We start from the raw sequence: 140,184 nt of genomic DNA, 5'->3' as shown, positions 1-140,184 counted from the left end.
TCCCGTCCCCCTTAAGGCTTCTGGATGGGCGACACATAACCTGTGCAGGTGTAGTTTAAACCACATATTGCCCAGTTAGAGACCTAGGTGGATGGGCAAACGCTCTCCTTTGTATAGAGGATCTGAATTCTCTGGAGATACCCTTCATGCCACTCACATTTCCAATGAAGCTTCCATTGCCTTACTACTGGGCTGTTCTCAATGAGAATTTCTCAATTCGTGTCGAGTAAATTTTCCTTTACTTTATGGCCGGAATCTTAATCAACACTTGAGTTACTTCAGATTTATATATTTCTTGATCTCTCTATTTTATGTGAGTAGTCAAATAAGATTTGAGTCTTTTTTCCTTATGATACAAAGGAGAACTTAAATCTCTCTTTCCGCTGCTCAATAATGGCTAAGGGTATCAGGGATAATTGAAAAGAATGAGACACGAAGAGGTTTATACATTGTCATCAACAACGATGCATGCATCTTATAAATAAAAGCACTATTTCTATGAATTTGCAGTCTGTTTATTCCATTGTCTCCGTGACAGTGCCATAGCTCCATCTCTTACATAACCATGGCAGCTTTCTTGAGTCCGCACGTAATTGCCATCTAGAAAACATTCTTAATTGGTCAAACCATGAGAAGCTTCACAAATTTGATGTTGGCAAGTTATAGAAAGTGGCACGGGCAGTGTAAATCAGCTTCCCAGTTTGCTTATTCTTGAACTCAACAGAGGTTACTATCACGTTTCTTCCATGCCTCACTATGGATCCATCAACTTCCACCACCATCTGTAAATTTAAGACAACCACATTTCATTATATGGTAATGTTGTAGATGTAATGGATCTATTTTAAAACCACATGAAGCCATTAAACAAATGGTAACAGAAGTCACCCAACCAAAAGCTGAAGCCACTATCAACTCCTAAATCAAACCACAAAAAAAAAAAATTCAATTTCTGATCAACAAACTTCTCCTTCACAAGCAAGTCAGCTTGAGAAACAAGCTGACCATGTCACTTATTAAATTCTAGAATGGATTTCTGCAAAGGCCAGCTAAAATAAACTTGCTTGGACTAAAGGTGGCATCATGAACAAAAATTAGTTCACTAGGTCACTCCCTGAACAGAACATGAAATAAAGGGAATGGAAGCAAACTTGGGAAACTCCCCAGTTGCCAATGGCAATGAAAGTCCTAAACTGACTCCACTATTTAAAAATAATTAAGAAAATAGACTGCAAACAGGACGATACTTGTAATATCCCAAGAAGCCTGCAAACAGGACTAATAATATCCTAATCCAGCATAACTCAAAAACCTTAACTATGATTTAAAATAAGAATTTAAACAATAACTCATGATGGACCCATCTTCAGTTTGTACAATAATTAGGTGGCTTTGGAGCTTACCTATTGGTTAGATGATAATCTGAATAGGTGAACAACGCAGATTTAGCACAAGCTTTCAGAGAAGGTATAAACAATGTAGGAAGAGGGTGTCTGAACAAGTGGCATAGAAGAAGGCACCAGGGGGGGGGGGGGGAGAGAGTGTGTATGCATGCTAGCATACCCTCCTGTGGCAGCTTGAGAACAGGTTTTCCATAAATGTAATAGCCATTAGGGGATTCACAATGATTTGAAGAATAATGCTCTTCAATATACATGGATTATAAACCTGTTTTCCTTCTGTATCTATTTTTCTATCTTAATTAATCAAAGGTCAAATCTACTCAAAATTCCTGCCACTGTGTTGTTCCCCCTCCAAACTTCTACATTCTCGTATTATCTTTAAGAACTATTTGTGAACACTTGTCTGCATCAGCTTGCGAATAATTCCTCATTTACTTCTCTCAATTTCTGTCTAGAATCTCTAAATATCCTAATGGGAGTTTCAGTCTAGTCGTGCTCTCCTGTTTTCCTAGTGACAGAAGAATTTCAAGATACTCTGCTAGTTTGATGCTGAACTTTGCCTATCTTTCAATCTCTCACAATAGATATCAACCATGCTAATTTGATTTGCTTCAATTACTAGCTTTTCTCTTTCTCTAGTTCTTATTACTATAATTGGAGTCCTGTTTGAGATAAATTCCAATTGGATTTCCCTGGTTAGGGTTGATGAAGACTCCCTCATAGGATCTACATAACCAGCATTCCAATGGTGACGACCCACAAACCGACACAAGATAACCAGCATTCAATGGTGACAACCCACAAACCGACACAAGATCCTCCATCAAGACAGCTGTGAATTTTTTATTGGTCTTCTGCCACTGAAATGAATTTTAGAAAACAATGTAACAAAAGATTTCTCATTAAGACCTTTTGTGTTCTCAAGTTGAATTTAACCTAGTTTTTCTAACCCCTTTGTGCACTTTAATATATCTCCTAAGGAGAGTTAATATGGTAAATTCACTTTCATCCCATTCATCCTCTCACTGTGGACAACCCTGTTCCCAATGACATCCCTATAACTTGATCACTCTCATCTCAACATCTCTTTCATTTCATCACTTGAAAACAACAACTGGATACAACACTGACTACCACAAAGAGCAACCTTTCGAATCATCTCTCTGTGTGAGCATTACCTACGCAACTCCTTTCCTCCACTTTTTCTTCATCTCATCTCCCTTTCGTCCCATCACTAGATGACAATGACAGGAAAATTGAAGACAACTTAGTAAGCAATTAAGCTTCTTTCCATTTCTTTGCTTTTTCCTTCTCTAACATATTCCTACTACTTGAAAGTCAACGCTCGTACACAACCGTGAACACCCCCAGAAACAACAGAACAATTTAGGGAAAGCAAAATAGACAGATAGTTAACAAAATGAAAAGGGGTGACTCACGTCAGGAGTTGCAGCAGAGAGATAAGTCACAGCCAATTCCCCAAGAAACAATTTCTTGTCCACGGCGGCAACAGTTCGAGCACAAGCTGTGCATACCATCTCCGCAATCCCTGTAACAGCCCCTCCGTGCAACGAGCCGTAGAAATTCTGCCACCCGAATCAAATCTTGAATTTGTATACCACAAGATTGATTAAATCATACAAAATAAAGCAGAATCATCATACCAGGACAGGGGGCTTGATGGAGAGAAGGCAAGTGACGCGGCCGCGTTCAATTTTCTCGACCTTGAGAAGGTCACGAATCAGATTGTCGTAATTAATCTCGCTCCTGGCAGCTATTGGAACCTTTGAAAAATCTCCCAGATGTTGCAAGAAATCTTGGGTTAAGGAAACCCAAGAATCAGGCATGGCAGGAGAGATCGTTGGAGCATGGAAAGTTGCTGTTGGTTTTGACATGATCGGTTTTCTAGCACTTCGCTCGAATTTGTTGCTTTCCAATTCCTTCACGCTTGAAAAAACACATCAATCGATCACTATGTGGTACAGAATCCGCAGCTGATCTCAGTCAAATTGTACCAGCAACAGTTCCCCACCACGGCATCGCCGAAGGAAGCTTTTTCAAATCGGAGTGTCGATTTCTTCATAAATCATAACCAGTACCCCCTCTCTGAATTCACACATGAAGTACTATTGGGATCGTGTGCACGTGAAGGTAAATAATTCCTTGAGAAAGCTTTTCATCCGTCAAATTAGAATCTTTTATCTACCAGGCCGTGATCAGGCGGCCTCAAAATCACTATTGATTTAGTAATTGGCCATGTGTAGCCAGTCAATGCGTATGGTTGGTTAATTGAGCAGTTAAAAGCCCCAAACTTGGATAGAAGGTCTCGAATCCGGATCATCTCCCCGTCGGTGCTCCCCCACGCCTTCCTGACCACAAAAACCAGTAGGGCCCACTGGTGAAAAAAAAGTATTTTCATCGTGGGCCCCACTGATTCCTGATCACAGCCTAGCATTACCAAACCACCTGTCATTACTTTTTGGCCACTACGTGTAATTACTAATTTAATGCAGATAGCAAACATAACACAAACTATTAGGTTGGATGCATTTTCATCCCGGATGCTCCATCAGTGGATCAGTAACATAGCTCAGTGTAGTTTTTTTTAAGGGATAGAAGTTAGATGGCTTGCAAAGTAATATTTGTAAGTATTTTTAAGTAATATAGCTTTCTTTATCTTAATAAAAAATTTAAAAAAATACCGTGAAGTTTCGGTGTCTCCGTTCTTGCCGCTCAAATTTCCTGTGGAGCTTCTAGTGCCTTACAATTGGGCTTGTTCTCTTCTTTTATTTTATTTTCTGGGTAGATGGTTAATACTTAATCAACACTAGAGGTAAGGGTGTCAATACGGTACCGAAACCATTTAACCATACGGTACTGTACCGTTTAAAATCGCACCGATTCAAATTCTGTACGATATGTACCAAAACCGTTTTCTGGAATTTGGTACGGTACGGTTTCGTTTCAGACGGTACACCGTCGGTACATACCGTACCGAATACCATTTTTCATACCGTTTTAAGGTTATTTTTGTAATTTTAGTTTAACCTTTAAACCCTAATAAGTGAATAACCAAGTTACCAAGGTGCTAAAGGACTATAGTTGTACTATATGGAGAGAGAGGTAGAGAGTTCTCGCCAGTCGCCTCTCGTTCTTCGTTCTTCTGTCTGGGTAAGGAGTAAGGATAAGCACATCGCCTCTCTTTTTAGTTGTCGTTATCAAGTGTTTTTCAATTCGGTTGCCAGTGAGGGGTGAGTGAGGTTCTTCAAGCTCAAGAACCAGGCGATTGCAACAGTGGCAGGGTCAACATATGCATACGGCCGGTGAGAAGGTAACTATTCTATTTGTGTTTCAATCCTGAGTATGTATCTGAACTCATCTGATGGAGATGTCCAAAAATGGAGCATTTTACTTGAAATGCTACATTCTAGATGTTCGATAAATGGTTGCTTAGAAGTTAGAAAATGTAAACTTGAAACCCATCCTACCATAGGTTGCTTAATATCATCAAAACATGAGCAGACCGTATCTATTGAGCCCCAGGCACCAGCTTCTTTAGTGGGCCGCCGAGTCCCGTGGCTGCAATCAGTTGATTGGCTTACCAAATTGCAGTTTAGACTGGCTTTGCAATTGGTACATATGATTACTATACAAAAAAAAACTTACAAAACCAATCCTCTCCCTATAAACCAAATTCTCCTTTTATTAATTATTAAAAACTAACCATAAAAAAATTAATAAAAAAAAAAAACAATTATAGATGGCCCCAAAAGAAAAAAAGTAACAAATTATATATAGATCCCATGTTTTTACAATCAATTATATTTACTATACTTTAAAAAAAAAAAAAAATAAGAGGGGGGGGGCGGGGGTCGAACTATCCATTTAAAACACGAGATCTATATATAATTTGTATTTTTAAATATAAGTTGATTTTCCATGGATTTCACCCAACGTATAACTTAGACCTCCTAACAAGTATCTCTTTGAATAAAGGGTGATTAAAGAACTCAAAGATTAAGCCATGCAAGGATGCATATAACTAGTCTAATTAATTGGGAAAAGGGAATCTTATGCTTTCTTCAACTGCTCCTGCTTTCAAAAAAATTTCTGTAACTTACATCTCTCAGATGCTAACCACATCTAGTGGTTCTTGATCAGTGGTCAATATAATCGATCATCTAGTTTAATCTTCTTTCGACGTAACGAGTAAACTCAAATGGTAGAACTCTCGTGGCGAGATCACTAGGTGACGTCACCATGAAACCAAGTGCAAAGGAAAACTTTGCGAGCTCAGGGTTCATCCATAATAGCAGAAACTAACGTTCTCTTATCTCATGACTCATGTCTACGACTCATCAGCAGGCCATTTACCAGGGGGCATAAGATTAAGGTGATAGATTTTTCTAAAAATATATTTTATTATTTTTATTTGTAAGCCCCACATAATTTGAGGTTGTAAAGCCGTCACCTTCTAACCCCTCCTTCTAACCCCTTCGACTGCACATTTAGATAAAGAATCCTTGTTTCATTTAAAGATTTAACCTCTAAGGACTGACAACATGAACTGAAAATAAACCTCCATCTAAGGATGTAAGGTGTAGTGATCGTGTATGAGAAAAACACAGTCCTCTAATCAATCCCAAACTGACTACATATACCTCTTGATTGCAAATTTGGTGACCTACGGCTTGAGGTTCCTATCAGTGGAATATTATCAACAAATTTTATCTTTTTTTGTGATTTCCCTTTCATAAGAAAATACCCAGATGCAAGCATGCACAAAAGAAACCTAAAAACACGAGCATGGAGCCAGAGGGACATGATACAACACCATGTTAGAATCACAGAAGAACTCGGCAACTTCTTAAATTACCAAAACTAATTCTGAGTATTGTTTCCAAAATTATTTTCCAAATCAGAATTCGCCTAATATGGCTACTTCTTTGAAAATACAACTCAGAACACAACTTGTAGTGAAAGAGATAACATTCAAGGGCATCACAAAAAGATCTTTCATGAATTACTACTTCTTTACAGTGACTGTTTCCTTTCAACTATCAAAATATAATGGCCCTTCTAACAAACAAAACCTGGTGAAGATTGATTAGAATCTTATGGCATTTTCTTATTTACATGTACTAATAATTTTATGGCACAAAAAGGAATTGAAAAATTGCCCGAGTTAGCAACTCCAAATCACCTATAGACATTGAAAAAGAACCATTAAAACACTAGCAGTAAAGAATGAGAGTTTTCTCACAATCCCCCATACAAGGCAATTTCTCTGAGCATCCAGCACCACTTGTTGAACAGACTAATGTTCTTTCATGACAGCTTCATACGGATAGCTTCAATTGTACAACCATCCTCCTACATTCAAAATTTGCAAAGGATAAAATAAAGAAAACTACTGCACAGAATTGCAAGAAAAACAATAGCAGGCAACTTGGAAACTGCAACTACATGACAGATTCTGTCTGCTAGGGATCTGAATTTAATTGTGTTTCCCATTTTGACAATCATGTAACTAAAGCAGGACACATAAGGGGGTGAAACAGTGGGACAAATTCCAGGTTTATGGGAGTCCGTTGACCAGAAAATTCACTAGGAGGGTGATGTTGCCCCCCAGTTACAGAGCACTGTTCTCAGGAATGAGGAAGGAGCTCACGAACAAATAAAACCACAACCTGTTCAGAATGCTCGGATAGATAACTTGTAGGCCTTCAAAAGAAGGGTTACGTCGTCCAAGGAAACCTTCACCCACACTTGGGTCTAGTTATAAGAATGCCAAAGAAGAAGCTCAATCAGAGGACATTCAGGAGATGGTGAAATGTTAGATGGTTCATGTCATAGCAGTTTGATTCAGCCTGAACTATCATGTAGCACTTCATTAGGTTTTTCTCAGAAGTTGCATAAAAGGAGATCTGCACATGAGCGAAGTGATTCTACCAATCTTATCTTCAGCTCCCACGACATGCTACTGTTTCAATTTCTTCTTCAAATGTTAGCTTCTTTTTTTCGGTCAAACTTCAAATTCTAACTTGGATGATACTGAAGATAGTGGAAGAAATACTTCCCATTTATATGACTAATCATTTCTCATTAAACTTCAAAAAAAACCAGTATTTCTATAATAAGCACCAAACTTCATGGACAATTATTTGTCAATAGTGGGCAGTGATGATGTATAAAGATTGTTTAAACATTATCTTGACTACATCTTTCAATAGTCAAGGTTAAAATACAAACCAGCAAGTTGGAAAATCACAATCAAATGCATGCAAAGCACCTTCATCAAACACGGTTTCAGCTAAACATTAGAAGACCTGCAACTCTACAGAGCATGATCATTATTAAACTGTGCACCCTTTAAAAAGAAGAAGAAGAAGAAGAAAAAAAAAACAATATCTCAACTCTGTGTCAGACTGTCAGTCAGCAAGTGTCTTAGTGAATTGATCTTCCATCCCACAAGGGCAAATTAGAGAATAAATTCAAGAGATGATGACAAAGGAACAAATGAAAATCAAACTTGGGCCAAAAGCATAGGCATATATGAACATGCAATGCTCATCCCATTGCAGGTGAGATCAGAAGATTGGTCCTATTTTGATATCTTTTGTTCGTTGGTTGTAGTTCTTTCAGTCTTAATCATAAAGCCCAAAACTTGGGGCCTAAAGGGATGCAGTGGGAAGTACATATTTAATTAGTACATGGATCCACTGGGTAGCGGTTGGCTTTAATTTAGTCACTAAAGAGTCCTATTTTGGTTAGTTGTGTGGGCCAAAGTTATCTACAGGATTTAGGCTTCATTAATAGTATTTGAAATTAGCCTACTTACCTAAAAATGTAAGAATTATTTGAGTTTTGACTTTTGAAATATATCTTTTTAACCTTACACACCACCCTGCTCCTCCCCCAATAAAAGAGATGGAACAGAATGGATTCAATTTGTTTGATTGGATAATTTCCCAAACGAACATTACTCTTTCTATCTCTATTCTTCTCCACCTTAAAGATTGCTTCTCCCCTTCCATCAACTGGTTCTTCCTCTTATCTCTTCACCCTTTTCTCTCCAGCACTACCTTTCTTCTTTCTCAAAAAAGGATCCTTTCCCCTCTTTTTTTCCCCATTGCACACTACCAGAGAATGAGAACCAAGAAGCTCTCTATCCCATGATTTTCAGGAGAATATTCTAAATTTAGAAGACTGGAGCAGCTGATCTAATCTCTAATTCCAAATCTAGAATATAACTTGGCTGGCTGCATAATGTCTATAACAGACCTGATTTGCCATGGCATAACATAAATGGCACATGGCTCTACTATTGGCATGAGAGATTCCTATGATGCTGACTTTCAGAGGGCTAAATAATAGTAGAAAATAGACTTACAGAAACAAAATAAAAAATTGACAAACAATTCATATGGACTCGAGGGAATTGGAAAAGTTACAATTTGCTTGTCTATGTAAGGACACTCAGTCGCATCAGACACCATATCAGGTTTACCATTTACCTGTCCATGTGATAAGGACACTTCGGGAAAAATAAACACTAAGACAAAAGGACTGGAAAGGGCCAACTCCAAAGCTCAATCCCCTAGACATGAAATGTTGAGAAAACAATCAGCATACCAGAACTAGACTGCTGTGTTTTATGGTTCATCAACCCTTACTTTCATTGTGAAACAGTTGCACTACCTTGGACTGATCCAAACCCAATTTGATATCCAAAAATACATAAGATGAAACTTCCTCTCAGAGAACTTTCCTCTGGCTAGTCGGCCCTCCATCAAGTTATACGACACCAATTTTACTGCTGCCTTCTAGTCTTTTGACCCTCTCTATGGTTGTAAGTGATAAATTTCGTAATTGTGTCAATTCGTGCTTTTTCCCCTTTCTTCCCAAATTTCATTCATATAAGCAGACAAAGTATGTAGAAAATCATACTAAGTAGAAATTAAACTTACAAAAAAACAAAAAAAGAAGCAAATTATAAGTTTAACAAGTAAAAGCAGATTCATCCAGAAAAAGTTTAATTCACTGGGGAAAGAAAAGTAGTAAAAGCAGCAGATCCACTATACAAAAGTGTACATTGTCACAAAATGTCTTAACGATGCTTAAACCCATCTGCAATAGGCATATGTGTTAATCGCATCAAGCATCAGAGTCTAAAAATAAATCCGGACTTCTCAAGGTGTTGTTTAGGTGACACCTCGGCAACCAAGTGCCTTCCTTGCCTAGGAATGCACTATGGTTGCCTTGAGTCCAGGGACCCTCCAACACCTTCGGAGGCCCTGAGGCTTCGACAACTAGGTAAAAACCACTAGCTAATAGAATATGAATAAAGAATACACCAGGAAGAAACAGACCTACCTCTTAATGTATCCCAACAAAAAAAATCCTCATCTCTGTTGTTTACAAATGCATAATTACATCCTGCTATCAGAAATCGAAATCATGCTCTCCAGTCCAGTCTCTTAGGCAACACAATAACATCCTGCAATGACCAAACACTTAAGTCAGTTGCAGGGGAAGCTGAACTAGTTGATGAATTATGTACTATTAAAATGTCTGCAAAGAAGCATCCAAAAATCCAGGAATTTTTCTGGATGAATAAAGAAATATCTTACAAACAACAGTGCCAAAAATACAAAGGGAGAAAAAAGGGGGAGGATGACAATGGACTTGATAGTATAGTACTTAATACATGGCCTAGGTGACTTTGCCTGAGACCAACACTAACGTGGAGGTGCTTATAATCCCATGTAGACATGATTAGATGCACAACCGAAGATATAATATTATCTCTAATTTGAACACACGCTCAACAAGTTTCAACCTTATACAAGTCATTGCAACTTTTAGAAAGAAATAAACTTCAGACTAGCATACTTGAGGATGATTTCCACGTAAATCAAAATAAAAAAGAAAAATGACCAAGCTTAATTGTCTCACCATGCAGAGGCATGATGTTTCATGTAAGACTTGGCACCACTTGCCTCAGTTCCAAATTCCAATCAGCTGTCTGGACAAATAGACATTGTATTAGAGTTGCAGTTAGCATCACAATGCCCACTTGTAGAGGCTGAGTTGTCACATTTAGCTTTGGCATCATCCCATTCCATATCAAATGCATCTTCTAGGCGTTTTTCAACAGATTTCAAAGAAAGAGATGCATCAGATTTTAGAGGGTGTGGGTGAGATGGGAAAAGCCTCTTTATGTTTTGTAGATCTCCGCTGTCAAGACTGTCTTGACCATCATTTTCATACAAATGTGAATGCTCCGATCCCAGTGTGTCAGTGGAACTGTTGGCCCTTATCTCTGGTGTACATAACCCATCATAACCATTTGCATTGTGACCATTGCCTTCTCGTTTGAAAATCTGACGCCCTCGCTTTCTCATAATAGATGGAGTACTCCTAAAATTCTTCGCAGCATTCCTTAACAAAGACTCTGGGCTGCTACAGTTCAGAGGGTTACCTTGTCTGTGGTTAAGCGGAGTAGAACAGCAAACTGGACTGTTTGCCATTCTGACAAAATCATCCATACCTGAAACCCTACCATTTTCAAAGGCAATAGACAAATCCTTCAGAATGGGAGGCTCATAACACAAACGGCCAAAATCTACACCCTCCATTTGTAGAGGTTTGCTGGAGGCAATGTTTTGTTTACCACATTCAGCATTGTAGCCACTTAATTCATATACTGGCAAACTAGGGAACTTATTGCTAGCTTCACCATTTAACGCTGAAGCTGCAGAAATCAATTCACTCGAGCTAACTAAATGGCGCTGTGGCCATCTAGGAGATTCGACAGATCTTCTAGCGGTAACAGGAAGAGCCATCTCAAGAGAACTAATTCTTCTACTATCTTCAGTATCATCCAAGTTAACATTTGAAGAAGAAACTGAAACAGCAGCATGTCCTGGAAGCTGAAGAGAAAGCTCAAGAGATGTAAGATTGGTAGAATCATTTTGCTCATGTGCAGGTCTTCTTTTATGCAAGTTCTGAAAAAAATCTGATGAAGTGCTACATGATAGTTCAAGCTGAATTGAACTGCTATGACAAGAACCATCTAACATTTCACCATCTCCAGAATGTCCACTTTTAGTAGCATTCTTATAACCAGAGCCAATCAAAGATAAAGGTTTCCTTGGACGACGTAACCCTTCTTTTGAAGATCTACCATTTTCTCTCCGAGCATTCTGAACAGGTTGTGGTTCTGTTTGTCCCTGAGCTCCTTCTGCATTCCCGAGAACAGTGCTCTGTAACTGGGGGGCAACACCACCCTTTGAGTCAATTTTCTGATGAACAGACTCCAATCTACCAGGACTTTGTCCCACTGTTTCAGCCCCTATGTGTCCTGCTTTAGTTACGGAGTTGTCAAAATTGGGAAAGACAGTTAAACTCAGATCCCCAGCAGACTCAGAATCTACATAGCAATCCAACTTCTTCTTCACAGAGCAGTTCCAGTGATTCTTTATTGAGTTGTCCGCCCTATCAATTTGCAAAGGAAACAAAAAACCTAAATTGTTTTATAAATAGGAAAATAAGTGGAATTCATCATCAAACTTGAAAAATAAACTTCCTTGCAGATAAACATGGGTTTGCTATACTATAGAGCATGCGAAATATTTCTAACCAGTCTAAACTCTACTTAAGCATCCATACAACTCAAGCTGTGAGTGGTCAAAGCAATTTTAACATAATGCAGCATTTTAGAAATCAATTTGGTGGCCAGAAGGTCATTACTCATTAGAAATAAAATCCTGTTGATGTAGATCGAAACATTAAGAAGAGGACCCAACTAGAAGCATAGATAATCTAAGCTGGGACCATAACATTGTTAAGAGTAAAACCCCCCCCCCCCAAAGAAGAAAAAAAAACACACAAAATCAACGGCAAATAAGTGACTGATAATGAGCAGGGAATATCTGTCTTTCTGCTAAATGGGAACCTACTGAACTCAAAATTCGCTACACTTTTATGAATGTCAACTTAGTCTCATAAGTATTACGGCTGGAAACACATAATTCAATATACATGATTTTTTTCTCCTAAGTTATATTTAGTCTTTCTCTTCTTCATGCTTCAATCAAAATAACACACAAATAACAAGCCAAAAATTCATTGAACCAGAATGTACAACATATTTGATTGTCCACAGATAATAGTATGACTATTATTAATTAGTTGTACTGTTTAATCTGGCACTTAGATGTAAATTAATAATAATCCAATGATACCTTCCAGGTAGAAACCTTGCTATTTCTGCCCATTTGTTTCCATGCCTTTGGTGGGCACGTATTAGAACCAACTCCTCCTCCTTTGTCCATGCGTCTTTTTTTATATCCGGGTTTAAATGGTTATGCCACCTGAGATATAAAAAATTAGTAATGAAACCTCCAAGAAACATGCCCATCTTAACAATGACAGGCACATCAATGAAAATAGTAAACAGATAAGCAAGCATATGACATTATTGTAGCACTGAAAGTTTGATAGAAAGACTCGTAAATGTATGGGTGCATGGGAACAAAATGTAGAGAGAAGTTTCGCTGAGGCAACATACTCAGATGTTGTGTTGTAATGCAGGAGCATGACCATCACCAGTGAATGTGGTTTGATCTTTTCATTTGGGATTATTTGATAATAGATGACTAAGGAGTATATCATGCATAGTTTACCAGTAATGGGATCAATTTTAGTTCAGGTAGAAAGGAGATACACGGAATTAGCATTTCAATTACAGAGTTGGCATTAATAATGCGGTACTTTACCCCCCCCCCCCCCCAAAAAAAAAAAAAAAAAAGAAGAAGCATTATTAGTAGGGCACATTAACTATTAGTTAGGAAGTTAACTTGGACATAAAGTTTATCCTATTCTTGTGGAACTTAGTGATTTTGTCCTAGATAGATAGGAGATCAACTACAACAAGGATCTTCAATGAACAGGGAATCCACAGTTAGTCAAACTGGGTGTGAAGTGGATTAGGATTAGGTCAAAGTTAAGAGTTTGATGGTAGTATATGACCAATAAGTGATGATGAATCTATCAGTGAAGGTTTTGGGTTTGTAAAAGAGGTTTGACTGCTGAATTTAAAATCCAGCAAGTTAAGTTTTGAGTTTTGGGTTTTAAAGAAGAGTAAATTGAAGGGATCCACAGTTTATACTTTGAGTTAGGCCTTTGAGTTTTAACAGAACTGTCGTCATTAATGGTGAACCAGTAGGGTGGAGGGGAATGCCTGAATAATTAGAGACGCAGGGAGAAGGGAAGAACCATAAAATAAAGGGGAAGGTGAACAAGAGTGTTCACACAGACCCTTCCATGCAATCTCTCAATAACATAAACTCAATTCTTATTTTCAATCTGTGTCTAACAATCGGAAATTAAATCATGTACACAGGAAATTAAGACTTATAAAACAAAACCAACTCTTTAATTAGGACAATAGTTCATAAGTAAAGTATAAAATTAGAAACTAAACAACCTATTAATTTTCTAACTTCTAAAATAAATAGAACAAAATAAGCAAAGCATTATTTTTTATTTTTTATTTTTTTGGTACAAGGGCACTTCTTTTTTGTTTCTTCACTAAGAGGTGTTGGTTTCACCACTAGAATAGCTCTGCATTGGCTAAGCAAAGCATTCTTTACCCAAATAAAGTATATCATAAAATTCTACTAGACCCATGACTCAAAGTGGACCTAGTTCATCTCCATCTGGAAACCCAAACAGGTTTGGGTTGGTCCAAATGCCGTTTATCTGCCTCAACTCTCCTAGTGTTAAGAAAACTTGCCCAAGCATTTTGTAAAATGAGATAATCAGCTCCAAGAGAATAGCATCCACAAATATTGACGCAGGGTGTTGATTCAACATATCTCATGGTCAGCCAACTGACAGCCATTGGTAAAATGACACATCTTCATTGGGAATATGGTCATGCAGTTTCTCAACTGAAAGTGGGCCATCGATCGATCCTTCAATCTCAACTTTGATTGAACCATTCAGATCAATTTAACCGTCACTTTTGATCCCCAGATTTTCTTCCATTTCTGATTTTGCTTCTGATGGCTGTAGCATGCTTGACACCGGATCATACAACCGGTTCTTAGTACTATTGGCCAGTTCTAGTCCTATCGTTGATTTAGAAAGTTTGGATATTCCTTTATGGAATCCACCACTAATTGGAAAGAGTAAATCATGGATTCAAGTATGATAATAATAATAATGGCAGACTTTTAAATGTGTAGGACTCTAAAAGTGGATGGCCAATACTAAATAAAGGAACTCTAATAGGACAGCAGAATTGTAAATAAAAGGATCTTCATAAAAAGAATAGCAGAATTCTAACTATTGGGGTTGAAACAAAAACACAATGAGGGAACCACATATGGGGGGGGGGGAGAATAAACTTGGAATAACAAAGAAAGAAAGGGCAATTTTAAAAATTAGAAAAACAGAAAATAGAAAAGAAAAGAAAAGAAGAAAAAAAAGGATCATATGTTACAAAAGCACATGCAGCAGAAAGAGGGAGGGCAAGAAGAGTGCTCACATGTGCACACACCAGCCACACAGGCCCCACAAACATGAACTCAATCCATATCTTAAATCTCTGTCTAACAATGGACGATTACATCATATCTAGAGAAAATCAAAGGGCAAACCCGTGCCACAGGCTTCTACACAACCATATTCCGGAGGGGCAATTTCCTACATGGCCTTAGCCCAGCAATTTATGCTGAGAGGCTGTTTCGATGCCTTGATTAAGACTCCTAAAATAAGATTAACTCTTTGACTAAAACAGGAAATTAAAGAATTAGAAGCCAAATACCTTACTAATCTAACTTCAAAAATAAACCGAGTAAACTAAGCAAATAGATTATTTTCCACAGTAAAATAAATTCTTTAACCTCTAGTAGACCCATGACTCAAACTGGACCCAGTTCACCTCTCTCTGGAAACCAAATTGGCTTTAGGTTGTCCAAGCAATATACCTACATCATCACCGGGTTTATAATACAGATTAGACCCAAGTATGATGAGGTTTGGATAGTTGGGTTAAAAGTAATTTAGGTTTTATGAAATTTGATGGTGCTGGACAGAATTGGACCAGCCTTGGAGTGAAAGCCAACAAGAAGTGGGGGTTGAGCGATCACAAAATGCAGGGATTTTGATTGCTGGATGCAAAATAATAGCAGTTTTATCGATTTGAAGGGTAGTGATGAAATTGGAAGCTCAGAACTTTTGACGGGCTGGGGAATATTAACCACTCACTGTTATTGCACTCGAACCTTAGCAGCAGCTTGTTGATGAGCAATTTGAAGAGAAAATTCGAACTTCAAATCAAACTAAAATATAAAATTAAACCAACAATAGGAGCAAATTTTGTATATATGTAACTCAACAACCCAAGTTACCCATAGTTTAAGCCCATAAAAGTGGCCCAATACATAGAAAACCCAAGGGATCAGAGCCCCAACATCTATATAACCTCCAACACTATACTTCATTAAATTAAAGTAAGCCTCTTTTGCTGATGTAACTGCATCACTTTGGAAATGTGAAGCTAGTATTAAGTTAGGTAGCTTAGAAGTTTTCTAATGATTTCATGTATGGAAGGCTCTCTTTTAAAGTTGAGATCTATTTTAATATTTGCAATATTGTTTGTGTGACACGTAAGAAGCTAAGGTTTGTTAGATTTTTATCTTATGTCTTTTTATTATAAATACATGTAAGAGGCTAGAGTTCACCCTGAGTTCACCCTCAACTTTGAATTATGGAATAAAGTTCTGTTTTCGAAGAGCAAGCTGCATGCTCACTCTTCTCAATTCTCATTACCCCGATTCTCTTTCTTTCATCATTTTGTTGCTACTGTCAGTGTCTTCCACAACACAATTGCTTGATCCATATGACAAAAAAACTGAAGTCACCACCAAATGAATGACATGGGACTACAAAAATGGAACAATTTATAGGAGCATCCACTTGGATTTAACAGAACAAGAACTGTCATGCTATTATACACCAACAAACATGATTCCCATCAAACCAACACATTTCAAACATGCTTGCCACTTCCTTTTTATGTTTTCATTTGAACCTCGTAAAAGGCAGATCTTTCAAAATCTGTTAAGAGAGGCGCCAGACGAGATCAAGATCCACAGAACTCAGGCAGATTAAGTAGAAGATGTCAAGAATCCTGATCCAAGACTTGCACTTTTTAACAATATTTGATGGGATAAAACCAATCTTAATAGATTTCATTTGTTAAGGGCATGTTTGGTTACATGAATTCGTTGAAATCTCTGAATTCATGAATGCAAGATTTATACCCGTTTGGTTGCAAAAATCCCTAGATTCATGAAATCTAGAGAATCATCTTTTTACACTAAAAACGTGAATATGTAGATTTATGGGTGTGTATTTAGAGATTTCACCCCTACTATAAAAGTGCTAAACATTTGCGCATTCACAAAAATCACGTCGACCAAATAGTTTTTCAGGATGAATTCACGGATTTCATTCCACAGATTCAGGTTAACCAAACGGTTAATTTTATGAATTATGACTCCATAGATTTGAAATCTTTAAATATTTGAAATCTCCAGACTCATGTAACCAAACAAGCCCTAAGGTCATCAATTTGACTACCATGATAGACATGGATAGACTATGGGAAGTTACATTTGGACCGGGTTCCTCTGTTCTGTATTACTGTAATTTCTGATAGTGCCTTTCCTACTCTTTGCGCCAGAAAATGACAGATCCAGACTAGAATTATATTGGCACGGCACTTTTATCCATTTAACCTCAACAGTAATGTTCATATACATGTCCAAGGTTTTGGGAAGTGGAGAAGTTGCCCTAGTCTCATAACGTCGTTCTTATGCAATACAAAGTACTGTTGAGAAATAATCAGATCACATATTGGACAGAAGGCCATAGGACTGGTTGAAAGTGTGGGTTGCCAGCAAGTCTCCTATCAACAATTAATGCCTCCATTCTAGCAATATATTAGACTGAAAGCTATTATTTGTTGGTTCAAAATCCAATGAAAAGTCGCATCATGCTTTCCAAGGAAATCTAGAGGCCTTGAAGCCCCAAACCAAAGACACAACCAAAGTAACTAGGGAGGTACATCATAAAGTATAATGTGCAGAAAATTTTCCAACCAACCTTTCTCGACATTGCTTCCCTATGCGACCTGGTAAGGACTTTGCAATAACAGACCACTTCTTAGAGCCATATTTTCCCACTAACTCAATGATACGGTCATCTTCCTGCAAATTATCAAACATAAAAGGGAAGTCATGATCCAGCATTATGAAGATAAAGCACATGAAAGATTTCCTTTTACTCCTTCGTGGAAAGCATTCAAACCTCCTTAGTCCAAGGTCCTTTAACAAGTTCGGGATTAAGAACCTTCTGCCAGCGGTGGAGGCATTGAACGTCTGTTCGACCAGGAAAATATTCAGCTGCAAGGGATTAAAAAGTTCACATAATCAAAATCTGAAGCAAGATGAATAATTTCTGCACAACAGCAGGCACTTTAGATGAAAATAAGTGAGTCATTGGTAGCTAAGGGCATAAATCCACTACCATTATTTTCCCTAGTCTTTAACACCCAACTTCCCCAAAACTGATTACTAGAAACAAAGATGGAATAGGAGGAATATTCGATGTCAAAGAGCATGGAATCCTCTTGTAGTCAAATTTTCTTTTTATTGGTGAATTCTTCTAATCAATGTCTGTTACCTCTGGCACCTAGATTCACACATTAATCTCCAAAGAAAGTAGTCAAATGCTTCTAAACTCCTAACCAACTCAGGCAAAACCTATACACTGAAAAAAGCAAAATGGATATAGAAGCACTCTCACGTATATTAAATGATTAGTCTAATCAAGTATATAGTCAATAAATATGTTGTACTTTTAGAAAGACCACATACCTCAATATTGAGAAACCCATATGCGTTCGTAAAATTATTGAGGCAAATTAATATGGGAATAAATCATGAGCAACAACAAAAAAAAAAGAGCAATGTGGAGTAAATAGATCAATGAATAGCATGCTCACCTATTTTCTTCCAGTTTTTCCCATTATAATACCTCACTGCCTTGGTTAAATTTTCATCCTGTTTCAAATTAACAGAAAATAAAAGTAGTCATTGTTGATTAGAACTCTTTAACAAAAGCAAACACATACGCATGTAAACACTAGAAGGAGGAAGTAGTTCTGTTGCAACAATAAGAAACCATACATTTAACCTTTCAGCTAGCATCCAAAATCTATCTACACAACTAATTTTTAAATAATAAAAGCTAAAAAAGTAGCATGTTGCACACTTAAGTACCTACCTTCGTGAGGTTCAACTATTCATCTAGGTTAAAACGAGAAGCTAAATAAGTTTCAACTGACAATATAGGTATGCAGACAATGTCGTTTCTGAAGGTAATAAAACACAATTCATCATCTTAATTAATCTAATTCCGCTCAAACAATTACAATCAGCTAGTAGATGAGACTATTTTATAAACTAGCAACCAATTCTAGGTGCTCACCTCCTCCTCTGTCCAGCCTCCCTTTGTTGAACGTCTGGTAGGTCCAGTTATCCTCCTAAATATATGTAAGAGATCGTATCACGAAGAATTAATCACATCAAAACATAAAACCATCGCATTACAGCAAATAAAATTTTGAAACAAACGAAATACACTGAGCGAGACAGTCAAGAGAGAGGTAAGCATACCCGTGGACTGAACCTATCTTTGGAAGGGCAGTATCGCCACTACTCTCGGAAACCGAAGAGCTCGACGCAACCGTAACGTCCTTCGCCGAGTCAACATCAACCTCTTCCTTCTTCATATCTTCCATATTGTTGTTGGCAGAAAATTCTGAACAGAATATTTAACCTGAGGCAATCTACGAACAAATAAACGTAAGAAACGAACTGAAGTGGAACAACATAGAAGGTATATCTTCATGAATTAAATCAACAAATCGATTATCGTTTGCGATCTCTGGAACGTCAAGTCCCACTCCTCAGTCCTCCAAAATAAAACACAGTGAATGGCGCCGTTTGGTCTCAAAATTAACAAAAAAACAGAGTAATGCGAGAAAGCCGAGAAGCTTTGAAGAGATTCTAGGGTTTCACGATTCTTTGATCTCACCTTGGATACTGAAGTTCTGTAACCGTCAAAGTGGAAGCTAAGAACTCGAGGTGAACACGGAAGAAAGCAGAAGAAGATGAAAAGTTATCAAGTTTCGCTGAAAAACTAAACTCAAAGTGAGTAAGAAGGATTTTGAAACACCATGGATTAGGATTTACGAAGCTTGAAAAAGAGAGAAGTTACGATCGACACGGAGTCGCGGGAAACTGATGTATTAAAGGAGCAACCCAAACTCTCTAAAACTCTAAACGGCAAAAAAAAAAGAGAGAATACATCTGGTTTAATTTCTTCCCGTTTTATAGTCCGCCAAAGGCTTCCGTTAGAAGAAACCAAAGGCACGCGTTGCTAACGTCAGAATGAGTAACGACGTTTACTACCACGACCCGATAGAAAACCGTCACATTGCGAAATTAAATCCCATAACAAATACACCCTCCAAATTATTCTTATTATTATTCATATCCTTCTCTTTTTTGTTCACAATATCTCTAAATTTGTTATTAAGATTTTTTTTTTTAATAACAAATTGATTGTTATCTAATTTCATGTGCATCTTATATGTGTAGAAATAGAAAGTTCAATTCTATTGATTGTTATTGAAAAGAACATAAATTTTTGATAGGTGGCTTTTATTGTAATTTTAAAATAAATAATTAGGCATGTCAAATTTTCCTTTTTTCATATTTCGGCATATGTTTAAATATACATATACAACAATTTTGGACATAAGTCAATTCATGGTTGATAAAGTGGTAAGATTCATATTTTTCAGTAGAGAGGTCTTGAGTTCAAACTTTGCGGACTATAAAGCTCCCTCGGAGGATAGTAACTTCTTTTGATAGGTAAGAGAATAAAAGCCTACACTGACAATAACAGCTTTGATATGAACTAATTCCATGAGTCAAAATTTGAAATCGCATGACATATCTTGAAGTTAAAAGCCTCTAATTATTGTAGTTCTTGGCACAACACACAACCAATGTGCTCTTTTAACAAGAATGTTGATTTTATTAATGGCCAAAAACCCAGTTCCCTCATATAAAATTGGGGAAAGGGTGTTGTGTATTGAGTAAGTTTTGTAATCCAAGAGTTGCAATGAAAGAACAAAGTAACCATTATTGTGCTTAGGTGAAAAAAAAATGTCCTCTTTACTTTGTTTTATTTATTAACCATGGTTGAATTTACATTAAACAAGTAGATTGTACCTTGCACCAATATTTTAGTCAAAATAAACAACAGCAAGGAACGGATTTTTATTTACATAGAAGGAATTTTGATTTTTAATGTATAGAAAGTTAATTCAGAAAAGCCTACTAGCAATTTGTGTTAATCATGATCATAACATCTGTAACTGATTGAAGTGCAAACTTCTTTGACCACTATTCATGTTTTATGTTGACGCAAAATGCACTGGTACCCCAAAATATAAGCCTTAAAGCATTGACACTCTACCTTATGTTTCATACACTATTTATTATGGGGTTATTTTTTTAAAATAAACAGTGATTAACTGTTTTTAGTAATAAATTTGACAAATATAGCCAATGAAAAACCAATTTTTAGGTCTATGTGTTTTTTAAACATAAAGTGGATTGTCAATGCTTTAAAGTCTCCACTTTGGGGGTGCCAATGCAATTTGCTATTTATATTGATTTGAAATGCATCTCGATATGTAAAATCTGAAATTTATAATATAAGAATTCAAAAAGACGATTGAAAATTAATTTCAAAATTTCCCAAGCAATCAATTTAAATCTAACATTCCAATTTTCAATTGGTGAAATTTGCCGTATTATTCTTCCAGTCGATGAAATTAAATATAAAACATTTGTTTTATGTGCGAAAAGCCCAACACATGCCTCATTTATGTATACGTTCTTTCATATGTTGTATATAGATCAAGATTTTATTGGTCACCAATTTTTTCAGCTAACGGATATGGATGGATGGTATTATAGCTTTACAATGTTATATAATGCACCGTCTGTTTGTTGGATTTAAAGTAAAGTAAGAAAAAATTTAAAGAAATTTTTTTTTCATAAAATCCTAGAGTTTGTTTGATGATGTAATATGCTAATTTTCTCATCCATAAAAAATTTTACGAAAAATAACAAACTAAGGTTCACATTTAAAATTTTTTCAAAAAATTCTTTCATTTATTTTTTTATTTTTTCACCCAATTACATATAAGTCTTAAATATTTTTACTTTGTTCACTTTTTTTTTCCACCCAACGTTTGTAAATAAACGGTGCAGGGATGTGTAAGGATTATATTTGATTTTTTTTTTTTTTGGATGAGGTTCAGAGGGCCACCTTATGCGCACCACGATTACATCCTCAAGGAAGATTTTTTTTTTTTTGAATATTCTTAAACTTATCTACTAGGTAGACTTCGGAGGAGTTCAAAACTTTCTGCGTTACTATCACGCAAGTGTGTAACGAGATTACCTGCACCACGATTACATCCTCTAGGAAAACTTTTTTTTTTTGAATCTTCTTAGACTTATCTACGAGATAGACTTCCGAAGAGTTCAAAACTCTCTGCGTTACTATCACGCATGTGTGTAACGAAGGCCGTTGGATAAAGTATACATTGAAGAATATCGAATATCTGTTTAGTATAGGAGTACTCGTTAACTACTTAACCCTAACTAGTTCCCCTTTCCTCCCCATGGTTGCATGAGGTGTTATCTGTATTCCCTAGGCTTTGCCCTATCATTCAATGAAAATCTTTTCTACCAAAAAAAAAAAAAAAAAAAACTTAACCCTAACTAGTTTTTGTTTGTTTTGGCCAAAAAAAACCCTAACTAGTTCCCTCGGCCTTTACGACTCGTTATACAATCTACGAAATCGGGAGTCACAGAATACTAAACTTGTAAAGGCCCAAACATATTAATATAAAATAACGCGTATATATATTTACCTCCTTGTATAAGATAATTAATTAAGGCTAGATTGCCTTCTTAAAGCCTAAATGCCTCTTCACCACCCAACAGCGTCGTCTGTAGCATTCTTGTGAGCTCTGCCTCTCGTTACCAGGGTAAAAAATAGCTGTTTTTAATTAATATATTTTTTTTTTCAAGTTTTTTATATACCCTGGTTGAAGCTAGTGATTACTCACTATTATGATCTCAACTGTCAAAATTACAAGCTATCCACAGTTAAGATTTTTTATCAAGTAATGGATAAAATGACTAAAGTGCCCTCACATCCATTTAATTCATTGAAATTTTGAAATTCAAATTACCTAAATGTCGATTGACAATAAAATGACATTTTTACCTTCAATTTGACTTATTATATGATTTTATCCCATTTAACTCATTTAGTCCGTTTTTTTATGGTCTGTTTGGTTACATGAGTTTGGAGATTTTAAATATTTAGAAATTTCAAATTTATAAATTTGAAATCTATAGATTCATATTCATTAAAATTAACTGTTTGGTTAATTGAACATGTGGAATGAAATCTATGGATTCATCTATAATTTTTTTAAATATAAAAATATTTAGCGTTTTAATAGTAGAGATGAAATCTCTGGATTTCACCTCATACCCATAAATCTATATATTCACGTTTTTAGTGTAAAAAGATAAATCTCTAAATTTCATTAATCCAAGGATTTTCACAACCAAACGGATATAAATCTCATATTCATAAATCTAGAGATTTCAAATATCTGGATTCATGTAACCAAACATGCCTTACCCTTCTTCTACCTCTCCCTTGCTTGTCCAAAGAAACTTGCCACTGCTAACTCTGTGCCCAAAATAACTGATTCATTGCCAACGTGTCTAGAAGACATAGGGAACTCAGCAAATCTGGAGGAGTCAATCCCTTTCTCTCTGTTCTTCCCAAAACCCACATCTTGTCTTCTCAAAAGCTCGATCAAATCGAGAGCATGGTGATCTCGAGTCCCATCGAATCATGAAAATTAAATTCCCAGATATACCTATTTCTGATAAATTTCTAGAAGTAGTCTCAGATTTACCTATTTTCATTGACTACATCTCGGATCAAACCGTGGCTGTTCTTGAGCTTGTATCCTATTGGGCTTTACATTACAGAAAAAATAAATAAATAAATAAAACTCTGAGCCTTTCAGGATTGAAAACCAATAATGAATGAAATCTGGATTGGTTGAATCTGATTCAGAATTCAGAACAAGGTCTCCGTGGGCGTTTAGGCCTGGACTAATAATTGCTGGGATGGTTGATCAAAAGAAACTGCTCAACAAAAATTATGAAAGTTGAATAAGAAATAATGCATCGATCTTTATTCTCTTTGCACCATAGAAAGAGTAGTGTTTTTTTAATATTTGACTTTGCTTCACCTGATTAGTTGGTGAGGTGAACCTAATTCTCGGGTTCTGAAAAAAACACAGAAAGTGAGAGTTGACCGCCTTTAAACACGGGAAGTTACCTCCAGTAATTAAGTAGTAAATGCTCACAAAAAGAAGTAAATGCTTGCTGAAGACGAAGAGAATGTTCCCTTAAGTTGTTGGTCGAATAATTATGAACCAGAGTTAATGTTCTTGAAGGACTTATTTTTTGTATTGAGTGTTGGTATATTTATTCTCCTCATACATTAGTGGTAGTGAAGGTGCTGCATAACCGTCAAATCCATGGATTCCAAAAGGAGGGTGGCAGTCGTTTGGAAGGCATGGCTTGATCAACAAGCTAAACCTCAGTCTTCCCCCAAAAGCTTTCACATATATACATAATACCACCGAATAAGGAGATCAGGTCACATATGACATTGATGTACTACAAGAACGCCTTTTGGCAAACAAAATAGTAGGATGTGGTACTCGAGTAAGTGGCGGGCGAGTAAAAAAACCTCCTGACTATTAATGTGCATTTAATAGGTCTTAGTGCATTCAATGCTAAATTTAATGCGATGATTGACATTTGAAAGATATGCGCAGAGTTCTCTGACAACGTTATTTTGTTTTGTGAAGTGACTTGTCGGGTAACTGCGGAGATACTTGTGGAGAAGCTTCTCAGGATAGTGGGTTGTCAAAATAAAGCGCCCTTGTCAACAACCTTCTCTGTTGAGAAGTGCCTCACCGAAAAGTGTCTTATGAGGCCAACAAACCAGGGTTTTAATGAACCTAGACCAAACCAAGGCACTAGTTTGGTTGGTTCTCTTGGACCCAGGGGTCTGAGCCAAATATCCATAACAAGTAGCGATTTCTCAATTCTCGTTTATAAGACAAAATTAGATCTCACAGCCCTTTTCATACTTGACGGATCACGATTGGTTTCAATTAATTTAAAGACATGATTGGTAGGTTAATTTTCCTTGATTTATGATTCTGATAAACAAAAAGAAAAAGAGGACGAGGATAAGGATAATATTATAATCAAAATTGAAGAAGAAGACGAAGAGTGACGAGAGGATCGCTGAGAGTGAGAGAAGATTTGCTTTGAACGTAACCATTGGTGATTTCTGGCGAGTAAAGTGTTGGAAGAAGATGGGTGAATCATTGAATACGTTAAATGAAGGTAAAAACATTTAGGTCATTTATTGAGTCAAATTAGGGGCAATCATGTCATTTTATTGCCCAAAAGACATTTGAATAACTTGCATTTTAAATTTTAAATTAATTAAATAAGAGTAAGGACATTTAGGTTATTTTACCCATCACTTAACAAAAAATCTTAAGTGTGGATAACTTGATAACATGTAATTTTGACCGTGGGTACCATGTAATTTAGAGCATAATACTGGGTGGACAATAGTTTCACCCCAATAATAGTGAGTACCATGTAAAAACTCAATTTTTTTTAGGTAAACCCTCTAATATCTTAGTTATCCACTTACCCATAAAGATGTATGTTTAATTACCTGAAGAAGGCCCAGGAAACATCAGAAGGAAAAGGATGTCTGTTGGGCCTTTGGTCCATTTATAAATTGTTACCAAACAAAGAAAGCCCATATAAACTACAATGGGCCACGTCCAACATATCAGGAGATATACTATTTACACAACTACAGCTTCATTTATTTATTTATTTATTTTTGGGTTTGCCAACCCTAATTTTATAAACTGGTGGTTCGACCCGCGTCGCACACCTGGCTGTGGTCGGTGAGTCTTCCAGCGGGGATTTTTTGCATCCACAAGGATTCAATACTGAAACCTTGCTTAAGCGAACCAAGCTGATTATCACTTGGACCAACCCCGTTGATTTCAGCTTCATTTATCTTTAATCTATGTGGTTGTACAAATTCTACTTTATTTTACATTTTTTTTTGGGGGGGGGGGAGGTGAGTTATTAATTTTATCAATTGTACCTGCTATATTGAAAAAATATATCAATAACATCTCCTGTCGATAAAAATCACAATTAAGTGGTAATGCAAGCAAGTTTAATTTTAAAAAACAATAAGAATATACTTGAAGAGAAAACTCTATGCTCTGACTCGTCTTCTTCTTCCCTTACTATCTCCAACCATTCCTCTTCTTCGATTCTTACATCTTCTACAGGATTTTTTCCTCCTTTGAGTATTTTTTTATTTTTCCTTTCTTTCTCTATCTTCTTTCTTGAGGATGCAAAGGTAAATATTTGAAATAAATAATAAAAATTAATTGAAATTAACGATGATAGTAATAGGGGCTTTAAGAGCATTCGTGGAAGATGCTTTTAATAGCATGAGGAGAAGGAATATCCCCCTAAGTAGTACTCATGTAATTAAGATACTATTTATATATTTTTTTTTGTGGAGAAAATGAGACTTTATATTAATAGAAATAAATAGAGTATATACAATAATACAGGATTAGGTTCTAAAGAACCTATGACCCTGCCACTCTTCTACAACACATTGAGTGAGTTGAGCAGGCAAAGAGAGAGGATCCAACAAAATTTTTTGGTCTGTCGTTGCCAATCTAGCTAAATAAATTGTGCACCTATTAGTCTCTCTAACTCCATGCACCAAAGTACACTCTTGAAATAAAGATCTCAAGTGAAGAATATCTTGAATAATGTGTAATATTCCCCAATGTGGGCGGTAAGTACCTAGTAGGGTCCTAATTGCCACTTGGGAGTCTCAATGCACCAAAACCTTATTACAGTAGTATTGTCGAGCAAACGCAAATCACGCCGAATTGCAAGCATCTCAGTATGAAAAACACACATATTAGCATAGCCACTAGCACAAGCAAAAATAACATCACCTCTACAATTCCAACCCATGGCACCATATCCTCCAATATGTCCCCGGAGAGAACTGTCACAGTTGATCAGGATCCAACTCCATGACTATGGTAACCAATAATGAGCAGAACTCTTGGTCTAGGCAAAAGAGACCAAATACCCCAACTAGAGAAGAACTATTGTAGGCTTGGGCAATCCTCCACCACTAGCTTTGCGAACGAAAACCGTAATCGGGTCATCTTAGCCACTAAAGATGCCATTTATATTTCCAATTCTTAACCATATTCCTAAGTCTCACACTATTGATGTAAGAAGCATTCATTTGTCAATACATGATTTTTCAGATTTTCCTCCTTCATGTGGAAAGAAACACAGGATTTCAATGGTCGGTTGCTTTTACAAAGGCATAATGAAGACAACAACAACTCTCCTTGGATTAACAAATAATAATGGGAGAAGCGCCACTCTAAAGAAACCCTAGCGGGCGCCGCCCTGAAGAAATCGAACGTCGTCGTGCTTTGAGGTGGAGAGCCTTTGTCTCTCCACCTCCACCCCTGTTCTGCTCCCTTGCCTCCTCTCTTCCTCTCTCCATCTCTTTGTTCGCTTTCTCCACCTCCAACTCCACCCCTGTTCTGCTCCCTCACCTCCCTCTCTCCCTGTGAAGTTCCGGTTAAAGAAAAAAAATTTCTCTCAGTTTCTCATTCTCTCCATCTCTTTCTTTGTTCTCTCTTTTTCCCCAATCGGTGGAAGGTTCAGGTTATTAGAAAAGAAAAAAAGAAAAAGAAAAAGTCAGATAGATGCGAGATCCAGTAGTTCATTCCGTAAATCTGAAGGTTTTACGTCAAAGCTGGAAGTGTATCCCGTGGATCTGGAAGCTTTGCTGTTGTGAGAGTCATGTTGCTGGTTGCCATTAGTGTGTCTTCGCTGTAGCTGTTGTTTTTGCTCTTATGGCTGTTATTTCTTTCTTTCTTTGATGTGTTTGTATTTTCTTTTAAGTTCATAAATGAAGTTTTTTAATTTTGTAAATAAAAAATAAAATAAAATAAAAATAAAAAAAAGAGAGAAAAAAGTTACAACGTCTATTTCGTCGTACATTTCGGACACAGCTCACCCTTAATATATGATCGGACTCTATAGGATACATACAAAGAAATTAGAGCTGGGTCCCATGACTCTCAACCAATGACTTCTAAACGTACACGCCTTAAATGCATTTTTTTTCTAAGTATGTCGGTAGCGTGCATGACTTCGTGGCCCATTAACTCCTTCAGAGATCAGGGTTGACTCAAAAGTCTACGGTTGACTCAGAAGTATTTATTAATGGGAAAGTAATAAATGATAAACTTTTTTAGTACATACCCTTCCTTTTGAATGCATTGTCTCGAATCTCGACCACCAGTCATGAACATGAACACTCCACAATGGCTCATTGTTTGTAACATGTTATCATCAAGGATTAATGATCTGGTTTGAGTTAGGTTCCTTAACCCGGGTAGAGGACCCACTATTTTGATATTAAATATAATATTTAAATATTTTATTTTATTTATATTTAAAGATGAACCTTCCTTCTAAATGTATTATAGAAAAGATTTCAAAATAAAAATATCATATATACATATTGAAATTTTGAAAGTCACCAAAAATAAAACGTAAACTATCTTTATCTCCGTCTATGTGTTTTCTCCGGCCTGATGTTTTCTTGAAAAATCTTCATTGACTTTTGCGCATGGAGACAACTTTGAGATCAAGACAGTTAATGTGGCTATATAGTTTGGACTGCCGCTTCACCAGGCGGTGGGAAGAAACTCAACAAAGGCGAGGTATGAACCATAAACGTGCTAGCCAGCACCAAAGGTGGGTTTGGTGCCGCGGTAAGCCACCTTAAGTGCCGAACCGGCTGCAGCTTTGATGGGAATGGCGAAGGTCATTTCCAAGCTGGTGACTACAATGGACTTCTACAGTGCTAAGGCAAACGGTTCACCACCCAACACTCCAGCTGAATATGGGCTTAATAGGTACATGAACATGGACTTTTATGATATTTCACTGGTTGGTGGATTTAACATCCCCATGGATTTTAGTCCAACCAATAGTGGATGTCATGATATTAAATGTATGGCTGAAATCAATGGCCAATGTCCCTCCCAATTGTAGACCCAATGTGGTTGTAATGGACCTTTGCTTCAGTCTTGTGCTTTAAATGCTTTAGTCCTGTGCTTTAAAAGCATTTGTAGCTCTTTGAAAAAACTAGAATGACAAGACTCGATATAAACCCGCTATGGTGAATGTACTAACTTGTAGATGTGGCAATCCTACGAGTCTTTTGTTATGTTGAAACCTAAGCCATGTTGCCTTTTCTGACTCTCATATCTCTTGGGTTCGGTAAAAAGAGACTAAAAAGAGACTATGATCTGGTCCAAGATCTGATCTTGCTTGGGTGGTACCTGTGGTGCCCAATGTTGAATTGAATGCACGTTATGTAAATTTTATCAAACTTCGACCACTAATTTAATAAATTAAGTTTTCAAGTAGGCCCATTCCTAAGTTTGCAAAACTCTTAAGCTCGGCTAGGAGAGAAGGAATATTAATTGATGGGAATGATGGACCATGCCAAATTGTTGAACCCATAGTGTGAAGAAAAGAAATTTCTAAGGGACAATTGAAAGGTAGCTGAATTGGTGATAGCAGAGCTTTTTATTGAAGAAGTCAAGGGTCAAGTCTTCTAGTGTTTACATATAATAGTCTCTATCTTCTATTATGAAAAAATTATCAATTCTAAAAATTAACATACTTTAAAATTGTAGCAAAAAACTGGCAAACGTGTCCCTAGATATCTTAGTGGTAGCATTAGTGGAAGTTGCTTTTTCAAGAGCATGAAGAGGATGAATATCCTAACATATGTGGAAGATGCCATGGATATTTCCAATTCCCAGGCCCATTCTAACGTCTCTTAACTTCTACCAACAAATATAGAAATCTCATAACCATCCGAAGAATAGTCTTGATTTTGATATTTCTCAACCATGATTTTTTGGATTTTCCACCTTCACATGAAAAGAGAGAACATTTCCAATTCCCAACCCTATTTTAAAATCCCATAACCATCCGTAGAATTTTCTTGATTTGATTCGTCAACATATCATAATTTTTTAGACTTTACATCTTTGTATAGAAAAAGAAAACACAGGATTTCAATACTAAATTATTTTTTCTTGTTACAAAGGACTAAGAGTTCATAGACCCAAGAGGTAGGTGAGGAGGTATGGAGGACTGAAGTTTGAACCAAAGACTTCTTGAATTTATTGTCTTCACACAAGAGATTATGGCTTGAATCAGGATGTTCACAAATGCACCCGTGGCATGAATCAGGATGTTCTCTTCTTGTTGTTCTTGATATCCTTGTCACCACACATTTAAGATGGAGACCAATATTTGCATGCTATATTTTACCTTCGGTAGTAGAGTAAGAAAACCATATTCTATGTGGTACATACACGACATTCATATATGAGTCACATAGACTCTCAATCCGTGAATTCTAACCATACCTGCCTCATGTGCAGGGCGAAGTAAGAAAAAGCTTCTTTCTCTTTGAGTGTTTTTAGTTTTTGAATTTTTGAATAAGAAACAAATTCATTAAAATAAATAGCCAAATCATATGGGATTATGGTCTAGATTATAATAAACCCACACTATATGGATTGAAAATAGGCTACACAGTCACACGCGGCATGAACAGAACCTCCCAAGCTATAGACCATGGACCAGAAAGACTTTCAGGGTTGACCCATAAATCTTTCTGAAGAGGAGAAGAAACACATATAATTTTTGTAAGCATATGAGTCTTCCTTGTTGAATGTAATCTTTTCTACCAAAAAACAAAAAGCCTTCCTTATTGTGCGGTCCAGTACTGAATGTATTGTCTCGATCCACCACCATTCACGCACAAAGCCGCCTCACTCGTCAATGGTCTTTGAGAGTTTGGGGCATGTTGTACGTCCTCACTCACCAGTTGTTGACGATCTCAACTCACCACTCATTCGTTCCCCAATTCTATAAATTCAACCCAAGTTTAGGCAAAATCAGCAAACCAATACAAGACATTGAGGTTTTGTTTTGTTTTTCCTAATGGCTTTCTCAAAAAATCTTCCTCTCTCCACTGTTTTCACTTCAGTCCTATTCGCTCTTGCGCATGCAGCCAACTTTGAGATCAGAAACAATTGTGGCTACACAGTCTGGGCTGCCGCTTCACCAGGTGGTGGGAAGATGCTCAACCAAGGTGACGTTTGGACCATCAACGTCGCAGCAGGCACCACAGGTGGCCGTGTTTGGGGCCGAACTGGCTGCAGCTTTGATGGAAATGGCAACGGTCATTGCGAAACTGGTGACTGTAATGGACTTCTACAGTGCCAAGGCTACGGTTCAGCACCTAACACCTTAGCTGAATACGGGCTTAATGGGTATAATAACTTGGATTTCTATGACATTTCTCTGGTTGACGGATTTAACATTCCCATGGATTTCAGTCCAACCGACGGTGGATGTCATGACATCAAATGTACGGCTGATATCAACGGTGAGTGTCCCTCTGAATTGAAAACCCAAGGTGGTTGCAACAACCCGTGCACGGTGTACAAGACAGATGAATACTGTTGCAATTCTGGGAACTGTGGTGCTACCACTTACTCCAAATTCTTCAAGGATAGATGCCCAGATGCTTACAGTTACCCCAAAGATGATGCCACAAGCACATTTACTTGTACTGGAAATAGCAATTATAGGGTCGTTTTTTGCCCGTGATGAAGCTTGATCTTTTGAGTTGCAGGTCACGAACACAATATTATCTAAATAAAACTGCAAATGTTACTGTTTAGCTTATTACATGTTTCTAGGTTATTACATGTCTGGTTCGACTTTTTGTTTTATTTTTATCTTAAAAGATATGTGTGTTCTTGATCCCCGACTTTGTACTTTGCTATTGTGCAAATAAATTTTAGAGTTTTTCACATATACATCCTTGAATTTGTCATGGATGACTCCCCTAATCATTAATGTTAATAGCTGAGCAAAATGACAATGACACCCTTAATTAACAAACAAATTAAAAAATATTTAAACGAAATTCTTAATTTATCCTAAACCTTTTTCTTTCATTAAAATCTCACATTTAAGAGATGGGTGAAGAAATACTTATTTGTACCCATCTTCATCTCTACCCTTGCAGTTCTCACCTATCTTCTTCATTGATAAGAAGATTTATTGATTAAAGAAAGAAAAAAGGATTTACGATTAAAATTAGGAAATTTATGCGTAGAGATTTAGGGTTTTTCCACTACAATCACATAAACCGTCAATTTTAAAGGTTATTAATTATTTAAAGCATCAAGTTCACCACAAGGAGTATCACAAATCTCACACCAATCCATCACCGAAGGAGTACTACCACTCTTTTTCTCTATCTTTTTCTAGTACAAACCAATTTATTTAAACGAGCAGATTAAACTCCAGACAACAAAGAAGATTAGATGGAGCCCAAATGGTCCTCCATGCTAAGGACAAAACTCTCTTGAGTCTTGATATGAACAACTACAACATTCATAGCTCTTTGAAGGAACCAAAAAGTCAAGACTCTGAGATAAATCCGCCATGGTGAATGGACTAACTTGTAGAAGTGGCAACCCGAGTCTTTGTTAGGTTGGAACTTGAGCCGCCATGGTACATGGCTTTCTGATTCTCTTAAAAATTTATTATAAATCATTCTTTATTTTTCTTTTAATTTCTTTTCCATGGAATAAGGAATTTTAATCACCCTCAAAATTCTTTTTATTTTTCAAATATTTATTGATATAAAAAAAATCATATTATTAAAAGAAGTTTTAATTTTAAATAAATTCCTTCTTTAAAATAGAGAGAAAATTCTATCAGAATAATGCAAAATCATCTTTAATCAATCCTTATTGGTTAAGAATAATTAAAATGATAAAATCATGATATAAAAATATGCATAGGCATATCCCAAAAAAAAATTAAAAATGAATAGGCATAGGAGTTCATCGGAATTTAAATCATGAAAACATATGCAAAAAATCACGACTTTTTTAGATCAAGGTAGTTGTTAAAAAAAAAACACTAACGCCAAATGTAAGATTTAAGCAAAAATAAGTGTAGAAATTTAAAATTCATGCTATAAAACAAATGCAAAGTGAGGATCTTTTGCATATAACTCTAGCCATTGATCCCCACAAAGATTTTGTAAGATATAATAGAAAAGATGTAAATGATTATTCTGAACCCTAGTAACTCTAAAATGAGATGTTTTTGACTTGATGTGTTTGATAGGTTAGAACCCATTATTTTCTATCTTGGATCCATTATGGACAAAAGGCTTTGTAGGAGAGTTAAGCTCTCAAACCTACGCACGGAGAAGAGAAAAATGACCATGTAACCCCCATGAAAAATGAATAAAAATCTTATCATATTATATGAATATACATGCTCTCATTGGGGTGATGCACATGGCAAAATGCTTTCTATAGTGAAAATTGTTCCTTATATTATTGTATCTATTTTTTTTCCTAGCTTGAAATCAGAATCTGTTTACCATGGATACATGGATCAGCCCTACTAGATTTCTAGTAATTTTGCCGTAACATTTGTTACATGGAAAACCAAAAGAAACTAAACAAAATCTAATTGGATTAAGCTCTTCCATTGGAGATTAAATTTCTCAAGGGCATGTTTGGTTACATGAATCCAGAAATTTAAAATCTTTGAATTCACAAATGGGAGATTTATACCTGTTTGGTTGTGTGAATCTTTGGATTAATGAAAGCTAGAGATTCACTTTTGTACACAAAAAACGAGAATCAATAGATTTATGTGTATGAGGTAAAATTCAGAGATTTCACTCTTACTATAAAAGTGCTAAACATTTTTACCATGACTCCATAGATGTTTTCTTAGGATGAATTTACAGATTTCATTCCAAAGATTTAGGCTATCCAAACAATTAATTTTATGAACTATAACTCCATAAATTTGAAATCTCTAAAATTTTAAAATTTTCAAACTCAAGTAACCAAACAGGTCCTAAAACTTTTCACCATTTTAGATAATTAACTTAAAGAAAGCCAAGTTGAATAATAACAAAAAAACAACCATCCTTGTAGAAAGCTTACCAAATTGAGAGAATAAGCAAATCCCAATCATCCTCCGCTTCATGAATCCCCTATGCAGGGTAACCAACTAACCATGATATCGCCAAAATGATGAACTCATGGTGTGGGGGAAAAAAATTCCAAGCTGCCAAGCATGTCTCTAGATGTCTCTTGGTGGTGGCATTAGTGGAAGATGCTTTCTAAAGACCTGTCTGGTTACATGAATTTGGAGATTTCAAATTTATAGAGTCATAATTCACAAAATTAACTGTTTGATTAACTCAAATTTGTGAAAATTTCATTATGAAAAACTGTTTGGTCGACTTGACTTTGTGAATGCAAAAATGTGTAGTGCTTTTATGGTAGGGATGAAATCTCTAGATTCATGTTTTTAGTGTAAAAATATGAATCTCTAGATTTCATGAATCCAGAGATTTTCACAACCAAATGGGTATAAATTTCGTATTCATGAATCCAGAGATTTGAACTCTCCGAATTCATGTAATCAAACAGGCCCAAAAGCATGAGGAGGACGAGTATCCCCATAGCAACATCTCTGAAGACGCCATGGATATTTGTAATTCCCAACCCTATTATAAAGTCTCATAACCATCCGAAGACTGGGACAATGATCATGATTTGATATCCACTTTTCAACACATGATCTTTTGGATTTTCCACATCCACATGAAAAAGATAACATTTCCACTTCCCAACCTCATTCCAAAAGTCTCATAATCCACCGAAGTTTAGGAGTCCGGATCAGCTCCCCGTCGAGGTAGCATAAAGTGCTCCCCGACGGCTTTACCACCATAAAAACAGGGGGCCCAGGGGTGGGGTGATGGGAGGTTTTTTTTTTTTTTTTTTTTTTAATTTTTTAATTTTTTAATTTTTTACAGGTGGGTCCCACCAAATTTGTGGTGGAAAAGCTGCTGGGGAGCACTTTGTGCTCCTCGTCAAGGGTGATGATCCGAATTCAAAGTATAGTACTTGATTTGATTTGTTAATACAAGTTTTTTTAGATTTTCTACCTTCACATGGAAAAAGGAAATGCCGGATCTTCAATACCATATCTTTTTTTTATTTTTATTTTTACTTTTATTATTATTTCACGAGGACTAGGGGTTCATAGCCGACCCAAGAGATGAAGGAATTTGGGGGAAGGGAGATAGATTTCTTGAACTTACTGCTTCTACATAAGAAACTATCAACATTATATCACAGGCAATTTCACAAGATAAGTCATATTAATGAAGGCATATATGTGGCATGAATTGGGACATTCTGAAATTAAAAGAAAACAACCAAAACACATGGTCTAGGTTATAATAAACCCACACCTCAGAGATCGGAAATTGGCCAAACGGTAAGACACGGCAATGACTGGACTCTCAAGCAAGCCACAAACCATGGATCACATAGACTTTGATTGTTGACTCAATAAGTCTTTCTTAGGACAAGAAGTAGATGACACTTAATTTTCCATAGCATATGAGTCTTCCTCGTTTTGCGCTCGAATGCTGATCGAATACATTATCTCCAGTCACTACCATTGACAATCAATGTCCCACTCTTTGTAACATGTTGTCATCACTCATCAGTTGCTGGCGATCTCAACTCGCCACTCACTCGTTCCCCCATGCCATACAAGTTTATGCAAAAGCTGCAAACCAGTAGAGAACATTGAAAGTTTTTTGGTTTTTTCTAATGGCTTTCTCAAGAAATCTTCGTTTCTCCATTATTTTCATCTTAGTCCTATTCACTCGATCTCGCGCATGCAGCCAACTTTTATGTCAAGAACAATTGTGGCTACACAGTTTGGGCTGCCGCTTCACCTGGTGGTGGAAAGAAGCTCAACAAAGGCGAGGTTTGGACCATCAACGTACCAGCTAGCCGGCACCACAAGTGGCCGCGTTTGGGGCCGAACAAGCTGCAACTTCGCACTACAAGAAAAAGTAGAATTAGTGACGTTTAATTAGTGGCGGTTTATCATAAACCGCCACTAATAATGTTTATCTACTGGTGGTTTTCAATAAACTGCCACTAATTAGGGGAAAAACACGGGCTCCCCTCGGGCGGTAGGGGGTTGAGTGAAAATCTAGGGTTTTGGTGGCGGTTTTAGAAAATCGTCGGTAAGTAATAAAATATTAGTGGCGTTTGTTCTATTAACGCCGCTAAATAGCATATAAGTAGTGGCCTTAGCGACTAAATATTAATATATTTAGCGGCGTTTATATATTATCGCCACTGAAGATAAATATAGCAGCGGTTTTATAGGAACCGCTGCAAAGAACCCTAGATTTTTCCTCTCCCGCCCAATCCCGCGTCAATTTTTGACCATTTTCCGTTCGATTTTCATTTTCAGCTTCTCAACTCAGTTTGTTTTTTGTTTCAGACGAACAACTTCAGAACTCAGAGAGATCGATAGGACTTTCAAGGTGAGAAATCCACTCGAAATTTTGGATCAACTTCGGCACTCGCAAGTTTACGGTGACCATACTTAGGTTCTTCCCTGGACAAACCGGCGAATCGCAAGCTTACGGTGAAACACGGCTTTTCTCTCTTTTCTATGCTCTCTGCGATTTAGGGTAAGTTGGAATCGCTTTCACCACTTGTTTCATCTATTCTCAAGATTTGGATTCCAAGTCCTTAAGCTATTTTCAGTTTCGATTTTACTGATGGCTCCGAAATGTTGTTTTTGGTAGTGTTTTTTTTGCCATCCTTGTTATCGTTTTTGATAGGTAGAAAGTTTCAAGGATGCGATGAGATTAGGTTAAGTCATTAGTTGTCGTCCTTCACCACTGGTTTTACTGGAAATTTATCATGCCATGTCATCCATTCTTCTGGTTCACATCGAGCCTTGTTTCCGTCAACTGATATCTAGCTACTAGTGTTTCGATCTGGTACAGTGGTGGTACCGTTCATACAAGAAGACCATTGTCGTTTTGCTTGTTCTTCCTCTTCTAGTTACATGATAGACCCCTTTTTTCTTTTTTCGATCTGGTACAGTGGTGGAAAGGATTTGTTTATATTTGGTACTTCATGAAGGATTTGTTTATATGGTCTAACTCATAATAATAGGTTTGGGTATTGTCACATCTGTGTTTTTCCCCTGCTGATTTTTCCCCCTTAAATGTTTCTTCCAGTTCTTTGTTTCGTTGTGTAATTATTCTGCCCTGTTGCAGGTATGAGGTCTTGTATTAGTCATACTTGAAGAGGTGGTCTTGTTGATCATGAAGGTTCAGTAAATTAGTCTCTTCTAAAAAGTTACAAAACTCTTGGCATTGGTCTTATGCCTTGATTTAGTTACCTGAAGTAACAACTACTTCATCTAGTGTGTGAGGTTGAAGGCAGGGATCATTCCCGGGTTCTTGCATCGCCAGCCTCTCCCATCATTTCGCTTGCAACGAAGCTCATCCTCAGGTACAGTGCGCAACTTAGCCTCCTCATACCAATTATGTTTCGTTGCCTTCAATATACCAATTCTGTACTTCAATCCTCAGATCACCCACACCCACCATACAGTTAGTTTCTCCCATTCACGTTTCTGTTTTCAGCTATCTGTGTCTACAAAATATTTGGATTCCTAGTTAGTTTACAAGTGACCAAGGATTTTATAATTTTTTTTCCTCTTCCCATTTTTAAAGTGATACCTGGATGAAGATTTGGGTGGTGAAACATTGGTACAGTACAGATGAATGTATCGTCTTCTTTGGCAATAGCAATAGTGTGTGTGCTCTAATTTAGTTTTTGTAAATTGTCTTCAGTTTCTTTCTATTTGTATTCTTTCTATTTAGTTGTCTTTCTATGAAACCATATTATTAAGGGATGCCATCATGTAGATGGAGACTTCATGGTAGATTTCATTTTTCCTATAAATAAAAAGGAAAAGAATGGAGGTTTCTAAAAAGAGATTAACCTTGCTCCTAGCTGTAAGGACTGATGTCATGGTTTGGGTTTTCTTCTTCGATGACCCTTCTACTTCTCTTTATTTTCTTTGGTTCAGAGGCTTCCGCTGTTTGTTTTTCTTTCTAGTACCTGGGATAATCTCTATTACCTTATCAGGAACTGGTTTTGCAATGACTTTTGTGGAGCTGCCTTTGCTGCTCTGGCCTTTTGAGCCCGGGGCTCATCAACAATTTACACCCATCAACAATCCCGCAGCTAGCTTCTGCAAATCAATGAATTAAATTTACGACTATTGACTTGGAAGATTTGTACTCTGATTAACCACTCGAAACATTTAACATTTTCAATTTACTCTAATCAGCCTGCACATTAGGCTGTATATATCAAGGTTGGCATCTGGTTTAATGTTGCCTCCCTTCCTCTTCCTACCAACTCTGCCAACATCTCTGCAGGTTTCAATGTTGAGAATTAGTTGATTAAACTCAGTTTCACTCATTGGTCTAAGCCTCTTCGATTAAAGCTGGTCATCTCAAAGAAGGTAGGTGTTACAACTCCATATTGTGAGCCTACCATTGGCATCTTGCAAAAAAGGCCAATGTTTCTCCCACAGTCATTTATGCTATATGAAGATCTAGTTGATTTAGAGAAGCTGCTGTCCTTTGTAGGACAAATTCAATAAATTGTTCTCACTTGAAATGCAAAAAGGTAAACAAGTGTAACTGCTGATGTCTCAGGTATCAGTTCCAAATTTCGGGGGATTTATTTTATTCTCAGAGGTACTGTGAGCAGAATTACCTTTGGCTATAATTTGATTCTCTTGCTCTTTGTAGTTTCTGTTTGTAGAGTGATGCTTAGTATGAATGGTGTTTGATTTTATTTTTATTTTATCTAACTTTAAGTCTAATATTATTTTAGAAATACCTATTAGAAGTTATTTGTTTCACCACATCACTATTTTTGCCATGATTGCCCCATTTTGTGCATATGCATTTATCTAAAACCATAGAATTGCTTGCAGTGGTAATTTTTGTTGCGTAGCGACAAGATGTCAAATAATTGCCTTTTGACTAAGATATTTTTGATTCATTGAACCTTTCCAATAAATGAATCTTCTCTGAGTATTTTTACAGTGTTGTGAAGGGGTTTTGAATATCAAGTCTAAAACCAAAGGTTGATAGCTTCTTAGCATATTTAAAAATTTCTCTTTACTTACGTATTTGAGCTACATATTGCATGTTGTATTTTTGGGTGGTTCAATTTCTATAATCGTATTCTGATGTGAGATGAGATAAATAAAAACTGATTATTAGATCAACCAAGACTGCTTCCATCCATCCACGACACTAGTCATCTGACATTCTAAAGATATATACAAAGAAAACTGAAATTTGAATTTGTTGTATTTGATCCAAGTCGGATTTTTCTTTGGGTCCTCAACAGTCAACACAGTACTTAGTCCATAAAGCTAAACATGGAATAGAACAAAAACAAAATGAATTGAACAAATTTCGCCAGCTTCATGAAAATTAAGGGTAATGTACAGGTCAGAATTTTTGGTGTTGGCATTGCCACACGCTCTATCTTCCATATTAACAATTATTGGATGAGTTACTTTTCATGTGGTTTTTATTTTTAATGGAATTATTATTTTTGTGGATCTTTTTGGAGATAAAATATTCACGTGAAGAATCTTGCGTTCTTTTCCTTTTGTGTTCTTCTTCTTGTGGGTTTTCCTTATTTGTTTTGATGTTTATGTTAAACAAATCTATCTTCGAGATTCGCTGCTTCTTTTTTCTGCTTTATTATTTATTATTATTATGTCTTTATGTCCATTTTGATCCTCGTGTATAATGGTGTTCCCAAGGATCTGATCACTGTTTGACCACACCCCGTACCTCGTATTTGCTCTTATCTTCGATTTGATTTAGCTTCTTGGTAAGTCTGATCAAGATTTGAAATGGGTTTTGTTATTTTTGTTATTTCATGTATGATTTGTTTTGATCACTTACCCAACTGATTTAGTTTCCTTTGTGTTCCTGTTTCATCTTTAGCTTCCATGAAGAGTTCAGGAATGCAGTGGCCTTTCTCAAACAAGGTATGATATTTGATCGAATGACGAATTCTGCATTTACAATATCTACAGTAGATACTTTTGATGCTAAGCACAAGCCTAATGCTATCATAGTTCAGGTTCGATCTGAAGGTTGCATGAATCATGTCGAAAGATTTATAAAGTTCAGAGCCTCCGTGTAGTTCGAATAGATCTAATATTGCAATTCTCTGTGGTGTGCAGAATAGATGAAATTGGCAGCAGATAGTAGGTGTCGGCATAAGCCGGGTACAGAAGACATTATGTTTAGACATTATGTTGGAGGGCCCCATCCTCATATATCCCATCTCAAGAGACAAGTAAGACCATCTTTCCCTCTCGTCTCTCTCTCTGTCAATTATTTCATGTAACTTCTTTCTGTAATTTAATATGAGCTATTGCTTACTGGGTCATGGAAACTTTGATTACTTTCTAGTTAATTTATTCAGAAGAAAGGGAAGAAAACCTTACACATCATTGTATATTCTTTGTATAGTAAGAAATAATGAATGAATAAATAAATAAATAAATAAATGTACTGTTTTCTCATCTTTCTGTGTCTGCATCTATTTCCAAGATTGTTTAATAAAACCGATGGGTTACCATATGGGGTGCTGATGGATGTGGGTGCACTTAATGGTTGGACGGGTATGATCGGTTTTGGAAACCCAAACCCAAAACCAAACAAAACCATCCAAGGGTTTTTGGTCCAACAAGGACTGGAATTTATTATAAGTTATTTTAAGTTTCTTAATTGTTTGGGTAAATTATGAAGGAATAACTTGGCAGTTTGGCTTTCTTAGCATTAGCTTACTTTGGTGGTTTCCAATTTTAGTTGGTTCCTTATTTTCTTTAGTCTTAGCATTAGCTGTCCTTTTAAATGGGCATCCAGATCCTATGCCCCCAATATTTTCTTTTACTTTCTTATCATTAGCTTACTAGTGCTACTGATTCCATCCATGAAGAACAAAGTGATACACTAGCTAACGCATTAAAAAAAACAGTTTACTTATCAGAATCATGAATAAATTCTATACAACATTACAGTTTATTAGGCTAAGTACGGTTCCACTCCAAATTTGAAAACAATACCCTTTGAAAAATGTGATGCCATTATGTCTTGAGGAAGGCCAAACCTTAAAAATTCAAGATTCCAACCGAAGCCTTAAAAACTAGACTAAACAGTAAAAAACCGACTTAGATAATAAAGCTTCTCACAACTGAAAAAACGAGTCAAAATTCTAGTAAATGAAAATGTACAGATGATTCTTTGATGGAGAACCCCTCACTACGAGTAAGCTTTTGACCACCATTGTATGTGATATGAAGTGGTGTTGGTGGATGAATCTGGGAGAAGCCTCTCTGTTGGTAAAGAAGAAGCTGCCATGGACATGTTTAATATCCTGGACTGGTGTGAAGGATGAGCTAGGAGAAGAATGATGAGGAGCAGCCCAAGAAAGAGCATGAGCAGAGTTTGTGATCTGTGAGAGCTTCCTTCGCTTGATGTTGTAGTTGCTGCCATGCAATCAGGAACACTTAGAAACCCCCCCCCCAAAGAGCCCAGAAGACTTCAATATCCATTAACCAGTTGGAACACCAGGGCTATGAAGGAAAGAAAGAATACTCTCAACCAAAGAGGGAAGTGTGATATATGTTTAGTTAGTATCCTCTCCCAACCTCTGTAATTCTTTTTTTCAATTGTGAAATTTGTTTATATCATATAACTTGACTTTCATGGGAACAAAAAAGGAAGTGTGATATATGTTTAGTTAGTATTCTCTCCCAACCTCTGTAATTCTTTTTTTCAATTGTGAATTTTGTCTATATCATATAACTTGACTTTCATGGGAACAAAAAAGAAATAAAAGGAGCGCTACCTTGAGATTATCTTCTCAATTCTGTGTATATTGCAGGTGAGGTTGTACCTTCTTTAGAATTCCTAATGGCAGTCACTGATGCCCAGAGTCCACTTCGTGGAGTGACAACTTGTGGGTCTCTACTGCAGCAGTTGCAGGCAATCTTCTTAAACTTTTGTACCTTGCAAATTTTCTTTCAACTGGATTCCTTACATTTAGCATCCTGAATTGGTTTTCTTTGGACATGTAGCAATGCGTATGAAACTGAAGAAATCACAAATTGTTATTCTGTTTGCATTGCAACAAATATGGGAAGAGATTGCTGGGAATTTGAAACTCGGTGTGAGGGGGTGGGGCTCCTGCAGTTGATGAAGCTGACCTGTGTCCTTGAAGAAGTTTGATGAATTTAATGCTCAACTCCAAGAACTTCAGAAGTTAAGTTTTGGTACTGAAGAGAAAGAGTGGCTGCTTATCCTTGCAGAGAGAGAGAAGACAAGAGTGGTTGGACAAGAAATGATATAAACAAACTTCCTTTTGAACTTCTGCAAGGCTAAGCAGCCACTCTTTTAATGACGAATTCTGAATTTAATGTGATTGGATTATTCCTTTTTGTGTCATTTTTTTCCTTCTTCTCTTATTGGTGTTTAGATTAACATGTAACATCAAGTATAGTACCACATGTAGCTTTTGTTGACTTGATTAATATGTATTGTATTTATTTTTCTTAATTGTGTTCTTTGAATACTGTTAGCTTTTTTGAATTTTCTTTCTATTCATGTATTTGTACTGTCTTTCAGGAATAAATGTAATATAATAGCAAATATAGGGATTTTTTTTTTAAAAAAAAAATTAACGTAATTGGTGGCGGTAACAAAAAACCGCCACTAATGAGCAATAAATCACAAGGGATTTCATACTGATTGTAAACACAATTAGTGGCGGTTTTTGGAAAACCGCCACTAAATAGGACATAATTCGTGGCAGTATCTAACTTACCGTCACTAAATATGACATAAATGGTGGCTGTTAGAGGAATGACCGTCACTAAATATTGACATTTAGTGGCGGTTTCTTAGCTTACCGTCACTAAATAGTGACTTTTAGTGGCGGTTTTATACATTACCGCCACTAAAGTAAACTTAATTCCTCCCATTCTTATATATTTAGTTAGCGGCGGTAATTACCGCCAGCGTATGCATAATAATAGTGGCGGTTATATAGAAACGCCACTAATTGAAGCTTACACGCGCGGTACCTATTACCGCCGATATTAAATCGCTGCGGTGGTTTCCGCGACGGTTTTGTGGCGGTTTATAAAACCGCCACGAATCAAATGGTGGCGGTTTTTTCCACTTTTAGTGGCGGAAAAAACCGCCACGAAAACCCTTTTTTTTTGTAGTGTCGATGGCAATGGGAAAGGTCATTGCCGAACTGGTGACTGTAATGGACTTCTCCAGTCCAACCAAATACTCCAAATTCTTCAAGGATAGATGCCCAGATGCTTACAGTTACCCAAAAGACGACAACACGAGCTTATTTACTTGTACAGGAAATAGGAATTACAAGATCATATTTTGTCCATGATGAAGCTCTGAAAAGGTCGTTTGGGTTGCGGGTCACAAACAAAATACTCTCTAAATAAAACTGCAAATGTTAGTGTTTAATTTATTACAGGTGTACTTGGTTATTACATGCCTTGTTCGACCGTCGTCGATCGTAATATTTATAAAATGATAAGGATTTTTTTTTTGAAATTTTTTTTTGGTAGAAGTTACGTTTTTTTTGGCTAATCCTGTTTCCATCAAAACCAAAAAAGAGAAAAGTTTTTGCTGTGATCCCCAACTTTGTATTTTGCTATTGTGCAAATAAATTTTATAGTATTGTTTTTTTCATTAACCAAAATTTTTTTTTTATGTGAAAATTTTATTTTATGCTTATTATGGACAATATTACAACAACAATCTCTAAACCGGAATAAATCACTTGATCTAGACCCAAGGCTCAACTTGAACCAAGATGGTTCAGTTGATGCTTCTCAGTCATGGGGCTTCTCAGAGGAGATACTAATAACTGAGTACCTAAGAATCAAACATCGATCATAATGACACAATTGTCACCATGTGGCTTCTCGGTGGAAGCAGCGTTGGCAACAGACTTGCAGTTTCTTTTATCTGGACATCAATCACGACATCTAATTCCGCATTAAATGCGTCAGGAGTCATTAAATGTTCATGGATGATAAATAGATTTCTCTCTCATTCGAAGCTTGCCTTGAGCCTTACACCTGCACCTTTTTGTTCCCCCTACTACGGGCTAGTGTCTTATCAGTATCAATTTGGGGACTGACTACTTGACTCATCAACAAAATTTTCCACCAACATAAAAAGCGCACGGTTTGACTTGTTGACAAGCCTTTCTAAGAAGTCACCTCTATCCTCCATTTCATCAGATAAGCATCTAATAAAAGCTATGAAGCGTCCACTATCTCCTTAGGTATGGATCAACTATATAACCTAGGACTATGCCAGGTCAAAGGTAAGCCAAGAGAATTTGAATACTCCAGCCATTATTCTTCTGCATTAATCCCTAAAGAACATTCTTTTCTTTATCTCCTTAAATAGAGGAGTCTCTGGTTTTCTTACCTGAACTAACGTAATCATTGGAGGTGGTTTCTCGTCCTCAAAGGCGGCCCACTCGCACTCTTGTTTTGGTCTCAAGAACTAGACTCGGATCAGGAGCGAACCAAGGAGCTAAATGTACATTTTCACAACAACAATCCTAAACCTTTTTCCTTCCTAAAAATCTCATATTTAAGAGAGGGGTGAAGAAATACCTCTTTTCACCCATCTTCATCTCCACCCTGGCAGTTCTCTTCTATATAACTAAGATACACCTTATGTTTAAAAATAACTCAAATACCCTTTAACTTGACTTAAATCTTATTTCCAAAGTTGAATACACAAGTATAGTTTTATCACCTCCTGTTCTGACATCCTCAGTTAGCTGTTGTTCACCCTTAGATTACTGACATGTGTATCGTTCCAATCCAACAATGAGCCTAAAAAGACTAACCAAACCCAACTCCTAAGTGTGGTTTCATCTTCTTGCTTCACCTGCAACACAACTGCATTGGTTCGCTTTCCTCCGGCAATGATAAGTCTCGTAAAGAATGAGTTGCCTAAATAATGGTTGGATCTCAAAGCAAAAATTTGTTAATTTTAGGAATTTTGACCTCAATTAAACTATATAGGAGAAACGCTCTATTGAAATCTCAATATTTTTTTTTGATTAATTGAAGCTTTTATTTGAAAATCGACTTGGGTATGATTTGCATAAGCCAAACAAGCAACTCATCGATCGTTGTCCTGAATACTTGTGATACCCTTTTGCAAACCAATCAGAAATTTGGAACAATGCGGTAAAATTGAGTGCAGTGAGTTTAAGAAATTTTGCCTAAAGCCAGAGGTCCAAACCACCAATCTTTGTAGCTTCATACAGGTCACCGAACCTCAACCACCTTCTGCAATACTCGACACCCACCTTGAATGAAGGAAGAGTTGACAGTGAAGGTGGTAAGAGAATTCCTTAGGTCCCATTAGTTCAATAGAACCCACATATACAAAACAAAAGATCATAAGTGGCTTGAATAGAGGCGAGAAACCTACTTTTCCTTTCGTCGCGTAAGTTACAAGGGATGAAAGAAAGGAAGGGTAGGGGAAGATTTGCAGGAACAAACTGTTTAGGCCAAGAGGGATATTAACTCAGGTGGAATTGGGCTTAGAATGGAGTTGGATTATTTATTTTCCTTGGATTATTTGTCACACAGAGGACATTTTGCATCCGCTACAATTTCATAAGTAGTAGATTGGAGGTGGTGGAGGAAACGCAGAAAATGGTAAATTTTTAGCGTGTAGGCAACAAAAAGGGTATCGTTGAATCGGATGAGTGTGTCATGGGAACATGGAAATCCATAGCTGTGGAGATACTAGCAGCCGACTTTAATAAGAGAAATTGTACAAAAATAGTAAAGGTGAGAGAGGATTACGAGGAAGATGCAAGGAACAAAGATGGAGAAACAGGGTGAAGAGGAGAGAGAAGATAATGATAGTTGGGTGCAGGAGTCAAAGATGAAGAAACAAGCAGGACGACAAGGTCAAGGTTGGGGAGTCGGAAGATAGAAGGAAGAAGGAACCTTGATTAAAAGTGGGTGTAGTTTGGTATTGCATTTCTACCTTAGGGTTGGAATAATACATGTGTCGTCAATCCAATGGTGGACAGAGCAAACTGTAAAGTGATAAAAATCCCAAATATATACGGGTTAGGTGACTTGACTGGGTTGAAGAATTCCTTCACCAACCTTCACCCATCTTTTTCATTGATAAGATAATTTACGATTAAAATTAGAAAACTTACACACAGAGATTTAGGTTTTTCCCCTACAACCATAAACCACCGATTCTAAAAGTTCTTAATCTTTTAAAGCCCCAGGTTCACCCCAAGGAACTCCACAAAGTCTCACACCAATCCATCATTGATAGAGTTCTACTCTTTTCATTTATTGTTTCTCTAGTGCAAACCAATTTTATTCAAATAATCAGGTTAAACTCCAGTCAACAAACAAGATCAGATAGAGCCCAAATGTCCTCACGCCAGGCAGAAGTCTCCAGAGTCCTGATGAACATCAACCTGTACAGCTCTTTAAATAAACTAAAACGGCAAGACTCGAGAAAAATCCGCCATGTGAATAGACTAACTTGTAGACGTGGCGACCCTGCTGAGTCTCGTGTTAGCTTGGAACCTGAGCCGCCATGGTATGGTGCGTGCCTTTCCTTATCTCTTAGGTTCGGTAGCAAGGGACTTTAAAGATCTGGGTCTATCGATATGACTAAATTCTTTTCTTTATTTTTTAAATAACACAGTGATATCTTGATTTGTAGCCTAAACGTCACATTTTGAAATAAAAAATTAAAACAAGAATGACTGAATGAATGCTATCCACCCAATAGCGAAGACCTTTTACTATTCTTCTTCTTTGGTCAATAACTTTTACTACTCCACAAGCTAGATATTGAAATTTGGAGCCTGGCTCATAATTATCCTGAGCTTGCTTTAATAACTAGAATATCCGGTATCTTTCTTGAGATGCCTTTATCTTTTTCTTATCAAGAATAAAGCCACCATCCTTTCAAATGGATTAGAAGCGACGTGTGCACCTGTTTGTCGGAAAACAAGCTCGATTTCTATCTCAGTTTTCCCCTTTACGTGCTACAATTTAACTCTACAAAGACGCTTTTCTGAGCCTTTGACTACTACCGCGTTAATCTTCTGACAATCTTCTCATGATTTGTTGTTTTCTAGTCCATAAAAACACCTCAGGATTTGTTGTATGTGAGATTAAGCATTTGTTTTAGATTAACTTGACGTAAGATTAGCTAAAATGCAGGTTAGAAAGCTTGATTATACAAAACCCATTTGTGAATGTCCTAATCTTAACCTGCCCAGTCTTCTGTTCTTTCTTTCTTGCTTTCAATGTATTAGTAAAGTGGCTTTGGGTTTCCAAAAAAAAGAAGGAAATGAACCGAGTCAAGAAAATGTGGCGACTACCCAAAGCCGCCACTGTACTATAAAAACCCAACCCCTCTCATACTAACACCACCCACATCGATCTCACAAATCCAAGTCTCCCTACCTGTTCTCAAGATGGAATCCATCAAGAAGCTCATCTTCTCCTTCTTCTTCTCTGGCATCCTCTTCATCACTCTCACCCATGCAACTACCTTTGAGATCAGAAACCAGTGCTCCTACACAGTATGGGCTGCTGCTTCACCGGGTGGTGGTCGGCAACTTAACCCAGGCCAATCTTGGTCCATCAACGTCGCTGCTGGCACAGCTATGGCTCGCATTTGGGGCCGAACAAACTGTCATTTCGACGGAAGCGGCCGCGGAAAATGCGACACTGGTGACTGTGGCCAACTAGTGTGCCAAGGCTGGGGTGTACCACCCAACACCTTAGCCGAATATGCTTTAAACCAATATGGAAATTTGGATTTCTTCGACATCTCTCTCGTTGATGGATTTAATATTCCAATGCAATTCACCCCCACAAACCCTAGTGGTGGCAAGTGCCGTTCGCTCAGATGCACAGCTGACATCAATGGCCAATGCCCTGGACCGTTAAGGACTGCTGGAGGCTGCAACAACCCTTGCACTGTGTACAAGACTGATAATTATTGCTGCAATTCTGGAAGCTGTGGACCTACTGATTACTCTAGGTTCTTCAAGGATAGATGCCCTGATGCTTACAGTTATCCTAAGGATGATCCAACCAGTACCTTCACCTGCACTAGTGGCACTCAAAATTACAGGGTTGTGTTTTGCCCAGGAAACTCTCTCTCTAGTTCTAACTCTTCTCATCCCCTGTTTAGTATTGTTGATGAGAATTAAAAGAAGAGTGATCGATCGTCTTGTGAAGCTATAATAGTGGGAGACCCAGTCATCATCTAATCTATGTGAGAATAAAGCCTCTGGCTGTTTTTCCTGTTAGGTTCCTTTGTGGCCTGTGATGATCAGTTCTGTTCTGATTGTCTTTGTTAGTTAATGAATAATAATTACGTTTCGTTTTGTTTCTATTATCATAGTTACCCTTTAATTTTGTCTTATCCCCATAAGTTTCCTCTTGGGTAATGGATAGACTCGTAGAAGACAACCATAGTCACTTATTGGCCTTTTAGGGCCATTGGTTTGGGGCTGCATGTATCGGTCTGTTATCACAATTAAGTTTAAAGTATTGATATCGAGTATCGTATTGATTAGACGATTTTAAGCAACGTATCATCCTGTATCGAGTATTGTATCATTCTAGGTAATATATTTTAGTTAATTCAATGGAATCGAGATGTATCATATTGGTTTGGTCAAATATGGATACATATCGGCTAGTATCGCATGGTATCGTGGAATACTTTAAACTTTGATCACAAAACCGTGTTGAATCTGCTGATACTGTATCCATGAAATGCACAAAATAAAGGCTCAAACAGTGATTAAAGAAAGAAAGAAAAAATATCCTCAATAAAAAAGTTTCAATCATTTTCTTATTGGGAAACTTTTAGCATCACACTCGGGTCATCATAATCCCCTTCCTTCTTTTTTCTTTTTTTTTTTAAACAGTCAGATCCCCTATTACCATCATCATTTGTTTTAGTTTGTTTTTATTTATTTATTTTTTAATATTAACCCTCTCATTTTAAGTTTAAAGAAACTATTCACAAATCATATCTTCTCAACTTTGTGAGATTTATAATTGGGAGAGAAAGAACTCATAAACTGCAAAGAAAAACAAAGAAATGATTCGAACCTAAGATTATCCATTCAAGGTTATTTTGTCATTTTAATTTTTTTTAACTTACTGACATTAGTATTTAACTGTAAATTTTCCAAATATAGAAGATGTCATTAATATATTTTTGGGTCTCATTATAATTTGAATAACTCAAATGATTGACATCAATTTTAGGGAAAACTTATAGGATAGCATTGAAAAATTCTTGTTTTTGTTGATGAAAGAGAATAAAATTTAATATTAGATATTAGTTGTAGTTACATAATTTGTTTATATCCATAGTTTTCTTACTACCTGTGGAGGATTCACGTGCTATGTTCAAAAATTTTCTTATTATAAATTGAAACAATTGACGTAGTTAGTGTGAACTTAGTTCTTTAATGGGAATCACCGGACCCCCGAGGTTTGGCCAGGTCACTTAGTCCAGTTAAGTTTCTTTGCATATGGCTCCCCTGTAGTTTTAATAAATGATTAAATAAGGACAAGTTAACAGAAACCGTTAATTTAATAAATTTGGTGACAAAAATACCCTCGTTTGGAATTTTTGTTTTTATTTTTATTTTGTTTCGCCCCACAAAGGCCGCTTCAACATCGAATTTCAAGCGATAAGGAAACCCTAGCAGCAATAACTTGCTCTTATCGTTTGAATTCAGTTCAAATCACAACCTCTCAAACCCTAAAAAACATCAAAATGGAAGTCATGAGGAACAAATTTCAAACTTCAATTCGATTATGATCTGAGATGAACCATACCTGGTCTCACCACTAGTTCTTTGAGAAAAAAAATTCAAAACAATGGATCTACAATCCAAAAAAGTAAAACAAGAGCACAAAAACGAATAAAGAAAGTCAAAAGCCAAAAGAAAAAACTGATTTTTCATCGAATGTAGAGGAACGCAACTACGAATCCATCTAAAATAGAAGAAGAAAAAATCGGAAAAAAAAAGCCCGCGAGAAGAAAAAAGACCGCAAACAAAGTCGAAACCGAAAAAATTGAAAATTAGAAATGGGTATATACAGTATCAAAATCCCACAACAAAAGAACCAATTGTCATCTACCCGCGATCTAAAGAATGAAGCAAAGATCCACTTCCAGAAAAATAGCAACCGACCAAGTTGAAACATGAGAAAGGTAACACTTGAAGAGCGGACCCCGCGAGCGAGAGCGGAAAAGAGTAAATCGCCTCATTCTTGTGCGAGCAGAGGACACGGATGGTTTGATCTCCAAAGGGCCACCAACCTCGCGACGGCGAAGTATCCGACCCGACGAAACGTCAAGGGAATCGATGATTGTTTATTATTTATTTATTTTATAGTATTTATTTTAGTAGATTAAAATAAAAAATAAAAAATTCCAAACGAGGGTATTTTTGTCACCAATTTATTAAATTAACAGTTGCTGTTAAATTTGTCCTTATTTAATCATTTATTAAAACTACCGGGGAGCCATATGCAAAGGAAACTTAATGGCTAAAGTGCCTGGACCAAACCTCAGGGGGTCCAGATGAAAATTACCCTTCTTTAATTTAGGCATTACAAAGACCTATTTTAACCATCATCAGGTTGCTCAGTTGATAAAACCAATACCTCTTATAGAGGTTTGCATTGACTTATGTTTCTTTCCTTCTCAAGAACTAGTTGTTTTAATGCCACTAATTGTTTATTTTAAGATTTACCAAAAAAAAAAATTGTTTATTCTAAGAGAGGAGTTTGACTTCTTGGGATGCGGTGGTTGCCGGTAGGGGAAGGTTAGGTGGTTTTCAATGGTAGTGGTCCGGTGACGTGTAGGTAGAAGATGTGAGAAAATTAAAATGGGACTAAATTGGTCATTATACCATAATGACAAATTTTAAATACTTTAAATAAAAGTAAGAGCATTTGGATAATTTCATAATCTATTTTAACAAGAAGTTTAACTGTGAGTAACTTATAATTTACATGTAGGTACCATGTAATTTATAAGATAATAGTCTGCGGTCAAGAGTTTTGCCCCAAATATAGCGGATGTGCCGTGTAATTTGCTATTATTTAAATCTTCCTTAATCCTCAAATGAATTTGATGCTAATTGCAAGAATTTAGCTCATAAAATTATTCAATAATTTCAGTTCTTATATTTGGCTTCTTGTAGGATGCTTAATATCAATTGCTTTGAAGCCAGGTATTATCCCATATATTACCAAATATTTGGAATCGTTGAATTTTTATGGAAAATCCAATGCTGCTGTTGTAAGCACATTCCTTTAATTGGATCCCCTTTGGAATTCAAGACTTTACCAAATGTTATTTCTCAACTATGTGTTGCTAAAGGCCCAAGACGATCCGGAGTATAAAAACTAAGAAGGTAATAGATACTATCTTCAAGTCACAAAAGCTTGTTGACGGTGTAAACTCTACTTTGTTTTATTATTATTATCATCATATTACTCTCAATTGTTGTATCTTATTTTTAAGTTAGGATACTAACTAAGATTTAATAAAATAAAATAAACTAAAATTTATTACATTTTCAAAAACTAAATAAAATCGGGTAAATTTTGAATATGGTTTACCTTTTGGTAATTCTATATTCTGGCTATGCTTTTTCAGATAAAGGAATTGTCAAATGTCAAAGAAGAAAAGTACTCGATGGGGCTGCGTGCCCATTCTTTCATTGCTTAAGGAGTTGGAGTTCTTTTTTTCAGTGGAGAAAACACATATTCTTTGGAGATGAGGGCAGTAGTGATCTTGGACAAATACTGAAGCAGCCAAGCAAGTAGTGCAGCAAGAATGTTTCCAACCAAAAAATTGATTAAGTGGTGTCCATTGCAAAGTCAAGGTTATCCTATCATCTGAAAACCAATTAGACCAAAAGAGAAGTGATCGACATACCTAGTGAAAGTAAGGTATCAAAAGTCCAACCAACTAACATTAAAATGAATAGGGTTCAAACAAAAGACAATCCCAGCGTAGTGTAGACATTTGTGAGCCATGAAAGAGCTATTTCATTGCAAAACAGGTCTATTCTTACTGTTTCTTCTCATATTTTTATATCTACTGCGTTCTTCACGCATGGCGACACATGCAAATGCAGCTGCGTGAGCTGAGCTTACTATTCCACCTGTTAGATATTGGAATTTGGGGTTTGGCTCATAATTATCCAGAGCTTCCTTTAGTAACTAGAATATCTGGTATCTTTCATGGGATGCTTCTACCTTTTCTTTTTAAAAAGAAAACAAAGCCAGCATCTCTTCAAATGGCATAGAAGCGACGTGTTTACCTGTTTGTCCGAAGAAGAGCTCGCTGCACCAAAAAAAAGAAAGGGAAAAAAAAACATCAGCGACGTGTTTTCCTGTTTGTCCGAAGAAGAGCTCGCTGCACTTTGCTTCTGTCTTGCGCCAATTGGATCGAAATGTCGGTTATTTATTTTAAACTGAAAAATATAATGAGTGATCGAGATGAAATATCAATTATTGAAATAATTTCTTGAATGCTATGTCAGTTTTCCTTTGCGTCCTACAATTTAACTCTGCAAAGACGCTTCCATGAGCCTTTTCTACTCATTCTTCTCATATTTTGTGTTTTCTAGTCCATAAAAACACATCAGGACTTGTTATATATGAGATTGAGCATTTGATTAGATTAACTTGACATAAGATAGGCTAAAATGCTGGTTAAAAAACTTGATTTGGTCAACCGGTTTGTCACTTCCCTAATCATAATCTATACCATACCCAGTCTTCTGTTCAACCTTTCTTGTTTTCAATGCATTATTAAAGTATGTTTTGCGTTTCAAAATAAACAAAGGAGAATAACCAATTCAACAAAATGTGGCGACTACCCAAAGCCGCCACTGTACTATAAAAACCCAGCCTTCTCATACTAACACCACCCACATCGATCTCACAAATCCAAGTCTCCCTATCTGTTCTCAAGATGATATCCATGATCAAGAAGCTCATCTTCTCCTTCTTCTTCTCTGGTATCCTCTTCATCACTCTCACCCATGCAACTACCTTTGAGATCAGAAACCAGTGCTCCTACACAGTATGGGCTGCTGCTTCACCTGGTGGTGGTCAGCAACTTAACCCAGGCCAATCTTGGACCATCAACGTCGCTGCTGGCACTGCTATGGCTCGCATTTGGGGCCGAACAAACTGTCAGTTCGACGGAAGCGGCCGCGGAAGATGCGACACTGGTGACTGTGGCCAACTAGTGTGCCAAGGTTGGGGTGTACCACCCAACACCTTAGCCGAATATGCCTTAAACCAATATGGCAATTTGGATTTCTTTGATATCTCTCTCGTTGATGGATTTAATATTCCTATGCAATTCACTCCCACAAACCCTACTGGTGGCGGCTGCCGTTCGCTCAGATGCACAGCTGACATTAACGGCCAATGCCCTGGACCGTTAAGGACTGCTGGTGGCTGTAACAACCCATGTACCGTGTTCAAGACTGATAATTATTGCTGCAATTCTGGAAGCTGTGGACCTACTGATTACTCCAGGTTCTTCAAGGATAGATGCCCTGATGCTTATAGTTATCCTAAGGATGACGCAACCAGTACCTTCACCTGCCCTGGTGGTACACAAAATTACAGGGTTGTGTTTTGCCCAGGGAACTCTCTTTCTTCTTCTAACTCTTCTCGTCCACTCTTTAATATTGTTGATGAGAATCTAAAAGAAGAGTGAGAGATGTATCGTCTTGTGAATCTATGATAGTGGGAGACCTCATCATCATCATCTAATCTGTGTGAGAATAAAGCCCAGCATTAGTTGGGCTGATTTTCCTGTTAGGTTCCTCCTTCGTGGTTTGTGATGATGAGTTTTGTTCTGATTATCTTTCTTAATTAACGAATAATATCGTTTTCTTTTGTTTGTATTATTATAATTACCTTTAATTTTGTCAGTGTCCCCATAGTTTCGCTTTTTTTTTTTTTTTTTTTTTTTTTGGGTGGGCGTGGGGAGTGTTAAGAGCATAATTTCCCTCCTGCATAATGGATAAAAGACAATTGTGTTAAGTTTTGAATTTTTACATGTCACCCACTGTACTAAGGTAAAACCTGGATTTCCCATCATAGTAGTTTAAATTATATGCCATCAACTTGCAAAGTTACAAGTTATTCACTGTTAAGTTTTTGACTTAAATTCTATTAAGTGAATTGTAATTGCAGGGTAGGGGGAAGGTAGAGGGGATTGTCGTTAGCAGTAGAGGTAGTATGGTGATTGCCAGAGGTGGTGGCAGTTTTTAGGAAGGGGGTAGGAAGAAAATGTCCTCCCTTCACCCCCTTTAAGGGTTGAGTATGGGAGGATATTAAATGGGGGTAGTAAAATCATTTTATTGTTTAAAAGGCATTAGGCTTATTTTACAACTCACTTATCAGAATCTGGTGAAGAAAAACTTAACTTTGGATAATTCGTAATTTTACAAGTGGATGACATGTAATTTAAGCCACTATAGTAGAGAACTCAGAGTCCCACCCCATCCTAGTGAGTGATATGTAAAAAGCTCTTAATTTTTCAATCTGTCAAGGCCATCGATGTAATGGTTTGTTATCAGTGATCACAACATTGTGTTGAATCTAATGATTGTATCCATGAAACGTTAGAAATAAAGGTCAAAAAATGAAAGAATAAAAAGGGAAAAAAAGAAGAATATTTCTAAGAAAAAAATTCGATTATTTCCTTGTTGGAAAATTTTCACTCACATCCAAGGCTACCTTTCAATTTATCATTAACAACATTATTAGTCTCAGTTAGTTTTTGTATATCTATTTCCGCTTTATCTCCACGTCTTAAATTGAAGAAAGAAAAAGAAAAAAACCTATTCATGAACCATAACTCTTGAAGTTAGTGAGGATCCACAATTAAGAGAAAAAGAAGTCACAGAGATTAGATAAAGTTGAAGAAATGAGTTGAACATAGGATTTTTCATTGAAGATTTTTCTTGTCTTTTTGAAAAGTTTTATTTGTTTACATCAACCCTCACTTTTATTTCCTTAAGATAGGGGTGTCATTGATTTATTTTTCTCCTAGTGTATCCGAAACTCTTATTAATTAGTTCATCACAGGTTTGTTCATGTTCCATGCGCTAAGTTTCAAGATCTCTATTGTTTGAGTCCCGTTGTTGAAAGCAAGTAAGTGTGCATTTTCACCCATTGCTAGAGTAGGATAAACTCGAGAGGTGATGCAAGTCTTTCCTCCAGCACCAAAACTTTCCACAACAGAATGATCAATCTGAAAATATCAAATAAGAAACAGATATTAGAGATAAAAAAACACTGAAAAAGAAATTTGATATTTTCAAAATAATGCATAAAAAATCTTAGTTAAAAATCATACCAAGCTTCTAAGAGATATCAACCCATTGGACAAATCTACATCCACAAAACCTCCAAATGATGGCTTATAAACTTCTGGCCTTAGTGAAGACCTATGATTTCATACCAAAAATGACAAGAAGAGAAGTCAATAGGAAAGTTAAGCTCCAATATCTTTTGAAGAAGTTTGAAAGTTTTTATCGCATGTTCAAAGAGAATAACCTGCTTTGATCAGAACACATGAGCACCACATGCTTGTTGTTGGCTTTGAAGACCCTAAAGAAAATTGGTAGGTACTCTTCAAGATTTTTGGAAGCCAACGTTAGAAGCCCAAATGGTCCAACCCCACCTTCAACAGTGGCTCCCTTTTGACCACAAAGCTGTTGTGCGTCCACCCAAGCAGAATCAAAAGGCTCGGCCTTGTCTAAATTAGATATGCGGAAGGTAACCTCAACATCAGCCTATTAAGAAAAATAATAATACCATAAGAAATTGGATTTGAGTTAATGAAAAATAGAAGAAGCACTGTAACAAGAAACAAACTTGTGCAGCTGTGATTCTTTGAACTTCATGATGGTCTCCCTTTGTAAGATATAGTCCCTTCAGTTGAACTTTTGATCCTCGTAAAGTTGTGATTTCTTCAATAGGCCATTGCAACAATTGTTTACCAGAACCATCAAGCCACACCTTCCTTGGAATTGTCTGCAAAAAGATAGTGCTTTAAAGTTTGTATATGAACAAGGGTAAACAAAGTGTTCTTATAAAAACTATGAGTCTTAATGTTGGCTTAGATTGAATTTTTTTTGATAGATTTAAAAAAGGAGCAAAAAGAGATTAATTGGATATGAAAATCTCTTTAAGATAAGGAATCTGAATAGTGAAGACATGTAAAAGTGATAAGGTTTCCACCTGAATACCAGCCCATCCTTTGGCAACATCATTTTCCATGGTGTCAGATTCATTTGCCCATCCCCATAAAATTCTTCTATTCTTGCTAGAATCATAGAAAGTCTTTGATGCATAGAAATTTCCATAATCATATCTTAGCCCCATTGCATTATCTGCAGCCGGGTTATCTGGCACATACCGATCTATCTGCTCGAAGTATCTCCCCACTGTATAGTAGTCAAACCTTGTATTATCAAGGCTGACCTTCAATACATACTTCATCAGAAGTTTTTTCATGGATGTCTCTGATTCAAATTTTCCTTGCGAAGTGACTGGATAGAAATCTGGGCACTCCCACATACCAGTGCCAGCTGATGAATGCAAAGGTTGCAGCACCTTCTGCCAATTCTTGAAGTCAATACTCTTGTAGAGCATAGCCATTCCAGTGTTATTTATCCTACTACCAACCAATACCCTCCAATGTCTATCTTTGCCTAACCATGCGGTACTCGGGTCACGAAACTGGCTCGCATTAATGCCATCGCCCGGGACAATCAATGGGTTGTAATCAGGCTTTACCCACTCTTTGAGGTATCGATCAGAGAGGTCCTTTGGCACTGCAATGTTCTGGACTTGTCTGTTTTGCTTATCAACTCCAGTATAGAGCATCACAGGCTTGTTTCCAGGGAGGATTGTGGCTGATCCTGACCAACATCCATTTATATCAAATGGCTTGCTAGGATAGATGGTTGGGTTAAGTGGGGTCCAATTGATTAGATCAGTCGAGACGGAATGGGCCCATACAATGTTGCCCCAGACAGACCCATTGGGATTATATTGGTAGAACAGATGGTAGATACCATTGTAATACATAGGTCCTGTTACATAGAGGAGACACAAGAACTTAAATCAAGACCTAAAACTAAGAACCTTAAATTATAAATGATTCACTGAACAACAAAGAAAACTGGAAAGTACTTCAATTATACAAAAGCCTCACCGTTAGGGTCTGTCAATTTTGTATTTTCCCGTAAAGAGTAACAGCCAAAGCAGTTCAAGAGTACAAAACAAAGAACAAACGTCAGATACTACAATGGAAAGTCATAAAATAGTAATAATATTAAGTTTTTAAAGAAATTATAAATGAGAACATTATTACCAAATAAAAAGATACCTTTTTAAGCAAATTATAATTACATCAAAAGAGAAATACTTTATTAACAAATATAAAATCCAAAAAATAAAAAAGAACATTGAAATAAGACAAATATAACTTAAAAATCCACAGATAAGGAACTGGTGATAAGAACGAAGAAAAGGATCAGAAAACCTCCTTAATATCATCATGAAGCATTAGAATCCTGGAATTTAGATTCCTTGTATTTAAAATTTGAGCCACCCAAAATGGTTCTCTGACTCTAATTTTGGAATACCATTGTTGCTTCTGCAAATTTAAAACGACAGCAGCAACTAAAACAGAGGCGTATCTGATCACCCATATAAAACCAGTTCATGTTTAGCACACAAACCAACCGTTTCTGAAACAAAAGAAAATCTTAATGCAGGGACAGCATCTTTTTTCTCTTCTAAGAGTAGAAAGATTATAAAAGTTAAGAACACGATACCGTTCATCCAGTTCTTTTTAGGTTGAAAATGATATACAGGTCTCTGCTCTTGGCTCACGTTTATGGCCTGGACAAACTGAAACTCAGGAAATACTTGGTGTGATGCTTCAACAATAACCTTCACCTGGTCTATCATTCCCAGTAACAACAAAGAGAATAACACAGCCCAAGCATATTTTAGAATCGCCATTCTTTGATGATCTACAAACAACGAGAAGAAAACCATGGCAGGGCAATGTTATGAGGCAGAACAGAGTTATAAAGAAGCAATGGTACAATGAAGAAGAGAAAGACTACCAGAGGAGACAGGTGATAACAAAGAATATCAGGATGATGAGTGATGGGAAAATCTCTAACCACAGTCACTTAAATAATGATGGGAAGATCGAATTCATCTGGAAAATTATGGAATTAAAGAACGCAATAAGAGCGCAATAAGGGGGAAGATTAATTTATGAAAGCGATTGACTGATTTGACTTGTTGTATCAGAGGTTGCAGATTCTGGTTCGTAGTGTGATTGGGTTTCAGAGATTGGATTAATTTATCAGGATTGGTTTTCTGTTTTTTGGTAAGAAGATAATTACTCAGTCTCTAAAAATCTAATACAACCCAGAAATTTTGTCGGCAGCAAATCTATGAGTAAAACAGGGGGTAGCTTTAAATATTTTTATACTTCAGTGATTCAAATATTAGTCTTTTGTCAAGTGAGCCGACTAGTTGAATTTCAAGCATTGATTTTAAGAATTAATCATAAGTGATGGATTTATTCTCACACATAATATATGGAAATTCAATATTTCCTTTATTCTTCGTGAACTTTAAACTTACTTTCTCTCCTGCAATTTCTCACCGGCTTTCTCTCCTCTTACTTCTTCTTCTTCTACATTTTGTTCATGATTTATATCAGTTATCTATTATGAATTTTTTACCTACATTGTGCTATTATATATTTCTATCCTATTTGAAATCTAAAGGTCAAATACAAATACAAATACTAATCTCTTGTTCATTATTAGATTAGGGTCTGTTTGGTTATGTGTTCATAAATAGGAGATTTATACCTATTTGGTTGTAAAACATCCATGGATTCATGAACTCCAGAAAGTTCAATTTTTTGTTTAAATATGTGAATGTGAGATTTAGACTCATTTGGTTGTGAAAATCCTTAGATTCATGAAATCTAGATATTCATCTTTTTACACTAAAAATGTGAATCTATGAATTTATTAGTATGAGATTTCACCTACTATAAAAGCTCTAAACATTTGTGCTTTCACAAAAATCACGTAGACCAAACAATTTTTCATGATGAATCCATAGATTTCATTCCACAGATTCAAGTTAACCAAACAGTTAATTTTATGAATTAACGAATTAACCCATAGATTTGAAATCTCCAAACTCATGTAACCAAACAGATCCTAAAAGCCATTCTTGGATAGATTTGAGGCTGATTAAACATTTATTCTTTTGAACCATGAATCTCTATATTTGAAATCTCATTTCATTTCAAATCTTTGGATTCATGTAACCAAACAAGTACTTAAGCATTCGTTGAAATTTTTTGAAGTTCAGATTCGTTTTAGAAAAAAAAAATGCAAAAAAACTAGAGATTTTATATAGCCGTAGTTGAAAATTAAGAAGTTGCTATGAAAAAGTAAAAAGTTAAGTGAAGCGTGAGATGAAAATAAGGTTTAATAAATAAAAGAGTAAATTACACGACCCCCCACTATTTTTGGGGTGAAACCAGTGACTATCCACTATTGTCTCATAAATTACATGGCACACATATGCATAATTAGAAGTTACCCAAAGTAAATTTGCTGTTAAAATAGTTATGAAAATTACCCAAATGCCCTTACTTTTAATTAGTTGTTACTTAAATAATTTAAAAATTAAAATTACATAAATGCCCTTTGGGCTGAAAAATTACAAAACCACCACAAGGGCCCTAAAACCACTGTCCCTCTAACATATGTCTCCGGCCAAGTTCTACAGAGAAAGAAGAAGGAAAGAAGACAAATTGAGATTGGAGAGGAAATTCAACAAAGAAAGAGAAAGAGAAAATTTATAGGGAGAAATTGGGGTGCGAAGCCAAAAGACTCTCACACAGTTCCGAAGAACTAGAGGTCACATCCTTTACAATTCCCTATAATTCCTATCTTGGATTGTGACACGTGGCAATTAATTATCCAAGTGTCAGAATTAAAATCCAACTAAGAATTGAATCTCATAAATCCCTAAATTGCCAATGGTGGCTTAGTAGAGTAGTTAAAAGCCCAACCTCCAACAGAAAGGTCCTAGGTTTGCACTCATTGGATGGCACCTATGTTAGTAATATTCCGCTCCCCATATAAAAATCTCTTGTCCAAAAAAAAAAAATATATATATATATAAAATAAAATAAATTCCTAAATTTTCTCACAATTTCGTCTCTCCTCTTTTCTTAAGACTTAATTTTAGGAATTTATTAGATTCAGTTCCTAATTGGGTTTGTCTACAATGTAACACTTACATGTTCATCCACCTCAATTAACTTAGGAGGAAATGCAAGTGCGATGTTCACCAACATTCCATGTAGGGGTGCAATTGGTCCTGGTGGCTCTAACCCACCCTGAGCCCGCATAGGGCCTGGGCACAAGATTTTGACCCTTAGGGCGGGTTCGAGCCAAAATATTATGGCCTTGAATTAGGGCCTAAGACAGGCTTCAGATTACTGTTTGTCAGGTCCGACTTGGCCTGACCCATCCTTGATCCTATCCTTGATTTTGTCTCCGATTATGATATTGATTTTGGCCCTAAATCAAGGCCTAGGACGGGCTTAGGATTACTATTTGTCCCACCAAGCCCACCTGTCCCTGATCCTCTCCTTGACTTTGGCCCTGATCCTAAACCTTGTTTTGGCCCTAATTCCAACTATGGTTTTGTCATAATCTTAAACCCTAATTTTAACCTTGATTTTGTCCTTAATCCCGACCGTGATATTGATCTTGACATTAATCATGGATGTCATTCCAATATTGAACTCCATACTAACCTTGACCCAAACCCTAATTTTAACTCCTATTACAACCCAACCCTAATCAATAATTTGAATGACTAAGGAGGTGGCACTAAAAATTCCATATCTTATAAATGGCAACCATTGACATAGTGGAATCTAGTTTTCTATTTTACGCATCATAAAATACTATTTTGTCGAGTTCGAGTAGACCATGTCCTAATCCTACTCAATATTTGTGCATTTTTCAACATAAAAGCTTATACTTATCATTAAAAAATTATCACTATTTTTTTCAAGTATTCTTTAGAAAATAGATGTAAGTTTGCATATACCAGTTGGAACATTCGCACGTGGACTTTTCTGGGTTTAGGGAGATTAGTATAAAGATTCCCAAGTTATCTTAATTATATATAAGTTAAAAATTAATGACTTTCCATAGTTATCTAATTATAAATAAGTTATAACTTTTGTTTTTTTGTAGCAAAGAAAAATTCATATTAGACTCTCCAGCCGAACGCCAGAAGCTAACAAAGAAGTTTTGCGATACAAAGAGGTGGAGATAGCCACCAAAACCTGTTTGACATAAACAACTTGGAGCCTGTCACAAGGAAATCTACCTGAGCATTAACAGATCTACTAAAATAACTAAATCTAACAAAAGAAAGAGCAGCCAAAATCCATAGAATGTGATGGAAAATGCAGTCCTTTGGCCAATCAAGAAATTAGGCCTAGCCATTTACAGTCTTAACGGCAAAAAGATTGACAAAATCACCACATGTGAAATACAGAGGTCCAAAATAAAAAATAAGGCGCCCCTAATAGCCTCAAGTTTCATAACAAAGCTAACAAACCGAAACTAAATTTTTTCCTTGCGATTAGAAAGACACAAAATACAACTTTTTTCGGAATATTTTGTTGAAGGGTCCCAAGCCACATTTGCTTACACATTGAAGCTATTGTGTGGGGGAGGCGACTCCTTGACAACAACATGGTGGTTTGAGATAGCCGACAAATCAAAATCACCTTGGCTGAATTGAAATATTGAACATCACTAAGCAACCTAGCAAACAAAAAAAAAATCACATAATAGAGTAGCCAATAGAATGACTTTCGTATTTTTATTCTCATTAAAAAAAATGAACGAACAACTACAAATATAATAGATGCAATGCCATTAATAATTATTAAGGTGTTTTTTTTTTTGGGATAATAATATTAAGGTGTTTTTTTTTTATAATTTGGTAAACAATATTAAGGTGTTTTCAAAAATTAAGAAATGATGGATTACGCTCGAATTCATAAGTTCAAATCTATTTACGGCATGTGCCTTGCCCTCAGGGCCTCACCTCATCTTCACACACCCCGCCCTTTTCCAAACCTTGTCCCCACTCCCTTCTTCCTAAAAATAAAATAAATAAATAACAAAATTAATTAAGTAAAGTAATAAAAAGTCAAAATTTCAAATTATTTACCGATAAAAAGTTCCAAATTTTGTCATTTTACGAAAAAAAATCCACCGAATAATTAGAATTTTTTTTTTCTTGGGTAGAAAAGTAATTAGATAGCTTAGAACCGCATTCTTGTTGCACCATACAAATCATGACTATAAAGCTTTATTTGGACAAAAAATGTTAGGGCCTGTTTGGTTACATGAGTCTCGAGATTTCAAATATCTAGAGATTTCAAATCTATAGATTTCAAGTCTATGGAGTTATAATTTATAAAATTAGATGTTTTGTTGTGGAATGAAATTTGTGGATTTATCCTAAAAAATTATTTGATCGACGTGATTTTTGTGAATGTACAAATGTATAGCTTTTTTGAAATCTCTGGATTTCACCTCTTACCCATAGATCTACAGATTCACGTTTTTAGTGTAAAAATGTGAATCTCTAGATTTCATGAATCTAGAGATTTTTACAACCAAACGGGTAAAATTATCAGATTCATGAATCCAGAGATTTGAAATCTCTAGATTCATGTAACCAAACAGGCCCTTAGGGAATGTGGTAGCTGAACGGACGTGTGAATCCCTTAGTTGAACGTTTCTAAATATCTACCATCAGATTTGGTAAACTAAATCTAAATTGTCGAACAATATTTTTAATTTTTCTCTTTTATTTATAGATTAGTTTTGTTAACCTTCTATCACCCGTTGTCATTTAAATGACATCAAATTAAAAAAAAAAAAAAAAAAAAAAAAAACACTTTAATATTAAACTTTTATCATGGTCTCTTTGGAAACGATCAATGAATCTTGGGTGAATCATCAATGAATCTAAGGGGGCGGAGGTTACTCGACTTTATCCAATAACTAAGTAGGAAAAAAAACCCTGGCGATAACGGCTGATCAAAATTACCAGTAAATAGTGGGAAAAATCTTAAACTTTAATGAACGGCTCAAGCTTAATTTTATAGATTTAACGGTAAGATCTCAACGACTGTTCAGTAAAATCAATCTACGCATTCGTTTAGCTACAATTTACCCAAAATGTGATGTGATTTACTCAATGTCCTTTTATTAAATTGTGAAATCATGTCTTCATGTATATTTAATTACTTCTTGTTACATAGAACTACATGTACAAAGCAAGCCTTATTGCATTAGTAGCGTGTCACCCCCACAAATCATATAATCGTGAGATATTTTTAAGTCAGATGCATACAATCGCGAGGTTAATAGTAGAGAAGCTAGAGTACTAGACATTAGAGCCTGGACCTCATCAAAAGCATTACATGATGCACCTAAGGGTATTAATTCATTATAAATAAATTTTTTTTTTTGGTAAAATTTTTATTCAAAAACTTATAAATAAATATTTGACACTATATTCGTATGGGTTCGAATAAATTTAACTCATATTATTACATAGTACGACGCACAAAACAATTCTCATATTCAATATGATATTGATTGATATAGTTCATTTAGATCATTTTGAACATATCATAACCGTCCCATTTATTCAATAATACAACTATTTCATATAGTATGATTTAAGGGGGTGAGATTTCAATGTACGAAACACGGTATGAGTTGACACCGTTAAATGCACCTTTGCTCTTTCTCCAGTGAGAAAAGAAATGCATCGTATCTACTGAGCCAGCAGCCTTGTTGACTTCGACCAAAAATTGTGATTTGCAAGCCGAGATGCGATTGATTGGCTTGCCGTGAACTTAATTATAGGACACGGCTTTGAAGTCCATATCCTCTATCCTATACCCCCTTACCAAGTTTTCCTCTCATAGCCACCTGACATGGGTGCCTAGGTAAGCTTTTTATTTTTGGTGAACCAACATTCATTTCAAAGAACAGAGAAATGACAAGGATTCAAAATTACAAAAATTCAATAACCAAGTAGGGAATTTAGCCAGTTAGTTCTCTCTGTTAAGGTAACTGTTTTCTCAGCTAGAGAATGAGCAACACTGTTGCATCCCCTAGGAACAAAATGAAAACTACAATCCATAAAATAAGAAGAAAGGTGGATGATATCCTCTACAATATTCAAAATATCAACAAAAGTAGGGATTTTAGAATTAATAGCATTGATCAACCGTGAGCAAAAAAAGGAGTCTAAATACTATCTCATAGCGAGCAGCACTCTATACTCCCGTAACGACCTTACAACCACAAATTATGTGGTACTTACAAGTAAAAATAAAAAAGTATTAAAACAAAATTTTATCACTCTAACCCTGTGGGTCTCTTGTAATTCGTGGTCAATAGCAATGGGTGGGGAGAGCACATAAGGGGAGTCCAGGCTCAATCTTATGGGCCCTATAATTTGAGGTCAACAGCCGTGAGAGAGTCGGTCCGGACTTGGAAAAAAGCAGAAAAGGATTCAGGAAGCATTTATTTATTTTTGTTTTGATTTATTAATTCGGAATCTTCGGATTTTCAGAACATTTTACAATCCTATAAATATACTACGCACAGTTTTCCCTCTTTGGCCGGGGAAGAGATACACAGTGGAGAGAAAGCCGAGAAGAGAAGAGAAGAGTTTCGATTCGTTTTATACTCTCGGCTTCGACAATTCCTTTCTGCATCTTCAACCTTTTCGAGTTTAAAAGCAAATCATACAAAATGCCTCAAGGAAAGCTGGAAGTACTACTTGTCGGAGCCAAAGGCCTCGAGAACACTGATTTTCTCTGTACGTCTAATGAAACTCCTACTTAATCGTATTTTGCTTCTAATTTCTCATCTCGATTTTCTTAGATCTTGATTTCTCCTTCTTTTTTCTGTGAACTAAGTAAAGAATTTATATATACTGGATGCAATTAAATCGAATCATTGCTTGTTTCATCTCAATTCCGTCAGATCTATGCTCTGCTTTTATGATTTCATATTTGAATGAAGCATTCACTTTATTTTTGTGGTATCGCTGAATCTGGCAAGAAATTTTGGTAATCTCATTCTCTAAGATCTTATTTTCGCTGATATATTGCAATCAAAAGTTCATCTCTACACGTTCTCCTCATGTTGATGATTAATACGAGATTTTTTTTCTTCATTGATTTTGACTTCTGATCTTTTTCAAGAGAAATGAATAGTTGCAGTGCTTTTTCGAATCTCTGTGCCGATTCTGTGTTTCATTTCATTTATTCTTCCCGCGAAAGGTGGATATTGTCCAGATCTAGGATATTTCACCTTTCAGACACATTATTTGAACTAATATGATCGTTGAATCGCTAACTCTTTGTATTTTCCCTTATACTGTAAATCCCTTGATCTGTTGCCACTGTTCTGTATTCTGTAAAGCTATACACAGCTTTAGATCTTTGTACAAATTGTTTTTTCTCCTTTTGTTTTTTCATACTTGATCTCCAATCTGGTAACTGTGTTTGACGAGGTTTAATTGTTTACGAACAGCTAAAATGGATCCATATGTTCTCCTCATTTGCCGTACTCAGGAACAGAAGAGCAGTGTCGCATCAGGTAAATTTCTAATTGTTTATCGATTATTTAATGAAACTAGACAGATATCAATGCCAATGCCTCATAAGTTGTGTGATCATGCACCTCTGCTCTGGCTTTTCTCAACCGGATTGTAACGTAACTTGGATTCGACGACATTACGTACTCGGCTTCTGTAATTTTGTATCGACTACTGAAATTAAGAGATGGTTGATGCAGGTAAAGGAACTGAACCAGAATGGAACGAGACTTTTGTGTTTACCGTATCAGATGGTGTTACAGAATTGAACCTCAAAATAATGGACAGTGACTTAAGTAATGCGGATGATTTAGTGGGAGAAGCAAGGTGAGTAAACAGGCCTGCAACTATTGGTCATGTCAACCATGTACATTTTATTTTTGGCATAAAATTATGGGTAAATACGAAATATTATTCTCCTCCGTCCTTCAATTCCTAAATTTTTTTCTTTCAATATTCAAATCCTGAAAGGGAAAGGGAGCTCAAAGCACTGCCACCACCATTTCTGCTTCTACTATGCTTTGAACCTTTTGCCTTAAAACAGCATCAAAATATGGAAGAGTGAAACAGTAACGTTGGTAGTAGTATAGAGCATGCAATGTTTTCCTTGACTTGATCTACTCAATGAAACCAAACGGTGTTGATGTAGGAAGGTTAAATAAGCCAAAGTTTTGTCTTGCCTTTAAATTCTTCTTCCACCATGGGTGAAGGGAAACTCGGGACTGACAATTTCTTTTTCTGTTTCTGATGAACATCTCACACGAATACTTCATCTGTTGTTCCAATTCCATAGAAAATCATCTAAAATGTTATTTGATTTTGTTTTGCAGCATTCCTCTGGAGCCAGTATTCATTGAAGGAAACCTCCCGCCAACTCCATACAATGTGGTCAAGGAGCAGGAATACTGTGGAGAGATAAGAATTGGTCTGACATTCATACCAGAGGTAATTCCCCCGACCTCATCATTTATCCTTTAACCTTGGTAAGGCTGTAAGGCTCTGGGATTTAGGCGACGGGATATTTAAATATACTCAGTTTTTTATTCACATTTCCCTTCTGCTACCCTATCACCTCAAAAATGTCCTAATAAACGATGGGGGATGGGATATTGTTTTTGGTGAACGCATATCTAATATTGGCATACGGATCCACTATTTACTAATAGTCTAATATGATAAAAGGTGTAAAAGATATTGATGCCTGTTCATGCATTCTCATTGGCCTATCATATTGACTCTTTATCTAGATGATGATGATCTGTTTTTGTTGTTTTGGTAGTAGGGTGATGATCTCTTGATTGCGTAATAATCTTTTTCCCTCCATATATATGGAAAGTAAAGAAGAAAAAAAGTATATGTGCCTTTCTTTTTTTATGTATGTTTTTAGTAGAGACCGACATTACATGCTTTTCTGATTTTATCTGAAACTACAACAATACTTGGGTGGCCATGAAAGGTTTGCCTAAAAAGTGAGAAGGGTAACACAATGCTGTCTCAGGTGTCTAGCATCTAGGACTTATATATGTTGTGTTATTGGTGGCATGATGTCAAGTGTTGAGGTCTTCTTTCATCAATGTAGGATATCCGCAGCCGGGATTTCGAGCCAGAGGAGAGCTATGGTGGATGGAAACAATCTTCTTAACTAAAAAAGTATATCTGAATTTTGTTTATCATTTTTCTTGATTTGGGTGGGTAACTAGCAGGTTTTCATGGGTTGTTTCTTTGCTAAACTCTTGATGCTATAATGCATAAACAGTCTTGCGGTTGTTTCTATGTTAACTCTTGATAACGTAATGCATAAACAATCCTGCGGTTTACATTTTAATTTAACTTGTTCTCCCATCATCTTTCGGAAATCATCAGGCTTGGACTGTCTCAGAAGAAATTTTGACTGAGTAATTAACATATACTTGGTGGTAAGCTTATTATAGTATCATCTATAATTCTCACCTCTTACAATTTCCTATAATTCAACTCTAAATTTTCTTCCAACTTTGTCTCCTCTTTTTTCTCCTCTTTTTTCGAACCTTAATTTTAGGAAATCATAGTTGTAGTTGGGTTGAGTTTTAATTATGACCCTTGAATAATTAACTGTCACGTGATACAATCTTACATAGAAACCAGAGGGAATTGTAAGAGGTGAAAAATTTAAAGGTTGTGAACCCCATTTCGACATGTTGAGAACAAAATTTCGAGAATTATTACGAACTGAATCATGCGCATCTTCTAAAACTAGTCACAATCTCAATCCCCCAAAACAAATTGGACAACCCTATCATGGTGCGAGATATTGTAAGAACAAACTTCTGTTCATAAAAAGGTTAATACTTTACGGCTACATGAACAACAAAAGGGCCAAGAAAACCGGTAGCTAGTAAGTGCTTGACCATATATTTTACAGGGTCCATCTACGAGGATTTATCTCCTAATATTTTATCTCTTTAACATTCTTTTCATTCACCCTAGGTTACGGTAGGGTAACGCACATTCCCCAGATACAGCCGCACCACAATTTCCTAAAGGTGTAAATGTAGTATTCCCTGGAGAGTGCTGTTTGCATGTAGGTGAGGCTGATGTACTAAACTGGAACATAATATCAGTTTGATGAGAGCCACCTAAGCCAAGATTTGGCAGTGTGAAGCTACTTCTGCTTTGATCTTGATCAACTCTCTGATTTTGTTGGAAGTATTCTTCAATAACTAGACTATCATCCACAGAAATAGCACCTGTAAGTGTCTTGAATGCAAATTCAAGACACGGATCTGGCCATGAGTCGCCGAAAGGCAGGACAAGAGGTGCGTCTGGCTTTTCTGTGGACTGTACCTCACTTTCAAGCTTTCCAATGAGCAGGTCACCTTCCTTGGATGAATTTTCATCTAACAGCACTCCCGAACCTATTGAAATATGAGGTGTGGCTGCTATGCTAGCTGCGGCCTGAAGATTGCAACTACTTGGGTTGACCGCTGTGGCCGGATACGCTTCCAGATCAATAGACTGATTAGCCACCATCAAAGGTGACCTTTCAGACATTTCCAAATTTGGTGCCACCTTAGCTCGGAGCTCAGCAAGCCGTTTTGAAGCTCGACGAGGCACATTACCGGTGCAAAGCTGGGCCTTTTTCTTATGCTTGCCAAGATTTTTCCCAGAGAGCTGCTTTTCTGGAGAGGTCTTTGCTGACGCTGCTGAGTTTAACCCATTTTTGGCATGGGTCAAGTCTTCAGGTTCTTGTTGGGCCACACTTAGCAGTTCTGAGCCTTCCCTGATTACAGAATTTGATCTCTCTAAAGGCTCCTTCTCTGGAGAGACATTGGCTGCAGTAGATGAAACAATTCCTCTTCCATCACGTACCATCTTCTCTTCCATACCCTCTAAGCCTCTTGATCCTTGGCCTTGGGTTACACTAATCAGTTCAGAACCTTCTATACATGCATCATGTGGTTTTCCTGAAGGCTGTTGCTCCGTTACAGCATGATCTGAAATAAATAAGGGAAGGGGGCCTCATCTATCCGCTATAAAAAAAATTCCATCATATCCAGAGAAAAAAGGCAAGAGATTTTATACTCACCCAAAGCAATGCTTGATAGTGGTAAGCATTGTTCCACCACAGAGGACTCCAGGACCAGTTCATTGTCAACTGTTTTACCTGATCCTGAGCTCTGGACCGTGAAGAGGCATCTCCTTGTTGCATTGTCTCCTATTTTTCGCCTTTTTGCTGCAGTAGGTGGCTATGATAGAAAAAGGCAGTTGTCAGAAATTAAAACCCTAATTCTACACTAGGTTCAACTGAAAGTACATAATAAACTAGAGGGTAAAATTCTTCATCCAACACTCTCAACTTAATTCTAACAGGAATTGAATGTTTAGCTCACAAAATGGTTTTCAATTTGTGAATCATCCAACCATGTGCCTGTTGCAAACCATTCATCTGCTAGGAACCCGCCAGGGGGGGGGGGGGGGTTGGGTTCCACATTCAATAAGCTCCAGCTGCCTGATACATTCCAACTTCACTTCGAAGTCTTTAAATTAAAAATTAGCTTTCAGGATTGGTTTGGAATTGCCAACTTATTGGCAAGGTATAGACTTAAGGAAAACTCTGCACACTTGACAGTTCGCACTATGATTTGTGTCACAACTCTCAAGAAATTAATGTAAAGATCCCTAAAGCTACTCTTTAGTTCTACATTAATCAATTCTGTGAAAAATAGAACTTTGCCTCACACTAAGACATATTTGCTAACATATGGAGCGATTGTTTTCCTTTTCAACAATAGAACATTTTTCTGGCTGCTAAGCAATGTATATTTGCTCCATTTTGTCATTATCTTTACAATAAAGTCAGGTAGATCATGTACACATGCCACGATGATTTGTTAATGTTAGATGCCATCCCTCGAAATCACTTAAAGAAAGTTTTTCTAACAAAAATATCTCAATGAACAACTTTTCTTAGCATTTCTTAAAATTTCCCTTTGCTTTACATGCATATTCCTAATTGTTTCATTTATATTTAACCTTTCCATGTAATATTAGGCAGTTCCCAGCAGAGGTTTCAAGAAATGTCTACTTTTCTTTATTTCAAATTATCAACAGTCACAAGTCAACAAAACCCACTTCAATAGCAACTGGAAGAAAGGCATCATCGAGTATTAAACTATAAATAGAATCTCAAAAATGTTTGGTGGTCCAGCCCAACAGAGTTGATGTCATAGGCAGTACATGAATAAAGTCCACATCCCATTTAATACGGTAGACAAAAATTTCCGGCTGCCTCTGGTGGAACTTACCTAGACTTGACAAATATCCCATTTAGAGATTATGAAAAAGCAATCGACTAATGGGCACAGGCTCTAGGAATAGTAATAACCACTAATATAACCACATGGGCTGAAAAAACTTTCCTAAACTATATCTGCAATACCCTTCAAGGAGATGTGCTACAATGGATGTGCAAATATGATGATTTTTTTTTTGGGCAAATGAAAATATGATGATTTTTTTTTTTGGTAAATGTAAATATGATGATACTGAGAAGTAAAAAACTAAAAAACAAGAGCTTCTACAGAATTTTAATGATTTGAAAAAATATTACAGGAGGTAAACACCATAGCAAAGACTGAATTCTGTGGAGTCCAAACTACAGAAAGCAAAGAATAACAAACTCAGAATTCAAGTTTGAAGCAATGTAAAAAAATATGTAGCTTGTGATGGTACTTCTCATTTCTCCACTCCTTTTGGGTGTCTCTTGTAATTTTAGAATTGAAAGCACAACATAAATCATGGAGAGGTAAGACCTAGTGTAGGAAGCACAAAGAAACTGGGAATACCAAGAATTGTATGTAAGGCACACTTACAGAGTTCTTTCCATCTATAGACTCCAGGCCACTTATTTGCCTCATCTTTGGTATGATTTTACACTTTTGGATGTCACCAGATTTGAGATAGCGAAAGACATCCTTTTTGGAGCGGAATTCATATCCAGTTACAGGATCAATGTAATACTGTAGGATTAGTCAACAATTGAAAGATGAAAAGGCATTAATATTATCATAGATGCAAATAAAATGCTGCACAAAACAGCCTAAGAGAAAAGTTCATTATTTAGCCAAGCAATGGCATTAATATGACAATAAGTATCTCAGAACTACATATCTATTTCATTTGCTAATTCAAAAACTATAAATACATAACACCAGATCAGAAACTGAAAATAGAGAATACCGGGTCTTTTCTGGTTCGATTTGCCAGTCGAGTAACCTTGATTTCCTTAATCCATCCTGGAGGCAACCCCTCCTCTATATGCTTCTCCACCACAACCTGAAAATTAACAGATAATCAGACTCAATATGTTGTAAATCAATCTACAAAACCCAATATGAATAGTGGATTTAGTCCATAATCAAAACAGACTTTTGCAGATTTCGAAGGATGCACTCCAATATCTCTTTCGTTCAGTTCAGATCCTAGTTGAGTATCCTTGATTTTTTTACACCATTCTGGAGGCAACCTCTCCTCTACATACTTCTCCGCCACAACCTAGAGATTCATAGAGCCAATTCAATATCTTTCAAGTCAATATAAACACTGCAAAATCTATAAAACCAAGTGGACGGTAAATTTAGTTCATGATTAGACAGACTTCGCATGCAAATTTAGCAGAATGCATTCCGACCTCTCTTTCGTTCACTACAGGTTCCAGTTGAGCGACCTTCATTTCCTTAATCCATTCTGTGGGCAAGCCCTTTATCGGGTGCTTCTTCCCAACAATTTAGAGATTAACAGACAGTCAGATAATCAAATAAAGTATCTTAAAAGTCAACCTAAACACTGCAAAATTCACAAAACCAATGAACACTAGATTTTGATCATGTTTAGAACAAACTTGGCTTCCAGATTTGGTAAAACGCATTTGGATGTCTCTTTCGCTCAGTTCAGATTCCAGTTGAGTAACCTTGATTTCCTCACTACATCCCAGAGTCAACCCCTCCGCTGGATGCTTCTCCATCATAACCTATAATAGATTAACAGACAATCAGATCCAATATCTTAAAGTCAATCTAAAAACAGCAAAATTTACAAAACCCAATGAATAGTAGATTTAGTCCATTCTTAAACAACAAACTTTGCTTGCAGATTTAGTGGAACGTGTTCCAATATCTTCCTCCTTCAGTTCAGATGCATGACTACGTCGCTTCCCAGTCTCAAGATAGCTGAAGACCTCTCTCTTGGAATAATATTTGTATCCAGTGTTTGGAGCAATGTAACACTACAACGCACAGATAATAATTCCATTAGCTAGCAAGCTAAGAAGAATATCTTCAAATATATGATACCCTACAATATCATTTCTCTTTTTGGGGTTTATTCAATTTGTATTTTCCATTTCTATTGATTTCTGGGGGGGGGGGGGAAATAGAGGTGTAGGTTGGGAGGGGAGAGAACAAGAAATAGAATTTAGAGTATCCACTGCTAAGAGATTGGTAGATGAACATATAGCAAAGGAACCTGCATACGTCTATATGATTAATGCTCATTTCCAAAATAAAATGGGAAAGAATATGCAGCAGCCTACTAAGATAATTTTGAAATGTATACCATCCATAACTATAAATCCCTATAATTATGTCAATCTAGTTAAGAATGGATTTTCTAATGGAGTCTTGGCAAGTTGGAGTCAAATAGAACTCCACTGCAAATAGAGATACATTAAATATAATGAATTTCCTGAGCCACTTTATAGTGATTTCTCCCACCAAATCCTAAGAGGCAAAATCTTTCTCAGCAGAACTCATCATTAGCTGTTTACTGACACTGTTAATTATGCACATGGAATTCTTTTTAAAATTCGAGAATGATTTTCTTCTCTTCATCTATAACATTTGGAAGAGGAGACTCTAAAATGCAACTTCAGAAGCAATACTTTCATCCCCTAACAACCTTTAGCAGAATAATAATCACACTTGTTGACACCCTTCGGATAATCCCCATTTAGTAGTGAAACTGCTTCTGTTGTCGTAGACTCCTTCAGACGGCATCTTCCTGTAACCAGAGTAACGCACAGAGATCAACAACCTTCTTAATATTGACGAGTAGAGCCTACCATAGTTCAAATCTCCCGAGATTTCGGCGATCCATGAAAACCGAGACAAGATGGAGAAAGAGAAAAAGAAGTAACAGATCTCAGTCCATCTCAGTCGAAATCGTATTGATGGTTTCAACGGGGGATGGACCATTTTGGTCCATTTTCTCTCACTTCAGTACCTGTCTTCGACTTGGATACGCCAGCCCATTTTCACAAGTACCTACAAACCTCAACCTTGCAAGAATCTTTTGAGTTGTTCTAATTGACATGAAAAATTCTTTATAAAATCTTAAGTACAAAGCTGTCTTTTATTCTCACAAGTCTGATGAGAGATACATGGGCCAATGGGACAAGCCAAGCCAATGTTGTTGAATCAAAGAAGATCTGATCATGTCAATTTAGTATACAATTAGCAATCAAGATTTCTTATCTCATGTCTCCAACCTCCTGATGGCTTCATCCTTACACTGGTTAATTACTTCAAGAAGTTATCTTTCCTTTCAACCAGTGCCCCTTCGAACCCTTTCCCCAACAGCTTGCTCGACAAATTTATAACCGGCTCCCACTTCAGTTCACTGACGCAATCCCTTCCAAAAATGTGATCAACATAGCAGTTCTATCCTCAAGGTTAACAGTCTCTGGTCCCGATGGGTTTCATATGAGCTTCTTCTCTTGTTGGATATTATCAAAAAGAAAAGCCAATATAAGCTTCTTCTTCAACCCACCCAGATCAAAGGTATCCATAGAACCTTCTCTGCCTCATCCCTAAAAGGAAATTACCTCCACCACATCAGAGATCAGTTCCATCTCCTTACGCAACATTTTATAGACCCCAAGAGGTATTTTCCTTGAGATTCTTCAGGGTTTCTGTTTATGAGAATGTAATCCTACATATATTACCTATAATTGGTTTCAGCATTAACAAAATACTCCTTTTACCCAAAAAAAGGACAAACAACTCAAGATTAAGAGGTAATGAGTCCAACTCTCCATGGGCCAATGTATCAAAATAATTAAAGTTGCCATACAGTTTTCAGAAGATTAATTGACAACTTTGATAATTAATAAAGAGAAAGCAATCAATTACAATAACAACAACTGGGACTCCTTAGAGTTAGCAAAACATATATTACTTTCTAACCGTCATCTTGAACCAGTTATTCATTAAAGTCAACAACAACTAGGACTCCATTATTTACTTTCTGAGTGAACAAAAATATACTATAAACATCCCAAAGGGAAGAAGAAAAAAATACAAAGGGGGAAAGAGGGGGAGGGAAACCAAGAGAGTGCCTGGACAGGCGTAACGAAGAACTATCTAGACCCCAGGTAACAAAACTCTGCATGTTCTTTGGATTACCTAGAAGAGGCTTCACTGCTTGAGAGACAAAAAGGGACTCCATTTGGCATTTTGGCAAAAGAAAAACAATCAACAGTAAAAACTCAAGCAATATACCTTACAGTCAAACTAACAATGAAAGTTATGAATTATCACATACTTTGCAAATGTGCATCTGACATATAATGGATGTGAGAAACTGCTGGATGGCTTATCTTTCAATCAATCACCTCTAAAATTTATCCAAAAGGACCAACACAGTAGAGGCCAAAAAAGAAGAGTGTAATCACCTAAGAATCTACCCAAAAGTCATGGAAAATGTTTCAATACTGTGGCTAGATCATGTATGCATGCACCATATTTCAATCAATTCTCATTCCAAAACAATATGATCCATTGAGTATAGAAGGGGTGGATATCAAAAGATTAATGATAACACACGTAGAAATGACTACCTTGTACTTTTTCCCAACACTATTACCACTCTTTTTAGTTTGGATCACCATACTCCAGTCAGTGGGTAACCAATCAGGTACATCCTCCATTTTCACAACCTATAAATCAATGAAACAACAGCAAATTGGGATGTACAGAGGAAAACCAAAACTAAGGCAATAATAAACTGGGATATTAAGAGGAAAGCCAATACTATGGCACAATAAAATGAAAATGGTTCAGACTCACTGAGTTCTCATTATCTCTTATGCATATTTTAGTTTTTCAAGGCATGTGATCACAAAGCTTTCCAGATTTCCAATGTCTAGCAATTTTAATCTTGGAATGACACTTTTCTCCAGTTTTTGAGTTAATATAACACTAAGACAGCCAAGTCACAAATTTTCTCATAGAACTGATGACAACTCTCAAAACTTTCATAATATACCATATTGGAAAGTCTTGCCTCCCTATAAATTGTTATTTTTTTCTCCCACCTAACATATAATTTTCATATGAACGAAGCAAACACTTATCAAAGGTACCCAGTCAGGATACTCATTATTCAAGTGATACTTTTCAAAAACAGAATTCATCTCATACTAGTACAGCTATTCATTGGACCTCCTTGAAGTACAAGAACTAAGTTTCCAGGAAAAGAAAAAGGAAATTTTTTTCCCTTTGTTTCTTTTTTTAGGGAGTGTGGTAAGAATTTTTTTCTTTTTCTTTTTCTTTTTTTCCTTTTTTCATTGGGGGGGAGAGGGGTCATGACATCATGTGGTATACCTGTAAATTATCTTAGCTAATTTTAGCTATCCAAAAACATGCATTTTGTTCTTTTTCACAATTTAAAAACTCGATAGAGCAACAACACCAAATGTAAACATTTCCAAGATCATAATCATCACATACCAAGAAAATTGAAGTATGTGGGCATCCCCCCGCACATACAAGCTACCTGAATTTGCTTCTAGATAAGTTCAGCCAAATTATCTTGAAAAAATAAGAAACTGAGATGATGAATGTTCTAAATCTCAGATTCGACAAGCCAGAAAACTGAGATTTCCAGAGTTTCAACCAAAACCAGGTTGAAACCTGGTAATTATCTCACAAAGCTGAACATGTCATGTGCTTCAAAACTGGGCTGGTGAAATTTGGTTGACACTTGGTATTTTTTGGGTTGAAACTATCAATCTATCATAATGTGAGAAATATGGTTGAGACCTGAATTGTATTCATTTCATGATGATGAGTAGAATGACTTTGAGTAGCCTGATAGAAACACCCCCCCCCCCCCCCCAAAAAAAAAAAAAAAAAAATTTCTTGTTGATATAGCCTAACAGAAATACCTGATCATCATGCCCTAGCAATACCCAGCCCATATTATGGTATTATTAAATTCTGATTCCTAGCTTATGGTATTCCAAGGAATACGAATTGGCCAGCCTACATGTGGTATTGCATCCTGTTGCCTGTGGTTCAAAACTTGAGAATAGCCTCTCCTACAATAGCAAGAGCCTCATGCGCTGGAATGCTCTTTAATGTGGCTATTAATCTTGCTGATTTGAAGGACTAGTTCCTTGATTGCAGTTAAATGTATAGATTAGTAGGGGAACTAATTGCAATCAAATCTGCTGATTTGTCAGTGGTTATTCTCCAGATGAAATACACTTCGAGCGAGCCCATGACAGCAGGTGATTGAATCGAAAAGCAGTTCGAAACTAACCTGCCAAGGAGATATTGACCACTAAGAGTGTTTCAGAAAGCCTTAGTTTCCTTACTTTTTACATTATAACAGAGTCAGTTCAGGAGATACTTTTCCCATCGCTATTATGATTTTAAGTTATTTTCAGATAAAGCCAACAATTTAGAGAAAAGAGAAAATTATAATTTGATAGCCATATATGTCGTGCGATGCAACTAGGGCAGGAATTCCTTGAGACTGTAAGATGCCTTCAACTGCAAGGCTCAACCCAAATTATCCTTCTTCTATCTTCCTTTACTTTATCTATTTATTTTTCATGATCTTCTATTCAAATTTATTCCAATGGGAGTTCCGCACTGAAAGCTACTATCAGCTGAAGACTATTTGAAAGACAGAATCAGCCAATCGAATTGATGCCTAATTGTCACACGAAGGCCTGAGAACATCAGTAGATCAATCCTATTGCAGTGACGGTTCTTGGTGGAACTGGCATCAACTTTACCAAGGCCATTGTTACCAGAGTTGGAAATTCAAAACCTCAGCCCCATTTCCATTTGTCAAATCCAAAATATTTTCGTAACCTTTCAGTCTATTTCAACACTGAAATTTTTGCAATTATTTCATTTCATTCAATCGAAATTGAAACTTTCACGCAATTATGCTCTAGAATGACCGTGGCCCAAATAAGTAGGAGGGTAGGTGAAATGAAAGACCATTAGTATCATACTAAAAAGGGTAAGGATGAAAAAAGGGATGCCCCATTAGAGATTCTGAGGCAATTGCAATACCTCAATGCATGGATGTCCAACAACTATTAAATGACTTAATCACATCCAGCCTAACCACTATCTTCTTTGCTTCATCTAATAATGACCTTGAGGAGAAAGCCACACCCCATCCTGAATGTTGAATCCACACACAACCCGCAGAGTGGTGACCTTCTTTGGTTCCAATTTCAGACTATATTGCCTAATACATTTGAGTGTTTCTCAAAGTGGCCTATTTTCTGCACCAAAGGTGCCACAGGCATCAAAATCTGAAAAGATACAAAGTGTAGATTCATCGAACCTCAAAAAAGAAGGATTGATATTATATAATATTTTCTATTCAACTAAAATTATTTGCACTATTCCATCCAAGAAAAATTCGGGGGAATTTTATGATTAAAATTATGTTTGCCGTGAGTGTATGCATTGGGTTTAGGAATTTTATGATTAAAATTATTATGACAGGATAAAAAAAATTTGGGGGGAATACTTGATTGGCTCTCAGATGTACATTCAGCTACTGGTATTGTTTATTTAGCCATATTATCACAAATGCAGAACATATATCCGTGAAATGTCTCCATCTATATTGAAACCGCTTTACCTTCCCTTTTTTGTTTGGTTTCAGATTCACCTAATATCACCCCAAAACTGATTCAGACTGAACCAACCGTTTGACATCCTAGATAGTCTTCTTGTAGTCAATCAAGGAGAATATCATAGTTGAGAAAGGCCCTTTGGTCATCTCTCTCACACAGATTTGAGTCAACGACTGTAGATCCACACACTAGGTAGTTTACACAAGTGAAGGACTGCCTAATATTAACCCAGACTTGCTACTGTTTCCTCCAATGCCACACTTGTCGACTTACAGACATCATTTCTCCTGTTGCTTCAGGAACGTTTAGTTCAAATTTATAAGAATACTGTAGATCCACACACTAGGTAGTTTACACAAGTGAAGGACTGCCTAATATTAACCCAGACTTGCTACTGTTTCCTCCAATACCACACCTGTCGACTTACAGACATCATTTCTCCTGTTGCTTCAGGAACGTTTAGTTCAAATTTATAAGAATACTTGGTGTGTTCCTCTTCATTTCCATCAATCCGAATACAAATAAGCTCTAGTACACTCAAAACGCCAGAAAATACAGTTCTCCACTTCTCCTAACACGCAGTGCATATAAAGGACGCATTTGGAAAGCAGAATGAGCAAGGCAAACTCAAATAAAGAAAGAAAATTTACTCTCACATAAAGTCAAACACGCGATAACAGTCAAAGCAGTCTCAATAAGTGTCAATGCCTTCCCTTCGAGCTCCAAAATAGATTGGTAACCAAAAACAGATAGCGAAAGAAGCATATGAAAGCAAAATACATTAAGATCTTACATTCCCAAAGTTAAACCCTAGAAATGAGGAAATCAGAAGTGAAATGCAGGATAAACGAAGCTTAAAATTTTAATTACCGAATCCGTCTTCGTTCCTAGGCCTTCCAAATCCAGCCGGGCGGTAGGTACTCCGGTGACTTCTCAACGACCATCCAGTCGGTATCTGACGTTTTCCGGCGAGAAACACACGACAAGCGACGCCTTTCTCCAGTGATCAACACTGCAACTTCCACAGGTGCTCTCTTCTCTCTTCTCTTTTCTACTCTCTTCTGCTCACTCTTACTTCCCTCTCCCTCTCTCACTCACTCACTGAGCTCTCGCCATGGCTTCCAATGTCGCTCAAGGCTCACGCTCTCTGCGCGAGTGAGGTAGGAAGTTGAATATAAGCTGTCCATTAAACGGATAATGAATCTTTGGAACCACGTGTTCCGAGATTCTACGTTGCTATTGGGACACGCAAAACGTGTCAGGTCGCCGGATAAATTTTTACTGAAAATCTTTTTGACTCTCACGGTTCCAACTTCTCTCCCACTCTCCATGGCTCCACCTCCGATCTCTGTCACCCTCTTTATTGGGGTCGAATGGTTTAAAACTTTTACAGGCGACGAAACGAAACTAAACAATTCAAAACCGTGCGTGGAGAACAGTTCGTTGGACTCGTGTGCAGCTGTTATGACTATGACCTGTGAAGCTCTTTTCTTTTTCTTGTCTTTTTCCATTTTTCCTTTTAGGTTTCAGTTATAGCTATTTAGGCAGCTTTCATACTGTTGTTGGTGAAAAGTGGAAACTGCCAAACTCGTGACTCGATTGATGACTGGAGAGACCATGAGATGCTTAATTACTCTTTTAGCCTTTAATTTCTCCGAAAATTTATTTATTTATTATTTATTTTATTTTTAAGGGGAAATCAGATTTATATTAGATTCTCTAGTATAACTCTAGAGAAAAGAAAAGTATTATGTACAAAACAAGGTGGTGGGGATGGCCACCAAATTTGACTTAATTGGAAGCCTGGAAGTCTAAAGCTTCTTTGTACCACGGACTGAAAAGTCAGCATGAGCATTACAACTCTATGTAAATGGTAAAAACAAAAATAGTGAAGAGACCTAGAGCACCTAAGGATGTCCGGAACTAAGTCATAACTTGACCAATCGATGGCTTGGCTATTAAAGCCTTGATGGCAATGAGGCAATCAAGGAATAAGACTATTTGAATAATAAGAAGTTTCGATAAAAGTAAATAATAGTTAAAAAACACTAAATAAATAGTTCCTAATAGCCTCAAGCTTTATTGCAAGAGTAGATAGATTAAAAGAGAATTTTGTCATTAGCACAAAATGTTCTGTTAGGCCCTAAGTGACACAGTCACATGTTTTGTAGCAAGATCATAAGCAAAATCAAAGAATATGCTGAACCGTGGGTGTGAAGAACCTTTCGTTGAATTTGGGGGCAGACTTGAATGCTATGCATTTAATGCGCAACACCTATCGCCAACGGTCTAAATCGAAATCTTGACCAAGATTCTGGTCAAAATCTTGACCAAGATTCTGATCTCAACCATTGACAGAAGAGTATTGTGCATAACACTGAAGTTAAACCCTTGTATTTGCACACACACCTGTTTGGACTATGACTCTACCTTACTTAGGCAGCTTTCATACTGTTGTTGGCAGGGAATGGAAGTTCGTCAGATTTCGGGGTTTCACTGGTTGGCGAAACCAACGAAACCCTGAAATCTCGGCAAAAGTTCGCCGAGATTTGTGGAAAATGTCGATTGGATTTCGCCGGAAAAATGAGGAAATTGGGGGCACCAAGCTTGATTCCTGATTTTGCCGGAAAATAGGAAACCAAAGAAACTTGCTCGGCTAATCTGGCAGTTGCTTCTCGAGCTTCAGGGGCACCAAGATGAAAGAGAGAGAAGAAGAAGAATGAATGAATAACAAAGGGAGGTAGAAAATGAGAAGAGAGAGAGGGGTAGAGAGATGCCTGCGTGGTGGCAACGTCCACAGCCACCTGCCATTGACTGAGTATTTTCTTTCTGAACTTGGACTTCTCCTTCTTCCCGGTCTCTGCCTGGTTTCTTTGATCGTGTTAAAGACGGCTTCTTCTCTTCTCTTCTACCACAGAAAATCCCAAACGGTGAGTCAAAAGATTTAACGGCACACCAAAGGTTGTTGTTTCAGAAAAAATGGCGAATTTCCGGCGAAAGGGTGCTGTTTTGCCGGAAAATCGTCCGAAAGGGTGCTGTTTCGCCGGAAAATCTCCGGCGAAATCCTGAAATATCGATATCGATCCTTTTTTATTTCTCCCACCGGTGAACTGGGCGAATTTCGCCGATATTTTTGCCGAAATAACTTTCCATGGTTGTTGGTGGAAAGTGGAAAAAGACTGGTGAGACCGTGAGATCTATGATTACTCTTTTAGGCTTTAATTTTTCTTAAAACAAAATTTGGATAAAGTCATTCCCCTTTTTTACCCCAGAGAAAATCAGAAAGCCGTCGCTACAGAATGCCAAACCTTGACATAGGCAGTCGAGAGAATTAACCGTTGGATTTGGATTTGGATTTCTATCTTCGTAGTTGCATCGATGGGTTCACTTCATCTTATATCGGAAAACAAATTGGTCCAACCCGAGCTGCCCTTACGCACATCTTGATTCGATTTAACTGATCTGCAAGTCAGTATAGTCCGACAATGAACCATTTTGAAGCTTGACCATGCATATGCGAACTAACCGAACCATCAGTCGAGCCGAAGTGATAAAACCCCGGTTCATCCATGTGTATTACAACGTGCCACGAAAGGCAAAGAGATTATCCGCAGCACTCAAGTTCAACATGATAACTGAACTCGTAACTGTACATTTTCTGCTCTTCCTTCTGCACTAATGCATTTAATCCCTTTGGCATTCATCTCGTCTCGTCAAAGAGTCTTGTTTGGGTTCTGCATAATTAATGCACAGCATTTGCAATGCACGGTCCCCATCGAGATTTTGATCTTCATTGCTCGTTTCGAAAATCTCGACCGAGCTGCGCTGCACCCAAGTAAAATCATCTCGACCATTGTTTTGTGAGACCTAACATTTCTTTTCTGCTGTATGCGTTTCTTCAAAGGTTTTCAGCTTCTGTTCTTCACGTTTTCTTGAACGCACTCGATGGAGATCCTTCAATGGAGGTGGATTGCGAACCTATTCACTGTTTACTTCTAATTCTTCTATAGATGCCCGGCCTAAGTAATAGTGAAGTTGCGAAGTGTATATTTCTGATTTTGTTTGGATTGTCAGCTTCGCTATTAAACGGGTGTGGAAATGGTTTTTCCAGGCAACAGGATAGCCGAAAAGTGGCTTTAGCAGTGTCGGAAGGATCAAGTTCTTGAGTTCTGGCTCTGATTTATAAGACTATGGGCATTCGAGGAACAGGTGATACTTTTCTTCCCACTTTATTCATTATCCTTTTGAATACTGCATTTAGATTTTCACTGAACATCTTAGCTAGATTATGTGTTACAAGAGCCCCCCAAAAAAAAAAAAAAATTTATTGAGTGACGCTTCAAATTTCCTCCTTTTTCTCGATTGGGAAGATTGAAAAATTAGTTCGATTCTTGCTCGTTGGGTTTCCTTAAAGTTCCCCTGGTGCATGGCGGGTGAGGAATCCTTTGTTTCTTACCCCTTTTGTGTGAAAGTGTGGCACTATTGCAATACTGTTTGCTTCTGATTTTTTATCTGTGGATTTGACATCTTGTCCCATATGATTCAGAATATTTGGCTTGAGGATTTATTCAGTTGATGTGATTTTAGTTGATTGCCATTTTGGGAAGCAAATTTCTTTGCATCATAATCGCAGCCTGGTCCCTCTGTTATTAGGAGTAAAATGGTTGGCATTTCAGGAAAGTTTTGACAGAGGGCAGGAATGTGAGGAAGACCTAATGTTTGGTGGTTAATGCAGTAATGGATTCTCCGTTTCACTCTTTCAGTAATGAGCTTATTGTGGACAAATCTCTCTGGTCGAGGCTTTGTCTACCACTAGGATTGCTGAGCTAACTGGGAAGAGGAAGGGAGTGTATGACCTTATCTCTGTGTGGATTTGTCTGTTCCCTAGTGATTGATGCCTGTACTGTTCTTCTATGTGAGGCACAATAGTGCATTCACATTTCTCTGAAAAAATGTAATAATTATTAGTTCTTATCATCTAAATTTAAATAGTAATATATATTTCACGCAGTGCTTGCTCATAAATTTTCACATCAGTGGATATAAATCTCGGTTGTGGTATAGGAATATTACTCCCCTCTTCCTTTTCTGTTGTAGGACAGTTGTAGAACACATTTGTCTTCTGAAAGCAAACAAGGACTTGTCTGAAAAGGAAGAGAATGATATGCTTGATTATCTTTATACCTTTCAGAGTTTCAGTACCAAATGGGTGGAATTGTTGCACTCTCTGGGTGAGAAGTTGTAGATTCTTGTTTTTGTAAGTCTATTTAGTCATTGATTACATGCCTTTCTTTTTCTATGAGATCATACCAGGGAGTCCTTTTATTATTCTTTTCCCAGTACTAGTGATTGAATGTATGAAATTAAGAAAATGATTATGATGTAAAAGGTTAAAAAGTATATAAAAAATATATATAAAAAAATTAAAAAATTAAAAGGTTAAAAAGTATATTCTCATGTGAATTGGGTATCTATTTAGATTATGGAAGATTCCTTTTAACAAGTCACCTAGTTTGTTGGTACTCTTAGTATATACGATTGAAAAATAGTAAGTAGTATTGCCTAGTAACATACTGAGATTATCCAGCAAGAAATGAGCCTTAATGAATCATTTTGCAATTAGAAGCCCCACTGTATTGAACATGAAATGTTCTAACCCATTTTTCAGGCATATTACTTGGTAACCATTATTGAATTGATAATTGGTAGATCTGCTAGCCTTAACTGGTATGGGAAGAGGATGGATTTCTTATATCATGATACGGATTCTTTATGATTGGGCCTCATGTAATGAATCCTGACTTGGATGCATTACCACTTCCAGAGGTTGTCTCTCTGAAAAGAATCCTGATGGTTACACTCATGCTGTCTATATGCGTTTCCAAAGACAGGAAGACCTTGCGAAGTTGTACAATAACTCTTTTTACTTGGGAGTTCTATGCCATACTGCCATGTATGCTTTAACATATAAACACCACAAAACTGGTTCTGTGTTCTATATTCTTGTTATCTTTCATCTAACTTACCATTTCACTTAACTGATGTACTCTTAATGATGACGTTTTAGGGATTGATATCTGTGGATTATGAATCTGAGGTAGAAGATGAGATATTCTGCTTGTATTTCGGAAATGGTAGATCTCAGAATAGATATTTAGAGAACTGAGATGATTTGGTGGATTTGCCCTTTTGTCTTTGCTGACATTTACCATTATCAATCTTGGTTTTCTCTTTTATGTAGAGTGAATAGTTATTACGTGATCCAAATTTTCTCTGACAGCTCCTGTAGTAACTCTCAGTTGTTTTTCAATTGGGTAGGAGTTCAACTACGGTCTGGAGTTTTTGCTTCTGATTTCATTGGCTACTCTGGCAAAGCTGCCTTTGAAATTTCTGTCCTTAATCGCACAGGTCACTCAAGGTGTGCTTGAAATGATCTATTTCAAATTGTGTTAAAATACACCTACCAAGAAACCAGTTTTGCTGACTCTACTCTGATGTGATGCTTATTAAGGGCAAATTTCAGCTGTAGATCAAATGAAGTATACTTGCATGTTTTTTTTACCTTATTGCTTTCTTACACACCTTTCTTTCCAGGTTCAAATTTAAATACTACAGACACCGAATATACCCATGGTGCTATTATACATTTTTGATCCAGTGAGCTAGTTCCTATGCAAACTGTGACATTTGCTTGTGTTATTATTCTGTTTGTTAATTTTGCATCTACTCTCTTACTCAAGAAAAAAAATAATAATAATTGTGCATCTATTTTTGCAACTGAAGCCTTTGAGATATTTGTTTGCAGCTTAGAATACAAAGATGTGAGGATCCTACATAACCAAAGCTTCCAGCATTTTGTACTTTTGTCTAGTTAGTCACTGTAGGAATGAAGACTGATTGTGGATGCATGTTGTGTACCATGTGCTTCATAACACGCAAGTGATTTTTTACCATGAATCTTCTGACTTATTTCCAATACATTGATTTTTATATTTGTTTTTTAAATTTTTTATGGCTACTACTATTATTGGGGTGAAAGTGAAACACGCGACCACCCACTATTATGATCTAAATTATATGGCACTTACTGTCAAATTACAATTCATCCATAATTAAGATTTTCTATTAAGTGATTGATAAAATGCCTTTAATTTCATTTAAAATGCAAGTCACCCAAATACCCTTTGGCAGAAAAATGACATTATTACCCAAATGCTTTTTGGGCAAATGACCATATTGCCCTCAGTGGAGAAAAATGACATAACTACATCTCATCCAATATTCTTTCATATCCAATCCTTAGGTGGGTGAAGGGATCCTCTCTTCACTCATCTTCTAAATATATCTCACTAGAAATCACTCACCACTGCCGCCGGATACCACCACATCTCCTGCTGGCGACCACGACCCTAGTCTTCCTATGCTAGCGAAAGCATTTACAATCGCAATAGCTTCTACGGAATATGCATATAAAAGCGCTTTTTATAGCAAAAAAAAAAAAAAGAATTGCAAGAATTTTTTGGGGGATTGGCTAGGACTTTGACCTTCACATTTCTATTTAAACATGCAATGTGAAGGCCAAAGTTCTAGCCAATCCCCCAAAAAATTATTGCAATTCATTTTTTTCTTTTGCCATAAAAATCGCTTTTATACATAAGGAAATTGAGGATGGGGTTATTACATTTGCCACCCACAAGGTTTGACCCATTAACACTCCACTGAAAAGTGAGGTTCTCAACCATTCCATTTATCCTCCATTGGCAATTTTATTTCAAAGTTTTTCTACTTAAAATTTATTATTTTTATCTTAGCTGATCGATTTAGCATTTTTCTTGAGTTGTTATGGGGTGTTGCAATCTTGTCAATAACTAAGGATTTGCAGTAGAATTTTAAAGCATAAACGACAACCAATTATCTTATGAATGGTGATTGTAAACTTAAGATGTGGATGATTGAGCAAACATTGAAAACGGATAAGTAAAACTAAACTAGACTTGTATAATAATGAGTCTATCTGATAAATTTAATAACTAAAAAGGTGTGGGGGTTAATCCAGGGGATGGCGCTTTTCCCCTTTAAATCAATACAGTCCAACAATGAATCATTTTGAACCATGGATATGCCGAACTAACCGAACCATCAGTCGAGGCCGAAGCGATAAAACCCCGGTTCATCCGTGTGTATTACAAAGTGCCACGAAAGGCGAAGGGATAACGAATTGTGACGAAGAGAAATAAATCACTTGGACGATGTTCTTCACCTCTGGGCGACTGGGCCTCCACTGAGTAGATACAGTGATAACTGACAACTCTGTTTTGCTTCGAACTTTGCAACCTGACCTGTAAGGCTGTAACTGCACATTTTCCTGCTCAGCAATGTCCGTCTGCACTAATGCGTTTAGTCCTTTGGGCGTTCATCTCGACCATTGTTTCGTGAGACCAGATATTTCTGCCGTATCCGTTTCTTCAAAGGCTTTCAGCTTCTGTTCTTCACGGTTTCTTGAACGTATCCACTGTTTACTTTTTTATTCTTCTTTAGATGCCTGACCTAAGAACTAGTGAAGTTGCAAACTGTATTTCTGATTTTGTTTGGATTTTCAGTTTCGAGATTAAACGGATATGGAAATGGTTTATCCGGGCGCCAGGATCGCCGAAAAGTGGCTTTTGCAGCGTCCGAAGGTTCAAGTTCTGGCTCTGATTTAGAAGACTATGGACATTCGAGGAAAAGGTGATATCTTTCTTCCCACTTTAATCATTATCCATTTGAAATACTGCATTTAGATTTTCACTAAACATCTTAGCTAGATTATGCGTACGAGAGCATACTTTTTCTTTTATGTAAAATGAACGATGGAGTAACGCTTCGAATTTCCTCCATTTTTTCCTTAATTGGGAAGAGTGAAAAATTAGCTCGAATTTTGTTTGTTGGATTACTCTCCGCTCGTTGAGTTTCCTTAAAAGTTCCCCCTCTGCATGGTGGGTGAGGAATACTTTATTTCTTACCCGTTAACTGTGAAAGTGTGGCGCCATTGCAGTACTGTGTACATCTGATTATTTAGCTGTGGATTCGACGTCTTATTCTGTATGATTGAGAATGTTCAGATTGGGTTGAGGCTCTATTCAGTTGATGTGATTTTAGTTGATTGCCAGGTTAGGGAAGGAAATTTCTTCTTAGGATTTTCCTCATAGTGGGAGTCTGGTCCCTCTGTTAGGAGTAAAATGGTGGGTCATTTCAGGAAAATTTCAACGGAGGGCAGGATTATGAGGAAGACTTAATTTTGGTGGCTCAGTGATGCAGTTATGGATTCTCACTTAAAGTCTTTTTCAGACGAGCTTATTGTGGTGGACATATCTTTCTGCTCATGGCTTTGTCTACCACTAGGATGGCCGAGCTAACTAGAAAGGGGAAGGGAGCGTATGGCCTTATGTCTCTGTGGATTCGTCTATTCCCTTGTAATTGATGCTGTACTGTTCTTGTAATTATCCAATAGGTGGGATGGCCCTCTATATGAGGAGCAATAGTGCATTCTCATTTCTCTAAAAGAATGAAAGAATTATTAGTTCTTATCATCCAAAATTAATAGTAATATACATTTCACGCAGTGCTTGCACATAAATGTTCATATAGCTGGGTATAAATCTCCATTGTGATAGAGGAATATTACTTCCCTCTTCCTTTTCTGTTGTAGGACAGTTGTTGAACACATTTGTCTTCTGAAAGCAACCAGGGACTTGTCCGAGAAGGAAGAGAATGATATGCTTGATTATCTTTATACCTCTCAGTACCAAATGGGTGGAATTGTTGCAATATCTCTGGGTGAGAAGTTGTAGATTCTTGTTTTTGTCAGTCTATTTAGTCATGATTACATGCTTTAATTTTCTGTGAGGTCATACCAGGGAGTCCTTTCATTATTCTTTTCACAGTATTAGTGATTGAATGCATGTAGATAAGAGAATGATTATGATTTAAAAGGCTGAAAGGTAGATTCTCATGTGAATTCTGGAAGATTCCTTTTAACAAGTCACCACTTTGTTGGTGTTCTTTGTATATAATTGAAAGATAATAAGTAATATCACTTAGGAACATACTGAGATTATCCAGCTAGAACTGAGCCTTAAGGAATCATTTTGCAATTAGAAGCCCCCGTATGTTGTACATGAAATGTCCTAAACCGTTTTTCAAGCATATTACTTGGGAACCATTATTGACTTGAAAATTGGTGCTCTGCCAGCCTTAACTGGTATTGGAAGGGGATGGATAACATATATCTTGATATGGATTCCTTAAACATTGGGCCTCACATGTGAATAGCCTCATGTACATGAACCCTAACTTGGATGCATTACCACTTCCATAGGTCGTCTCTCTGAAAAGAATCCCGATGGTTACACTCATGCTGTCTATATGCGTTTCCAAAGACAGGAAGACCTTGCGAAGTTCTACAAGAACTCTTTTTACTTGGGAGTTCTAAAGGACCATGTTATGCCATACTGCCATGTATGCTCTAACATGTAAACACCACAACACCGGTTCCTTGTTCTTTATTCTTGTTATCTTTCATCTAAAATTACCATTTCACTTAACTGATGTTCTCTTAATGATGAACATTTTAGGGATTGATATCTGTGGATTATGAATCTGAAGTAGAAGATGATATTCTGCTCATATTTCGGAAAGGAGAGGTTGGTATCACTAATCCCAATGGAATTCACAGGCAATTGTAGATCTCAGAATTGGTATTTAGAAAAATGAGATGATTTGGTGGAATTCCCCCCCCCCCAAGTCTTTGCTGACATTTTCCATTTTCAGTATTGGTTTTCTATTTTATGGAGAGTGAATAGTTATTACATGATTCCAATTTTCTCTGACAGGTCCTTTGGTAACTCTCAGTTGTTTTTCTCATTGGTAGGAGTTCAACTATGGTCTGGAGTTTGTGCTTCTGATTTCAGTTGTTGAGACTGGACATGGTGGACCCGTTGATGATGCATTGGCTACTCTGGCAAAGCTGCCCTTGAAATTTCCCTCCTTAATCGTACAGGTCACTCAAGGTGCGCTTGAAATGATCCATTTCTAATTATGTTAAAATGCACCTACCAAGTAATTAGTATTGCCGACCCTACCCTGACATGAATGCTGATTAAGAGCAAATTTTTAACTGTAAATTAAATGAAGTATACTTACATGTTTTTTGAGCTTGTTGCTTTCTTACACGCCGTTCTGTTCAGGTTTAAATTTCAATACTACGGACACTGAATATACCCATGGTGCAGTTATACGTTTTCGATCAAGTGAGTTTCCTATGCAAACCGTGCCATTTGCTTGTTTTATTACCCTGTTGATTGTTATTTTGCATCTACTCTCTTACACCTGGATCTTCCCATGCAAACTGTGACATTTGCTTGTTTCATTACTCTGTTGATTGAATTTTGCGTCTACTCTCTTATGCAAGAAAATAATAATAATAATAATAATTTTGCATCTATTCTTGCAGTTGAAGCCTTTAAGATATTTGCTGCCAGCTCAGAATACAAAGATGTGAGGATCCTACATAACCAAAGCTTACGGCATTTTGTATTTTTGTGTTGTTAGCCACTGTAGGAATGAAGACTGATTGTGGATGCATCTGTGTACCATATGTGTGTTATTAAACACACAAGTGATTTTTACTAGGGATCTTCTGACCTTACTTCCCACACGTTATTGTCCTTTTTTTTTTTTTTTTTTTTTTAATGAAAGAATAGTTAGTGGACATTTTCTTTGCTGCCATCCTTTGGAGGTTTTTTTTCTTTCTTTCAGGGGTTTTGTTTCTAACGGCTGGTTTTTCTTTTCATTCTGTCTAAACGTGCAGATGTGGAGGTCAAAGTTCCAGCCTATCACCCAAAAAAGTCTTGCTGTTCATTTTTCTGTTGATCCTGTGGGCACTGAGCTTATGTAACACAAAAGCCTTAGGGTCATCATTGGTTTCCTCATTCATTTTAGCCCTTTGAATTTGGTATTCTGCTTAAGAATTTACTTACCACATCCATTGAGTTCACAGATGGACAGCTGCCTTTTCTCTTGCTGAACTTTTTTTAATTGTAAATGAATGAAGCCACACTTTAGAGTATTATTATCATAATTGCTTGTCTTTGCGCATCTCATTTTACTTGGTCTAATTGCAGAGTAAAATATTGTGCTTGTTTGCGTGAACGCTTTGCACCGGCATTGTCTAGGATTCTTTTATATCTTCATCACACACATGCCTATGGCTGCTTTTTCATTTATGCATGGGTTGACTACTTGTTTTTCCACCAGCTTGGTTACACACATTAGTCAGCTGTTAGGATTTCAGTTGAAAATGCAGCTGCAAGGAAAGAGAAGTGGGGGTGGGGGTGGGGGTTGTTCTGGTCTGTTCATTCTTGCAGATCATGTATGATATGGATGAACTGGCAAGTAGATTTTTCCACATTGGATTCTAGGTCTTGTCCTTTTCTTATTTTTTTAATAATTATTTTGGGTTGAGGGTTTTGGGGTTTTCCTCCCTTGATTTCATCACCTAGGTGGACCAGAGTTACCTGGTCTAACATACCCTTCTAAACAAACTTCGACAGAAGAAAAGTAAAGAAGCCTCTCCCATATTGAATGTGAAGTGCTGTCTGTGCAGGTTATTATCAATTGTATTTATAACAGATTATGACCTATAACAACTTCTTTTCAAAAAAAAAAAAAAAAAAAAACTACTTAACCTGAATCAAATTGCCCATCTTCTTCTTTTTTTGTGTGTGTGTGGGGGTGGGGGTGTAAATCAATAGCCCATCCCTCAATTCTCAAATTTAAAAAAAAATAAAAATAAAAAGAGGTGAATATTTGGATGTGATTTCCTCAACATCATTAAAATCACAATAATGACACAGCTGTCCTGAGTTGGACCAACTGAAGCAGATAGAGTCGATTAACTGAACGGTGAGATGGTATTGTTGGAAAGCAATGCCGACTAGTTTTTGATCCACAAGAAATTAAGTATTTCATTGTATGAGGCAAAGGAGTTGATTAATTGATTCTATAGAAAATGATGAATTATTAAGCATCTATCTTCCTGAATCATTTAATTAATGAATGGATTTACAAAAAAAAAAAAAAAAAAGTAATTAATAAATGGAAGCAAATCCATAAATCAAAATTTGTCCAGATCCAGTGAAAATCAGGAGAATAAAACAAACCCTAATCCCTAGTCTGTATGGATTTAGATTCTTGAATTGAATGGCCAACCTACAGAGAACATATTTGCTAATTGTAAATGAAAGTCAATGACTCGGATGACCTCCGGATCGGTGGAAGACTCGGATCCCAATTCAAGGTTTTCATAACCCAGTACTGTCTCATCCAGAACAATAATAGATCCAAATCGTCGCCACCGATTCTGATACCGATTCAAATTCTTGAACCCCACTCTTGCTTCCAAGTTTCAGGCTTCCAGCTGGTGCATTAAAGAACTATTATAGGGTAATGCTTCCAAATTGCATTGTTTGACCACTCAGGTTGAAGAAGTGTCAAAATATGTACAAAAAAGACATGCAGGTCCAAGTTATGTAACTCCAAAGTCCTGTTTATGATCAAACTTCACAAAAAGCTAAAAATTTGTCTTCACTCAAGAAAACTTTTCTAACAAGATAAACTGGAAAAGGTTAGGCCAGCTCAAGATGAAACCAAAGCCAAAATGAAGGAATGGCATTACGTGAGGGTAATCTGAGATTTGACTTTCTCTGCAAACGGCCTTTCAGGTTTATTAATTACAATACCAGATGAATCACAAACTTAATTTATTGAATCATTTGTTATTATTGTAGTCATTAACTTCACTTTCCTTGGCTGGAAACTCAATCCTTTCTTCCAGATTTATTACTTTAACGCTTCTTTAGGCTTCTTTGTCCACCAACCCTGTCTTTTTCATATAACTGTTCACTACATAATTGTCAATAATGGCGTGGAAGAAGCCATACCCAGAAACCAAACCTCTTTGAAAACTTGCCGGAGTTAATTTCCGGCGAGATCAGCTTCATTTGCAGCAATCTGAGTCTGAGAATGATGTAAAAAATTTCATTATTTGACAAGATAATACAATTACAGACTGATTTAAAGCTGTATACTACAAGAAAACTGATTCCCATTTGTAATTAAGCTGTGTTTCTATTATACATCGCTAATTCCAAAAGCTTTACAGCAAAAGAAAAAAGAAAGCTCCTTTTAAGTATCTATATAGACTACAAAAAGAATATGCATGTATACTTCTGTTGACCTCAAAGACCGATCTGATCTTCTTTCACATCAATTGTGAAGTGGGTTTGGTCCCCCGGGAACAACTCGAGCAGAAGCTTCATAAACTGGGTCTTCGTCGTTGCTGCCGTTGGGATCTGGAGTTGGAGGAGTTGCAGTGAAACGCCATGAGAATGGAGGCGATAGCTCTGTTGCAACCCTTTCTTCTCTTCCATTGATGTATCTGCAGCTTGAGAGCTGGCCAAAAGCCAGAATTACTATGAAAATCAGGAATGGAAGAAGAGAATTTCTAACTCTCATGGTTGAAAAGATGGTTTAAGCGACGATGGAAGGAACCGAAAAACGTAAGATAGAGAGATTTGAATGTAGTAGATGAGACGAAATCGAATTGATTTGAACACAAAGGAAGAGAGAGCAGGTTGGAGAAGTTATATTAATAAGGGGGTCGACACTGAGCAACCTGTGGTGAAGATGGAGCCAAAGTTCACAATTAATTATAACAAAATGACTGAAATATCCATGTGCATTCCTTGAATTCACGAGGTTCTCTTCGTCATCTTTTTTTATAGGACCAAATTACCCCCTATACCAAGTCAGCAAACCAAGTGGTTGGATTGGGTTAGACACGAAATGGCCTTTAGTTACGGATTAAACTAACCGGTTGACTAATCAAAAAATTTCAGATTCATGTCTTAAAAGAAACACGTGGGGGTTGTACGATGGTGATTCTCTTTCTTGTTTCTTGTTTCTTTTACATTATTTTTTGATTGGTTGCATGAATTCTGGATTCATGAATGCGAGATTTATATCCATTTGGTTATGAAAATCTCTAGATTCATGAAATCTAGATATTTGTCTTTTCACACTAAAAACGTGAATCTGTAGATTTATGGGTATATGTGAAATTCAGAGATTTCATCTCTACTATAAAAATATAAAATATTTGTGCATTCACAAAAATCACAGATGAATCCACTGATTTCATTCCACATACTTAGTTAACCAAACAGTTAATTTTATAGATTTTGACTCCATAGATTTAAAATATCTAGAGATTTAGATTTGAAATCTCTAGATATTTTAAATCTTCAAACTCATGTAATCAAAAGGCCCTAGAAGAATTGACACTTTGGCATAATTTTGAACCTATTTGAGAGACTCACAAAAAAATGGTTTCCTTAAAAGATACCAGGGCATTTTTGTTTTTTCGTATCATAACATAACCTCTAATTTTAAAACCCTAAAAACTCAAAATTTATTCTTTATTTCATTCGTTTTTTTGGTTATAGAAATTTTTTTCCTATGTAACATATATGATTTCAACACCTAGAAATATGAAAAAATAATATAAATATAGAGAAACAGACTTAATAACAGGAAATGGAATAAGAATGTTGCCCTACAACCCTTAGATTTGAGTTTTTGAAACTGTTACCCAAAACTAGTAAAGAATCAGAACCGGATCTATTTTTGAACCGATAAAAAACCATCTCGACCACCAAGATGGTTAATCCCCTTTGATACCCTTGATTAAGGAACCTGCTTCGGTATGAATGTAGAAAAGACCTAGGATTCAAATTGGTTCTTTGGGAGACAATGGACGGCTAATCAGGATGAAAGGTCAATTATAAGTATAATTAAGTTTAAGAAGCTAAGACCGTGTGAGTTGACCGTTAAACCTTACGATTATTCCATCCCCACCTGGTTCTATAGGGGTTTGGGTTTAAATAATAGTTGGTAGAGTCGCTTTTTATGGTACCTTCTTCACCGACAAGTGTTGAACTCTTTTTATTTGACACGTGGCATACGTATTTCTTCTGCCCTTGCATTCATTTTTGGAATCTTACCTGTTCTTTGTACAGTGACCATAATTGGCCGGCAAAGCATTTGCTCACATTGATTGGATCTCTAATGTCACATGGTCAACCCCTTAGCTTTCGGATTATGAGACATAAACCCAACTTATTCAAAGCTTGAAATGATATAACAAGTAGAGAAGTCAAGATCAGGGATTAATTAGTGAGCTAAACTACAGTGTTTGAATCGATAAGTCTTCAAGGAAAAATGAATTAAATAGGGAATGGCTTCAATTATTACTGTGGATCCTGAGAACAAAATTAGAGTTTGAAGGTCAATAATCAACAGCATCGTAGTGGGTGGGTTGCCATGATTATGACATTGTAAGGAATAAATCCAAGATTATGAAACTAACTTAACTGGTTTATTGAATGCTTTGCAGATGAGATGTCATTAACACGTAACCTTACTTTACTTTTTTTATGGGTCTTTTTTATAGGTTTCTTGACACTGTTGGGCTATAGAAGGAACCTATTAAGGAGTTGGGACCACTTTGGTACATAATAGTTCTCATAGCTGAAATAAATGGATAGGGGTGGACTCTTTGTGCATGGTTTGGTCACAATAGAAAAAGAATTCCATTCTAGTTGCTCATCTTCATGCTTCTTTTAGGTTCATTATAAAGATAGAGATTTTATCAAGATACTCATATGACGTTCTGAATTCAACTTCTTTAAGCAACTGATGGAATACAAAACATCAAATCTTCAGAAAAATTCTTTGGGTATTGGTTTGAATAGGTCAAAATTAACATGAGATTTTTTTTGGGGGGGTTAAAGAAAATTACAATGAACTTGATTTGATCAAAATGGAAGAAAATATATCAGAATTGAGCCAAAACATTTTTGATGATAGAATTAGTATGAATCTTAGTAGTCAAAAACTGATCAAAGACTTCAATATATAAGTAATAAAAGCAGAGTCTGTAATCTTTTTGAATCTTCATGATTTTCATATCAGAAAACTTGTCCTAGAGGATGACATATCTGTAGTCACAGGTCGGTTGTCTTCCACTAATGGAGGGGCCTTTGGGATTCTGTCGTTTGGTTAGAAGCGTTTGCTTTCTTACCTCAGAACTAGATGTCCTTTCCAAGGGAAGGCCTAGACATATTTGCTAATCAAATGTCATACACGGTGTATATCCAATTTAAGTGAAGGTTTTATTCTCTGATGAAGTCATCCATTTTTGCCACGTGGTAAGACTTTGGAATGACATAAGTTGGTTCATGTCACAACTTCCACCCATGGGGTCCCATGGTTGTTTGCAACTTTGGTTTTCTCTACTTTTTTTTAAGGTACGTCGCTTATACATTTTGCAACTAAATTATTGGATGAGATGGGCTTTAAGGTCTTTCATTACAGTGAACCACTCATCTTTGCTGTTCTGGAAACGGAAAACTGTGACAAATTTCAACTCTCACAAATCTATCGTTATCAATTTCATGAGTTTTACTTCAGTACTATGCAATTAATGCACAATACTGAGTTGTTTACGATCCGGGTTTAAAATGGTGAATGAGGGCCTTTCATTACAGTGAACCGCTCATCTTTGGTGTTGTGGAAATTGGTAAAGCCGTGACAAATTTCAACTGTCACAAATCCATCGTTATCAATTTCGACCATTTACAGCTCAATTCAGCGCAATTAATGTGCAGAAGCCAAACACCAATGTCATGCCTTAACGGCAGGCTTTGAAGCTACCCTTTAACGTCTAGGGTTAAATTGTGTAGATATGCGTAAAGTGATATGGCATCTTATGTAAAATGTAATAACATCAATGTCTTAGATCCAATCTTCATTTCACCATACTTTCCTCCCCCTTCCCCTCCTCTCATTTCCATCCCTTGAACCTCCTATGACGGTTAAACTGCATACCTTACTAGAATCATGGTCTGTGGATGTGCTTTCGGCACAAAAATAAAAGCCTTTCATATGTAAAGGCAGAAAACCTAAAAAAGACTTTGGGTTTGAACTTTCGTCCTTCTACACCTTTCCTTTCTCCCTTCATATCCCCTAGTGCTAGAGATTGACATGTTAATGTGGGATTCGCATCCTGCCAAGTAGCCAGACCATAACAAATACGAGATGTACCAGGCATGATACTAGTACAGATCAATACCCCAAGCCCTAAAACCGTGATTCTGCTTCATTTAAACCATAAATTGAAGAACAAGGCGGGCCCTGGTATGGCAATTCAACCTTGTTACCCGTATATAGTCATATTTAACCATAGTTGCCAATAATATATCCATTCAAAGATTCACCAGCTTCCCCATTCCCTCCTTCGAATCCCTAATTTCCAACACTGCAGCTGCAGCTGCAACCAGGAGGTCAAAGAATATATCAATCTTTATCACTACTGTACCACATTGATCCACAAATACACTGAACAGTGAGGCTTCGATATCAATTTGCACTAATATCGGCATGAATCAACCGATCAAATATCAATTCCACACCAGAAAACTTTCACTATAGGAAAAAATATAATAGGAAACATTACCCATACCCCCCCCCCCCCCCCCCAAAAAAAAAAAAAAAATTTGAAATAATAAGGAAGCATTTGAGAACATTTTCCCTCATCATTTTCAAAGAGTTCCAACATCTAGAGTCATTCTGACACCATCTTGGAATGGAACAGGGTTAATATTGAGTATCTGAACCAATCTGCTGATATCCATAGATATGTCAGCCGGCGAAGTAACACCGCGATCAACCTGCCCATTAAACCAGTCTTAAATTTAGTGGTGGAAACAAATAAAACCAAAATACACACTAGGATAGTTTCATTTCAGAAACAAGTTCTTATAGACACATAAATTTTATTAAATCCTTGGGCAAGATTTGGTGAGATTTCTATTTCAATTTCCGATTGATATATGTAGTAAACAAATAGATTCTTTTTGGAAGGGTCAATAGTTGAAATTGTTTTAGTTGTCGTACAGCATGGCAGCAGTGGCTGTGGTTGTCAGTGGTGGCATGAGACCATTAGGAGAAGAAGAAAGGAGTGAAACAAAATGATATAGAAGATCTGAAACAACTCCTCAGCTATTTCACTGAAAGGGTGCCACAATTGAACCAAACAAATCTTTACACTGAAATCAGCCTAGAAATTGAAACAGAAACATACCAAAACAGGCCACCTTAAAGTTTCAAATTAAATCTGTTTATCATTACCACTTCTGATGAGACTTGGGAACAAAAGCATATGGAGTATGGTTTTGGTGCATCATGCTTCTCTAACAGCCAGGATGGATTGATTATTGAATGTGAATTAAGGACCACTAGCAATGAAGATATGTCAGTCTATCCCATCGAATTGAAACATTCATACTGAAACTAAACATATCCTTCAAACTGAAGTAAATCCTAGAGAACAAATTCATAAAATCGAAGGATTACCCACTTAAATATAACGAGAAGAACCTGTTTCATACATCACAGAGGAAAACGAAAAAAGAGGGGGCAAGTGAGGGGCTTACTGTTGATGCAGAAACAGCACTGATTAATGAGGCATTGTATCCTTTGACATTTGCAACAACCTCAGCCATTTGCACACGGGATACCCTCTCCGGTCCGCCAACGTTGAAAACTAGCTGCATTTGCCTACCATCTGAAATGAGCACAATGGATGCCAAATGGTTACCCAAGAAACGAGAAACCAAAATGTTATATGGATGTGAAAATAATACTATAATAGCAGGGGGCAGAATCTGGAGATAATTTTTCCAAAGAGAATCAAATGCTTTTGAGTGCAAGGTTCACTATTAAGAAATTGCTTACAAGATGGACTCTGTTCTGATAAACCATTGCCTAACGTTCAGTGTCTCCTACCTCACATGCAATTCGAACAAGAAATCAGTTGATCACTTTCTCATTCGGTGGTTTAGATCCTGAAGATCTCCTGATTTTTCTTAACCAATATTCAGTTGTTGGGACCTTTATTGCCTTTTTTTGGGAAGTGGAAGTTTCTCTATTGTAAGTGCACTAATTAGTACATTTTAGAATGCCCAGTGCACGAGGCAGCTGCCATTGTGGGGTCTGGGGAGGATCATAATGTAGACAGCCTTCCCCTATTTCTGCACAGAGGCTGTTCCCAGAACCTGTGACCACTCCGTTGACATGGAGAAACCTAACCAATTCATTAAGGCTTGTCCTCTAGTATTTGGGACTTTATGAAGGAACAATCTGCTTCAAGACCAGTCCGGGCTTATCGAAGATCTGATTGATGGGATTGGACAACAGCCGATTTCTTCACGGAGGCTAATGTTTGGTACAATTGGAGTTCCACATATCCATCTTCTACACTTTCATTCCTTTTAGACCTTGGGATCCCATTCTATCACCTTAGGTCCTTATCAAGCTTAATTTATTCCAAGTTGGACAGCGGTGTGATTTCTACTTTTAACAGCCCTGATTATGTTGGTGCAACCTATCCACAGGGATACTTCTAGGACTGTTCCAGTTGCTGGAGTGGGAAATCCTTGAAACATCATTTACTTGGATGCAAGAGAAGGATGGAGAGTGAAGATACATCTTCTTAGGTAACCTGTACACATCTGCCTTTTATGTTCATTCACAGAAGCCAAGGATGATCATTGATGTAGACTGGGCCTAGGGCATTACAAACATGGTTAAAGCTAATCACGATGCTTTAAACATTGCTGATTAGAAGAGCCAAATGAAATAGGTGGAGTAACATACGGTTGACCATTAGCTAAAGAGGGTGTACCCACTGCATGAGGTTCCTGCAACAGTGGAGTCTGGGTGGATGATCATAAGGTAGGCAGCCTTAACCCCTACGTTAACAGAGAAGCTGTCAATCAATATCTAAGAGTATCAAAATGAAAATTTTTATGATGTAGCTCATAACAGCCAAAAAAACACATATAAGTTCAGTAACATTTGCATCACCTTTCATTCTTCAAAACCTTCCATATCAAAATAAGTAAATCATTATTACTATACCCTGCATAATACAAAGTCCCACTCAAAAAAGATACTGACAGATTCGTACCTGATATCCACCTCCTACTCAGAGCTAGGATGGTTGTCACAACATCCTCAACATAAACTGGACAGCGGAACTCATCATAAAAGAATTTTACTTTGTCTCCCTTAGAAAGGACACTGTCAATCCACTGTATCAAAAGGAATGAGTCATCAGTTCAACAAACAAAAACTTTTGGGGGTGAAAATGGAAACATATGTTCTCAAGAAACTTAATGAAACCATATCTATTTAACTTCAAATATAAGCTCTGTAGTGTTTGACAAATCTTCCTTTAACAATTTATGTGAACTATTGAAGATCACACATATTCAGCCCATACCTTTCAACAAGATATTTTTGTGGGTTTAACCCCATTATGCATCTTTTGCACTGCTGTTGCTGGTTATTATTCTTGGTCTGGACTACTCTTGGAACTGCTCCCCTCAATGAGGTTGTATAGCCATGTAGTATTATGTACCTTTTTTTTTAATCAATTTAGAAATATTTGACCACACAAAAATAAATATATTGAATCATTGATTAACAAAAAGATGATAATTTTGTTGCTCAGAGGTTGTCATCTTTGTAAAAGAAAAAAATTAATTAGAACCTAAGCAAGTGTAATACTCACCTTCTTGTGCAAAAAGGAACATAAAAACGTAAAGAAGTCAGTAGTCTGAAAATATGGTCCCCTACCCATAAATTCCAGACAATGTTTCAAAAACAGATCAGTTAAAGAGTATTTAAAAGAGAAAAAGAAAAGCACAGAACTCCCTAGAAACAAGAACAACTGCCCTGTAAGACTGATATAATATGGGGCAGAATGTTGGGCAGTTAAGTTTGGGAAGCTATGTGTAGAAGGATAAAGTAAGGAATGAGCATATCAGAGTGGACTTGAGAGCTGACCCTATCACTAACAAACTCCAAGAGAGTGGTGTAAGGTGGTATGGTCATGTTCAACAGAAGCTTGGGGACGCTCCAGTAAGGAGGAGTAATATGATCCCATTTGAAGGGTTAAAAGAGCAGGCTCAAAATGACCATAAGAGAAGTTGTGAGGAAAAACATGCACAGTCTAGGTTTAGTACCAAGTATGACCTTGGATAAAGCATATTGGAGGGCAAGGATCCATGTTGCAGTCTTGCAGATCCCATACAGCTGAGCCTGACTTGAAGAGGAATAGAGGATATGTCTTCCGTCTTTTCAATTGTTATTTTCCCTCCTTTTTGAGGGATTTTTTTTCCTCACCTCATTTTCCATCCTTCTTTTCACTTCCCCCACTTCATTTTGGTTGTGTCCATGTAGCCTACCTTAAATTGGGTAAGGATGAGTTGGTTGTTGTTTTAGTGAATATGAAGCTTTCCATTTTATTATATGACAAACATCATTCTCCATACCAAGTCTCTTATTTAAGAAAATTGTACCAGCATTTGTGAAACTAAATATTTTGCTTGACAGACTTACATAAGAGTGTCCCCCCCCCCCCCCCCCTCTCTTGTTTGTTAGCACGAGTTTTCAGGCCTTTAGCCTAACTATTCCGGAGGTCTGTACTAACCTCACAACCGCATGGACCAAGTCAATTAAATAGGGTTCAATGAGAACCATTTAACTTTCACCTAAAGCAATAAAGAGAACTAAACACATGTGAGTGGCCCCAAGGATACAAAGAGTCGACAACCTCAGGACCTCATGCTTTCTTACACAACCATCCCTTGCCAACTTGACTGTTTCCCTTGGGGTATTTACACAGAGTTTGTCATATCATCAAAAGTCAACCCATCTGCACTCTTACTATCCAAAGATAGAGATATAAATCTGGTAGGAAGTACCCAAAGTAGATTTATTCCTTCACAATGCATTGGAGAAACTAAACAATCTCAATAAATTCCTAAAAAATTTAGAGCTTTTCAAAATAAAGAGTCAGATGATCGTTCCATTATTCTTTTAAGTGAAAAATAGTCTCCACAGGTAGAGGTATATATGCACATATATAGCAAATTGAATACCTTGAGGCATGAAGATGTCAGTGGGCCAAAGATTTATAGAAACATTGGATAAGAGAACTCCACACTTTTAACAACATCAGCTTTTTTCCTAAGGGAATCAGTTTGACCAGGCTCCAAGATGGAATAGTCAATCAATTTCCTCTACCACACTTTTCAGTACTGGGATGCTCAGTTTGACTTGGTTTTCCTGGAGAAATCAAAATCCAGAGGGACAATCCTTTTTTTTTTTTTTTTTTTTTTTTTTTTTTTTTTTTGAGGGGGGGGGGGGAGTGTTTGTTTATTTGAAGGTATGCTACCAGTTTATACAAATCTCCAAGAACAACCACACAAACACAGGGATAAAGCAGAAAATACAAGGTGGCTGTAAGAACCTGAATTGGAAGAGATTTTGCGACAGGTGAAATTGTCTGAGGCCCATAGATGATACTACTCCTAAGAATCACGAAGTTTGAGCAATTGGCAGAAATGAACTGCTCGGCTGCCAGTTTTGATTTCCCATAGACATTTACTGGAACAGTTTCATCATCTTCCTTATAAAAGGATTTAAGCCCTTCATAAACTGACGGTGGAGTTACATTAGACTGGGAATCCATGCTGAAGTAACTACAGCAGAAAGAATTATAAATGAATGAAAGATTTAACTCTTCTAGATAGAAACACCAGAAAACAATCAGTAGTGTCAGATAACAAACAAGACTAAAATGACCACCATTACCTTCTCCTATTTGGTGTTGGGAATACGAATCCCATTTCCATATTTCAATAGTATAGGCCTACAACAATTTGTACCCCCCAAAATGACTTCTAACACTCCTTTTTGCTACCTTGAACTATGTTTGTCATGGTCTTCACCATAACATCTTCCAGGTTCAGACAACATCAACTTGCTCTCTTCCAGTTGGAAAATTTGCCAAGTACCAAGTGAGATCTAAGGCTCTTCAATTTATCCAAATCATCTCTACTCTCTAGAATGCAACATTCTCCATCATTACCGGGGGAAGCTGGATGTTTTAAATTCCAGGCGAAGATCACTCACTTCCCCCAATACAGTTTAGCAAAGGACGATATTTTCTTGGATCACTTTCTGGTTGCAGCAACTCAAAACATTTAGTTACAGCATATCTTGGACTCACCCATTTTAAAATGGTGATCAGATGAATTGATTGACAGAGGAGCCGAAACATGATTTGGGGAAAAAATCAAGTATGATCAGTGGGGCCTTTCATCAAGTTCTAGATTTGTCATATTTGCTCAGATATTTAGCAGAATAACATCAATACTGCAATTGTCAACAAATATGTCAGTTTAGTCATGTAATGCCAGTTGAGTAACTTGTATTGACTGCCTGAAGACCAGATAACATAGAATTATTTCTTCCGATGGGTAACAGAAATATGAATTAAGCAATTTTCTTTCCCTGCAACTACTTGCTATATATGAGGGTGATAAGCTGAAAAACATTGGGATGTCAAAGGGGCTCTTAAATCTTCATTATTTGGTCCTGTGCAATTATCCCTGTATTTATTTGAAGTCTGAGACTATGGCGCATTAAAAAATAAAAAATACTTCTCTTGTTAGCAAATCATCTTCGATTGTATCTTTTGAACACACTATATCCAAGATCAAGGTGGACAATGCTTTACCTTGATCAGTTGATAAATGGATCAAAAGGCTGCCACTGTCGCCAAAACTAGAAAGCCATTTTACAAGAGAAGAAGGTACATTGACAGCCATAGCAGCAGCAGGGTCCATCTCGCATATACGAGGTACTGAGAGAGCAGCACAATTGATCACCACATGAGGCTGGCAAATTAAAAATTTACTGAGTATTAGGCGCCAATTGAAACATCTAAGTTCATATCACTGACAAATATACGAGATAATCAAATCAAAACTAGAACAAAAGCAGAATCCGTGCTATGTCTATACTAATTAACTTTCCAGAACTTCGTTTGAAGGGAAAAAATGAATAACTGACGGTTAAGCCAACGGAGAAACATACTTGACCGAAGGTAGATGAGATGGAATCAAGCCCAAGGCCAGTCTGTATATCGACAGGGAAAGCGAGAGATGGAGAAATGGCATCGAGCAAAGACTGAGGAGGAGTAGAGCGATAGGTGAATGCGAGATCGTAAGGCCTTTTATCCATCTCTGAGAATGCCTTCAACACATGTTGGCCCAGGTAACCTGTCCCTCCTACCACTAACACTCTCTTCCGATCCATATCTTTCCCCTTCGCCTTCTTAATCCTTTTAATCTTCTTTGCGTAGACGCAGGAGTGCAATACACTAATATTAAGGCTCCTCCTTCCTTCTTCTGCTGCAATGACACCTGAACCGTTGATATTTGCGTTACCTACAGGAATAATCGGTTTCGAAACCTGTCGGGGACCGTCACTCTGCTTACAGAGCCTCGCAGATCTGAGGATATGGCGGGTAGGAGTGCATTCCAAGTTCGGTTCACGATAATAAATGTTACATTGGGTTTGAAGGTATTTTAATGTAAATGAAATTTTAAGAGTCATCTTGGGGATGTAGCTCAAATGGTAGAGCGCTCGCTTTGCATGCGAGAGGTACAGGGTTCGATCCCCTGCATCTCCATCGTTTTTGTACCTCTCCCCTACATGGCTGCGTGGTGATGTTCTTAAGTGCATCAAAATCTGAAATGCCCACTGATATTGGTCAAGTTATTAATCAAAATGGCAATAACAAAATCCCCATATCATCAAAAAATTAAAAATACAAACAAACCACTCTAAGAGATTGTGGGAGTCAAGATAAATACAAAATCCTACATATGAGAGATACCAATAGTTTTTTTTGGCCAAATTTAACTTTTTTACATTTTTTTATGAGGTTCATCCGGGCTAGCTTGCGCGCACCACGATTACATCCTCAAATTAATGTCGCCGAATGGGTGTGAATCCAATACCTCCCCGTGAAAAGTAGGGTTTTTAACCGCTTTACTAACCCATCATTGGCGAGAGATACCAATAATTGGCAAGGGAATGCAAGGGTGTCAAAAAATTAAAACTCTTAAAAAAAGAAAAACAAATCCAAAATGGAACCAACTTAATTTGATTTGGATTGTTTGGTTTCGATTCCAACTATATTATCGAGTTATGTATTCATTTCGGTTATGACACAAGCGATCTATTAGGGTTTGAACCATAAGTTGGATAGAAATAGAAATAAAAAATCAATACCCACAACCTCAAACCCTTAAGAAGCTCTGTTAAAATGAGTTAGTTATCTTCTTCTTTTTTTCCTTTTTCTTTTATTTTTATTTATTTATTTTTATTTATTTATTTTAGATAACGATGAGATAATAAAATATAGAATGAATTACCCTTCAGTCTTTTTGAATTTTACCCTTTCACGACCACAAAGAGCCTAAAAACCCTACTGTGACTGAATCGGAAAACATTTCTGCTATATTAAAAGGAAATTAATAGTTGACATGGAAGAAGGGGTTTTGATTATCATCATCCAATCAAGGATTGGGGGCTACAACCCGGCCCAAGGAGAGGGTTACCTTTCAGTCTTTTGAATTTTACCCTTCCGACCACAAGAGCCTAAAAACCCTACTGTGACTGAATCGGAAAACATTTCTGCTATATTAAAAGGAAATTAATAGTTGACATGGAAGAAGGGGTTTTGATTATCATCATCCAATCATAGTGATTGGGGGCCTACAACCCATAGGCCCAAAGGAGAGGGACCGATGTATCGTAGGAGTAGAGGTTTGAACCCATTACTTTCTTAAGCTTATTGATTTTTATATAAGAAGTTGTCACCGCAGTATTACAAGCACATTCAGGGGTTTTAGAAGTTAAAAATAGTACTTCATGTAATAGTGTAAAAAAAAATCAGATTACTGTGATTTGAACTGGTTTCACCTAAAGGTATTCAGTTATGACAATCTAAAGACCTATTGGTTTTGAACATAACTCGAGCTAAATGAGACATATAAAAACAACAAAGTATGAAACCTTGACTTAAGATTGTTTTCCTACATTTCTAACTTGCATCTTGTATAAAGTGGCCTTTATTCCTTAGATACTACATAATGTAATTTATCTGAAGGTTTTACTATTTCTTAATTAAATCTGTATTCTTTATATTAGTCTATTCTTAATTTAATTTTTGAAAATTTTAAGATTGACATAGACTTAAATGCAGTTTTATTTAATTTTATAATGTTTTTGCTGATTTTATTGATTAAGGTGGTTGACAAAGAAATATTCCACCTTTGAAACCAACGGGGTTGGTTCAAGTGGTAAGCAGTTTGGTCACTTTAAGCAAGGTTCCAGTATCAAAATCTTGTGGATGCAAAAAATCCCTGTTGGGAGACTCACCCACCACAGCCAAGTATGCGACCCAGGTTAAACAACGGATTAGTCAAGGCAAAGTCTTGGAACTGGGGTTGGCAACCAAAAAAAAAAAAAAAAAAATCCCACCTATATTGGTTAATTTTTCCCGCTGGCGTTTACATTTTTTCACTTGATATGACCTAAAACTTATTAAAAGCTGGAGAAATTACATAAAAATTGAAATTGGATTTATTAAGGAAAAAGAAAAATCAGGTTAAAAAAAAAAAACCCCCCGGATACTTAAAAAAGGATTAAAGAAAGCGCATAAGCTAAGCAACGCGCGCGCGTTTTCATTTACTTCTCTTTGTTCAAAACCCTAAACCCTTGGAAAGCCTCGCTGAAATGACTTCATATCTTAAGAAACAATAGAATCGCAATTCAGGCTTCTTCATATCAAGAAAATGAACTCGTCTAGGTTGCGTGCATCTTCTTCGACAATGAACAAGCTTCTGTATAACCTTTCCTTCTTCCGCTCCATGGGCGGTGGGCCACGAACATTCCCCGGTGGTCTGAACAAATGGCAGTGGAAGAGACTGCACGAGAAGAAAGCCAAAGAAAAGGAGCAAAAGCTTCTCGAGCAGGAAAAACAGCTTTATCGGGCTAGGATTAGATCCCAAATCCGTGCAAAACTCGCCGGTAAGTCCGATGAACCTTCCTTGGAATCAGAATCGTCGTCTAATTACAGCGCGATGAGTGCTGAAGATCACGTCAAAGCCCTTGCCGATCGGTTCATGAAAGAAGGAGCTGAAGACTTGTGGAATGAAGACGACGGGCCGGTGAAGTCAACTCCCCCTCGACCTCCTGCGAGGAATCAGGCAGTCCAATCGCCAATTGATCTGAGAAAGTTTGTTGCGGCCAATGGTGGTTTGACGGCTAATCGTCGTGAAGCTTCAAGGTCAGCGTTTGATTCAGTTAAACCTAGATATTATTCGGCTGTAGCAGGGAGGATCTCGAGACCAAAGTATAGATTTCGAAGAAATGACACTTCGTCTAGTGATGACGATGACGATGAATTTGGTTTGCAGAATGGTTTCGTAAAGACTGCTACTAGTGAGACTAAAGGAGTCCAGATGAAAGCTGTTAAGAAATTGAGATGGCCGAGGTTTGATTTCAGTGACAAGGAATCAGAAGAAGATACGGATTTGAAAGGTAAAGCTAGTGTAAAGGAGATGATGGGCAGAGCTACTTTGAGAAATTATGATATGAAGAAAATAAGGCGAGCTCCTAAGTTCACTGAAGGTGAGAGTGATTTTTCGGAGCAAATTATGTCCATTCGAGATGAGCTGAGAAGGAGAAATTTGGACGAAGATGGGAGACAAAACAGCGAGGAGGCATCACTTCTGAGTCAGAAAAGGTTTGCGAATGATGAGCTTTGTCAATGTCAGTTTTTTTCTGAAATGAAACTACTAGACTTATTAACTGGCGAAAACCAAACTACCTTCTTTATATTATCTGTGTTAAATATTCGTCAGTTCTAAATTTCTCCTTCGGTCATTGCTCAAACTTGGTGCTTGCTTTGTAACGCTAATGATTTTTCATTTTGTCTCAATTATGGTTTTATTCTTAGTCTTTTAGGAGGATATCACAACATCAATAGCACTGATGCTAATGAGGGTGATGGATTCTGTGTAAAAACTGTATATTTTTTCTTGTGCTTGTGTTTCACTATAATTTTTTTAACTGCCTATCTGGACTTCCCTCAGATTTGAAGAGTGCAGCATTTCCCCGTTGACGGTAAAAGCACTTACTTTGGCTGGATACGTGCGGATGACCGTTGTACAGGAGGCCACTCTTGCTTCTTGCCTTGATGGTGTGTTTCCTGCATTCTGCCTCTTCAGTCTTGAATTTTTCACTTTGTTTTCAGCTGACAGCTTTTTCATGTTTATTCATATAGTTTCTGGTTTCCTTTGTGAATGTCATTAATAAGTAATTACAACTCTTCCAAATGTTTTCTCATTCTCGTTATTTACAAAATGAATTATGGCTATCATTCAATTTGAGGCAGGAAAGGATGCTTTGGTCAAGGCTAAAACTGGCACTGGAAAAAGTGCAGCATTTTTGGTACTTAACTTGCTCTTTTCTTTTTTCTTTTTTTTTTTGATGATTTTTACAACACTTGTCTACTCCTCAAGTTTGGATGCTAAACATAAACAGATCCCTGCAATTGAAGCAGTTTTGAAGGCTATGAGTAGCACTGCAAACTTACGGGTGCCACCGATTCTTGTCCTTATTCTTTGTCCTACAAGGGAGCTTGCTAGTCAAATTGCTGCAGAGGCCAACGTAATGCTAAAGTACCATGACGGCATAGGTGTTCAAACACTGATTGGAGGTACACGGTTCAAGGATGATCAGAAACGTCTAGAATCTCATCCATGCCAGGTTCCTTATGTTATTCATGTCCTTGCTTTTCTTTTCTTGAGGCAGTTTCATTTCTAAAATAGCAGATCTTAAACACTGCTTCATCTTTCCTAGATAAATCTATCATGTTACTAAACTAGTTTTCTGTATCGCAATGGCCATTCATTTCCTAAGGTTTGTCTTAATTGAAATGAGGGAGATACTTTTACCGGAGTGTACCTCATTGTGCGTGGGAGGATGGGTGTTTTTTTGGGGAATGAATAAGGGGGTTGGGTTTGTACTTTATTTGTGAAGTTAATCACAGTTTGCATTCTTTCTTGGTTTTTTTGAGTAATATTTCCTCACCTATACGTCACTAATGTATTTGATTAATTCTTGTCACTCTTGGTGGATCTTTTCCAGATTATAGTTGCAACTCCCGGTAGGTTATTGGATCATATTGAGAACAAATCTGGGTTCTCTGTTCGCTTGATGGGCTTGAAAATGCTTGTACTTGATGAAGCCGACCACTTATTAGATCTAGGGTTTCGCAAAGATGTAGAGAAGCTTGTTGATTGCATACCACGTCAAAGGCAGTCCTTACTGTTCTCTGCTACTCTTCCAAAAGAGGTTGATTTGTTGAATTCCCCTTTCAGGTTTCGTTCATTCAAAATCAAAACCTTGTGTACTTGCTGTAAACAACACATGACAACATTTGCTGTTACAATTTTCTAAATTATAAATTTTCAGGTTCGCCGCATTTCACAGCTTGTATTGAAAAAGGAGCATGTTTTCATTGATACAGTGGGTCTTGGTAATGTGGAAACTCCTGAAAAGGTATGGGTCTTCCATACTGATTGTTGGTTTCTGATTGCTTTAATTATTAACAAGTTCCACCTTATGAATTTTGTCAATTAAGCAATAAACTTAGTGAATGTCAAGAAAGTGAAATAAGAAAGAAATTGAAGTCATCCAAGAATGTTTTGTGTATTGCCTCAGTAATATTTATGAACTTCGCATTTGGTTTCACCTGAAATATTCTCCTGACTAAGCTTTCCTTGTTCTGTTTGTCATTTCTCTATGGACACTGCTCCCTCTATAAGCCATGGGCTTGAAAATCTGAGAGCTGTACTTTAGACTCTTTTCTGTGATATGGTTAAATATGATTTTCTAAGATTGGTGAGCTGGTTTCATGTTCGGTTCTGTGCAGAGAATGCCATTTATGCATTGTACACCATTATTTTTTTTTATATAGAAGAAACTTGGGCCTAACTCGTGCATAACTTGGATTACTGAATGCAGGTTAAACAGTCATATATTGTTGCACCTCATGAACTCCATTTTCAACTAGTTCACCAGCTTTTGAAGGAACACGTCGAAAGCATGCTTGATTACAAGGTTGAGACATTATCCCCTGCTTGTTCTTAAGTTGATAATTATTTCTTGTTTTTTGTTTCTTTTTTGAGAAGAAAAGGGGGGGGGGGTTGTTGGGTTGGGGTTTAATTGTTTGTTCCCTGCCCAGGTTATTGTTTTCTGCACAACTGCAATGTTGACATCTCTTATGTTCCTCCTCCTTCGAGAGTTGAAATTGAATGTTAGAGAAATGCATTCAAGAAAGCCTCAACTTTATCGTACTCGCATATCTGATGAGTTTCGTGAATCCAAGAGGTTGATTCTTGTTACATCAGATGTTTCAGCTCGTGGCATGAACTATCCTGATGTTACTCTGGTGATTCAGGTAGCTTAAAACTTGGCATGCTTATAAGCCGTAATTTTATTCAATTATCAGACTCTTATGGAATAAGTCTTGGTAGAATCATAACCACATTTGTATTGATGTAACTGCCTGGTAGGGAATTATTGCATGCCCAAGATAATTTAAACCATTCTGTAAATTGATATGCCAACAACTCATGGCTGTATGTGTATACTAACAGAATCAAGCATCTAGTGCTTGCTGTTACTCGTATCTCTATATGTGTACTAATAGAACACGTGACTACCATCAACTTTTTAGTGGGCTGCTTGCATTATTACTTGTGTGTAATCCAGAATTTTGGCAATTTGTAGGTTGGTATTCCAATCGACAGAGAACAATACATACATCGTCTTGGTAGGACTGGGCGTGAAGGCAAAGGAGGAGAAGGCATTCTATTGCTTGCACCATGGGAAGAACATTTCCTGGATGAAATAAACAATCTGCCAATTCAGAAATCTAATTTACCACAGATAGATTCAGATGTGAAACTGAAGGTTTCTTTCGCTTATCCAAATTTCAAATTTCAAAATTATGCCCATGCAAAATATTATTGCCTTACGTCAGTTGCTTTAACTTTTTCATATTAAAAGTGTGTTGAAAAAAATGGTAGTACTTAGGTATTACATTAGGCAGACTGGCTGTGGATTTCATTCTTAAAAATGTTGCAACATTGTTTTGGGAGTTGCTGCTTTTTGAAGAAAATAGGCAGGACAAATGCGAGAGCAGCCTTGATGGAATGGTAGAGGTTGTTCCATTGTGACTAACTGGTCATTGTTCAAGTCTTGGAAACCACCTGTCTTGGAATGCAGCAGTAACGCTGCATACATTATGATCCTCCCCAGGCTCCACAGTGGCAAGGGCCTCATGCACTGGGTATCCCTCCAATTCTCAAATGTCAGCTTGGAATCTTACTTACTAATATTTATTTACACAAATTACCTTCAAAACTCTTATGCAACTGCTGAACAGTTGAAGGCCTTTGTTGGTACCCATCTTCAGCTATATTAAATCCGTACCGAATCGGTTTTCCCAGAGATTCTTTTATTCTTTCTATTGTTTTGCAGAATTAATTTTTTTCTGGCTTGAAACCCTCACTTGGTAGATTTTTTCATAGTTTGTATTCTAGGGCAGCACAATAGATTGGTCCATTTTGTGTTCGATGTAATACTCGGAGAGCTTGTATATAAGGTTTACGTGTTTGGCAGCATTGCTAACTCTTCCATTTATTTGTTTAGAAAGACAGTGAAATTTCCGTTATCCTTGACATGTGAAACTGTTTTCTTGTACAGGTGGAGGACTCCATGGCAAAGATTGACTCAAGTACCAAGGATGCAGCGTATCATGCTTGGCTTGGCTATTATAATTCAATTAGGGAAATAGGAAGAGATAAAACCAGGCTTGTAGAGCTGGCAAATGAATTCTGTTACTCCATTGGGTTGCAAAAGCCACCTTCACTTTTCAGGAAAACTGCATGCAAGATGGGATTGAGGGACATCCCTGGTATCAGGATAAGAAAGTAGTACTTGTTATTAGAAAAATTTCTTTACCTGGTCATAATGTTCAAGCCAGATTATGAAGTATGGACTCAGATAAGTCGTTTTCTGGATCAGTGGGTTCCACAGAAACCATTGGCAGAGTTCTATTACAAGCACCGACACAGACCATTTCTGTTTTTTCACTCTCTCAAATCAATGAGATGGGATCTCTGCAAGTCATGCTTATGGGGTTGTAAGCATGTCAAAAAAGTTTCCTTCTTGTTTTATCCTATGTATTCCTGCACATACAATCGTGTAAGAACCCTTTAGTCATAATGAATTATGTTTTGCAACATACTTTGGATCATACACAATGGGATCTTGTTGGTTGACTGAAAAATATGCTTTTTCCAATGGTGTTTAGGAGTTTTTGACTTGGGAAAGAACCTGAATCTTTAATGCATTGATACAAATCTGGGCGATATTCTAGGTTGATGTATTTCTCGTTTTCGATGCATTGGGTTCCTACTTCCTAGTTCCTGAAAGGGGTTGGAGGAGTAGCAATGGAAGGCCCATGTTTGTTTGGTTAATGTGAAGCAGGTTCCATTTTGGTTGCAGAGCTAGAAAGGTAGACATTCAGCAAACCTGTGAATTGGATCAACGGCTTGGATTGGATTATAAGCATTCAATCTTGGTAGAATGAGATTTTTTCAGGGTTCTTACAGCAACAAGGATCAGGCTCTGTGCACCCTAGAGTTCTAATATATATTGTTGAGGTGTCATTGAACCGCTGAGTATAGGTGCTGTGCACATAGCCAATCTTATTGCTGAAACTCTGATATGTAGGTTGGGTTATCCAACAAACAAGTTGCAAAAGTTAGGGAGGATAGTTTGAATGCCGTTTCAAGTCCACAATCCTGCCTATAATTTGGTGAAAGGATTGAGGAGTGATTTAATGTATTGGAAATTAGTTTTCACACGAAAGCAGAAAAGCATTTGAATTTCTATTATGTCCATTTTTGTGTTAGAAATGGACCATTTATTTCACTCTAGATGAAAGACACGTATCATTAGTCACAATCAAAGATACGCTCACAATCAAAGGTTGAAGTAAAATTTTGAAGAGAACTTTTTTATTTTAATTTAATTTAATCTTGACTTTTAGATGTGATTGATGAACACATGCATTTCATCTAGAGGAAAATTAATAGTTTATTTTTTTGCCTGAAATGGACTTAATAAAATTCTAGAAAGCATTCAACTAAAAAGCAGTCAACATCCAAATTGGTTATCAAAGTTTTGTTATGAATATTATTGTTGTGTAGAATATCCTTAGCAACTGTAAGTCCTCTCCAAGACTTTAGCACAAATCTGGTCATATCAAATGGTTTACGTTTCAGTAAGATGGGATTGATTCCTGTTTTTTTCTTTTCTTTTAATTGACATTACAGAACAATCTGCTTTTGAGAATGGAGTGTTGACTGGTTTCTAATTACTACTGAGGATTTCCTTAGCATGTGTTTTATGGCAAGAAGATCTCCTTTAACTTCAGATGAAAGAGAAGAGAAGCAATGGCATCCCTAGTTACTTTTCATATCGGTTTTGGATCCGATGCCAAGGGTCAATCAGATTAAGATCTCCTTAACTTCAGATGAAAGAGAAGAGAAGCAATGGCATCCCTAGTACTTCATGTAGGTTTTGGATCCGATGCCAAGGGTCAATCAGATTGCTGGCCACTCTCAATCATGGATGAGAGACCTCCTAAGTATGTGGCCATTTCAATATCACTGGAGCCCGATACAGATCGGTGAATTAGTATCAGATTTCTATTCGTCTGACTCAGCTCTCGACTCTCAAAACTCTCTCAAATTTAATGTGAAATTCTCGTGGAACATAAATTAGGTTAGCGTTATGTTTCATGCCTATCTTGCTGATTCGTGACATTTTGTCGTGTCTGCATGGATCCTATCCAGTGGCCGACTGGTGCTCAAACGGCAGATCTGGGGTTCCATTTTGTATGATGGTCATGCATTTCCCAGCTCTTCAGTGCTTTTACCCATCTGCCCAATCAGTTACTGCTTCATTGGAGAGGAGCCTCCAACAACAAATTAGAAAAATTTCTCTACCATTCTTCTTTCTTCTCCGTTGATTTATCAAACGATTTCAAATAAACCCTAACAAAAAAAAACCGAAATAAACAGAAAAATCGTTTCTCCTAAATTACACCTAAGACCTACCAGTCAATATAACTGAAATCACAAAATGCCTTCAAGGCAGCCTGGTTGATTTCAAAAAGTCAGACTCACCATCTTATGTTTATTATAACTGTCGATACCTATTCATCTTAGATAGTTAGATGTAATGTCTCTTTATTAGATCACATTAAAAAATATATTTATTATATAATATAACATTTCGATACGAAATAAATGTGAAAATTATCTGATGGTGTGATTTCAATACCGATATTTTAGACCTTAGTTTGTTGAAATTTTTTCACCAAATGCCTTGAGAATATCGACCAACAATTAAAACCAAGAAGGGCATTTTAGGAAAAGGATTTATCGAAGATCGATGATCGATCGTCGATGCTGCAATAGGTCTCCCAATTGAAATACCAATAAATTGGGAAGAGGAAAAGAGCCTTTTTCTTTAGATTTCTCGTCTTTATCACTGCCGCTGCTGCTCTCTCTTTTCTGCCTATTTTTTGTGATTCACTGCAAATCATGGCAAATATGCAGCTATGGGAGACGTTGAAAGCAGCGATAACAGCTTATACTGGACTATCTCCGATGACCTTTTTCACGGCAGTAGCTTTGGCTTTCGCGTTCTACTATGCCATTTCTGGGTTGTTCTCGTCCCCTGAGCCCCCCAGGTCGAGAGCTCCGCCAGAAGAGGTAAAGCCACTGCCACCTCCAGTTCAGCTTGGTGAAATCACTGAAGAGGAGTTGAAGGTATACGATGGATCCGACCCCGCGAAGCCTCTACTCATGGCGATCAAGGGACAGATCTATGATGTTTCGCAAAGCAGGTTTCAGTTCTCTCCCTGTTCTCTTAATTTTTTTTTTCAGTTCGATTGTTATTTCTTTCTCTGAATTCTCTTGGAGTTTAGGGTTTCTGTTGTTTTTAGGCTATGGTTGTCAATTTGTTGGCTCTTTTACTTATTTTCCTCTGCTTTCTTGTTCATCGATCAATCGGTTTTTGGTATTCTATGTGATCTTGATTGATAAACTATTCCCTTTCTCTATCTTTGTTTAGTATTTTCATTCCCGTTACAGTTCTACTTCGTTCCCCCTTTTCGATTTTTCCTATGAACAAATTATGCTTCTATTTTATTTCGTCTATTGCGATTCAGCGCATTTTCTTTGCTTTTTGGGGAATATCCATACTTTAATTTTTTCCGGTCGCGTTTTGGTGCTCCTCCCCTAATCCGTCGTTATTCTTTAGGTAAATGATTGGTTGAATCTGTAGTTTTTTTTTTCAAAAAAAAAAAACTTTTATTCGCATTTCGTACCTGGTTCTAGTTAATTCACTTTTGGTCCTTTGTTTTTACGAGAAGCACTCTTTTCTTTTCCTAGAATCGAAGGTATGGATGATTCCAGGAATCGAGAGTATGAAATTCATAAAAATGAATTAGATAATGGTGGGGTTTCTGTATCTTTAGTGTAGTGAATGTAGTGATGAATCTTGTATGTATTCGTAAGAGTAAAAAGGAACTTTGTCCAATTTTTGAGGTCTCAAAAGGTGTGGAAACATATAAGAAAAGATTGAGCACTTTAACCATTCAGCAGTGGATGCTTTAACAGGGATCATCATACATTGTGAACAACCATATTATATGGTCGTACATACATATATATCTTTGGAATTTTAATTTTGCTATGCGTGAGATTCGCAACACTTTATTGAAAAAGCATAAAACCGAATGAAGGAATTGATAAATAGGTTGAGGTTCCTTCTGGCCTGCTACAGATGGAATGAGCACCTTATAGCTTTCTGCATGTATGGTTTCTAATTTTAATAGATGGATGGAAAAGGGTTTTTGAGTGTTTTAACATAACTGCAAGAGATTTGTGTGTAATAATCTCCCTTCCATCAGTGGTTGATAATCAGTATTATCTATTCGAAATTATTTATTCTGTGTGCAATCTAATATTCTTGTAGGATGTTCTATGGACCCGGTGGACCGTATGCCTTGTTTGCAGGCAAGGATGCTAGCAGAGCCCTTGCAAAGATGTCTTTCGAGGAGAAGGATTTAACAGGTGATATCTCAGGCCTTGGTCCTTTTGAAGTCGATGCATTGCAGGACTGGGAGTACAAGTTTATGAGCAAGTATGTTAAGGTTGGGACAATCAAGAAAACCATTCCAGTAACCGATGCATCTCCTGCGGGTGAATCCTCGGAAACTGCTGCTCTTGATGGTGCTAAACCTACAGAAAATGGGCAACCAGAGAGTGCTGCAGCCGAGCCAGTTGAGGAGCAACCTCTCAAGGAGACAGTTGTTGATGGTGGTGTTGAGAGAGAGTAGTTTCTCACTTCCCATGTCCCTGCAAGCTGGTGCATGTGAAGCATCAGAAATACTTTGTATCTTCATAAATCTTCTTTCTCTAGATGGTGATACTCTGTTGTTAATCCAGCGGAATACTTGTACTTTAATTAATCTTATTCCTACCTTGTGAAACTTTCAAACTTTTCTTTTAGGGTTCTTCTGCAGTTATATTGAAATATTGAAATGAAGATTCGTGGAAAAAAGAGTTTGCATTTGCATTTGTATCCTGTGGCGATTTTTTATATAAATTGAGGGTGGGGGTTATTGCATATACCACCAGAGAGTCTCCTGACCTCTTCATTAAGAGGTATTGGTCATTGTTAAATTGAGTTGACCCTTTCGTGGTAGGTTTGTTATCAGAAACCTTAATGAGAAATGTCCTTGAGGACATTGATATAGAATTTGAGGTCTGGTCGGGGAAGCCATGGCTATAAATGTTTGGACTTTTGGAAGACATGGGTAGGGGCTTCAGCTCTATTATGCTGGAACTGGACAAGAAATAGCTGGTTGAGCTTGTCCTAAGGCAACTTCCCCTCACATTGGAAGACCCCATTGATGATACAGTTGTAAGATGTTCTCCCTCTGCAATACGTTCTTAGGAGTTAGGATAGTCAATATGATGGGGCAGACTTAGGAGTTAGGATGGTCAATATAATGGGGCAGACTTGAATGTGCAGATGTGCAAGATGTGCTGCCAACTAAAGTTCTCAATTCTTACTCTTAGTCATTGTCATCCCAACACCACAATCAGAGGGAGGGAGGAAAGCCATGAATTAGGCTGGAGCTCCTGTAATCAATCGTTTCTTTATAAAACCCTCTTTTTTGTTTTTGGTTTTGTTTTGGGGAGAAGGGGGACATCATCACTTCACTAAGAAGTATGGATTTTATCACTTTACTAACTTTGTATTAACATATTCATTTTAAAGAAAAAAAATCATTATAAAGAAGAGATCATACACACATTGATATCTGTATTACACAAATGCACAAATCCTGGACGGGAGTCTCACCAAGAGGGCCAGCCTTGATATAGAATCTGCCATTGAATTAGCAAATCTAGTGTCAAAAGAAAAAATCACATTGTTTGAGCATTTGCTCAAACCCCATAATATCTTCAAGAATAACAATCTGTAGGAGGGGGAACTGCAAGCACTATATTCAATAACTCCAAACAGTCCATCTTCACTTTTAGATTATGCAAACTTTTCTTTCATGCATACTCCAGACCTGATCTAAAAGCTCTTAGCCACTAATGGTGAATTGCTAAGGACTCCACTTGAAAAGGATGCTAACACCTTGTCCTCTTCATTTCTAACCCATCATTCTAATCCCACCTTTGTTGCCATCTCTTCCACCCGAGTTGGGATCAGCAACCCTGACAGGTGCTCCCCGACGGCTTCCCGATCACAAAAACCGTGGGGTACACGGTGAAAAACACTTTTTGAAAAAAATTAAAAAAATCCAAAATTTCACCTGTGGGTCTTGACTGTATTTTTGTGGTTGGAAAGCTGTCGGGAAGCACTTTATGCTCCCCTGACGAGAGATGATCCCGATCCTCTTCCAACCAAGCTTCAATCACAATTCAGCTTCACAAAATCCTTCTTAGGCGGTTACCAAACAGTTAATGTTGCTCCCCGGATACCTTTTGATTATGGATAGAAGAGTACTTTTATAAAAAATTTTGGTCAAAAATAAGATTTATTTATTAATATTTAACCTCTTACATCTGAGTTTATCATACAATAAAGCCCAAGACAAGAGAGGGGAGGGGAGTTAAAATAGAAGACCAAGTCCGGTGATTTTTTTTTTGGTAAAAACAATTCCTGTGATTTAGCGTGCGCTTGTCTGCATTTTAAGAAATTATTGCTGACTTACCACTTCTGATTTTTTCCCTACCGAGCTAGGTGTTCGAATTACCTTCTACAGGCATATGATGAAAAATTTGGGGAAAATTACTTGATTAGCTAGTTTTAAGTTTTCATTTACTAAAGTAACCACTCAAAGTTTCACTTAACAAAACTAACTAAAACTGAGTTAGGGTTTACAAAACTAGTCAAAATAGTGATTTTTCATCTAGTTGAACATTTTTACCTCTAAAATTAATCATACCAATATGGGGGTAAAAATGTCCGAAGGGAATGAAAAATTAGTGATTTTCCCCTTTGAACAAAATAATGATTTTCTCTTTTTAATGTGGTTAGTTTTAGGGGTTAAAAATGTTAAAGGAATGAAAATTTACTATTTTGGTTAGTTTTGTAAACTCAAACTTAGTTTTAGTTAGTTTTGTTAAGTAAAACATTGAGTAATTATTTTTGTAAAGAAAAATTTAAAATTGACTAATCATGTAATTTTCCCAAAAATCTGTTCTCCTCGTTTGAGCTGACGTGTCCAAATCTTCAAAAGAGTTTCAAGACGAAAAATTTTGGGCCATCGGATCTGACATCCAATGTCTTGCTGGATAGTCCAACAAAAGTAAGATCCACGAATCACCTTTGACTCAAAGAGCTTTGGGTAGGGATTAATATCAGGTCCATTTCTTACAAGAAAATGGATCAATTTCCTTGTAAATGTGTGACATGTGTCTCAACATGATATCAAGTGGTGGAAATTCAGATAACATTATTCAACTTTTTGATGTAACTTTTAAATTGATTTCAACTATTTGATGTGATATTGGCATCTGCAAGAAAATTGATGGTCTATCTCTAATAAGGAAATGGACTTGATAAATTTTCACATTTATCGTGCCAACTTTCTAGACTGCCCGTTCAAACTCGGGCGGCCTGATCATACTTTCAGGGCGCACCTATCCATCCATCGAGCATTCGGTATCTTTTGCAGCTTCTTTTGTTCTTTCATTCCTGTGTAAAAATATCTCGTCTTGTTCTCTATTGGGCACGTAATCTGTTCCGGCTTCAATTATTTGCTGAGGAGACGACGGTCCAATGGGGACTAAAGTTGACTAAAAACAAATGAAAAGCATCAGTTGATATTTTCACATTGAACTCCAAGATTTCATGATCAATGCCAACTAGATAAACGCGAACTCAATCTTCTTCTTCTTCTTTGATATCGAGTACCCTATTTCGCTTTTCCGATATCTGGATTTATAGAACATCATATAATGTGGAAGCTAGCTCGGTCTGCAGCGTCGAGTCTACAGCAGACACGGCGGTTCTCGACAGTGATTCCGGATCCATGCATCGTTCACAAGCGTGGGACCGATATTCTTCATGATCCATGGTTTAACAAGGTTAAGCTTGCAATATTTATTAATTGATTTTTATTGTTATTAGTATCTCGATCGATTCACGGATTTTATTTGTATCCTGCTGCCCGAAAATTTGGTTATTTTTGGCTCAAGAAATTACAAACTTCAGCACAAACCCCCTAGAAAAGAAGATAGAACGTAAAGTAGGAAGTAGTATATCAGTTGATGAATTCAATGGTTACCTAACTTCAGTGGGAGAGATGTTCCGGAATACTCAACCGTATAGCGGTTCTCTTCAACGCTAGACGAAAAGAAGAAGCTAGCATAAACATTTGTAGTTAGGCGACGATAACTTATTAAGCACAGCATATAAAACCAAAAATGATGCATTTCATCATTTGGAAAAGCTGCATAGGTACTTACATGAACTTCATGCCAAACAAAAGGTTGAGTTTTTGTGTCTCTGGAACCAGCCACCTTCCTGTCTGTCTCGATCTCCTTTGACGGAATTTCATGAGTTAACAGAGAGATCAATGTTTAAAATTCCTGTAAAAACTCATAACAAGGAATGGAATTTCATCATGCTTGTTATGACATGTTATTGACTCCAACTTACATTTGGCTGTTCGTATTCACTTTTTCATAAGGATGTTCAATATTTTGTGATATATATCCATTTTTCAGTTGAATTTTCAAGTTCATGTGAAATAGGTTAATGAATGTCTTCAGAAATTTGCAAGGACTTCAAAACCAAAGTGTTTTTTTTTTTTTTTTCTTCCAACATTTGTGTCTGTCATGAGAAATTATGCAGCCTCATTCTGATGACTAAATAGGGTCTGGACACTGAATTTTGCAATCCTTTGTTGTATGCCATTCTGAAGGGAATATCCAGTCAACGATTAATTTGCATTGATGCAAATTTGTTTGAATGGTCAACATGTTGGTGTACATTATTATAAAACTAATTAGTAGTTTGATCAATATCCGCAGAAATTTATAGTGGGTACAAATATTCCCAATTTGTGAACTACCATATGATCTATTATAAAAATAGGCAAATATTCCTTGCCATTATGAATAGCATTTGTATGGCCAATTATTGTAGGTATTGCAGTCTATGCCTGGGACCAATTTATCCTTCTCTGTTTTTTCTCAATTTCTGCTAATAAATGATTAGCCACAAAAGGATTTTTTTTTTTAGTGAACTTGTCACATTTACATGCATTGCATCACGCCTCTCCAATGATTTGTTCTTGTTAATTTGATTAGTATCTTTTATAGTAGTGATTGTGAAAACACATTAATTGGTTTCTTTTAACTGACTATGTGATTCGTCCTTTATTTTTAATTTTGTTGAGAGTAGGATACTGGTTTCCCTTTGACGGAAAGAGATAGACTTGGGCTCCGTGGTCTCCTGCCACCTCGTGTCATATCTTTTGAGCAACAACATGAACGTTTCAGTGAGTGGTGATGGACCTGAGCATCCTTTCAAATTTTATCAGTTGGCTTGTTATTCATGTTGTGTTCTGCCTTTTCATGATTATTTTAATTTGGTGCTGGATTGGATTTGTTACTCTTGGTAACCTACACTTGGGTATTTCTTGTGTTCTCATGTCTGTTGTGGACGTGAAAGTGGAGACGATGGGAAGAAAATTTTGTTTTCTAGGAACCTCTGAGTCGAAAAATTTAATGTGGCACGATTTCTTTTTTCTGTTTCATTGGATTTTTATTGTTTTGCACCTATGTCCAATACTGGGGGGAGGGTGTAGGGAGAAAGGGGAAAACAGAAGAATGAGAGTAACCACAGAGACCTTCGAAACTTGTAATAGTATGATGCAGCCTGCAATAAACAAACTAACCTTCTAACTTGCTGGCCCAAATTCTCTTTTATGTGGTATCTTAATATACATTGTGAAAACTCAGACATGCTTGCATTGTATGGCACTGAACGAGTAGTTCGATGCTTTACTGATTATAAATCTTTCTTGTATTATGCTAATGAAATTATAGAGATTTGTTAGGATGTTGATTGATTGTTCAGGTGCTGCTTAAGTGAACGTTGTTACAGTCTATCTTTCTTTGCCTTGTGGGGATGAAATCTAGAAGAATTTGTGGGCCCATCAAGTGGAGAAACTCCTATTCCAGTTTTAGAAAATATATTTTATATCATTGCAATAGTCTTGGGTACTTTTGTTACTAGGGTTTTTTATTTTTTTATTTTTTTTATATATAAGATTTATAGGAGGTTTCTATTTTTTGTTGCATAGATTTTGTTCAGTAGTTTCTATTTTGTGAAGCTTAGGCCGAACTATTTGTAGGCCTCATCAGTTTGACTAGAACTGGGACTTGATTAATTTAATTTCTATTGCTTGTTGCAAGTGTTTGGTCTGAGAAGACATGTTTCAACAGCCGAGATAACTTTCAGTGAGAGGCCCAAGGCTGAGAGCCTGAGATAGCCTGCTATCCTTATCCTCCTTTCTTCATCTTCTTCTTATCCTTTTCTATGCTTTTCTTTAATATGTAAACCCAAAAAAAAAAAAATGGTTTCAGATATATACACTTTGTTCTTCCTTTCTGTGTTGATACTGGTTGTAATTGATCTTCCACTGGTTTCCGTGGTTCAACTGTTCAAGTTCGGCTTTTGCTTTGTTCTTATGCCTTCATGTGCTTATCCTGAAATGCTGGCTTCCGGAGATTCAGAATAATTATCTTTTATGTAGTTTGAGTGGTAGTCTGAATCTTCCCCTTTTAGATATAATAGTAACATAGGTGAAAACAACTTGAAACTCAGAGAAATAAGAAGGATTATGCACAAAAAACCTTAACAACTGTTTTAAGGAAAAACTAAAAGTGCATATTTTGAACAAAGATGGATAGAGGATGTTAAGGGAAACATAACTAGGACATAATATTAGCCTGGTTTCTGTTATGCAACGTGGTAGTAGAATTTGGGGAAGGGGTGAAGAGTTATCCTATAAAGTCTTGGTGAGAGGGTGAACATAAAAACAGAATGAACGTTTTCCTAGATTAATTGGTGCCTGAGCAATTAGCCAAATGAACGTGTTTCTGCTCGACATAAAGAATGCCTTAGTTCGTGAATACAATTGTGTGTTTTAACCTCCACATTGTATTCATGAAAATATATATGTGGTATGTATGTACATATGTGTGTGCGTGTTTCTTTTTGGGGTGGGGGGAGGGGAGGGGTGGTTTGTCATGTGAGGGAATTTGTATCAGTCCTAAGTTTGTCACTTTTCTGCTAGGTGGCCACCTTCAAGACTAGAATGTAGGCATTGGCATTTGCAGCCTGAATTTTTTACCTTTGCTCTAGCTGATGCCCCCCCCCCCTCACTAGCATGGGTTGTACACAAATATCTAGGATGAGTTTTAGTTAGTTTAAAATTCCTAAGAGTCCTAGTAGGAGCAGTTATTTGTTAGTTTTAAATTATCAAGAGTGCTGCTATAGTTGTTTTCATACCGAAGCATGTCTCTTTATTATTTAAACACTTAATCAGCTTATTGAGGAGGGAATCGAAAAAAATGAAGTAAAGCTTGAGCCTCGTCTGCTTGCAGCCCCCGCCCCCTTTCTCTCTCTCTCTCCTCCCTCTTCTCTTCTTCTTATGAGTGTCTTCTCCATCTTCCCCTACTTCTCTGATTCTCTTCAGGTTTCCCTTTTTGCCCTATGTTCTTTATCCTTCTTTCTCCTTTATTCTGTGCCCCATTATTTATTCATGGTTTTTGGCATCTATTATCTGAAATATGGTAGAGTTGATCACAATGTTTTCTTGTTTTTAATGTCAGTGGAGTCATATAGATCGCTGGAGAAAAATACATATGGTCAACCAGCAGACATTGTAGCTTTGGCTAAATGGAGAATCCTGAACAGACTACATGACAGGAATGAGACTTTATACTATAGAGTAAGTTGGGTCAACAATAAAAGCTAGTCATTATTTACAGGCTTTACAGGCTTTTAAGAATTGTGCAATCTAAGCAATACTGTCACTGGCTCCTCCAGGTTCTTATTGATAATATTGAAAATTTTGCTCCAATCATATACACTCCAACAGTGGGATTAGTTTGCCAAAGTTACTCAGGCTTGTTTAGACGTCCACGTGGGATGTATTTCAGTGCAAAAGATAAAGGAGAGATGATGTCCATGATCTATAATTGGCCAGCTGAAGAGGTATCGTGTAAATATCTGAAAAATGGTACCAGATGAGTCATTCTATAACTTTGTGTTGATATACATGTTTCAGATTAGTTGCAACCTATATTTCATTAACAACTTTTGCCTTTTGAACTTTGCTTGCATTGGAAGATTTATTTTACCTGGATACTTCATTATAGGATCTGTGCCCATGTTTGAAATGTATGGGCACTGTTTCCAATGCCAACCTGGCATTGACATGCCTATGACTACCACCACGTATGTGCTTGTTAATTCATGATAATTTATTTCTTCTTGTGCCGGCTAAAATCATTCCTACACTAACTATAGTTTTATACCTTTTTATGGTTGCAGGGTACTAATTATTTGATGTTAGAATGATTGTTGACAAGCCTTACAGTAAACATAATTTGTTATGCTAACAATTACTATAAATAACATGTTAACAAACACTACAGATGATGTAAGTTGCAGAAATATAGATAATTCATTAATGTATTCTGCTATTTATATTTCTCTGAGTGTGACCCCTATTTTTAGGGCTCTATCAAGTCTGACTCTTCATTTCTGTGATTTCAAAATTTGAGACCCACACTTCTATTTATGTACAAACAGGAGATTTCATCAATTGCTTCTTTTTCCTCTCTTTCTTTCTCTCTTTATTTATTTATTTATTATTTTTTTAGTTTGAAAGAATTTCATTTAATTGGTAATCTGGGACTTCTTTTTTCCTGCTTAAAAAATTTCAAGCTGCTCAGTTGTATGCTAGTAAACCTTTCCTCTGTTGTGTTCCCTGTTCACTGATACTAATAAGGTTTAGCATGTAGTTTGAATTTTTTAGTCTCAATCAATAACTGTATTTAGAAACAAAAGAAGGTATGATCTGGAAGCAGCCAGGATGGTTCATATTTGGCTCAAACAGTATGCCTAAAAAAAAAAAGGCGTGTTCTGATAAAAATTGCCCATTTTGTGTGGAGTTATACTTTAAATGATGGGGGCTATATTTTTTATACTACCTTTTCAACTCACTTGTAACGGTTGTGCCTTACGGTTATGGTCATCATTGAATATTTGGATTTGTTTCATCATGGGTTTCTATGTATTTACACAGGTGGATATGATAGTGCTGACAGATGGCAGCCGTATTCTTGGCCTGGGGGATCTTGGAGTTCAGGGAATTGGAATAACTATTGGGAAACTTGATATTTATGTCGCGGCGGCTGGTATCAACCCACGGAGAGTATGTACTGTGCCTCCTGCTAATCTCTTTCTCCTTCCACTCCCTCCTAGTGGGGGTGAGCTGGTCGGATGTGTCTCTTTTCCGTGTCTTTGCTTACAGACACAGACATGTAGATTTATAAATTTGAGTGATGCCATGTATGTGGTGCATCTCATGCCTGTGAATTGCAACAATGTTAATGCTTTATTCTTTAGTCCTCTTTCAGCATATGAGAGGATTTTCTTCCCTCATGTGATAAGAGAGATTTTGGGATCTTACCTCTATTACGACGATCTCTGTCAGTTGTGTTTCAGGATCTGTTAATGAGGAAGGGGACATGCTTGATCAACAGGATTGGATATTTATCCGGGGAAATATTTTCCTCTGTGATTGTCTAGTGGTTGGCCTCGTGGTATGATGGTCCAACCCTAACCATTACAAAGAAATGAAGTAACTGCAACTATTCTATAACTGTACATCTATATATATATTAGATTTTTTTTTCCTGATCGGTAACTGAAAGATTCAATTCAAATGTTGGGTTGAACTGATACACCAAAAATGCAGCACCATATGTAAAGTAGCTCTGCAAGCACATTTATACTTAGTTCTGCTTCTTGCGAAGCTGACTATTGCTTTGTGAGATTCTCAAAGCTGAGTACCTTCTTTTCAGTGAGACCTAATATAGTTTTGCTATTTCATTAGCATTTGTGTTCTTTAAAATGTTGCTTCAGTTAGGGACTTATGGTGAAATTCTGTTCACCCACTGTTCTCCTTTGATCTGGTTATTAGGCCTACGGAACTTTTTTCTCAAAGATAACATCTAGTTTCTCTTGCAGATACTTCCAGTTATGCTGGATGTTGGTACCAACAATGAAAAGCTTCTTCAAGATAAACTTTGTGAGTTAAATCATTTACTCTATTCTGCTTTTACAAGTGGTTGGTGATATTCATCAGAGAGTAAAATAAAATAGCTCAGGACCCATACTTCCATTTTAATTTTCAGAACCCATTTCATTATTTTTATTGCCTCTAAATATGGTTTGGTGTATCGAGTGTATACTTTGGTATTTGCTTGTTGCCAGAATAACTTATTTTGGCATTCATTTGCCCCAACGTTTGTGAGTTTAGGATGCCTGTATGGTTTTCCTTTTCTATGTCATACAATATGGCAAACAATAGTTTCTAATGGGTCCTGCAAATGTCAATCACTTCCTGCAAATATTTAACACTTTCCTACTGTGGTGCCTCAACAGAATGGAGGCTTTGCTAATGTTGGCCTTTAGCTGTATTAGAACAGTGTATTAAACTAAGGCTAGTAAGAGGACCTGTCAAGATATTGAAGACCTGATTGTGACAATGGAATACCAGAAATACCAATATGCCGGGTACTAAACAGTTACCTCTGATGAGCGTGGAAATTGGTACCCTGAAGCACTCTTTGAGATCACAATTTTGACAGAATATAGTGTACATTGATTTTATCATATCAAGATGATGATGAACCATTTCGAAGTTTCAATACAGAATCTGTTTGGAAAACTTTTCAGAAATGCAGTTGTGAAAAAGTTCCTATACCTTATAAAATTGAGGCGTGAATCGTGATATCTCATACATCCTTCCATCATCTGCTCCAACTTGGTCCCTGCTTTTAGAAACACACTTTCCACTCCTGGATGTTTGCCTTCTATGTTTGATTCTGGAAGGACATGTGTGTCGCAACATTGCAGAGTTAGTTATATTCCATACTTCCATGTTAGACTGTTTGACATCTATTGCATAACAAAATGGTCCATCTGTTGTATGTTCTGAGATGTAGGTACTTCTTTGGACATTTATTGAACCTTTAAATATGTTAGACTGTCTGAAATCTATTGCATAACAAAATGGTCCATCTATTGTATGTTCTGAGACATAGGTACTTCTTTGGATGGACCCCTTTCATTTATTAAACCTTTAAATGTTCTATACCCCCTGTTTTCAGGAAGGCTTCTTGTGATTATTTGAGCATTCAAACTGTCTCAATATTTGCAGTCTTGATATATCTAGATAGGTGTGAGATCATTTATCATATTTTTGGACATCTATATTTGTTGATTAGTTGCATTTCATTCACCATTGTATGAATTTATATATCCGTTGATTTTCTTTTCAAATGACATCTTCTATATTAATTGAATGTATGTTTTTTTATGGTAAACCTCTTACTTTTAGTTGTTATAATAAGACTCATGGTAATACAGATCTGGGAGTACGACAACCAAGGTTGGACGGTGAAGAATATCTAGCTATCATCGATGAATTCATGGAAGCAGTTCATAGACGTTGGCCCAAGGCTATCATACAGGTCCATTTCTTTCCAAAATAAAAATAATAATACCTGTGTCAATGATATTTATCCAACCCATATGACATTCTTGAAACTGTATCAGTTTGAAGATTTTCAAATGAAGTGGGCTTTTGAAACTCTGCAACGATATCGCCATAGATTCTGCATGTTCAATGATGACATACAGGTAGGTGTCACCTTGAGGTTTCCTTACCAATTGTGTTCTCAGTGGTTAATCTTTGACAGTTTTGCTTGCCAACAGGACAAGTTGTATTTCTTGTTTAGTACTAGTATTTTCAGTTGTCACAGACTCACGATTCATGTCTAATAGGGAACTGCTGGTGTTGGTCTGGCGGGACTACTAGGGGCTGTTAGAGCACAGGGTCGATCATTGAATGATTTTGTGGAACAAAAGATAGTTGTAGTGGGAGCTGGAAGGTAACTAAGAAATTCAACAAGCAACATAGGGAATTGCTTCTTTGGCTTTCTATTTTATGGATGTTCTTGCTGGTGTGCTGGTTTTCACTGAGGTCCACAGGTTTGTTACTTGCAGCTTCACTTGCATCATCTGTTGCTTTACCTGGATTCAGTGCAGGAATAGGTGTTCTGAATGTGGCCAAGCAGGCTGTTTCAAGAATGATGGGAAACAGTGGGGTAGAAAACTCTCAGTTCTGGCTGCTTGATAAAGATGTATGCTTCCATTCTTGCTTACTGTGTTCTCATCCTTAACCTGGTTCATTAAAATGGGATAAATTATTTTGTATTTGTGTACTTTGAAAGGGTTCTAGTTGATCTCTGTCCCATATCATGTGCATGGATATTAGTTTCTCACCTAGCACTTTTTGTTTAGCTCATACATTGGTAGTTAGTGATAAAATATACATAGAATAGCTGGGGAAAATTTGGGGAAAATTTTAATTAGTTTCTCAATCAGTAACATGATTGGACTGGGTAACATATATAGACTAGATTGATAAAGCTATTGGCAAGGGATTGACTCAGTGCCAGTTAGGGATGGAAGCAACCTTACCAAGCCTGTGGGTGTCCAGCACCAAAATGGACAGATTTCACTTGAAATCAGGCTAGGGTTGATAGATATTGGGGTTGGACCTTATCCCATAGATTTATATGGTACTGGGCTTAAAAGTTGTCTAAGTACGTATGAAACTGGTTTATTAATTGGATTGATTAGTCTAATTATGTAGTTCTGCCCAACTTAAGTAGCAAGTTTTTTTTATTTTTGGGTAACCAACTTAAGTAGTAAGTGAAAAATAGTATTGGTCTCATGTTTTATTTCAGTTTTAATTGTTTAAGTTGCAAGTCTAGTAGGAATCTTGGTCTAATAGGTTTTAATTTCTTTCTCTTTTAGGTGTATTCCTATCCTACTATGAGCTGTAAGGCTGCTTAGAAGCCTGTTTATACCGCCTTGAGAGAAGAATATATACAATTCAGTATTTGATATTTCTCTCAAGCTTTGAGTGCTTTATAATTGTTTGCTGTTGTGACTGTTGGTCTATGGCAGCTTTGGCTAGAGAAGGTCCAAGAGTTGACTATTCCTTAGGGTTCCTGGTGAGACCAAGCTAAGATCCTTGCTTTGGCTGACTGACAATCTTCAAGCTCCATTGCGGTTCGATGCAAAGTTTCACAAGGCTCCCTTATCCGGCTTTCTGGCAGAAACCCTACCTCGCTTCTTCTAATAAAACTAATTTCTATGTATTCCCCATACCCTAAGTTCAATCCCTTCTTTTTCCCTCCATATTCATTTGCCTGCATTTCTCACAAACCCCTCCAGTCAAGGTCCATCCAAATAACAGCCACAACACCACATCATAGCCACAACCTTCAATCCAATTTGCAGCCCATTCTTTCCAGCCAAACCCTAGATTTGTTATTTTTGGATTTGTTACCTACATTCAACCCATCAAATCCTCCCAAACTTTGGGAGCATTCCCCAATCTGATAAACCCAATTTTTTATCGAGTTCCATTGGATCTGAACCCATTTGATACCCTCCACACCCCAAAAAGAAGAAATGCACTTATCACTTAGAGATATCTCAATATCCCCCTAAAATTCAAGAGTTCCTTTTCACCTGAAAGTTAAACTAAGTTCAGTAAACCCAAACTAAACCTCCACTGAGATTACTAAGCTTTTGTACCTTAATCTTCTTTATTTCTGATCACAGAGCAGACCTACGTTAGGGCCAGAAGGGGCTATGCCCCCCCCCCCCCCACCATTTTTTGAAAATTTTGATTAGTTTCTTTAACTTTTCTTGTTTTTTCTCTTCCCACATGTGAAATATCTCTATTTGGCCCCCCCTCAATGTTGAGAATAGTTTTTAAATGTAAAATAATGGGTATAATTGTCATTCATAATTAGAAAGTAACTCCTCAATCCCTATTTATTCTCTTCTCTCCTCTCTTCTCTTTTCTTCCTATTTATTCTTCTCTCTTTCTACAAACGTGGGTGAAGGAAAATTTGGAAAAAATCTTCTCCACAATTAGATATCCTCTCTCTTTCTCAATTTATTTATTTATTTGTTATTCTTTTTATTTGATTTTATAGTCTCTCTTTCTTTATTTTTTCTGCTATTTTTTTTATTTGATTTTATATTGTGAATGAAATATCTATAGTTAGTCAGGTAAATAACTACCATTGGTTTGCATCTCCTACCAAAAAAAAAAAGGTTTTCATCTAACTTTTTACGGTTGAAGTCATATGTCATTTTTTTTGGGAGTATTGTTGCTTTAATTTATCTATATTTTGTAAGGAGGAAAATATCATTATCAATATTTAGCTATTTTTTAATGTGTGGGCCCACAGAATATATGTGGGCCTACGTCTGAATATGATAAAAATAATTCAGAGGTGAGACCCCCAGTGGGTCCTACATGGGCCCACATAATGTGTGGTGAAAAAGCACTAGCGCTCCCCCAGGGGGGAGGTGATTCGGATTCTCATTCTTTGCCAACCCCCCCGGGTTCTGCCCTTGCCTGATCACATAGTTAGTCTTTTCAAACCCTTGAAAAAAAAGAAAAGAAAAGGAAACCTCAAAGAACCTAACGCATCTACACAAAACCCTTATTTTTTGAGCTTGGAGTTGTTTGTTTGGACCAGTTGAGGCTACATCATTGGGAGCATGTTTTTTTTTTGGGGGGGGGGGGGGTTTGGTGTGTAGAGGCTTTGCATACAAGGGCTACATGTCAAGAGAGGAGTGGGTGTAAACTGTAATGTGTGAGCATGAAACTGGCAGCTTGGTCGATCATTTTCCATTTAAGTTAGTATTGCCTATGATATAATGAATCAGTTATCTAAAAAACCATTTTCCCTCCCTAGATTTCATGAAAGGTTCCTTCTTGCATCTGAAATCTAATCAGAATCATGTGTGAAATTAAAAGATGTTCATAATGAAACTCTGTTGGAGATCCCTACTATAGGAATTTCACTCTAATTGATTCAGTTTGTGCCAATTATCCAGTTGACTTTTCTTTTATGCTTGAGAAGAATGGGTTTTGTTGCAGGGCCTTTTGACAAAAGAGAGAAAAACTATTGACCCAGCAGCTGCACCTTTTGCCAGAGGTTTTGGTCCTGGTGAGATTGAAGGACTAAGGGAGGGGGCTAGTCTTCTTGAAGTGGTAATTCTTGTGGGATTGTCCTTCATGCTTTATCTAGTTGGTTAGAGCTGCAAAGTAACTTCAGTTATCTTTCATTACTATTTGAAAAAAAAAAAAAAAAAAAAAAAAAAAAAAAGAAAGAAAAGAATCTACTCTAGTTTTCTTTGAACAATATTTTTTATTTTTTATCAGGTAAGGAAGGTCAAGCCCCATGTGCTTCTAGGTCTGTCTGGGGTTGGTGGTGTTTTTAGTGAGGAGGTAAGTGCAACTGGATGACCCTGTTTTGTCTATCGTCCTATATTTTGTTGCATATATCATAAGATAAACCAGTAAATTTTGGATCTTGTGTTAATTAAATGCAGGATGAAGATAATTGATTTATTTATTATTATTATTTCTTTAAAGATGAAAATGGTCATACCAACAATAAATGAGTTTTTGTTGAACAAGACCTATATAAGAATTGACTAGCATTTTTCTATGCATTGTTTTTTTTTTGTCTACTTTGGGCCTCCATTGACCTTCTGTTTATTATTATTATTATTATTTGTACTGATGCCTTCTCTTGTGTGGTATTTCTTTTTTCTTGGTGGGAACAAGTGAATTGGTTAATGCTTAGGTGAGGATGATTTCTCTTTTTTTTTTTTTTGGATGAATGAAATAATTCATTAAATAAAGCCCCAAAGAGGGGAAAAGAGAATGTACAAGGGTAAGGAGAGGAGGAGAAAAGGGGGGGGGGGTTGAAACCTACTACTTGGCAATAAGGTATCAAGATTCCATGATGCTCTCTTTTTTTCCTAAATAAAAAATAACTTTATTAGGAAAGATGACAAAAAACAGAAAAACTGCAATTGACAAGATCTCTGGTATCAAGCTATGTGAAGGAGCAGTCAGTAAAATAAAATGGTATCTAAAAAGGCAGAACCTTTTTGCCTTGATGGTAGTGATTCTAGTCCCCTTAAGTTCCTTACATTTTGACACCCAAAAGGTATTTGCTTTTAATGCAACCATGAGGCAGGTCCTGGGTTATCATTGAAGTTTTCACTCGTCTCTAGCAATACATCCCAGGTAATGACTGCTAGGGTTGTTTTCCTTTCTCCCTTCATCCCTGGCAGCGGTGCTCCATGCTCCAATCATTCATTTCCTCAGTAGTACCATTCATGACCCAGCTCACCTCATATTCCCAGAAAAAGCAGCTGCAGGCCTTTTTGTACCAGTGAGAATGCTTCAAGAGGCTATACTCATAGAGGATGTTTCTCATTTGCACTAGGCATTGTTCAGAAAGAGAGGATTGATGTTCTGTTATCGGAGAGGCATATTATAGCAGTAGTATGATACTATGATTGAAATTCCAATGAATGGATATATATATGCCTCCCATGAATTATGGTAGGACAACTCTAAACTGAGTCATTGTGAGTTGTGACCCCACTTCCTTAGAGGAGCTGAATTTAAAGAGGCATATATGCCTCCCACTCCTATTGTGAGTTGTGAAGGATGAATATATATGCCTCCCACTCTTATTGTGAGTTGCAAAGGATGAACACATATGCCTCCCATGAGGAACTGAACTTAAAGGATGAATGTATATGCCTTTCACCCTTCTAAACTGAGTCATTTTGAGCTGTGACCCCACTCCTTCAGAGGAATTTAAAGAGGCGTATCTTCTATGCAATACCATAGTTTTAAATGCATCACCTAGGCGTTTGAGTGGTTTTTGATGGGTTGGGTTGTTGGACGCTTTTCTTCAAGTCAAAGAATGCCTACTCCATGGGTCATCTTAGGGTGCCTAGATGTTGCTTTGACATGCCTATGGTCTTGACTCTCCTTTTTTCTTTTTCTTTTTTTCATTTCTTTTCAAAATTTATATTAATTTGGTAATTTTTGTAATGTTTTAATTGGATGCTGTATGTAACTTCAATACATCATACATGCACCTGAGGAAGATACCCTTTTTAGCATTTAGATTGGTTGTAAGTGTTGTATTACCACATACCATACACTAGGGATGCTTCTGCTAGTGGTGGCCAGTGGCTTTCCACTTTCACTGTGTATTGTTGTATTTCAATTCAAATTTTGCATTTGTTAGCATAATTATGCAAGGCATCTGTCATTGTAATTTGTAAAAAATGTCATCTGTGATTGTGTGACCATTTAGTCTGTGTGATTATTTGAGGCTGTAATTCTGTCATTAATCATCATGTGAGTATTGTAATTACTTGATTCACTGACATTATAGTTATGTGATTCTCTAATTTGTAATTATGTGATTATGCTATTATAAAAGGGATGGGCCTTGGTGCAATGGTCAGTGGACAGTAGTTGTATCTTGAGGTTAAGTCATTGAAATAGCATCACAGCATAAACTGCTGGGGTAAGTTACTTGGGAAATTGCCCCCCTTGGACTCAGCATGTGTTGAAGCTTCCGGCACCGGCTTCGCCCTTATGTTATGCTACTTTGTAATTCCTTATGATGCAGATCCAGCATTGAATGTACCTATTTTCCATTTGAAATCAACTTATGATTGGTGGATATGGGTGTTGGGCCTTTGTCTCATAGGTTTGTGTGATTATTGTTTAGGCTAAGTACAAAAATAGCTAGTTAATTTGTTTAATCAGACTAATTATGTAAATTCCACTCAATCTAAGGTATAAGTGTATTATATTCTTATGTTTTTATTCAGTTTTAAGTATCCTAGTCTAAATTAACTAGTTTCTATTTTGAGTTAATGTTTAATTAGGAGTCCAAAATTAAATTAGAATCTTATTAGGTATAAGTAAGCCCTTCCATTCAATGGGGGAGGACCCAACTTTGATATGATAAATAAAGCTTCTCAGTTCGAGTTCTCTTATTTGTTGCTGCTACAACTATGTTTGTTCAATTTGGAAGGTCCAAGATTGAAGAACAATTAAGGTCTATAATGAAGTCAGCCTAGACGGAGGGCCTTGGTGCAATGGTCGGTAGACCATGGTGTAGCCTGAGGTCAAGGAATTGACAAGCTCTCAGAAAAAATTTGTTGGGGTAAGGTTGTGTTGGAAAAATGCCCTGCCAGGGCCTCTACTTGTGCGGAGCCTTTAGCATCGGGATCACCCTTGGTGAAGTCAAGCCTAGGTTCTTGCCACAGCTGAATTTTTTTTTTTTTGTTCAAATGCTACGGCTGAATTGATAGCCTATAAACTCCATCTGTATTCATTCCAAAGCTCTTCAAGTCTTCCAATCTAGGTATCTGGCAGCTTGCCCCATCCCCTTTTTGTATCCCCTTTTTTCTATTTTCTTGATTTTTTTTTTTTTTGAATTTATGGAGTTTTGCTACCCAAAATTCAAGGTTAGGTTTGCACCAGTCTAGCCATTAGACCTTTTCCGTACTTTAGGTCAATCATCACCCTAGCCATAGTGACCTTAGATCATAGTTTGTTCCTATTTTGACTATTCAATTTCAAGAAATAGCTATTTTCTTGAATCATCGTACTCCTTAAACCCTTAAACAAGAATCTTATATTTTCCAATTCAGCCATTCTAACCCTACCAAACGCAGGGATCATACCCCTTATATAATAGTCTACATCCCCTCCCAAGTTTCAACCAATTTCGACACCTATGGACCTGAATTTCCTATCCCAAGGAATGTACCCCCATGTCTCTAAGATCCACCTATGGGCTAAGTGTCCTTGGTATCCTTTGAAACCAAACTTGTTTCCCTTGAAACCAAACCTAACCATCCCATGTTTGCTTTCAAAGCCATTCTATGTTGAGCTCATCCATTCTTACTAACAAAATCATCCCATCACGGCCTATATCACAAAGACCCCATAGTCCATATCCGAAAATTCAAGGAACCCTTTCTTGATCCCATTTGAGTTGGGTCTCGTAAAGGTCAAATCCATTCTATATTGAGCTCATCCATTCTTACTACAAAATCATCCCATCATGGCCTATATCACAAAGACCCCCATAGTCCATATCCAAAAATTCAAGGAACCCTTTCTTGGTCCCATTTGAGTTGGATCTCGTAAAGATCTTAGAAGAACTGGCCCTCATTCAACTTAGGCTACACCACCATGATTATGTAATTCATGTCCTTTCAACACTTATTTAGCATATAAGTAGAATGTATAATTTTCCATGTGCTATTTGCACCAAATAAGATGGTTTTTATACATATACACCAAAAAATGTTAAAGAACTGATATGACAACTCTACGCCTTGTAGACGTTTTATTGCTTAAATGCTTAGGAAGGCCATAATACCTTAGTCACCTAGGTGCCATGACAAAGATGCTTTCACCACCCAAAAAAAGAAAAAAAAGACTAGGATGCGCAATACTTCAGTGAAACAAAAATTGGAGGATCAGCAGTATATATAGCTTCAGAGTGGTACTTAACTATGATGGTCCAAGTGCCAAACTCTTCTGCTCCTATGCACCTTTAGCATAGAGATATTGCTAACCAGTAATTGGCTTCCACTCATTGCTTGCTTTCTAAGAGGTGGAGCCAAGCGGATGTTTTAAATTTTACTCCCAGAAGAGAAATCAGAAATTTGTGCTTAAGTATTAGTCGTAATCCTTCAAATATCTAAAAAAGGCTTTTTGGGAGGCCAATATAACACCACTCATATTCCATGTATCTTTATGGAGTTGTTTCTATTGCAATTGCCTTTTCTATTCTTGATTCTTTAAGAAATCATTTAATGCTTAAGGTCTAGTACTTGGATGAATCTTGAGGTAGACAATTGAGTGAGGACCAAATTGCCAAAATTGTAGGTCAGAATTAACTCCTGGCTGCAAAAATGACTGGTTAGATAGGTTCGATTATGTCCTCTGAGATGGTTTTTGATGCATGGGTTTGAATTTCTTACCTTTGGAACTACGGGTGTGATTGATGGGCTGTAATGGTTATGTATGGATGGGATGGGGGATTAGTATTAGGTGAAACTTGGATCAGGTGTGGAGTATCCTCCAAGATTGGGAGGATTTGGATGTGTAGATTAGAAGTTATGAAGTTTCTTGATTTTGGGTTTCAGGATAGGGCTTCATATCAAGGACTGCAATAAGGAGGGTTTGGCCGGTCAGTTTTGGCTGCAAGTTGGATCAGAGGTAGGGGATATGGTGGGGGTCTTGGTGCTGAAGTTTGGTTGAATCTTTGATGGTTGGTTTCTAAGATATGGAAGTTCTTGATTATGGACTAAAGGACCCAATTTGAGGATTGAGGTGATAAAAATAAATTGAAGGTGATTAGAAGAAGGGGGATGTGGTAGACTGCTAACTGCTGGATAGGGAGCCTTGTAAATGCTTGGAGTTGAATGGTAATGGACTTTGAAGGCTGTCAATTGATCTCATCTTAGAACATTAGGGTTTCTTCAATCTTGACATTCTTTGACCAAATTGAACAAAACAATGTTGCAGCAGCAAACACACAATAAGAGAACTCATAACAAATTTGGTTATTCTGAACTGTAGAGGCTCCCATTGAACTAGGGGCCTATTCGTAATGATTTAAAGTTAAGTTTGCTTAGATCAGGATTTGAAAACTTACTCTAACTAAGAAATAGAACTGCAGCTTAGCAAGTTTTAATAAACTTGACCTTTACAAGGATTGTGGACCCAATTGGTAGTCTTCTTTATTGAATAAAAAGCTGACTGAGTTAACTTAGTTGAGATGAGATATACTGCCCTTATGGTTGGGCAAAATTGCTAGACTGTCCCTCTCTAACTGAAATTACATAGTACTAAAAAAAATATTATGTATGGAGTGCAACCTATTTATTCTTGTGCTGCTGGGCAGCAGCCAGCAACCCTAGGGGCTTCTCTTAGCCTTGGCCTTCCACTTGCTGTGCATCTTGGCTCCTGCATCAACTCTGTTTCATATGATATCCACTTTTTTGACTGATTCACCATAGCCATTTGGAAACCGAAGGTGGCTCACTCATTGCTTTCATTTTCTGAGGTCGAGAGTATGCAATGGTTATGCAGAAATACAATCATGATCAACTTTGGGGGGGAAAAAAAAACTTTTGGGTAATCTTCCCGGTCTGTGATATTTGTAAAAGAAACCCTAGACCAGTGAACTCTTAGATTCATAGTGATGACTCACCATTCCTTGAGGGATTTTTGAGCTGGACAGCCATGTCAGATTGATTGCTGCATGGCATAAGTTGGCTTGGCATTATTACCATTTGTTCCCGAATGCATTTCTACTTTTATGTTGATCCCCAAATTTTTTTTCTATTCCAAGGGTTTTTATAGTATTGCTTCTAGCAGTAATAGGTTTTTAGCTTCATCTGGTCATATAGATGATTTAATGCATTTTGGTTCTTTACCATCATTTCTGACACTTGGTGTTTACCATTGAAGCTGCCAACATATTTCTACCTGGTTTTTTGCATGTGTTATGAGTATGTGCTTATTTCTTAATAGTTGATATGGCTTGATGTTTGTACTTTGACATTGTTTTGGAAGTCCATAACATGTTTTGGAAGTCCATAACAGGTGCTAAAAGCTATGAAAGAGTCGGATTCCCCTAGGCCTGCAATATTTTCCATGTCTAACCCTACCACCAATGGTTTGTCTTTCCAAGCACATTTATTCAATCTTATATATATGTGTGTGTGTGTGTGTGTGTGTGTGTATACGCTATATATTAATAATTGTTCTCTCGTGTTTCTTGTTCTCTGAACAGCTGAATGCACGCCCACTGATGCATTCAAATATGCTGGAGAAAACATAATTTTTGCTAGTGGGAGCCCTTTTCAAAATGTTGATCTTGGTACTGTCTTCTCTAGTTCAAATTTTATACTCTTCCTTTCCTTTTTTTAAGTCATTCTCCTTCCTGCATCCCGAAGAGAGAACACCCCCCCTCCCGTGTCCAGAAAAAGAAAAAAAAAAGGGAGAAGGAAAGAGAAAAGAAAAAGAAAAAAGAGCAATTTATTCTATAACTTTATGGTGATGTACTTATGCCCATGTGCCAAGTGTGCAACTACCATCCCCTTTTAGAGAAGAAAATCATGGACTGCACCTTACAGGGGCACATTTTTGAACTGCGGCTGCACTTCTAAACATTTAAGGCATTTTGATTTAAATTATATGTTAATCACCATTTTCTTGTGTGCAGGGAATGGAACGATAGGTCATGTTAATCAGGCAAATAACATGTATTTGTTTCCAGGGTGTGTTTGATTTTTCCATTTGCAAATGTTTTGGAACCTCTATTATTCTTTTTGGGGGAGGACTTTTCTGTCCACGAGCACTGGCAGTGTCTCTCTCTCTCCTTCCCCAAAGAGTGGCAGAAATGTCATTTCCAAAGGAGGGAGGAAATTGATATACAGAAAAGAGACCTGGCTGATGTTGGCAACTATTCTGGACAGAAAAATTTTCCCTTCTTTTTACTGTAAGAAATCTTTGCAGTATTTCCCTATCTAATGGGGCATTATATTAAATCTAGGGTTGGTCTGGGAGCTCTTCTCTCTGGTGCTCGATTTATTTCAGATGGCATGATGCAGGTAGCTGCTGAATGGTAAGCCCAACGTGCTTCATAATCTTGCTTTTTCAAAAAGTCTTGCTTTTGTACATAAACTGATTAGCTTGATAGGATACTGGACTATAATAGTTTCTCTACCCCAGAATTACTACCTCATCAAAAATTGTCTAATGTTAAGGAGTAGTAGTTAAGCATCAACTCAGTATTTTTAATGATTTCCGACCAATTTCTTTGGTAGAAATTTGTATTTGCGCCCCCCCAAAAAAAAAAAAAAAAAAAAAACTAAACTAAACTAAACTAAACTCTTCTCTGCCTCCTTTCTATATTTTAAACATTAGAGTGAGATGATGTGATAATCAATGACTAGGTTTAGCATATTGAACTTCATCACAAATCAGGTAGAGAAAGAATTATTCGGGATAGTCAGGAATAAAATGTTATCCTGACGATCACTGTGAGGGTGTCTGAGCTTCACAGGATATTCAAATGCCAGCGTGGTTATGCTTTTCTTTTGTTCTTTTCCCCTTCACTTATCATGTGTCAGAACACTGTTGGACCTGGATAATTGACTGTGGAGTTGTTTAAAGCTTAATCAACTTGACTTAGATATCCACATAGTTACAATTCTAAGTTCTGACTTCACACTTCTCTACAATTAGATCCAGATGTTAATGATTCCATTAAAGTTTAACTTGATCTGGACATCCTGTTAGACTACTAAAAAGCCATCAAATCAGTTGATCTTGTATATTTCTGGGTAGCTCATGGGGCTTTATCGATACTTTTCCTTTGAGAGGCCCCTCTAGGTGCAGATTGCAAAAAACTCTGTTCAGACACCAACATTTGGCTCCTGTGAAGTGCATTACCTGGACTATCTGTTTCATATTTTGTTACTTTGATTTACTTATATGTAAAATAGTGAAGTAAATGGGTGCTTTTTTTCTACAGCCTTGCATCATATATCACTGATGAAGAAATCCAGAAAGGCATCCTATACCCTTCTATTTCAAGGTATATCCTGAACTCTCTGACTCAAAGAGCACCTTTTGTTGTTTGGTTTATTTTGAGCATTTAATGTTGGACTTAGACAGTAGGTTGGCCACTTCCAATCTCAACTTAACCTGGTTAACTTTCAGTCAGATCTGTCCAGACTCCCCGCCCAGTGGGGCTGTGCACCTTTTTCATCTGAGTTCCAAGGTGGAATGATAAGGTTAACTGGGATTGTGGGATCAATCCTGGTCGATTTTGAGTGAACTTGGAACCCATTCCGACCCCTAATCACATGATTGGCTTCTTAAAAGTACAGTTGATTAGACATACCATTTATCATATTGGTTGACTTGTAGTGGTGCCTTGTCACAATGGTCAAGTTGTACTATTGCAACAGGTACAGATCTTGGAAAGAGCCTCCTTTAAAACCAGTGGATAGGGCATCATAGATTTGCCCCCTCATGACCCTGCTGTTTTGGGTGTTTTGTGCACTGGGTCACTCTAGTTGAATAGCAAGTAAAAATGGTCGAGGGAATGAACTTTGGCATGGCAACCATGAGTTTGTTTTTGCAAATGTTCAAGATTGTTTGGAGCATAAAGGACCCTTTTGGAGACCATATAGATTTGACTTAAATCCTCCTGTCATCCCTCAAACCCCAAATGGAGCTTTTGAAACGTACCAAAATGAAGCAGCAATGAGATTGAGGGGACTGCACACATAAGAATGAGATTTTATTCTAGAAATAAATGATCAATAATGAGGTCATTTAGGTGGAGTGCCATGACAACCGTTTTTTCTGTTGAATGCTTTGAGTGATGATTGCATTCTCAGTAGATACTAAATGATCTGCTTTTTCTGGTTTTCTGAATGCCTCTTTGAAGAGTTTTTTCTGGTCTGATGGGTAGAGTCAATGTTAGTGGAGTGGCCTTGCAGAGCAATGATACCACCCACATGATGTGGCCCACACGAGTAAATTAGGGGTTTTCTGTATGTTAATGAGAGGATGGGTACATATATATATAAAATCAAAACTCATTTGATTGGTTTTTGAGGTTCCTGTGCTTCTCAGGCTACCTTTCCTTTGTAACTTGTTATGCTTTGCAACCTTTTAGGTGTCTTGGTATTTTGGGATAAACTAAAATGGAGGTTGTGATAGTCAATTCTGCTTGTTGTGGATGTGAACTTCTAAATGGAATTGGTTTTATTCATGTATTGACATTATCATTATTATATTGCATCTTGCAGTATTAGGCATATTACAGCAGAGGTTGCAACGGCTGTTATTCAAGCGGCGGTTGCTGAAGAA

At 37.0% G+C, this 140,184-nt stretch overlaps 11 protein-coding genes, 2 long non-coding RNA genes, 1 other non-coding gene and 2 pseudogenes across 31 annotated transcripts in view; 11 read left to right on the top strand and 5 right to left on the bottom strand.

Moving 5' to 3' along the window:
- Positions 1–514: 514 nt before the first annotated feature.
- Positions 515–3,506, bottom strand: LOC149013574 (uncharacterized). The gene is made up of 3 exons (XM_089159389.1): positions 3,068–3,506; positions 2,843–2,989; positions 515–782 (listed from the first exon to the last, which is right to left on the bottom strand). The coding sequence occupies exons 1-3, from the start codon at positions 3,296–3,298 to the stop codon at positions 639–641; spliced, it is 522 nt and encodes a 173-aa protein (XP_089015515.1). The 5' UTR covers positions 3,299–3,506; the 3' UTR covers positions 515–638.
- A 2,975-nt stretch (positions 3,507–6,481) lies between these two features.
- Positions 6,482–19,824, bottom strand: LOC149013573 (uncharacterized). Its single transcript, XM_089160052.1, has 10 exons — positions 19,581–19,824; positions 19,160–19,332; positions 18,972–19,026; positions 18,487–18,544; positions 17,790–17,884; positions 17,586–17,689; positions 12,653–12,781; positions 10,362–11,903; positions 9,780–9,903; positions 6,482–6,776 (listed from the first exon to the last, which is right to left on the bottom strand). The coding sequence occupies exons 2-8, from the start codon at positions 19,282–19,284 to the stop codon at positions 10,424–10,426; spliced, it is 2,046 nt and encodes a 681-aa protein (XP_089016178.1). The 5' UTR covers positions 19,285–19,332; positions 19,581–19,824; the 3' UTR covers positions 6,482–6,776; positions 9,780–9,903; positions 10,362–10,423.
- Positions 19,825–30,839: 11,015 nt separating this feature from the next.
- On the top strand, positions 30,840–31,782 carry LOC149013572 (protein P21-like). The gene has a single exon (XM_089158600.1). It carries the CDS (start codon positions 30,872–30,874, stop codon positions 31,541–31,543), a length of 672 nt encoding a protein of 223 aa, XP_089014726.1. The 5' UTR covers positions 30,840–30,871; the 3' UTR covers positions 31,544–31,782.
- A 4,421-nt stretch (positions 31,783–36,203) lies between these two features.
- LOC149013571 (uncharacterized) lies at positions 36,204–41,906 on the top strand. 3 transcript variants are annotated; one of them, XR_016174040.1, is made up of 5 exons: positions 36,204–36,488; positions 37,086–37,323; positions 39,861–39,904; positions 40,103–40,218; positions 41,812–41,906. It is a non-coding gene; the product is annotated as an uncharacterized LOC149013571 (long non-coding RNA). The 3 variants fall into 3 exon arrangements; XR_016174039.1 differs by having other exon boundaries at positions 36,204–37,323; XR_016174038.1 differs by lacking the exons at positions 36,204–36,488; positions 37,086–37,323 and having other exon boundaries at positions 39,803–39,904.
- Positions 41,907–47,389: 5,483 nt separating this feature from the next.
- LOC149013570 (protein P21 pseudogene) lies at positions 47,390–48,381 on the top strand (annotated as a pseudogene).
- A 4,512-nt stretch (positions 48,382–52,893) lies between these two features.
- On the top strand, positions 52,894–53,982 carry LOC149013569 (protein P21 pseudogene; annotated as a pseudogene).
- Positions 53,983–55,064: 1,082 nt separating this feature from the next.
- Positions 55,065–57,157, bottom strand: LOC149013568 (beta-fructofuranosidase, insoluble isoenzyme 1-like). The gene is made up of 5 exons (XM_089158446.1): positions 56,306–57,157; positions 55,940–56,098; positions 55,619–55,857; positions 55,419–55,509; positions 55,065–55,313 (listed from the first exon to the last, which is right to left on the bottom strand). The coding sequence occupies exons 1-5, from the start codon at positions 57,155–57,157 to the stop codon at positions 55,134–55,136; spliced, it is 1,521 nt and encodes a 506-aa protein (XP_089014572.1). The 3' UTR covers positions 55,065–55,133.
- A 7,692-nt stretch (positions 57,158–64,849) lies between these two features.
- On the top strand, positions 64,850–67,711 carry LOC149013567 (Calcium-dependent lipid-binding (CaLB domain) family protein). Its single transcript, XM_089157967.1, has 5 exons — positions 64,850–65,065; positions 65,785–65,850; positions 66,049–66,175; positions 66,679–66,793; positions 67,428–67,711. The coding sequence occupies exons 1-5, from the start codon at positions 64,999–65,001 to the stop codon at positions 67,488–67,490; spliced, it is 438 nt and encodes a 145-aa protein (XP_089014093.1). The 5' UTR covers positions 64,850–64,998; the 3' UTR covers positions 67,491–67,711.
- Positions 67,712–67,946: 235 nt separating this feature from the next.
- Positions 67,947–79,229, bottom strand: LOC149013566 (uncharacterized). Of its 5 annotated transcripts, none has more exons than XM_089157962.1 (10): positions 79,143–79,229; positions 75,222–75,320; positions 72,468–72,611; positions 72,228–72,356; positions 71,985–72,101; positions 71,756–71,881; positions 71,567–71,662; positions 71,200–71,346; positions 69,414–69,573; positions 67,947–69,321 (listed from the first exon to the last, which is right to left on the bottom strand). In XM_089157962.1, the coding sequence occupies exons 2-10, from the start codon at positions 75,309–75,311 to the stop codon at positions 68,306–68,308; spliced, it is 2,025 nt and encodes a 674-aa protein (XP_089014088.1). In that variant the 5' UTR covers positions 75,312–75,320; positions 79,143–79,229; the 3' UTR covers positions 67,947–68,305. The 5 variants fall into 5 exon arrangements, with proteins under 5 accessions (XP_089014088.1, XP_089014089.1, XP_089014091.1 ...); XM_089157963.1 differs by having other exon boundaries at positions 71,985–72,098; XM_089157965.1 differs by lacking the exon at positions 75,222–75,320 and adding an exon at positions 73,283–73,384 and having other exon boundaries at positions 79,143–79,225.
- A 2,638-nt stretch (positions 79,230–81,867) lies between these two features.
- Positions 81,868–85,679, top strand: LOC149013565 (uncharacterized). 8 transcript variants are annotated; one of them, XR_016174122.1, is made up of 5 exons: positions 81,868–82,237; positions 82,384–82,481; positions 84,591–84,690; positions 84,867–84,929; positions 85,078–85,679. It is a non-coding gene; the product is annotated as an uncharacterized LOC149013565 (long non-coding RNA). The 8 variants fall into 8 exon arrangements; XR_016174125.1 differs by lacking the exon at positions 85,078–85,679 and having other exon boundaries at positions 82,384–83,503; positions 84,867–85,071; XR_016174127.1 differs by lacking the exons at positions 84,591–84,690; positions 84,867–84,929.
- An 804-nt stretch (positions 85,680–86,483) lies between these two features.
- On the top strand, positions 86,484–90,512 carry LOC149013564 (Stress responsive alpha-beta barrel domain protein). Of its 2 annotated transcripts, XM_089159723.1 has the most exons (9): positions 86,484–86,777; positions 86,873–86,999; positions 87,961–88,088; positions 88,630–88,769; positions 88,886–88,954; positions 89,182–89,320; positions 89,498–89,560; positions 89,764–89,807; positions 90,121–90,512. In XM_089159723.1, the coding sequence occupies exons 1-9, from the start codon at positions 86,648–86,650 to the stop codon at positions 90,205–90,207; spliced, it is 927 nt and encodes a 308-aa protein (XP_089015849.1). In that variant the 5' UTR covers positions 86,484–86,647; the 3' UTR covers positions 90,208–90,512. The 2 variants fall into 2 exon arrangements, with proteins under 2 accessions (XP_089015849.1, XP_089015850.1); XM_089159724.1 differs by having other exon boundaries at positions 86,685–86,999; positions 87,966–88,088.
- Positions 90,513–96,920: 6,408 nt separating this feature from the next.
- LOC149013563 (NAD(P)-binding Rossmann-fold superfamily protein) lies at positions 96,921–103,818 on the bottom strand. Of its 3 annotated transcripts, none has more exons than XM_089159148.1 (6): positions 103,380–103,818; positions 103,021–103,180; positions 101,749–101,936; positions 99,400–99,523; positions 97,865–97,995; positions 96,921–97,099 (listed from the first exon to the last, which is right to left on the bottom strand). In XM_089159148.1, exons 1-6 carry the CDS (start codon positions 103,599–103,601, stop codon positions 96,971–96,973), a joined length of 954 nt encoding a protein of 317 aa, XP_089015274.1. In that variant the 5' UTR covers positions 103,602–103,818; the 3' UTR covers positions 96,921–96,970. The 3 variants fall into 3 exon arrangements, 2 of the variants coding, with proteins under 2 accessions (XP_089015274.1, XP_089015275.1); XM_089159149.1 differs by lacking the exon at positions 96,921–97,099 and adding an exon at positions 99,087–99,181 and having other exon boundaries at positions 97,873–97,995; XR_016174020.1 differs by lacking the exons at positions 96,921–97,099; positions 97,865–97,995 and having other exon boundaries at positions 99,464–99,523; positions 101,378–101,936.
- An 86-nt stretch (positions 103,819–103,904) lies between these two features.
- TRNAA-UGC (transfer RNA alanine (anticodon UGC)) lies at positions 103,905–103,977 on the top strand. The gene has a single exon. It is a non-coding gene; the product is annotated as a tRNA-Ala (tRNA).
- A 2,092-nt stretch (positions 103,978–106,069) lies between these two features.
- Positions 106,070–112,151, top strand: LOC149013561 (putative DEAD-box ATP-dependent RNA helicase 48). 2 transcript variants are annotated; one of them, XM_089159370.1, is made up of 10 exons: positions 106,070–107,103; positions 107,453–107,559; positions 107,755–107,810; positions 107,904–108,128; positions 108,510–108,716; positions 108,837–108,923; positions 109,389–109,484; positions 109,609–109,824; positions 110,157–110,339; positions 111,135–112,149. In XM_089159370.1, exons 1-10 carry the CDS (start codon positions 106,151–106,153, stop codon positions 111,363–111,365), a joined length of 2,361 nt encoding a protein of 786 aa, XP_089015496.1. In that variant the 5' UTR covers positions 106,070–106,150; the 3' UTR covers positions 111,366–112,149. The 2 variants fall into 2 exon arrangements, with proteins under 2 accessions (XP_089015496.1, XP_089015495.1); XM_089159369.1 differs by having other exon boundaries at positions 107,755–108,128; positions 111,135–112,151.
- Positions 112,152–113,906: 1,755 nt separating this feature from the next.
- Positions 113,907–116,112, top strand: LOC149013560 (membrane steroid-binding protein 1-like). The gene is made up of 2 exons (XM_089159877.1): positions 113,907–114,351; positions 115,485–116,112. Exons 1-2 carry the CDS (start codon positions 114,047–114,049, stop codon positions 115,846–115,848), a joined length of 669 nt encoding a protein of 222 aa, XP_089016003.1. The 5' UTR covers positions 113,907–114,046; the 3' UTR covers positions 115,849–116,112.
- A 2,517-nt stretch (positions 116,113–118,629) lies between these two features.
- LOC149013559 (NAD-dependent malic enzyme 59 kDa isoform, mitochondrial-like) overlaps positions 118,630–140,184 on the top strand; it is a 22,161-nt gene continuing 606 nt past the window's right edge. The window contains exons 1-18 of the mRNA XM_089160291.1: positions 118,630–119,122; positions 120,444–120,540; positions 122,882–123,000; positions 123,099–123,266; positions 124,363–124,491; positions 125,310–125,370; positions 126,714–126,817; positions 126,903–126,986; positions 127,131–127,237; positions 127,390–127,489; positions 130,321–130,434; positions 130,606–130,671; positions 136,900–136,972; positions 137,090–137,176; positions 137,522–137,576; positions 137,852–137,923; positions 138,836–138,898; positions 140,124–140,184. The exon at positions 140,124–140,184 is cut by the window's right edge and continues 54 nt beyond it. Coding sequence (XP_089016417.1) covers positions 118,994–119,122; positions 120,444–120,540; positions 122,882–123,000; positions 123,099–123,266; positions 124,363–124,491; positions 125,310–125,370; positions 126,714–126,817; positions 126,903–126,986; positions 127,131–127,237; positions 127,390–127,489; positions 130,321–130,434; positions 130,606–130,671; positions 136,900–136,972; positions 137,090–137,176; positions 137,522–137,576; positions 137,852–137,923; positions 138,836–138,898; positions 140,124–140,184 — 1,689 coding nt within the window. The 5' untranslated portion in view covers positions 118,630–118,993. The remainder of the gene's footprint in view (positions 119,123–120,443; positions 120,541–122,881; positions 123,001–123,098; positions 123,267–124,362; positions 124,492–125,309; positions 125,371–126,713; positions 126,818–126,902; positions 126,987–127,130; positions 127,238–127,389; positions 127,490–130,320; positions 130,435–130,605; positions 130,672–136,899; positions 136,973–137,089; positions 137,177–137,521; positions 137,577–137,851; positions 137,924–138,835; positions 138,899–140,123) is intronic.

Source organism: Hakea prostrata, chromosome 6 (genome assembly GCF_041222555.1).
Source record: "Hakea prostrata isolate BN-2017 chromosome 6, UWA_Hpros_2, whole genome shotgun sequence".
Classification (NCBI taxonomy): Eukaryota; Viridiplantae; Streptophyta; class Magnoliopsida; order Proteales; family Proteaceae; genus Hakea; species Hakea prostrata.
This window is presented reverse-complemented; position numbering and strand designations above follow the sequence as displayed.

Bases quoted from the DNA above. Each gene is read 5' to 3' on its own strand.
- LOC149013574 (XM_089159389.1), bottom strand. From the start codon at position 3,298: ATGTCAAAACCAACAGCAACTTTCCATGCTCCAACGATCTCTCCTGCC. The intron at 2,990-3,067 runs GTATGATGATTC...TTCGGGTGGCAG, and splicing joins CCATCAAGCCCCCTGTCCTG to AATTTCTACGGCTCGTTGCA. The intron at 783-2,842 runs GTGAGTCACCCC...TTAAATTTACAG, and splicing joins TCTCTGCTGCAACTCCTGAC to ATGGTGGTGGAAGTTGATGG.
- LOC149013573 (XM_089160052.1), bottom strand. From the start codon at position 19,284: ATGGAAGATATGAAGAAGGAAGAGGTTGATGTTGACTCGGCGAAGGAC. The intron at 19,027-19,159 runs GTATGCTTACCT...ACATATATTTAG, and splicing joins AAGATAGGTTCAGTCCACGG to GAGGATAACTGGACCTACCA. The intron at 18,545-18,971 runs GTGAGCACCTAG...AATTTGAAACAG, and splicing joins GAGGCTGGACAGAGGAGGAG to GATGAAAATTTAACCAAGGC.
- LOC149013572 (XM_089158600.1), top strand. From the start codon at position 30,872: ATGGCTTTCTCAAAAAATCTTCCTCTCTCCACTGTTTTCACTTCAGTC.
- LOC149013568 (XM_089158446.1), bottom strand. From the start codon at position 57,157: ATGTATTACAATGGTATCTACCATCTGTTCTACCAATATAATCCCAAT. The intron at 55,858-55,939 runs GTTTGTTTCTTG...TTTTCTTAATAG, and splicing joins AAAGAATCACAGCTGCACAA to GCTGATGTTGAGGTTACCTT. The intron at 55,314-55,418 runs GTATGATTTTTA...TGATATTTTCAG, and splicing joins TGATATCTCTTAGAAGCTTG to ATTGATCATTCTGTTGTGGA.
- LOC149013567 (XM_089157967.1), top strand. From the start codon at position 64,999: ATGCCTCAAGGAAAGCTGGAAGTACTACTTGTCGGAGCCAAAGGCCTC. The intron at 65,851-66,048 runs GTAAATTTCTAA...TGGTTGATGCAG, and splicing joins GAAGAGCAGTGTCGCATCAG to GTAAAGGAACTGAACCAGAA. The intron at 66,176-66,678 runs GTGAGTAAACAG...TTTGTTTTGCAG, and splicing joins GATTTAGTGGGAGAAGCAAG to CATTCCTCTGGAGCCAGTAT.
- LOC149013566 (XM_089157962.1), bottom strand. From the start codon at position 75,311: ATGGAGGATGTACCTGATTGGTTACCCACTGACTGGAGTATGGTGATC. The intron at 72,357-72,467 runs GTTTGTTGTTTA...AATCTATTATAG, and splicing joins CCACTAAATCTGCAAGCAAA to GTTATGATGGAGAAGCATCC. The intron at 72,102-72,227 runs GTTTGTTCTAAA...ATTGTTGGGAAG, and splicing joins TTACCAAATCTGGAAGCCAA to AAGCACCCGATAAAGGGCTT.
- LOC149013564 (XM_089159723.1), top strand. From the start codon at position 86,648: ATGTCCGTCTGCACTAATGCGTTTAGTCCTTTGGGCGTTCATCTCGAC. The intron at 88,089-88,629 runs GTGAGAAGTTGT...CCACTTCCATAG, and splicing joins AATTGTTGCAATATCTCTGG to GTCGTCTCTCTGAAAAGAAT. The intron at 88,955-89,181 runs GTTGGTATCACT...TCTCATTGGTAG, and splicing joins TCATATTTCGGAAAGGAGAG to GAGTTCAACTATGGTCTGGA.
- LOC149013563 (XM_089159148.1), bottom strand. From the start codon at position 103,601: ATGGATCGGAAGAGAGTGTTAGTGGTAGGAGGGACAGGTTACCTGGGC. The intron at 97,996-99,399 runs GTACGAATCTGT...TGCTCATTTCAG, and splicing joins GAGTAGGAGGTGGATATCAG to ATGGTAGGCAAATGCAGCTA. The intron at 97,100-97,864 runs GTAAGCCCCTCA...TTTAATGGGCAG, and splicing joins GTGCTGTTTCTGCATCAACA to GTTGATCGCGGTGTTACTTC.
- LOC149013561 (XM_089159369.1), top strand. From the start codon at position 106,151: ATGAACTCGTCTAGGTTGCGTGCATCTTCTTCGACAATGAACAAGCTT. The intron at 107,104-107,452 runs GTTTGCGAATGA...GACTTCCCTCAG, and splicing joins TCACTTCTGAGTCAGAAAAG to ATTTGAAGAGTGCAGCATTT. The intron at 110,340-111,134 runs GTTTCTTTCGCT...TTTCTTGTACAG, and splicing joins ATTCAGATGTGAAACTGAAG to GTGGAGGACTCCATGGCAAA.
- LOC149013560 (XM_089159877.1), top strand. From the start codon at position 114,047: ATGGCAAATATGCAGCTATGGGAGACGTTGAAAGCAGCGATAACAGCT. The intron at 114,352-115,484 runs GTTTCAGTTCTC...ATATTCTTGTAG, and splicing joins TATGATGTTTCGCAAAGCAG to GATGTTCTATGGACCCGGTG.